This window comes from Armigeres subalbatus, chromosome 3 (genome assembly GCF_024139115.2).
Source record: "Armigeres subalbatus isolate Guangzhou_Male chromosome 3, GZ_Asu_2, whole genome shotgun sequence".
NCBI lineage: Eukaryota > Metazoa > Arthropoda > Insecta > Diptera > Culicidae > Armigeres > Armigeres subalbatus.
The window spans coordinates 249,762,293-249,906,471 of NC_085141.1; the positions used below are offsets into that span (position 1 = coordinate 249,762,293).

The 144,179-nt window shown below is 41.9% G+C and overlaps 5 protein-coding genes and 2 long non-coding RNA genes across 8 annotated transcripts in view; 6 read left to right on the top strand and 1 right to left on the bottom strand.

Annotated features, from left to right (window-relative positions):
* Positions 1-13,975: 13,975 nt before the first annotated feature.
* LOC134227913 (uncharacterized) lies at positions 13,976-17,622 on the top strand. Its single transcript, XM_062709618.1, has 4 exons — positions 13,976-14,404; positions 14,459-14,624; positions 14,697-15,207; positions 15,266-17,622. Exons 1-4 carry the CDS (start codon positions 14,025-14,027, stop codon positions 15,436-15,438), a joined length of 1,230 nt encoding a protein of 409 aa, XP_062565602.1. The 5' UTR covers positions 13,976-14,024; the 3' UTR covers positions 15,439-17,622.
* Positions 17,623-41,845: 24,223 nt separating this feature from the next.
* LOC134223397 (uncharacterized) lies at positions 41,846-43,402 on the bottom strand. Its single transcript, XM_062702536.1, has 4 exons — positions 42,993-43,402; positions 42,769-42,934; positions 42,197-42,707; positions 41,846-42,137 (listed from the first exon to the last, which is right to left on the bottom strand). Exons 1-4 carry the CDS (start codon positions 43,367-43,369, stop codon positions 41,959-41,961), a joined length of 1,233 nt encoding a protein of 410 aa, XP_062558520.1. The 5' UTR covers positions 43,370-43,402; the 3' UTR covers positions 41,846-41,958.
* Positions 43,403-50,876: 7,474 nt separating this feature from the next.
* Positions 50,877-85,537, top strand: LOC134223396 (calpain-B-like). Its single transcript, XM_062702535.1, has 3 exons — positions 50,877-51,149; positions 83,378-84,058; positions 84,115-85,537. Exons 1-3 carry the CDS (start codon positions 51,057-51,059, stop codon positions 85,432-85,434), a joined length of 2,094 nt encoding a protein of 697 aa, XP_062558519.1. The 5' UTR covers positions 50,877-51,056; the 3' UTR covers positions 85,435-85,537.
* Positions 85,538-94,662: 9,125 nt separating this feature from the next.
* LOC134227918 (uncharacterized) lies at positions 94,663-95,789 on the top strand. 2 transcript variants are annotated; one of them, XR_009983788.1, is made up of 3 exons: positions 94,663-94,777; positions 95,238-95,343; positions 95,419-95,789. It is a non-coding gene; the product is annotated as an uncharacterized LOC134227918 (long non-coding RNA). The 2 variants fall into 2 exon arrangements; XR_009983789.1 differs by lacking the exon at positions 94,663-94,777 and adding an exon at positions 94,862-95,098.
* A 5,679-nt stretch (positions 95,790-101,468) lies between these two features.
* LOC134227920 (uncharacterized) lies at positions 101,469-102,066 on the top strand. The gene is made up of 3 exons (XR_009983790.1): positions 101,469-101,693; positions 101,753-101,825; positions 101,901-102,066. It is a non-coding gene; the product is annotated as an uncharacterized LOC134227920 (long non-coding RNA).
* A 4,952-nt stretch (positions 102,067-107,018) lies between these two features.
* On the top strand, positions 107,019-109,398 carry LOC134227921 (calpain-3-like). The gene is made up of 3 exons (XM_062709624.1): positions 107,019-107,314; positions 107,553-108,236; positions 108,293-109,398. Exons 1-3 carry the CDS (start codon positions 107,210-107,212, stop codon positions 109,367-109,369), a joined length of 1,866 nt encoding a protein of 621 aa, XP_062565608.1. The 5' UTR covers positions 107,019-107,209; the 3' UTR covers positions 109,370-109,398.
* Positions 109,399-121,565: 12,167 nt separating this feature from the next.
* Positions 121,566-144,179, top strand: part of LOC134223425 (serine/threonine-protein kinase MARK2-like) — a 448,377-nt gene continuing 425,763 nt past the window's right edge. Inside the window, exon 1 of the mRNA XM_062702579.1 lies at positions 121,566-121,748. The gene's annotated coding sequence lies outside the window, so the exon portion shown is untranslated. The remainder of the gene's footprint in view (positions 121,749-144,179) is intronic.

The following is a 144,179-nucleotide window of genomic DNA, read 5'->3' on the forward strand; positions in this document are numbered from 1 at the left end:
TTCCGAGTTCCTCCAGGAATTCTGAAGTCCCCCAGGAATTGACTCTGAATTTCCACATGAATTCATTCTGAATTCCTCCAGGAATTCATTCTGAATTACCCCATGAATTCATTCCAAGTTTCCCCAGGAATTCATTCGGAATTCGTCCAGGATTCTGAAATCCTCCAAGAATTCATTCTGACTTTTCCATGAATTTATTCTGAATTTCTCCAAGAGTTCATTCTGAATTCTTCCAGGAATTCATTCTGAATTTCCTCATGAATTCATTCTGAATTTCCTCAAAAATTCATTCTGAATTCCTCCACGAATTCATTCTGAATTCCACCAGGAATGTATTCTGATATCAATGTCAAAATAATCAGAATAGTGAACAACGATGTTCTTCTACCTCCTAGTTCTATCTCACACAGATCCATGCTGATTTTTTGGTATGGATAACTTGAAATCTGATGAGATTGCATGGGCTGTGGAAGCTGATTTGGTGCGAACTTGCTACATACATCACAACGTTGGATATGCTGTCGAATTTGGTCATTTAACCCAGGCAAAAATACTGTATCACGCGCAAGTTTCAAAGTTGTTTCAATTCCAGAATGTGCTTGATGAAGTTTTTCAAGAATCTGCCTACGAAAAGTCCGAGGTATCAATATTCGGTCGTTCCTATATACCAATCCATTATGTGTACTTATATGGCCAATACACTTGTACAGCTTCTGCAACCTCGTTCTTTTTGGACCATCCATCCACGATGCATTGAATTATGGTTTGCATCGCAGGATATTGTTTGGACTCGTTCTTCAGCTGCTGTACACGTTCATCCGAAATAGGACAGTTTGGACAGTCACGGGCTTTCCAAGTATGTATAGTTCAAACTTGCGACAGGCGAATAGGATGGCAAGCGTTTCTTTTTAGATTTGGGCATATCTTCGCCCTGTCGAACTTAAGGTCTTTGATGCGTACACCACAGAGTGCCCTTCTTGTAAAAGAACTGCACCAAGTCCGACACTGCTGCTGTCACATTGTATTGTTACATCCTTTTGTGCATCATAATATCGAAGAACGGGTGCAGATGTTACCATATCCTTCAACTGTTGGAATGCACTTGCGTGTTGTTCGTTTCAACAACAACTGTGAGGGAGTAGGGACCCCACTACTGTCTAGCAGCTGGGCCACCCCAGTTCAACAACTGATAATACCCTAAAAGTAGGCAATTACCAAGGATTGGAACGCGCTGCAAAAGGGATACATAATGCATGAAAGAACTGACAATTTCAATAGTTTATCGTTGATGCTCAAAAGTTTCAATAGTATATGATTTCGTGACGGTTCCCAATTTTGAAATTTTCATTTTACACCCTGTATCCGAGTCTTCCCCTTAGACGTAGTTTACGTCAAAACTTTACATTTTCCTGACAAAGCTTGAAAAGTTTCATATTGTGTAGCTCCTAAGCTGCTCAGAAGGAGATACTTTGAGAAGGAGATTTGTCGAGCATAGGGTCGCTTATTCAGTAAGCATCATTTCATTCCTGGTTTTGCCAATCACTTACCTTTTGTAGGAGCGGATGTTTGATAATTAATTCGAAATTCAAGGTATAGAAGAACTTCTGAAGTAGACTATCGAGAACGAGGCTTGGATACCACTTTAGGTACGAATCCGATAAAAGAGTGTATATAAATAATTAGGGAGTGCTTGCTCTAAATAATGCTAACCACCACATTAGGTTTACATTATACTCATTTTATTTGCCCCATTGAGAGCATTAAGACAGAGAGAGACGTTTACATGAGTGTACTTGCGGAATTTGTGTGGTGACGGTCCAATCCGTCGGCCGCCATGTTTTGGCTCGATGTCTGCTTCGCACTCCGTAACTGGCTGGGAAACCCTAGAGCCGAGCTTATTGGATGAACTTGACTCGAGGCGGCTGGGTGACAACGTCTTCGGGGTTCTACGACGGGCAAAGGCTTTCGTGCATGCACTCGGATACCGATGGTGACGGTTCGCTAGGTGGAGCTAAGGTCCTCCAGCGGGGCTCGTGCTGGTCACTGACGGATGCAGCGGATGTCGATGTTGGGATATGCTTTAGCCCGGAGCAATGGCGGATCGGGGTGTGTAGCAGGCACGTCTGACTACAAGATGGCGTTCTCGAAGGACGATACCACGTTGCTACGATAACTCGGTAACAACGGTACTTTGACGCGCGAGCTGTGGACGGAAACGATAAGCTCCGGAACACCAGAGACCTCACCAAAAAGAAAAGAAAAGGTCCGAATTGGGACCTGACACCATTTGATCATTACACCTCACGTCTCTCTCTCTTTAGGCAAAATCACCGTCTATTGAATTACCTTTTCTTTAGCTATACACTGATAATAATTGTGTAGTAATACCATCAACATAAATCTGTTTGTCATTACTATGCACAAAAATAGTATTGCTAATAACGATATTGTCCCGTTCACCCTTAATGTTCTAAAGAAAAGCGTGGATATTTTACTATTTCTACTATAGTCAGTTCAAATACCCATTGTTTTCCCGAAAAAAAACTTCGCTCGTTGTCATTGAATTAAAACAATATCTTCGTGAAACTAAACGGAACAATTCTGGCTTTTTTCGGTAAATTCTTCAATTTTTATTTATTTCCACCTGATCTGAATCTATACTTGATATTAAGCTTAGCAATGGTAAGTTTGTAAACCAATATTCCCGGAGGAACTTTCATAGGAATTCCCGGAGGAACTTCCATAGGAATTCCCGGAGGAACTTCCAGAGGAATTCCCGGAGGAACTTCCAGAGGAATTCCCGGAGGAACTTCCATAGGAATTCCCGGAGGAACTTCCATAGGAATTCCCGGAGGAACTTCCAGAGGAATTCCCGGAGGAACTTCCAGAGGAATTCCCGGAGGAACTTCCAGAGGAATTCCCGGAGGAACTTCCAGAGGAATTCCCGGAGGAACTTCCAGAGGAATTCCCGGAGGAACTTCCAGAGGAACTTCCGGAGGAATTCCCGGAGGAACTCCCGGAGGAACTTCCGGAGGAACTTTTGGAGGAATTTCCGGAGGAACTTCGGGGAGAATTCTCGGAAGAACTCCCGGAGGAATTTCTGGAGGGACTTCCGAAGGAATTTCTGTAGGGAGGAATTTCTGACTTCCGGAGGAATGGGGGAACTCCCCGATGAATTCCTGGAGGAACTTCCTGAGGGATTCCAGAAGGAACTTCCAGAGAATTTCTTTAAGGAACTCCCGAGGGAATTCCTTGAGGAACTTCGGGAGAAATATTTCTGAGGAACTTTCTGAGGAACTTTTAGAGGAATTTTTGTGAGGATCTCCCAAAGAAATTTTTGTGAGGATCTTCCGGAAAAAAAATTTCTGGAAGAAATGCCGGAGGAATTCTTATAATGGTTTCTTGCCATTATTATTGAAAACGGTTTCCAGTCGTGTTATAGAACCGGAAAACGGCCATCTTGATTTAAAAAATAGCGACAAATAGATTTCTAGCTTCTACTCGTTGAGCTCATTCCGTTAATACCCATATTCCAGGGGTTCCAGTCGTTTTAACGAACTCAAATTCGGCCATCTTCAAATCCAAAATGGAACCAAACATAGATTTTCGGCTTCTACTCGTCGAGCTCATTCCGGCAATACCCATATTGCATGGGTTTTCGGTCCTTTTATCAAACCGGAAGTCGGCCATCTTGAATTTCAAAATGGCGTCAAACATCGATTTCCAGCTTCTACTCGTTGAGCTCATTCCGGCAATAGCCATATTGCATGGCTTTCCGGGCCTTTCATCAAACCGGAAGTCGGCCATCTTGAATTTCAAAATGGCGCCAAACATCGATTTCCGGCTTCTACTCATCGAATCTATTCCGGCAATACCCATATTGTATGTGTGGTATTCTAGAATAATCGTGTAGATTGGGAATCGAGTAGTTTGAGGTAGGCGTGCATGAGTGTCAATGTGGAGTGAAATGAAGAGCAGTGTTTTGGTGAATAAATATAGAACCTGTAATTAAGAATGATATTGTGTTGTGTTCAAATATGGAATATCACATTGGCGATCCTAGCCATGAAAGAATCAGCTGAAGCAATGGTAATTATGGTTATGCGAGCGGTAAATCGAAGTGTTTTGTTTTTGTCAAACGGTAAGTTTTTGTTTTTTTTTTGTCGCGCTGAAGGCATCATGATGCGATGATTGTGAGATTGTGACAGAAGAAAGGAGGCATAGTGAATTATTCTATATGCCCTGTTTGTTTTTTGAAAATACACGGTTAAGTAAATCAAACCAAACATAAATATAAATAAAAGTTCGTTTAAGTTGAGAGTAAATATAAGATTACTCATAATGCAATTTTATCATTATACCTTTTGTTTTTTCCGTTGATTCTGTTGATGGGTTGCATTCCTTGCATGATTATTTAAGAAATTGGAAAATCTTTATATAGAAAGAGCATTTCGCATGATAAGCTTCGATTTGCGAAGCATTATTGTGTATCCGGAATAAATTTATACCGCTTTTTATACCGAAGTTGGGTTTTTCTCCAGATACAGGCAACTTTCATAACTTCGGAAGTAGTGCACTGGATTCGCCTAAAGAGGCGCTAAACAACGCATCAATTAATTTGACAAATAAAACTTCGGAAGAAAGTTCGGTTCGGAAGTCCTGACTTCCGAATTCTAACTTGGTGCTACGCCGACAATACAAACGTATTCAGTATTTCAGTATTTATAATTTGGCATGAAAAGATCTTTTGGGCTCGAAAGTAGCTTTTAAGAAGGATGTATTTTTTTTTTGAAACTTCAACTCGGAAACTGTTTGTAAGGTAAATAAGTGACTGAGAAGGAATGGTAAGAAATCAATCTAGTTTTAATTAATACAAATATAGTAAACAAAGGTTTTTTTTTCTTGTGCATATCGCAATGCTCCAAACACTTAACACACATCCTATTGTTTCAAATACGAGGCTTAACATAAATTTCATCTGATTGGAGAGTGGAAAGTGGTTAGGTGTGCTATTATAGATTTTATTAGTTGAACTTATCGATTGTTGACAGTAAAAATGTATTAATTTATTACAGTGAAATGATTTAAATATGGAAATATCTTTCTTCAATAATTGATAGATAGCAAAAACTAAAGAAGATGTAGATTTTTTTTTCAATGATGATTAAATTAATAATTGAAGCTCAATCGACCATTGTATTTTAATGATTTTTTTCAAGTCCTGGTAGAAGGGTTGAGTGTTGTGTTGGGTGTTGTTGGAGATGAGTCGGGTTAGGCCCAAGGCCATCTAGTGTTCGTTGAATAGTTGAAAGAGATGAGTCGGGTTAAGCCCAAGGCCATCTGGTGTCGTTGTGTATATTGAAGAGATGAGTCGGGTTGAGCCCAAGGCCATCTGTTATTTGTTTTCACTGCGGAGATAGATGAGTCGGGTTAAGCTTCCAAGGCCATCTAGTGCTGGTTGAATAGTTGAAAGAGATGAGTCGGGTTAAGCCCAAGGCCATCTGGTGTCGTTGTGTATATTGAAAAGATGAGTCGGGTTGAGCCCAAGGCCATCTGGTGTCGTTGTATATATTGAAGAGATGAGTCGGGTTGAGCCCAAGGCCATCTGTTATTTGTTTTCACTGCGGAGATAGACGAGTCGGGTTAAGCCCAAGACCATCTGATGTTCGTTGAATAGTTGAAAGAGATGAGGGTTAAGCCCAAGGCCATCTGGTGTTTGTTCTCATAGCGGAGATGGATGGATTGGGCTAATCCCAAGGCCATTTGGAGTTTGTTTTCACAGCGGAGATAGATGAGTCGGGTGAAGCCCAAGACCATGGTGTTAGTTGAACAGTTAAAAGAGATTAGTCGGGTAAAGCCCAAGTAGGTAAACTGGTGTTTGTAAAAAAGGTTGAGCCGAGTAAAGTCCAAAATTTGGAGTTTGTTACATCGTTGTGAGAAACTAAACCCAAGGCCAGTTTATTCCATCGATGGTGAGGACAAAGCCACCTGGTGTCCGTTTTAATGCTATCTTCTAAAATAGTCCTCAATTACTTTTTGGACATGCTATATTGTAAAATAGACGGAATTCTTAATGTGCGTTCAAACTTTGTTCACATCTGTGCGGATAGGGTAAATGGCAAGCGGTATAAAGTATTCATCCTGTCGAGAAAAGTTGTAAGCCGAAAGAGTAAATTGACTCTTACTAATTATAGTTCATTCCAAACAAAACTCAATTTCTTGAGTCATTCCAAATCTATCGTGGATTTCAATAAAAGAAAAGGTATGAATTATTTTACACTTGGCACTTGAATATATGCGAAGCAATTGACAAAATCTTTGAAATAATTAAAAAAAAAAGATTGGCGTAATGAAAATTTATTGTGAGAAAATAGTAACGGGTACGTAAAACATTGAGAGAAAATTTGCAGGTTCCAAGTAAAATAGCTTGAAATTTGAATTGTATCGAGTTTTCCGCTCCCTGTATTCGACATTGGAATTAAAAAAAAATAGAGCTTGTTATTTAGCCGAATGAAACCCCTCATTGAAATACAATCATTCAAATAGGAGTATCATGAGATCATATGTAAATTTTAATTTTTGGCTTATAAAAAAAAAACAAAATATTTTTAAAGTGTTTGTAATATGAAGCATAACAGAAGTAACATGCCACACACGATGAATATTTAAAACAAACGAATCTGGTTGAACCCAACATTGTCTTATATTTTTTCCGACAAGAGTAATTCAAATTTATGGCCATATGCATCGCGATTACCTATTCCCCACTTCAAAGCTGGTATGGATGAAACAAAGAGTAAATAGACGTTCTCCACATGAACTTTCCAACTCTGTTTAGTATTGCGCTACAAGATACTTCTAACGCTAGAGTCTCATTTTTCGGAGATAGATTCGATCAAATTGTTGAAAAATATTGGAGAAAAAACTACATACAACTTGCAAAGATTTCTGATAATCGAAAAAGTTAAATTCAAGGTATTGCCTTGTTAGTGCCTCTGCAGTAGACAAATTATGCTGAAGGCTGTATGGCTTGTTTAGAAAAACGCTCCGAGCTAAAAAAAACAGTAGGTGTGAGATATGATCTAAGAAACGTTGGGCACTGTTTACTAGTTTTGATAAAACATATTCAAATTCAATTCAGAAAAATATCGAAGCATCAAATAAAATGTTAGTGGCCTTCTCGTTAATTGAAAAAAAAGGTGGAAATATATGTGAGAATAAAATTGTTATGTTTAATAAGATCGATACTATTATTATTTGTGTGAATGATTACTATAACATTTTTGTTTATATTAGGTATTTTATCATAAATAAAAAGAAATATTAGTGAGTGGTATATTCTATTCGCTTTTTAACCAGAATTGCTATTGTGTTTTTTTTGGTTATAGCTCCGGAATGTAATTATCAATCAGGTTGTAATTAGCATCATAATAAAAAATGCTATGAGTTTTATACTAGAATAACTTCCTGACGACAATCAGATGTCATCACTCTAGTATATCTACTTATGCTTATAAAAATATTGTACCTTATCCATATATTTGTTTTGTTAATGTTATTTTTCAGCTAAGTTCTATATTCCTCAGCAAATATTTTCTAGGTTAACAGCGATCAATTAAAGTTTTGGTTGATATTCGACTTGGACTTTAAAGCAGCCTGCGACTCAGTGAAATGGAACGAACTGTGGCAGAGAATGCTAGAACATGACTTTCGATCATTGCTGATTAAATTGATTCTTGCGACGTTATATGGGTAAAAATCGAGCTTCGGAACAAACAGTGGAACATTCGATTCATTCATGACATTAGGGGAGCTGAATCAGGGCGATACGCAAGTGCTGTTCAACTTTGCCTTTGAAGGTGTTTAGGAACGGAACAAGTTATACACACTAATTTTGGTTTGGCGGATGACATCGATATCATTTGCAGAGTAATGGGAAAAGCAAGTTTGAGCGGAAAAAAAGCGGCGCTCAATACTTGGAGGCGTGGTGCAAAATGGAGAATGGCGCAGATGTATGAATCATGAGCTGTACTTAGTGAACAAGAATATAGAAATCGACAGGCCCATAAAATATGGCAAATTACAGGGACCTGAACATGTAGTTTTGTTTACCAGAGGAGAGAGCTGAAAATTGGCTGATGATTGGCAACCAAAGAACAAGCAACCTGGGAAATGGATTGTTTGACCATCAAAGAGATAAGTGGAAAGCTGCTAAGAATGCAAATGAAAACCAAATGCTGAAGGGCGGAAACCAAGCAGTTTGACAGATTGTGTTGATTTATTTCCATAATTTCAACAAATATAACATAATTATTTCCTTTTTTTCAGTTACTTTTTTCATTGTCACCGGAGGAAGATGAGGAACGATATTACAATTGTATCTATGGTAGCATGTCAACCGATAATCGTACTGAATGATTCGACCGGCCACAACACATGCAATGCGTCAACCGTACGGACTTAAGAACGAACTTCGTCTGCTGATTACACTTTTCTGTTACATTAATAATTTGGTACATTCTTATTTCTGTCAGGGGAGGATGTGGTATTCTAGAATAATCGTGTAGATTGGGAATCGAGTAGTTTGAGGTAGGCGTGCATGAGTGTCAATGTGGAGTGAAATGAAGAGCAGTGTTTTGGTGAATAAATATAGAACCTGAAATATGGAATATCACAGTATGCAGTTTTATACTCTGCAAAACAATCGTTCCCATATCCATAACATTATTCTAAGTGTTTTCCATTCAAAAAGACTTAGAAAATTTTGATCTGGGTACCGCGTTAATTCGAAAATCCGTGTAAAAAAAACCGCGTTAATTCGAAAATCCGTGTAAAAAAACCTCGCAAAAAAAACCGTGTAAAAAAAGACCTGGGTGTTATAGCCTAGCCGCAACTCACGGTAGGAATTTATCACGGGGATAATTATGCTGAGACTGGGTCGCTTATGCTGTCAGTCGGTTACACTCTCACAGTCATACAAATTCATCCGAGAGGGAACAGAAAGGGAAAATCACCAGAAACTACGTTACGCTGGAAAAGGGAAACCACAGTTCTCAAATGCTGAGTGCTCAAAAGCCACACGTGTCGACCCTTCAGAAAGTGTCCAACCAGGATGAGGCCTGGAACTCCTTTCTGAGCACGGAAAACGGAAACAAATTGAAATTAGGTGTAAACTACTCAACTGTTAGGGAACACTGCATAAAAACTTAACCACCAACTATAATCGTTTTACAACTATTTATTCACCTAAACTGGCCTATTAGTGACGTCACTTTAAATTAGGTTTGTGGTACTTGCGGTTAACAATTTTTCGGGATTGTGCGCTTGTTGGTTGGTAGAGGTGGTACGGGAACTGGTGGTGTGCGGGCTTCGGTGGCGGATTCCAAGGGCGGTTGAGGGGTGACCGAATTCACGCCGGAACATGAACCGGTCTGGGATGCTCGGTTTCGTTGGCGTCAAGCAATGGCGGTTCGTAGCTGGGTTCGGATGGACTAGACCGAATTTACGCCGTAACATAAACCGGTCGGTCTTCTCGATGAACCTTGGTGGAACGTTGGGGCTGGATGGGGTTTCTGTCCGTTTTGGGGATATTCCCGATCGGAATGTGTTGACGGATTCCAATCCTTCAGCCTTTATGACGTTGTTCCGGGGGTTCTGGGGAAGATCGGCTTGCCAGGCAAGCACTCGCAAAAAACACAAAAAGGCCCGTTGGACGGACCTGCCAAAGCAGATTAGCACATAATCACACATAATTTTGCCCATCCCGCCAGTACCACACTACATCCACAAACTTCCTTAAAACTAACATATTGGCATTTACCTTTTTGTGAGGCTAATTGGGTTTAAACAATGCTTCTTCACTCTTCTTGTGGCTTATTATATTCTATTATAATAGAAACAATGAAACAATTAGAACAATATAACATACACTTTTGTTCAACAACTAACCGTACTACTTCGAACTGTGATAATAGTTTTAAGATCTACTACTATCGTAACTTTTAAGTTTTAACCTACAATGACACCAAAAAGTTTAATAATTTACACCATTTAATATTGAACAATTAACACTAACTTTAACTTTAGGATCACGTCGCGCACTTCTATTTCCTTTGATGGACACGGACAGAAAGAACGACATCGATTTAGGCCAAGCATATAAAACCTATGAATTTGAGAAACGGACACGAACATTTACTAATTTATGGTTTAACGGTCCTCTCTGGGTTACCTTTTTAATTTGCTTTGCGTACTTTCTTGCAAACAAGTACACGTTGAAACCGCTGCAAACAAACAATATGGCAGTTGGATGACAGACATAACAGCATAAACGTGTGAGTTCTTTTGACAAGGACAGGGTCGGACTACTAAACAGAAAAAACTCACGAAGGATTAACAGGAAAACAAGGAATATTTGCTTGTGGTGGAGCTACAAGCTGTATTTTGTGACCAACGGTTACAGTGTATTTGAAAGAATGAGAGTTCTTAATGAATTTTAACTTGTTGCAGAAAATATAGTGTCAGACAATCCTCAAATAATATACGGAAGCTGGCTTATACCATTTGGAGTGCGAAACTGGCAAACACCGCTGTTCCGTAAACATGATTTTCCGCTGTAAAGCATTTTCCACTGCCAGAGCCGAAACGGACGATTTGAATGCTGCTTATGTTTTATGCCGCCAAGTGTTCCAGACCTTTCGGAGAAGCTCTATTAGGAAGTGCACTGATCCCACTGATCCTAATAAGAAAAATGTGCCTCGGGTTCCAAATCGACAACAATTCGTATACTGATGCTGCCAATGGGAGTGCGTGGACGGTGTCATTGGTCATTACTTCCGGACCTTTTTGTCAACATATAGTTTATAGATTTGCGTAAAATTTCAGCATAATAAGGAGTGACATCACGATATAAATCAAATCAAATAAAATAAAAAAAAAACAAATCAACTAATTTTGTGTTATTATTTCATAGCAGTTTCATCCGTCACTCCATGCATTTTACTATGGTATATTTTTTGCGGTTGGATTTACCATTTGCATGAATGCTTTCACATAGTACAATTTGCAATAACATGGTCAAATCTATTACAATTTATCGCTGAATCCAGCATAGTAAATTTGAGAACAATCACAGTCGTTTTAAACATGAGCTGCGTTCTGCACAAATCAAGTGGTAAAATGTTTATTTCACCCTTGATATGGTAAGTGTTACTATGTTGTTGTTTTCAGTGTATCAATAGTAAAACTATTGAGAACTCTTCTTCTTTTTTCCGCACTGCCCTAGAACAAAACTACAAAACTTATTATATACACTATTACAAATAGCCACTAAATATAACTATTACTTAGATTCACTTTAAACGGCGCGCACTACTATTTTCTACGGTAGTCGCACGTCAAAGAAGAGAGATCTGAACCTTGAATTCTGGTTTTATATATTTTCTCCTCCAAATTAGAAGAGACAACGAAATGTCAAAGTTTGATATGCTAGCTTTCGTCGAAGTTGGTAGCCCTTCCGCGCAGGGTATCCATTAGGACAAATAAGCTAAACATAACGGGTTGTGATCTGTGCTCAAACTACAGTTAATAGGCAATGGCAATTATTGGATTAAAATCAACACTGTTTTAAGTAAACAACTAGCTCAAATCTTTTCGGTGAACCGCTGTGATACGCCCCCAGTAAGGCGGTTCAATGAGTATTGGAAGGGTAAGGCGTAGGTGCTTACTGGTGGGGGGGACTTACGACATTAGGAATCTTGTGGAGGAGCCTACAAGCTAAGAATTGGAGCCAACGGTTACAATTGTGGGTCTTCATGCGAATCAACAGCGCCTCCAGTTTGATGTTATGATCCAACATTGCTTGGTCCATACTGTCACAACACCTGAAGATAATGATGTCATCTGCTAGCGCTCGAACACCTTGTAGTCCATGGATGATATCATGCACCTTCCTTTGAAAAATTTCCGGCGCCGGAGAGATACCGAACGGCATCCGGAGCCATCTGTAGCGTCCAAAAGGCGTCCAGAAAGTCGTCAAGCGAGAGCTTTCATCGTCAAGACTAATCTGCCAGAAACCGCATTTAGCATCTACAGTTGTGAACACTTTTGCCTTCGAGAGTTCGGGAAGTAGCTCATCCACGGTTGGCATTTGGTACTGTTACGCTTCACCAAGACTAGATTGCTGATCCAGGCTGTGTTCTGTTTTTCTTCAACTATTATTCCTTCTCGCTCCATTTCGGCGTTTTGTTTTGCGAGCTGATCTCTTAGTGTCACTGCAATTCGGCGAGGCTGTTGAATGACGGGCTTTACACTGCTGTCAACTTCTAGATGAACAGTACCATCCAGTTTACCTAGTCCGTCGAATACTTCCTGATATTTGTTGACAATTTGTTGACAACGCGTCTCCAGATCTTCAACAAGGGACCGTTTCACCGTGGCATCCTGCAGTCGGCGTGTGTTGAACCGTCGTCCAACTCTCTCCTCCTGCCGACGTATCCGCGCAATGCGCAGGCGTGTTTCGCCGATGAGGAGGTGATGATCAGACGCGATATCGGCACTACGTTTATTCCGTACATCAAGAAGGCTCCGTTTCCATTTTCGGCTGATGTAGATGTGGTCGATTTGATTTTCTGTAAAGCCGTCACGGGAGACCCACGTGACCTTGTGAACCGGTCGATGAGGGAAGAGCGATCCCCCGATCACCGAACAGCTCTCCTTTTTCGCTCATTTCTCCGAGACCATGGCGTCCCATAATGCGCTCATGGTTGGAGTTGTCGGATCCGATCTTCGCATTGAAGTCGCCCAAACAGATCTTGATATCACCCTTCGGAATTCTATCTACGACGGCATTGAGTTGGCTGTAGAAGTTCTCTTTGTCTGGCAGCATCGGTTGGCGCATAACATTGGTTTATACAAGTAAGGTTTCGGAGCCGTGTTCTAAATCTGGCAACGATTATCCTTTCACTTATAGGTTCCCACTTCATAAGCGCACAGTGTGCCTGAGCGCTTAGTAGGAAGTCATCTACGCGATGCCGGGGAGCGTGTTCACCTCGTGAATCAGAGTATAGCAGCATTTGTCCCGACGGCGTTCTGTGTTCTCCAAAGTTTGACCAACGGACTTCTCTCAGTCCCAGGATCTCAAGCTTCATGCGGCGTGCCTCATTGGCAAGTTGTGCCAATTTACCCTGCTGGGCTAGGGTTAAAACATTTCATGTTCCTATTCGTGTCCGTTGTTCGCGCTAAGAGTCGTCGCCGTAAAATCAGTCCGTATTCTTTCATTATCGGATTCTCGAACAAATTGATGTTTCGGGAAGAGTAGGTTGTTGGCCCAAGGTTCCCTATCCACCGGGATGCGGCTGCCATCTTAGGTATAGCTTCCGGGGAATACCATATTCAGCCGTTGGATGCCAGAACAGACGCTGTTGGAGCCGCAACTCCTTGGTGAACAAGCGTGAGTATTGGAACTTGTGAGGACCAGAGCTATGTAGTAGCTTCCCGGATGTCAACTCACCATTTCGTAGCCCAGATGTTTTTCACCCGAACTACAAAACGAGATTCCGTCTCGACCCGAAAATCGCTCAATTTCGACAAGTTTTATCATTCCGTCGATAGAGTGGTTGTAAGTGAAAGATGGTCTGAACAGACAAACTGACAAGGAATTCTGCGATGCTATTGAAAAATGGGATGGCTGCGAATCATTCGTGGAGAAGTTTAAAATTCTTCTTAGATCGTTGTCCAAAATACTAATTTCATCTGTTGTTTACATCGACCTGGGTGAATCACGAACCATGTATTGCAAAGCCAAACTCGTGCAAAATCTATTGACATGCCACGGGTAGTCACTTGGCCGACCTACCAATGACCGTATCAATAATCACGCATCTGTTTATCTATATGGTCAAACGAGCCCGTCATCAGCATGACGTGTCTTATCTACCTTTTTCAATAGATTACAAAACCACTTCAACAGGTCACTTGAGCCTTTGAGTGGGAAGCAACGCACTGTCTCGTGTGTAACGTTCATCATGGCAGGGGAATATAGCGCGGGCGAATTGCAGGTTCCCGCCTGGTTGAACAGTGAATTCTTTACTGGAATTTTGAAAAAATCTGAAAACGATCCATCGATTGAGATCGCGGGTGGATATGAACTACTTCCGGCCACCAAACCCGGCGAAAACTTTTCCAGTGTCATGTATCGCACTTGCATTCGATATCGTTCGAAGTGTGAGTCCGACGAACAGGAAATAAATTTGATAATCAAAATACCGGCAGTGGCTGAGGGTTTCAAGAAGGAAGTTGCGAAGGACAATATTCTGTTTATCAAAGAGATCAAAATGTACAGCGAGATTCTTCCGGCTATGGTGAAGGTGTTGAACGATGCTGGTGAGCATCTGGAGGTCGCGAGGTAAAGATATTCACACTATTTGATCGACTGGTTTCTTAAAGCTTATTTTTGCAGGCTGATACATGCCTCACTGCAGCCACATGTCGTTATTGTTCTGCAAAGTCTTACGCCCGATGGCTGGACTCCCGGACGAGTGAGCGTTCAAAGTTTTGAAGAGGCTCTTCCAACTATACGAAACATCGCAAATTTTCATGCTGCATCGCTTTATCTTCATCGGGAGGTACGACCTTACATTAAATAGAAATAATTTAGTTAGAACTGTCCATATTAAAATTTAAATATTCGTTTTTAGATTATGGACTTATCAACGAACAGCGTTAAAGAATTGTTAGTTACAGGAGCCGGTCTCACTCATTTCACGAATAGATTCAAGGAATTCTGCGATGCTATTGAAAAATGGGATGGTTGCGAATCGTTCGTGGAGAAGTTTAAAATTCTTCTTAGGTCCATCGGTCAACGTTTACGCGATATCTACACTCCGGATCTTCTGACCAAAGGCTACAATGTTCTCAACCACGCTGACTTCACTTGGAAAAACATAATGCATAAAAGAAATCCGGATGGCCGCATCGAAGATTCGATGTTGATCGACTATCAAGCGTGTCATTGGGGTTCACCAGCCATGGATGTCTACAGTTTGCTAGACTTGATTGTTGACAATCGCACTAAGACGACTCATCGGAGCAGAATCCTTCACGAGTACCATACACATTTCGCAACGGTGCTGGGTAAAATGGGATACCTCGGTAGAATTCCCACTCTGGTAGACTTACAAGTAGAACTCCTACGGAACGGGTTTATCGGTGAGTGCATACACATAAAGTTTAATGAATCCTTTACTAACGAGTTTAAATTTTGTAGAAGTATTCCATGTCGCAATATTCGAGAAATACAAATTCATTGAGCTCACCGAAACGATGATGGATAACTACGATGAGACAAATTCGGATGAGCCCTGTTTTAATAATGAAGAATACCGCAGAATTATTAGTGGTGAATTACCATCGTTGCTGTACAGAGGCTTACTGGACTAAAACACTGAAATAACTGAATTATCAGTATAGTGAAAACATTCCAGTTTATTTTTATTGCGTGCGCTCCTGTGGCCAGTGTTGTCCTACAATTTGTGAAAAAAATCTGCTCTTTGATTTTACTCCATCTAAAACGATTTTACAGTCTTAACTAAGTAAGTGCAACTAATAGAAGGATATTTGAATTTTCTAAATGTCATATCTAACTATCAAAAAAAATTGACGCCAGTGCCACAGGAGCTCTCTCTCCTACTCCTATTCCTTTCAAACGCGTACTTCGAGCCCCCTTCGTTCCATACTCCGAGCTGTTCCAACAGTTTCCAGAACCTTGCTGCGTCGCCGAGTATCGATGTGTTTAGAGCGCATAATAGCCCTTTCTGCATGAACGAAACTCAAGAAACCTTTATTATCTTCGAACACTGTAGTTGCCTTAAGCGGCTGCTCTCCGAGACCTACCAGAAGTCTACGAAGCATATACACTGCCTTCATAGAGGATAGGTTGACACAGGATTGTCGACGGCTCGCCCAGGCTAACGGTCCACCACTGAAAAAGAAAACGAATCCCGAGAGACAGGAGGTTTTGAGGCCGACGAGACAGGAGGTTTGCGCAGGCCCAATAAGCCGCCTGGAAAACCAATAATTATGAGCAATATAAGAGATAATACGACTCGCTATAATCGTCCGAGACCTAGACGACGAATAAAGGATCACGATTGGAAGCTTGGAACATGGAACTGCAAGTCGCTAGGTTTCGCAGGTTGCGACAGGATGATTTACGATGAATTACATCCCCGCAACTTCGACGTCGCGGCGCTGCAGGAGATTTGCTAGACAGGACAGAAAGTGTGGAAAAGCGGGCATCGAGCGGCTACCTTCTACCTAAGCTGTGGCACCACCAACGAGCTGGGAACCGGCTTCATAGTGCTGGGTAAGATGCGCCAACGTGTGATTGGGTGGCAGCCGATCAACGCAAGGATGTGCAAGCTGAGGATAAAAGGCCGTTTCTTCAATTATAGCATCATCAACGTACACTGTTACCGACCAATCGGAACCAATGTAATTAAACCTACGATATGGAAGTCAAGTGACGATAACTTGTTAGTTTGAGACAATACTGTAATTAAAGTTCTTATTTTTTGTTATATAACACTTATCCCTTGCTACGCCTCTGATAGAAAATTAGTACACCTCACATCTTCACTAAAGATTATATTGAATATTGTATCTCTACGAGAGTGGCAACCTTGCCCGAATGACAGTTCCGGGAATAAGGTAGAATTGGAGGAGGAGAGAGTGAGAGAAGAGGAGGAGAGAGGAAAAACGGGAAGAAAAGAGGAGTGGAGTGTGGACTGGGAAAAGAGAGGAGAAGGAGTCTGATCGTCAAACCGAGCACTACGGACGAAAAACTCTTTTATAAAAAAAACGTGGACGGTAAAATTCGGTGGCGACGGTAAATCACGGAAAAGTGGGTGATAGTGCTCCGGCAGTGGAAAAAGCCGAAGAGGGAGCAGCACAATTTTTGCCAAAGTGGACGGTGAATCTCAGCACGATTTTCGATCCAGCTGTGGAGCAGACATCGTGGACGATTGTCAGAGCCGACATTAGCTAGGACGGCGAGCTCAGCACCGGTGATCAACGAGTTGAGCTATCGTTGAATCACACGCCGCGAGGGTAGGGTGACGGACGTTTTGGCGGTGAGAGCGACGGTGAGGACCGTGGGCTTGCCCCGCTTGCCGCCGCTCAATATCCTATGAGTCACCACCCCGCCTGCGGGTGCTGGGACGTCGACGAAGGTTCAACGGCAGCTCCGAAAGCCAACAATCATCCCTGAATGAACACCCGGTCGCCTTGTCACCATTGACCTTGGCAGCGCCCAGTGCCATCAATGATTCACCAGTGAATGGGTACCAGAAGTCAGAAAGACCACGGAAGTACACTTTTCGGAACGACGGATGATCCGATATGCGAAGCAGATCGTTCGGCAAGTAAAATCATCGTACCTCTCCTCCTCTCTGATGCACGTGCACGGCCGCAACGAATATCTTTCCTACTCTTTGTATTTCTTATGTAAATAAATATGTTTAAGCTTATTTCCTGGTATTGTATAGTTTAATCTTCATACGACCGCCTTGATTTCCCTTTCAATGGTTCTGCCTTCTTTGTTTTGTCTACTTCAGTTTCGTTGGGTAAGGTAAGTGTGATCACCCGAAGCAAGCAGTCGCCGACCCTGAGAATCCCAAGTTAGGAGGTGAGCTAGTTAGGGGCGTGCGGACGTCCACTGCCCAGGCGTAGGGACGTCACTGGCAGTATCAATTGGCGATCCAACTAAAAAAAAAAAAAAAAATCTCCAATTTTTTTTCTGCTTGCTCCGGGAGACTCACGATTCGTTCCTCTATTCATCGTGAATGTTTTGGTATGTCGTCGAAATAGATGCAAAAAGGTAAGATTTACGATCTGTTTGATCCAGGTTCGTAAACCAAATCGATTATATATGCTATTTTCCTGATTATCGAGTTTATTTTCCATAGTTCTACTCTTTTTCTTTTGAATTTTACTGATTAAGTTAAGTTTAGTGAATTGAATTGAATTTAAGGAATTAAAATTAAGGAAATAGAATTGAACTGAAAAATGAATTGAAAAGTGAATTGTAAATATTGTTAGTATTAGGGATTTAGTTAGCTTATGAATTAAATTGAACAGTGAATTACTTAGGGTATTAAGCTTGAAATTAATTGAAAATGGCGATCAGTAATCAAAAGTTGATTGTGATGAAGCTGAGACAGTGGTTCTTCGACATTAGGGTGGATCATTTAATAGAGGATGAATTAGATTTTGAATTGGAGGTGAGGAAAATTATGTTCAACGACAATGAATCGATTGCGAGGAAAAGGAGGGCTCTTAGAGAAGCATTGAAAGCAGAAAGGACAGTCGAGAACCCCTTTCTGATTATGAAGCGCGATCCCAATACAGAGTTTGAGGTTTGTGTGGACAAGTTCACAGAAATTGACGGTACTATTAGAGTTTCAGCCAAAGCAGTGCCACCAAGGTACCAATCGAGGTTGTTGCACCTAGGAAATCGATTGATTCTTATAGAAGATCAATTGCCAGCAGAAGATAGAGTAGAGGTTGCAAAAATGCAGGAAGCAGTTTTGGCTCACTTAAACGAATGTTTTTACGGGAAGCGGTCTGGGTTGCCAGCTGATCATGAAAATGCGGGAATAGAAGAATTATTTGAGGACGCGGAGAATTCGTTAGTGCAAACGGCAAGAGGGGTCCCTCCAGGACAAAATGTTAGGGAACCGTTATTAGCAGATGACGCAGATATCGCGGAGTCTTTGCGTAGATTGGGATTAGTGAAGAGCGATGTGCAGAAGGTAGAGTCTGCCGATGTCAAAGAGGCACTATTATCACTAGAGCATGAAATCTATTTGTTGAGAAAATTCAAAGAAGTGCATTCGACTCTGACGGCTAATCCGGTTTCAAATGTGGCACAGGCGGGGATATTCTCACGTCCGAACCCTACAACCTACACAGGTACAATACCCAAACAATCGGGATCAGGAGTTGTTAGCTCGAGCATTGACCTACCAATAGGGACACTTCAGTTAGAAGCTAACCAACACCGTAACCCTGGCACATTCCCTGGCATTATACCAAGTACATACCCAAGTAGCTCAGTCGCCACGGCGATTACGCCCGGTTTTAATCCCGGAGTATCAGCGACCTATCCTACCATTCAGTTCCAAACGTTGACTACGACTACGAATCCGAACCCTCGTGTTTCCACTTCCATGTATTCTAGTTCACACTTAGCAATGGGGTACACACCGGAGACACACGCTCCTTACGTAGTGCCATCCACTGCTTTTCAGGGCGCGGCTCCTGTCTCGCAAAATGAACGAAGACAAATTTGGCCGCCTTACGGTGACCCTTGGAGATGCTCAATGTCTTCATCGGCGAGTTTTCACCCTTTGTTAGGACAAGATTCAAGCTCGTCGTTCCTACCGGGTGCGAGGAATGTTCAATTTCCTCAGACTCTTCCGAGTCAGCCTTATCAAAGCCAGGTTCCAATCTCACATCAGTATGTGAGTACGGCGGACCCGTCTCGTGGTCAATATGGCCACAAATCATTACCGGTGTCGAAGTGGAAGCTGGACAAGTATGCTGGAACCGATCAGGGACTCAAACTGAATGAATTCCTGGTTCTGGTATCACAGCTAGCACTATCGGAACGAACTTCCGAAGCAGAGTTGTTCGATTCCGCTTTTCATCTATTTACCGGACCAGCTCTCAACTGGTACATGACCATGCGTTCTTCGGGACGCCTTATTAACTGGCCACATCTGGTCAGTGAGCTCCGGAAAACGTTCGCCCACCCCGAGCTCGATTCGCTGGTTCGCACAAGGGTTTACCAAAGGCGCCAGCAAAGGAATGAAACATTCCAAGAATATTTTTACGAAATGGAGAGCATGTTTAGATCTATGATCGTCCCCATGAGTGATCATGAACAGCTTGATATCCTTAAAAGGAACATGAGAGTGGATTATAAAAAGACACTTCTATGGAAGCCAATTCTTAGTTTGCCCGATCTGTTGGAAGCGGGTCGCATAATTGACGCTTCCAATTTCTCTTTGTTTGCCAAAGTGTTCGGCAATGAGAAGTCAGCTAATGCTATTTCCGAATCGAAGTCGGAGAAACCAGACTCAAAGAGCCAAAATAATAAGTCACCGTTTAAGTCAGGTCAGAATCAGGGTACCACCTTCTTTCCCAAATCGAAGGACATGTTCCCAAAAAGAAAAAACGAACCAGAAAATAAGAAACCCACCCCTTCCTTTCACACCAGTCAGTCGAAAGAACTGGATCCAAAAGAAGGACCTTCCAGGCCAAGAAGGACTTTGGAAATGCTTATCGAAGCACATCGTCCTCCTCGGAGTTATGAGTGTCTGTATTGTCGGCAGACAAGCCATGCCATAGAGCAATGTAGAAATTACAGAGGCTCTATCTGTATGGTTTGCGGGTTCAAAGGTTTTGAAACCCAGAACTGTCCATATTGCCAAAAAAACGGCTTGCAGACGGTCCAAAAACGCAGACCGTCGAGCCCAAACGCGTAAATCCTGTTCCTAGAGGAATCACTCTTGCCGAATTTTGGGAACCAGTTGGAGAAGAGTTCTATAGACGGGACGAGTCCCAGGTTCTCAACATTACGATTGGTGACACGCACGATAACCGACCCTACGCAAAAATTAAAATCTATGGCCGACCATCCAAGGGCCTCTTGGACTCAGGAAGTCAACTGACGTTGATAAGCGAAGAAGTATATTACACTCTCAATAACCAAAAACTGCGACCAGTCAGGCAACCAGTAGTGGTAAAGTCTGCGAATGGGTCAGAACTAGAAGTTCTGGGCCAACTTTCTATTCCGTACAACTTTGCAGGACGCCTCAAAATTGTTCAAACCCTCGTAGTGAAAACTCTTTCTGTAGAATGTATACTGGGGATGGACTTTTGGCAGAAATTTCAAATTTGGCCAACGGTCAAGGATTGTGCCACCGTAGAGATGAGCGTTTCTCCAAATATTAGTCCAGCTTCGAATCCATTCACGGAAGCCGAACGTCAGAAACTAGAGCAGGTTAAAAAACTGTTCCTCTGTGCTCGACCAGAGAGAGTAACACTTACTCCTCTACTAGAGCACCGTATAGAACTAGCAGAGGAGTGGAAACACAAATCTCCGGCACGACAATATCCCTATACTCTTTCCCCGAAGGTACGGCAGAAAGTAGTGGATGAATTGGATAGAATGCTGAAGATTGGTATTATCGAGAGAGCGAATTCCGATTGGAGCTCGAACGTTGTACCAGTCATAAAACCAACCGGAAAGGTTCGACTCTGCCTGGACGCTCGCAAAATAAACGAAAGGACCGTACGTGACGCTTATCCCTTGCCCCATCCCGGCCGCATACTCGGTCAATTGCCCAGGGCTAAGTTCCTGAGTACTATAGATTTATCGGAAGCATTTCTCCAAATCCCATTGGAAAAATCTTCCAGAAAATATACCGCGTTTAGTATTCAGGGCAAGGGAATGTTCCAATTCACCAGATTACCATTCGGGTTGGTGAATAGTCCAGCAACTCTATCCCGACTCATGGACAGAGTTCTTGGTCACGGTGAATTGGAACCGAACGTCTTTGTATACCTTGACGACATAGTCATTGTATCAGAGACGTTCGAGCATCACGTGCAGCTCCTTCGGGAAGTAGCGAAACGCCTGGCAGAAGCGAACCTTTCTATCAACATCGAAAAATCTAAGTTCGGCGTTAATGAATTGCCGTTCCTAGGATACCTGTTGTCAACCGATGGCCTGAGGGCCAATCCCGAAAAAGTCCGATCTATTGTGGAATACGATCGGCCCACTACGGTTACAAAATTGCGACGGTTCCTAGGAATGGCAAATTATTACCGCCGATTCATAGAGGATTTCAGCGGGGTTACGTCCCCATTAACGGACTTACTAAAAACGAAGTCGAAGGTTTTAGGATGGAATGAGGGAGCAGAAGAATCGTTTAACTTGATTAAGGAGAAACTTATTTCGGCGCCAGTTCTTGCTTGCCCTGACTTTTCTAAGGAGTTTACCTTACAAACTGATGCGAGTGACGTCGCCGTCGCGGGTATCCTCACTCAAATTCAGGAGGGATTTGAGAGAGTCATCGCTTTCTTTTCGCACAAGTTGACGACTCCCCAACGGAATTATCATGCGTGCGAAAAGGAAGCGTTGGCCGTCCTCTTGTCCATAGAGGCTTTCCGTGGGTATATAGAGGGTTCACACTTCACGGTCATTACCGACTCCTCAGCTCTAACCCACATCATGACCGCAAAATGGAAAACGGCTTCAAGGTGTAGTCGCTGGTGCTTAGAGCTACAGCACTACGATATGACGATACGGCATCGTCGAGGTAAAGAAAATGTAGTGGCTGATGCCCTTTCGCGGAGTGTAACCACGGTGAGTTCAAATACTCTCGGTGTCCTTGGACATGGCTAACACTAATCCGATCCCTAATGACATGGCTACTTACGAGAACCTGCTTGAGAAAGTTGCTGAGCAACCGGACGAACATGCAGACTTTCGAATTCGTGATGGCGTGCTGTATAAATACGTGGTGAACACAAGCGAGCCTCACGATAATCGGTTTGATTGGAAAATCGTTCCTTCTCCGGCCCAACGTAAGCACATTATTCACGAATGCCACGATGGTTCAATGCATCCTGGCATTGATAGAACCTTGTCCCGTATTCGCTTGCGACACTTTTGGCCTAGGATGGTTCTGGATGTGAGGGAATATGTAGGTAAATGCACTACGTGCAAAGAAACAAAAGCCCCTAACATCGCGTTGGCACCCCCGTTAGGTGAACAGCGCGTAACGTCTCACCCTTGGCAGATCATCGCACTAGATTTTATAGGGCCTCTACCCAGAAGTCGGAACCAGAACCAGTATATCCTTTCCGTCGTTGATCTGTTCAGCAAGTGGATTATGCTGATTCCCTTTCGCAAAATAGAAAGCAAAAACCTCTGTAAAGCTCTAAGGGACCAGTGGTTTTACCGAAATTCAGTGCCCGAAGTACTTATTACGGATAACGCTTCGTGTTTCTTGTCCCATGAGTTTCGTTCACTTTGTACAAGGTTCGATATCCGACATTGGCTGAATTCTAAATATCACTCCCAGGCAAACCCTGTGGAGCGAGTGAATAGAACAGTCAATGCCGCGATACGAACCTACGTAAAAAGCGATCAGAAACTGTGGGATACCAAGCTGTCCGAAGTAGAAACCGTCTTGAATTCAACAGCGCACTCAGCGACGGACTTGACCCCATTCTTTGCAACGCACGGGTATGAGATGTGTATAAAAGGGTCTGACCATCATTTCGGCAAAGATGATCCACAAGTTTCCTCCGCAGAGCAAAAACGACGTCAATCTGAAATGCTTGGCGATATTAGAAAGTTAATCCAAGTAAAACTAGAAAAGGCCCATCAAGAAAGCCACAAACGATACGGTCTTCGTCATCGTGCCTATGGCAAAGCTTTACAAGCCGGACAAATGGTATACCGCCGAAATATGCGGCAGTCAAGTGCGCTCGAAAATTATAATGCGAAATATGGGCCGCAATATCTCCCTGCTTCGGTAGTCCGCAAAATCGGTTCCTCATCCTACGAGATTGCCGATCTGGACGGAAAATCTCTTGGGGTATGGCCGGCAGTTCACCTGAAGCCTGCCTAAAAAAAAAAAACCCTAAAATCTTTTTCGTGTCACTGAGGTCATTGTTCTCCGTATTAACACTCGAACCCAGCCCAACTACGTGCCCCTAGAGTTCTTTGACCTCAGATGGAAAAAATATTAGATTTCCTGGTAACAATCACTTTCGATAAAGATTCCTTTCTTGCACCTGAACAGGATCGATAATGATTGGTAAGCGGTCCTCGGCTGTAGCTTCTGTACAAGTAGTGATTCTCCATTCTCCAAAATAGGTCGATTTGTCCAAACAGCTAAATAAAAATCCACGGCTGCTACGGCATGCTGATTTTGGTTTCTTCATCGCTATCGTTGAAGCGAAAGGTAGATTGATGTTAGAAGATTTAATCGTATTTTGTTTTGATTCCTGTTTTGCTTTGCTCGGAATTCTGAACCGTGCGTCCAGAATAAAACCGAAAGCGCAAGCATTGCGGCTTAGATCTCTTTTAGAAAAAGAGAAGTACGAGGGATTCGTCGTGATGATGCACACGGCGAGGCCACACATCAGATTTAAGGGAAAACTTCCTCTTTCCTACACGCCCATTGGATTCCACTCAATTCATGTTTAACTTTTACTCAATTTTGTAAATTCGCGTCATATGTCAAAAAATGAGTAAATTAATTTTATGAATTGAGTAATATATAGTCATATTGTAAATGAATGCATAAAAGATAAATTGAGTGAAAATTTCAAGTTGTCATTGAAGCGAGGAAATAAAGAAATAGTTTGAAAATTCCTACAATTTTGAATAAATCTGAAATAACCAAGGCATTAACCGGAGATCGTTGAGGATATCAAAGGTAAGTTGTATCAAGAATAAGCTAGAAATATCCTCCTAATGTTTAAACATGTTTTAATCTCTTGAAATTGCAGCCCAAAGGAGCGTAGAAATCAGTTTATTGAGGACCAGTTGGTGTAATCTTTACCTGCTATAGTATACGATTTCTTATCCCAACTTCTTCAATTCCGGATTTTCACGCTGAAATAATACATAGCACCACGAATCCGATAAAAACTGGTCCTACAATATGATCAACGACAAAAAATCAATAGTCGAAGAAACCCAAGATCAGTCACCAGCCACTACTCCCATAATCAATCAATTGATTGTGACAATTTCCGGAGGCCGGCGTATCGCCACTGATCGCCAGTAACCAGTACGACAACGTGATCGAGTTCTGGCGTGAAACCGGAGTCGTAACCAGGAGTTCTCAGATCTTTACGCTGGACGACGGGACTGGAGGACAAAGAATGGATACAGCTCCGACAAATACACCAAGTATAAAATTGAATATGTACTTTATGTAATCCTCAACAATCCTAGATAGGTAGATGAAATTTTTGTAATATTTTTGTTTAAATAAAATACAAAGATTACTCTTTTTCTAAACACAATTTAAATATTATTCAATCAGGTAAAATTGCAAAAATTAAAAAAAAAATGTGCGGTTTGAGTGAAAAGTAATCAATATTACACTTTTCTTTGATGACGAATTTGAGTAGATTTTAGTAATTTTTTGACATCTTCCGGTCTTTACTCAAAAATGAGTGAACATTGGTTTACTCAATTTTTGAGTTGTTCCACTTTTACTGAAAATGAGTGGTTTTCCACTCAATTTTGAGTGGTTTCAAACGGGCGTGTAGAGAAAGGCGAAAGGTTTTCCTATTTTGCATAAGAAATAGGACGACAAGGCATGCACTAAAGCCTAGTTGTAATATTGGAAGAGGAAGATTATCTTCCAATACCAATCGTCTATGAAGAGTTAATAAATTTTCAAGACAAATATAAATAAGGTAGTTTACAAAATAAACATGAATGAAAGAAGAATGAGTGAGAGAAAGTAAATGTTAAAAGGGTACCCACGAATGAGAGAATGTGAATGAAGATGAATGAGTAAAGCATTAATAAGAATTAGTTTAAGAAATAGAATGAGAATACAGAATTGCGATTGAAATAAATGACATAGGAATGCGATTGAAACAAATGCACTGCAACCTACTCAGTAAAAATTCATTGGAACATGAGTACAACAACGAAAAACTAAACACCAATAATCGGTAAACAAATAGTATCTATAAGTGAATAATAAAAGAGAAGGATCCGGAGAATTACTTACCCAGTGCATACTACGGTACGAACATGTCGAATCAGGAAAAGATGAATTCTAGAAAAATTACCAAGTTGGAATGTACCGCTTGGCAATTTTTCCTTGGGAGGAGGGATGATTGTTACCGACCAATCGGAACCAATGTAATTAAACCTACGATATGGAAGTCAAGTGACGATAACTTGTTAGTTTGAGACAATACTGTAATTAAAGTTCATTTTTTTGTTATATAACATTTATTCCGTGCTACGCTTCTGATAGAAAATTAGTACTCCACACATCTTCACTAAAGATTATATTTAACATTGTATCTCTACGAGAGTGGCAACCTTGCCCCAATGACAGTTCCGGGAATAAGGTAGAATGGGAGGAGGAGAGAGTGAGAGAAGAGGATGGGAGAGGAAAATCGGGAAGAAAAGAGAGTCGACACTCCGACTGGGAAGAGGAAAGGAGAGAAGTAGTCTGGTCGTCAAACCGAGCACTACGGACGAAAAACTCTTTATAAAAAAACGTGGACGGTAAAATTCGGTGGCGACGGTAAATCACGGAAAAGTGGGTGATAGTGCTCCGGCAGTGGAAAAAGCCGAAGAGGGAGCAGCACAATTTTGCCAAAGTGGACGGTGAATCTCAGCACGATTTTCGATCCAGCTGTGGAGCAGACATCGTGGACGATTGTCAGAGCCGACATTAGCTAGGACGGCGAGCTCAGCACCGGTGATCAACGAGTTGAGCTATCGTTGAATCACACGCCGCGAGGGTAGGGTGACGGACGTTTTGGCGGTGAGAGCGACGGTGAGGACCGTGGGCTTGCCCCGCTTGCCGCCGCTCAATATCCTATGAGTCACCACCCGCCTGCGGGTGCTGGGACGTCGACGAAGGTTCAACGGCAGCTCCGAAAGCCAACAATCATCCCTGAATGAACACCCGGTCGCCTTGTCACCATTGACCTTGGCAGCGCCCAGTGCCATCAATGATTCACCAGTGAATGGGTACCAGAAGTCAGAAAGACCACGGAAGTACACTTTTCGGAACGACGGATGATCCGATATGCGAAGCAGATCGTTCGGCAAGTAAAATCATCGTACCTCTCCTCCTCTCTGATGCACGTGCACGGCCGCAACGAATATCTTTCCTACTCTTTGTATTTCTTATGTAAATAAATATGTTTAAGCTTATTTCCTGGTATTGTATAGTTTAATCTTCATACGACCGCCTTGATTTCCCTTTCAATGGTTCTGCCTTCTTTGTTTTGTCTACTTCAGTTTCGTTGGGTAAGGTAAGTGTGATCACCCGAAGCAAGCAGTCGCCGACCCTGAGAATCCCAAGTTAGGAGGTGAGCTAGTTAGGGGCGTGCGGACGTCCACTGCCCAGGCGTAGGGACGTCACTGGCAGTATCAACACACGAAGGGAGACCCGACGACAAAAAAGAAGCGTTCTACGCACAGCTGGAGCAGACATACGATGGATGCCCACTGCGGGACGTCAAAACCGTCATCGGCGACATGAACACACAGGTAGCAAGGGAGGAAATGTATAGACCGGTCATCGGACCGGATAGTCTGCACACCGTATAGAATGACAACGGCCAACGATGCATAAACTTCGCAGCCTCCCGCGGAATGGTAGTCCGGAGCACTTTCTTTCCCCGCAACAATATCCACAAGGCCACATGGAGATCACCTAACCAAGAAACGGAAAACCAAATCGACCACATTCTAATCGACGGTAAATTTTTCTCCGACATCACGAGCGTCCGCACTTACCGCAGTGCGAATATTGAATCCGACCATTACCTCGTTGCAGTCGGCCTGCGCTCAAAACTCGACAGTGTACAACACGCGTCGAAGTCGGACGCCGCGGCTTAAAATTGGGCGGCTACAAGACGGTAGACTAGCCCAAGGATACGCGCAGCAGCTGGAAGTGGCACTCCCAACGGAAGAGCAGCTAGGCGCAGCGTCTCTTGAAGTTGGCTGGAGAGATATTCGATTCGCCATTGGAAGCACCGCAACCGCTGCACTTAGCACGGTGCCCCCGGATCAGAGAAACGACTGAAATATATCTGATGCTTCTGGAGTGCTTCTGGAGTGAATGGGCTGCGAAATGGTGAGTTGACATCCGGGAAGGGGCGCCTAACATAGCTCTGGTCCTCACAAATTCCAATACTCACGCTTCCACGGGTCTTCCGATGACAATTGACCGCCAGCTAAGGGTTGCGTACTTAGCTGGTAGTGCAGCCTGGGCACTGTTGTCCTTCTGACATCAGCTAGAGTGAGAGGGTGCGTCCTGTGGGGTCTGCCTAGGATGTGGTGGGGTTCGACAGTGGGCTCTGTTGAACTCCTATAAAAAGCTGCATGTGTCCCCAAGCAGGCCCTATCAAAGCGACCGTGTGCCGCTCAAAGCGCACTAGCCTAGTCCTGGTGTTGGGTGGGACTTTAAACAAATTTGACCCGACTGACCGAGCGTCTGTTCACCAAGGAGGTGCGGCTCCAACAGCGTCCGTTCTGGCATCCAGCGGCTGAACATGAAATGCTATTCCCCGGAAGCTATGCCTAAGATGGCAGCCCCATCCCGGTGGATAGGGAACCTTGGGCCAACAACCTACTGTTCCCGAAACATCAATTTGTTCGAGAATCCGATAATGAAAGAATACGGACTGATTTTACGGCGACGACTCTTAGCGCGAAACAACGGACACGAATAGGAACATGGAACGTTTTAACCCTAGCCCACCAGGGTAAATTGGCACAACTTGCGAATGAGGCACGCCGCATGAAGCTTGAGATCCTGGGACTGAGTGAAGTCCGTTGGCCAAACTTTGGAGAACACAGAACGCCGTCGGGACAAGTTCTGCTATGCTCTGGTTTACGAGGTGAACACGCTCCCCGGCATCGCGGAGTTGGCTTCCTACTAAGCGCTCAGGCACACTCTGCGCTTATGAAGTGGGAACCTATAAGTGAAAGGATAATCGTTGCCAGATTTAGAACACGGGTCCGAAACCTTACTATAATCCAATGTTAGGCGCCAACCGATGCTGCCGATCTGCAAGACAAAGAGAACTTCTACAGTCAACTCATTGCCGTCGTAGATAGAATTCCGAAGGGTGATATCATGATCTGTTTGGACTACTTCAATGCGAAGATCGGATCCGACAACTCGAACCATGAGCGCATTATGGGAAGCCATGGTCTCGGAGAAATGAGCGAAAACGGAGAGCTGTTCGCAGAATTTTGTGGTAATAACGACATGGTGATCGGGGGATCGCTCTTCCCTCATCGACCGGTTCACAAGGTCACGTGGGTCTCCCGTGACGGCTTTACAGAAAATCAAATCGACCACATCTGCATCAGCCGAAAATGGAAACGGAGCCTTCTTGATGTACGGAATAAACGTAGTGCCGATATCGCGTCTGATCATCACCTCCTCATCGGCGAAATACGCCTGCGCATTGCGCGGATTCGTCAGCAGGAGGAAAAAGTTGGACGACGATTCAACACACGCCGACTGGAAGATGCCACTTTGAAACGGTCCTTCGTTGAAGAACTGGAGACGCGTGCTGCAGATATTCCGGAAGGTGGCAGCGTGGAAGACCAATGGACCGCCATCAAGAATGCCTTCATCACCACCAGCGAGAACAATCTGGGCGAACTACGCACCCAAAGAAAACAATGGATCACCGATGAGACCTGGAGGAAGATAGAGGAGCGAAGAGAAGCCAAAGCCGCGATAGAGCGATCGAAAACCAGAGGAGCCAAAGTCTTAGCCCGTCAACGATACGCGGCTCTTGAGAAGGAAGTAAAACGCTCATGTCGACGGGACAAGCGAGCGTGGGCAGACTCTCTGGCCGACGAAGGAGAGAGAGCCGCCGCAACCGGGGACATTCGCCTCCTCTACGATATCTCACGACGCTTAAGCGGGGCGAAGATGAATGCAACGATGCCTGTGAAAGACGCAAATGATCAGTTATTGACCGACCCAACTGACCAGCTGAAACGCTGGTTCGAGCACTTCGAACAACTTTTTCAAGTGCCAGCCAGGCCATCACCACCTCGGCATGATCTGCCTAGGATCCGACGTATAACACGCGTCAATATTGAAGCTCCATCACTGCTAGAGATTCAAACAGCCATCCAAAGCATGAAATCGAATAAAGTCCCAGGGGTCGACCGCATATCAGCCGAGATGCTCAAAGCTGACCCCATGACATCCGCTCAACTACTGCATCGTTTATTTCGTAATATCTGGGACACCGCGACTTTCCCGGTCGACAAGGTATCTTAGTGAAGGTGCCCAAAAAGGGTGACCTGACTGTATGCGATAACTGGCGAGGCATTATGTTGCTGTGTGCCGTTCTCAAAGTTCTGTGCAAAATTATCCTAGCCCGGATTCAGGAGAAGATCGATGCGACTCTCCGGCGGCAGCAAGCCGGATTCCGTGCCGGAAGATCCTGTGTGGACCATATTGTCACGCTCCGCATCATTCTGGAGCAGGTAAACGAATTCCAAGAGTCCCTTTAATTGGTTTTCATTCACTACGAAAAAGCTTTCGACCGTCTCAATCACGAGAATATGTGGGGCGCCCTGAGACGCCAGGGAGTTCCTGAGAAAATCATCGGCCTCATCGAGGCACAGTACGAGGCCTTTTCGTGTAGAGTGCTGCACAATGGGGTCTTGTCCGACCCTATCCGGGTCGTAACTGGTGTGAGGCAAGGATGTATTCTATCACCGTTACTGTTCCTCATCGTAATCGACGAGATTCTGGTTGATGCGATTGACCGTGAAACAAACCGCGGACTGTTATGGCAGCCTATAACCATGGAGCACCTAAATGACTTCGAATTAGCTGATGACGTTGCACTCCTCGCGCAACGGCGCTCTGATATGCAGAGTAAGCGCGCTCCTCTTCGGCAGGTTTATTCATCAACGTTAACAAAACCAAATCGTTGGATGTAAACACAGTGACTCCTTCCAGTTTCACAGTAGCCGGGCAACCAGTGGAGAATGTTGAAAGCTTTCAATATCTTGGTAGCCAAATGGCGTCAGATGGCGGTACCAAGATCGACATAGGCGCACGGATCAAGAAAGCAAGGGCTGCCTTTGCGAGTTTAAGAAATATCTGGAAAAACAGGCAGATAAGTGAACGCACCAAAATACGAATTTTCAACTCTAACGTGAAATCTGTGCTGTTATACGCTAGCGAAACATGGTGTGTATCAGTGGAGAACACTCAACGGCTGCAGGTGTTCATTAACAGATGCCTGCTGTATATAATTCGGGCCTGGTGGCCTCACAACTGGATCTCAAACAACGAGCTCCATCGTCGTTGTCACCAGAGGCCGATAGCAACAGAAATTCGGAATCAGAAGTGGGCTGGGTCGGCCACACTCTACGTAGGGGCGGAAATGAAATCTGTAAACAAGCATTAGACTGGAACCCAGCGGGACATCGCAGCAGAGGCTCATGGCGACAAAGCCTCAATAAAGAAATAAAAGAAGTCGACCGAAATCTAACCTGGCAACAGGTTAAAACGATAGCCGGGCAACGCTCAGGATGGAGATCTTTCAAGTCGGCCCTTTGCACCACCGGAGGTGTACAGGATCCATAAGTAAGTAAGTAAGTTCTGGAGTGAATGTACGTTGGTGTGTGCGTCATCTTCCTTGAGTTGGTTTGGGTACGCTTGAGATGGGTTTTCTGGCTTTTTCTTGGAGGCTGCTAGAGAAGATTTCCTTTCTGTGTTTTCTTAGAGTTCCTTGAGCTCCAGCATGCGTTTTTTCTTTTCTCTCGTGTAATACAACATCTTACATGCCAGAATTTGAGACGCAATTCGCAAGCTATCCAAACTCCAGGACAACTTTGAGATCTTACAACACCTCATATGCCTTGATTTGAGACAAGTGAAAGACAAATACTCGGGGAATATAATTGAGTTGATACCGCGACTGAAGACATCATGGAAGCCTTGGTTGCACAAAACAAATAGGAATCATAGTACAAACTGCAAGTTTTAAAGTAGGCTACTTGTGTATCAACGATCGATGAATGGCACTCCCGTACATCCAAATCGAAAGAAAGAGACAGTAAAGCATGTGATACTGCTCTCGCTCTGTCTTATGCGCGTTGTGTAGTAAAGCTTGACTTCCACCGCTAGGTTCGCTAGCGTTTCAAAATCATGGAAGGACCACATTCCACGGCGAAGATGCCTATATATTATGTTCTTGGTTGGTTTGGTAGACCATTAGATTTAAAGTCCAGGACAATTTGGAGATCTTACAACATCTTACATGCTAAAATTTGAGACGCAAGTGAAAGACAAATACTCGGAAGGCATGATTGGGATGATACCATGGCTGAGGACATCATGCAAGCCTCAGTAGATTTGATAGACCATTTGATTCAAACTACAGGAAAATTTGGAGATCTTACAACTTCATACATGCAAGAATTGAAGACGCAAGTGAAACACAAATAATCGGAGGACAAAATTGGGTTGACACCGAGGATGGCGACACCATGGAAGCCTTGGTTGATTCGGTAGACCATTTGATTTAAACTCCAGAACAGTTTGGAAATCTTACAACACCTCATATGTCTTGTTTTGAGACGCAAGTGAAAGACAAACCCTCGAAGGACATAATTGAGTTGATAACACGGCTTGGGACATCATGAAGGGTTTGGTTGATTCGATAGACCATTTGATTCAAACTCCAGGACAATTTGGAGATCTTATAACATCTCATATGCCTGGATTTGGAGAGTCCCTGTAGTTACAATACCTCATGTAAGACGCAAGTGAATGTTTTTAAAAGTATTCAACGATCAATAAATTATGTGAAATACTAGAAATTTTAGCAAAAAATCTTTTTACGTCACATGCGATCTACGTCTCCACAATAAGTGACGTAAAAAGAGGGTTGAGTGTAACATTTTCCATTTGAACATGTATCCGGACAGGGGCATTTGTTTGTCTGTCGTGGTTAGGTTTCTGGGCTAAAAGTAAAGTTGCTCTTTTCTGTTGAGGTTTCAGGAATTTATACAAATCTCCCAAGGTAAGTTTTCTTGGTTCTTGTCCCGCTGCTGGAATAAGAGCTTTTTCTTTTTCATCCGCCCACTACTCTCGAATGTTCAGTGGTAATTTTCCGATGATCTCTGCCAAGTGGAGAAGATTATTCAAATAAGCTTCTTGTTTTATCATTGTCATATTACACACTAGATTTCCTAGTGTAACCACAAAATCGATCATCGTTTGTGGATTGTCTATCCTAGGGTATCCTAGTCTCCCCATAGTTCTTAGTATATGGCCGTTGGTTGACCATAGATGCTTGCTAATGTGTCGACTACCTGCTGCTCGTTTCCAGGATCCATTAGTAATGCTGATACGTAAAATTTTGGTTTGTTGCCTAGATGTGCAATCAAGCGGCTAATGTTGTCTGCATCACTGTAGATGCCAGCTTGCTTGCTTTCATCATAAAGGCGTTTGAAATTGGGCCACTCCTTACATTCCTTAGATAAAACCAAAAGTTTTAATATTTGAAACCCTCGCGTCACGGGGACTTCAAGACAATAAACCTCTTGCAAATAATTTGCCTTAGTTTGAATCGTCCTGCTTGTCGCGACCAGACCAACCAAAGCTCCTCATCGGAGCTAATGCTGCTACCTCCGAACGACAATTTAAGTAGAGAGCAGTTCTACCCGCTCTCCGACTTGATCGTTATCGGAAACTGCTACCTCCAGCGACATTTCGACCAGCAGGGGCGGCGCCACCCGCTTACCCGCTGCCTACCAATGCCACCGGGAACACGGACCTACTCCTGTAGGTCCTCCGCCGCTTGGACCTACTCCTGTAGGTCCTGGTCCAGGAATGGGCACTACGCTATGGTAGTCTCCGCCCAGGTGTACGTCCCACCTTCGATGCGTTCCAACACATCGGCCAAAAATTCGAAACATTCTTACCCTTTTTACTCATATTTATGGACATATGAGACATGGTCCATTAGTGATGAGTTAACACTCCATTCGTGCCATTCATACCTTGTTGCCATGTCTTATCATTAATGCCTTCAAGTTCATTAGTTGCAATATAATTGCCTACATTTTGGCGAATTGTCAGCAATACGCACTGAGCTTTCATAACTTGGTTACATCGCATGTTCAAGAATTTGTGATATGCAAAGATGTATAACATTAAAATAATATTGAATTTTGCTTAACTTTAATTTCTTAATATTTTTTAAATAACCTCATTGCTACCACTACAATCCCGCTCACCTCTACTCTCTAAGATGTGACAGTGTTGTCTAATGTACATTTTAATATTATTTCTATGTTATTTTTTTTTTAGGATCTCCAGGATCCAACTTATTAGTATTTTATTAAACGTTTTCAACATCCAACATTGTACAACATGGGATTTAATTTTTTTTTGATTATTTATTCAATTGGTACTCTAATTAGGATAGAATACCTTCACTTATTCAAAGCCTATTCAAAATCCAATAAAAAACCAACAGATCAACGCTAATCTAATACAAATCAAATATCATTCCAACCCAAATCGAAATTCAGTCCAAATACAATTCAAACTAAATCCAATCCAATTACAAATCTATTCAAAGTCAAATCCGGATCAAATCCAAATCCAATCCAAATCTAATTCAATCGAATTCCAATCAATATTCAACTCGAATCCCATTCAAATCCAATCCAAATCTTAATCAAATTAAATCAAATTCAATCTAATACAATCATATCCAAAACCAATCAAAATTCAATCTAATGCAAATCATATCCAAATCCCATCCAAATCCAATCTAATCAAATCCAATCCAAATCCAATCCAAATCCAATCCAAATCCAATCCAAACCCATTCCAAATCCAATCCAATCCAAATCCAATCCAATCCAAATCCAAATCCAATCCAAATTCAATCCAAATTCAATCCAAATCCAATCCAAATCCAATCCAAATCCAATCCAAATCCAAATCCAATCCAAATCCAATCCAAATCCAATCCAAATCCAATCCAAATCCAATCCAAATCCAATCCAAATTCAATCCAAATCAATCCAAATCCAATCCAAACCAATCCAAACCAATCCAAATCCAATCCACATCCAATCCACATCCAATCCAAATCCAATCCAAATCCAATCCAAATCCAATCCAAATCCAATCCAAATCCAATTCAAATCCAATCCAAATCCAATCCAAATCCAATCCAAATCCAATCCAAATCCAATCCAAATCCAATCCAAATCCAATCCAAATCCAATCCAAATCCATATCCAACCCAGATGCAATCCAAATTCAATTCAAATCACATCCAATCAAAATTCAATACAATTCAAATCCAAATTCAATTCAAATACAATCTAATCTTATCCAAATCCAATCCAAATTCAATCACAATTCAAACCACATCCAATCCAATTCAAATCTATTGCAAATTCAATCCAATCCAAATGCAATTTAAATCTAATCTAGTCCAACCTCAATCCAAGTCCAATTCTAATCCAATAGGAATTCAATACAAATCTAATCCAAATTCAATCTAAACCAAATCCATTCAAAATCCTATTCACATCCAAAATCCAATCCAGTCCAAATTGAATACAAATCAAGTCCAACTCCAAGCCAAATCCAATTCGAATCCAATCCAAATTTAATCCAAATCCAGTACAGTTTCAATGCAAATACAAACTAAATCCAATCCAAATAAAAATCATATTTGAGTATATTTCAAATTTAATCCAATCCAAATGCTTTCCCAATTCAATCCAAATTTGATCTAAATCCAATCCAATTTCATTGCAAATTCAATACAATCCAATCCAAATCCAAAATTGGTCCAACTCCACTCCAATTCCAATCCATATTCAATTGGAGTTCAATCCAAATCCAATCCACACGCAATGCAAATCCAAACCCAATTCAAATTAAATTTAACTCCAATCCCAAATGCATAACAAATCCAATTCATATTCAATGCAAATCCAAATCCATTCCATTTCCAATTTATATCCAATCCAAATCCAATCCAAGTCCAATTCTAATCTAATCCAAATCCAATCCAAATCCAATCCAATCCAGATCTATTTCAAATCCTCAAATCCAAATCCATACAACTCGAATCCAAATCTAATCTAATGAAAATCCAATCCGATTTCACTGCAATTACAGTTCAAACACAAATTCTTTTCAAATCGATTCCAAATTTATTCCAATCTTAATCCACTTTAAATCCAATCTACTCCAATCCAAATCGAATTATATTGGATCCGATTTCAATGCTAATTTAATCCAAATCCATTCCAGATACAATAAAATTCAAATCTATTCCACGTTCAATGCAATCTAAATACAATCCAATTCAAATTCAATCCAACTCCAATTTGAATCCAATCCAGATCCAATGCAATCCAATTCAAATCTAATCCAATCCAAATCCATGCACACCAAATCCCTCTCTATTCCAAGTCCATTCCAAAACCAATCAAATCCAATCCATGTCCAATTCCAATCCAATCCGTATCTAATCTGAATCCAGTGCAAAGTATCACATGTATTCGATATCTAAGAGAGTTATTAAATTCGTTTGTAAATCGCTTCTAATCAAAATGATTTTATTTTCCAACTCAAATAGCGGTATAATTTTTAAAAGAATACAAAAACCAAATACAATACTCTATTTGGAATCCAAACATATGTCTCCATATCAAATCTTTGCCTGATTTCGATAAGGACGATATTCAAAATCTAATTCTAAACTCATTTCAGAACCCGTCTATCTTCGTTGGGCTGTCTTTATTCTTAGACTTCCGTCTTCCACCACCGGAGTCTTCTTATTTTATTTCTCTACCGGAGAGCTATCTTTATCTTTACTCAGACCTCCTGCGGTATATATTCCAATTCAAATTAAACTAAAACTACAACTAAGTTCGACTTAATTCAATCTTAATCCAATCTAATTACAATACAAATCCAGTCCACATGCAATCTAAATCAATTTCAAATTCTAGGCTAGGGCTGAGTCACCATCCATTCAAATCCATCTCAATCGTAAATCAATACTAAATACATTAAAATACAAAAGATCGCGATCAAACAATTCCAAAATCAATCCTTAATTCAGTTCAAACCTTATCCGAATTCAGTTTAAATTCAATTTTAAGTTCAATACAAATCTATTCCACATCCAATCTGAAATCAATTTTATATTCAAATGCAATCAGCTCAATCCGAATTCGATCCAAATCCTTTCGACTAAGTACGAATCAGTTACGATTCATATCCAGATACTCAGATTAATTCATGGACAAGCCTAATTATTGAAAACATTTCCACACTAAACATGAGAACCCGAATTCACGAGCTTGCCAGGCTCATAGAATCCCTATGGATAATTTGGAAACGATCACTGGTTAGGCTAACCATGTTGTAAATCCTAATTCAATCACAACCAAATCCTTTTAAATCTGTTTTAATTTTATCTGAATCCAATTCATATAAATACAAATCTAATTTACTCCAAATCGTCCAAATCGAATACAAATCAAGTCCAACTCCAATCCAAATCCAATTCGAATTCAATCCAAATTTAATCCAAATCCAGTACAGTTTCAATGCAAATACAAACTTAATCCAATCCAAATAAAAATCATATTTGAGTATATTTCCAATTTAATCCAATCCAAATGCTATCCCAATTCAATCCAAATTTGATCTAAATCCAATCTAATTTCATTGCAAATTCAATACAATTCCAATCCAAATCCAAAATTGGTCCAACTCCACTCCAAATCCATATCCAATTGGAGTTCAATCCAAATCCAATCCACACGCAATGCAAATCCAAATCCAATTCAAATTAAATTTAACTCCAATCCCAAATGCAAAACAAATCCAATCCATATTCAATGCAAATCCAAATCCAATCCAATTCCAATTTATATCCAATCCAAGTCCAATTCTAATCTAATACAAATCCAATCCAAATCCAATCCAATCAAGATCTATTTCAAATCCAGTTCAAATCCAATCCAAATCCATTCAACTCGAATCCAAATCTACACACTTAACTCATTTCACCGTATTCGGTATTTTTTACCGAAATCTCAACAGCAGAACTGTTCGGTAATTTATTTTACAGAATTTTTGTAATTTTTTCCATTGTTCAACTGTCAAAATCACCGAAAATCAGTTGAATTATTTACCGAACAGTTCTGCTGTTGAGATTTCGGTAAAATTTTACCGAATTCGGTGATTTATTTTAAATGTGTAATCTAATGAAAATCCAATCCGATTTCACTGCAATTACAGTTCATGGACAAGCCTAATTATTGAAAACATTTCCACACTAAACATGAGAATCCGAATTCACGAGCTTGCCAGGCTCATAGAATCCCTATGGATAATTTGGAAACGATCACTGGTTATGCTAACCATGTTGTAAATCCTAATTCAATCACAACCAAATCCTTTCAAACCTGTTTTAATTTTATCTGAATCCAATCCATATAAATACAAATCTAATTTACTCCCATTCCAGTCTAAATCATTTCCGAAGCTCATTCCAGATGTTTTACGACCAATCCAAATTTAAACAATTCATTCGAAGGTGGGCCTTCTTTATTCTTAGACTTCCGTCTTCCACCATCGGAGTCTTCTTATTTTTTCCGACTCTCCGTCCATCTCCGGAGAGCCATCTTTATCTTTATTCAGACCTCCGTCTTCCTTAACCGGAGTCTTATCTTTTCTTCGGCTCTCCGTCTATCTCCACCGGAGAGCCATCTTTATCTTTATTCAGATCTCCATTTTTTTCAACCGGAGTCTTATCTTTTCCTCGGCTCTTCGTCTATTTCCACCGGAGAGCCTATCAATCCTACCTTTTGCGCCATTGTCGCGACCAGACCAACCAAAGCTCCTCATCGGAGCTAATGCTGCTACCTCCGAACGACAATTTAAGTAGAGAGCAGTTCTACCCGCTCTTTGACTTAATTGTCATCGGGAACTGCTACCTCCAGCAACATTTCTTTCAGCAGGGGCGATGGCACCCGCTTACCCGCTGCCTACCAATGCCACCGGGAACACGGACCTACTCCTGTAGGTCCTCCGCCGCTTGGACCTACTCCTGTAGGTCCTGATCCAGGAATGGGCACTACGCTATGGTAGTCTCCGCCCAGGTGTACGTCCCACCTTCGATGCGTTCCAACACATCGGCCAAAAATTCGAAACATTCTTACCCTTTTTACTCATATTTATGGACATATGAGACATGGTCCATTAGTGACGAGTTAACACTCCATTCGTGCCATTCATACCTTGTTGCCATGTCTTATCATTAATGCCTTCAAGTTCATTAGTTGCAATATAATTGCCTACATTTTGGCGAATTGTCAGCAATACGCACTGAGCTTTCATAACTTGGTTACATCGCATGTTCAAGAATTTGTGATATGCAAAGATGTATAACATTAAAATAATATTGAATTTTGCTTAACTTTAATTTCTTAATATTTTTTAAATAACCTCATTGCTACCACTACACTGCTGTACAAGCCAATTCTATCTAGGTGATCTTGGTGGAAACCGTCTCTGATTATGTTTGAAATAAATTTGTTTCTTTACAGCTTATCACAAATTAGAGTGCGGCGCCGACACCTTGTGACCTCCTAAATGGATTTAATCCAACTATTCAATACCTGAATGTTTTAATAATAAATTCAATTAGCTCACTAATAGATCCTGACCAGGGTAGAAATATTTCACAGTCAATGCAGTGAAAAACATGGATCTCAGTATAATCTGCAGTCGCCTTCATCGCCGCCGTGGTGAGTGCGACTGTGTGCAGCCGAAAAATCATTTCCAACACCGACAGTTCAATTTCGCATTCAGCCACTCACAAGTCGCTCTGACAGGCTGCTCAGTTCGCGCCTTACCGTATGACTGTGAGTGGCCCATTTAAGGTGAAGGTGGGTTGAGTACCAAAACAAAGCTTTGATAGTATTGGTACAGTAAAAACTTTCATATACTGTAGTAGTATTGGTGTCGTATTTATAAAAAAAACAAAGAATATTAGTAGGGTGGTTCAAAAAACGACCCAGCACCATCACGCTCACTCGATTCCGTCCCATGCTCCGAGTGTCCTAAAAAAACCGATTTGAACAAAAACTGGTTGAGCGCAACCCGGTTCAAGTTTGTATGAAAACTAGAATGGGTAACTAAACCTTTTATTACACTGATTACGGCGCTTTCCCTCGAAACGCTGGCGAAAAGAGAACCCACATTGCTGAAAGCAACATTCCAGAGACTTCAGTGAACGAAAACCGCACCGCAGGAAAGATCCATTGATTACGTAACGCAAATATAGCATTTTATACTCACCCTTATGTCACACTTTTTGTATGAAGTATCTGCCCCTGGTACGATAGTGTAGACTAGACTAGACTAGAAGTATCTGCCCCTGGTGCGATAGATATCACAGACAAATTCTGGGTATTTTGTTGAATTGCACGTTTCACTGATGCCTTCTGAGAAGCCTAATTATCATGTGAAAGAATCGCAACCTCGATTAAAATCGACTCCCAACTATTGGAACGACCATTCAATATGGATTGTCTATGGAGTTGAAGCTCTTAAATATTTCATCCCGTCATATGGTCTCCCCCCTCGCCATCGCCCAATGACGGAGTGCCAGAATCAGAATAATGTTAAATTCAACCTCGCCATATCAACTGTTATACAAACCTGAAACGACCTGCGCACGGTAAGCCTATTCAAACCAGCCCAAACGATTGGATGACACCCAAATTATAAATCATAATCAACTGAGCGTGGCGAAGCAAAATTATTTTTTGAGCCACCCTACTTATTAGTTTGCTGCTGCCGGTGCACCGCGGTGTTTACATTCGCTCCGCGATCAGTTTTTTATCGTTTTTTTCGGGCAAATCTAGCAGTTTATACTAAGTTTTCGGTTCAAATAAGTGACTGATTTCAAAAAGTGGTGTTTAATTTGCATTCTATCAACATTTCGGGCTGCTCATGTGCGGAGAAGTGAGTAAAAACTTGATTTTTCCAATGCCCTTTGAGAAGAAGTGAAGTGCAGTGATGAACCCAACAAATCGCGAACGGCTATTAAATTGGCACGAAACTGCTAATTTATGCTACAATTCGAGCCGGAATACATAGGATTCATTGAAGAAACATGTTCATTATCACGGGAAGTAAGGAAATATGCTGTGAACAGGTTAGTAATTTGAATAATTAACTTTTGTTCGATGCTGTTCGATGCATTTGAATGTTGGTGGTAGAGGAGTGCGGGAGGTGTGGGGTTGGCCCGTGGAAGGTCCGGTGCCATATTGGCTGCCATCGTGATACTCTTCCAACTATGTCCTTAAACGCGTGGTGATTTTTTTCAATTTGCTTGGTGAATGTGTAAATTTTGCTGTGTTAAATTTCATCTTCGCGGCGCAGTGGGTGATGTGAGTTCTGTTGTTTACTTTTCTGCCTCTCCGGAAATGTGAGGTTGATTTCAAAGCAGGAAGAAAATAAAAACATGATATAAAAAAACATCACCTTCACCCAGTGCTGCCGAAAATTTACAACCCTGATCCTGACACCTTACTGTAATTCACTTTATTGCATTCCACTATTGAATATAAATTGCAACTCATCATCCATATTGTACAAATTGTTTTCCCAGGCCTTCCTTCATTAGTCTTCGTTTCGCCGCGATGATTCGGACAGTTGGGTCGCAATCAATTCGCCGCAACGAGGAGTATCGGCGACACTAAACACTACTGACACGATGACTGCTGGGTTACATCCATTGAGATTGATTCGAGGGATCTTCAAAGACAACTACTGTACCACAAAACAGATTCGCATGTTCGCCGTGGATTGTGACTCACCCTTGGTTTTGAAACACTAGCGAGGCAAGCTTCACTGAGCTATAAGAGGTAAGACAGAGCAGCAGCGCATGCTTTTCTGTCGTTTTCTTTCAATTCGAATAAAAGGGCCATCTCGTTCGTCGATTGTTAAGGCCGTTGATACACAATAAGTCTACTTTGAACCTTACAGTTGCTTCTATGTTGCCTATATTTTCTATGACTGTACTGTTATTGGTCTCATGTAAACATTATTAATTAATATCCAGGAATCCTTTGTTTAACAGCGAATACAGTTCGGAGCGAACGATACCGCAGTATTCTTCATTGCTGTAGCAGGGATCGTCCGGATTTCCTTCATCATAGTTGTCAAATGTCGTCTCAGTGAGCTTCACATATTTGTACTTTTCGAAAACGGCGATATGAAACACTTCTACAATTTTGAAAATCGGTTAAAAACGTCTTCCGCAAACTCTCTGTATCTACTCATACCTAGAAAACAGTATCGGAGAAGTTCCATTTGTAAATCTACCAGAGAGGGAACTTTTCCAGAAAACCCCATTTTTGCTAATAGCATCGCAAAATGTTTGTGATACTCGTAAAGTATTTCATTCCGATAGTCCGTCTTGGTGCGATTATCGATGACCAAGCCAAGTAAATTCATCACATCAAGGACTGGCGAACCCCAATGGCAGCACTGATAATCGATCAACATCGAATCTACGATGCGGCCGTCCGAGTTCTTCCTGTGCATAATATTTTTCCAATTGAGGTCAGCATGGTTGAGTACATTGTAGCCAACGGTTGCCGGATTTGGGGTGTAGACTTCACGAAGCCGCTGATCAAAAGATTCGTAAAGAACTTTCAACCGCTTTGTGTACGGTTCAAAGTCATCCCATCTCTGGACAGCTTTACAGAATTCATTGAATCCCTTCTTGAAAAGAGTGAGCACCACTCCTTTCGCCAAAATATCATCCGCTCTGTTTGACGATAGGTCCACAATCTAGAAATCGATAGTTTCAGTTTTAAAAAAATACAACAGTTACTCATATCTGAAACGTTGCCTCTTGATGAAGATAAAGCGAAGCAGCGTGGAAGCTTGCGATATTCCGGATAGTTGGAAGAGCCTCTTCAAAGCTAGTAATGCAATCTCGTCCAGGCATCCATCCCTTCGGAGTTAAGCTCTCCATCACGATGACGACATGTGGCTCAATCGAAGCATGAATCAATCTGCAAAAAAAAATCCAAAAATGAGCAATTTTTCTGAAACTAGCTGAATGGATCTTACCGGGCAACCTCCAGATGTTGACCGACACTCTTCAACACTTTCACCATAGCCGGAAGAATCTCACTGTACATTTTGATTTCTTTGACAAACAGAGCGTTGCCTTGGGAAATTTCCTTCTTGAATCCTTCAGCCGTTGGTTGAGTTTTGATGATCAGATTCATCTCATGCTCACCGGGTGTACGATTTGACCGATACCGAACACAGGTGCGGAACATGATACTGGCATAGTGGTCACCAGCCTGGGTCGCTGGAAGTAACTCGTAGCCAGGCAAGATCTCAATCGATGGATCGTTTTCCGATGTTTGCAAAATTTCCCGGAAAAATTGGTCACCCAACCAGGCAGGTGCCTGCAATTCGTCCGCACTGTATTCTGCCATGTTGAACGTGACACGGAAGACTGTGCGGTATTCGAAAACTAAAACGGTAAGTGGCCTAGAGTAGCTGTGCAAACTATCGGAATAGATAAGCGACGTGATGCTGATGGCAAATAAATACTTTTACGAGCTGTATGCGGAAAAATGCATTCGATAGGAGATGTCAGGGTGTTATGCATTACCTAAGCGAAAATTCTAGTTCGCCGACCAGTAGATTGTAAAATCTGCGAAATTGTTAAAGCAAATTTTATTAATCAATGCTATATTTAATATTGTTGTATAGTGAAAACTTTTATTGTACAAACGAGCCGCTTACTAGAGGTTATCTTAGCCGATGCTCCTTTGAAATTAGAACTATAAATGGATTGTTTTATGTCTCTTGACTGCGAATGACATCATGAAGTAATAACTACTAATTGCACCTGTATTTAAACATCTGTTAGGACATCATTAACACATTTCTTCCCCTGTTTATACTCAAGCTATTTTTGTATTCAGGGGTGGTGTATTTCGCCCAAGTATAATCCCATCTAAAAATATATCACGAAAAATGTGCTACATTCTTCATTCGATAAATAAATATTTTATTCCAATTATATGGTTAACAATTGAACAGACACCACGAATCAGGAAATCCACAAAGGATTCCATATATCGAAATCCGTCAGTACTCTTGAAAGCATTCAATTGGGAATCCGTGAGAAATTCCGTCGGGAATCAGTTTACGTCGAGAAAGCAGCCGGGAATCTGGAAGGCATTCTGTAGTGCATCCGGTAGGCACGCCGTCGAAAATCGGTAAGGGATGCCTTCATGAATTCCGGGAAATCCAGAAGAATTTTTTCCGGAAGGGATTCCTCCGGGAATCCGGAAGGGATTCCTCCGGGAATCCGGAAGGGATTCCTCCGGGAATCCGGAAGGGATTCCTCCGGGAATCCGGAAGGGATTCCTCCGGGAGTCCGGAAGGGATTCCTCCGGGAATCCGGAAGGGATTCCTTCGGGAATCCGGAAGGGATTCCTCCGGGAATCCGGAAGGGATTCCTCCGGGAATCCGGAAGGGATTCCTCCGGGAATCCGGAAGGATTCCTCCGAATCCGGAAGGATTCCTCCGGGAATCCGGAAGGGATTCCTCCGGAATCCGGAAGGGATTCCTCCGAATCCGGAAGGGATTCCTCCGGAATCCGGAAGGATTCCTCCGGGAATCGGAAGGATTCCTCCGAATCCGGAAGGATTCCTCCGGGAATCCGGAAGGATTCCTCCGAATCCGGAAGGATTCCTCCGGGAATCCGGAAGGATTCCTCCGGAATCTGGAAGGATTCCTCCGGGAATCCGGAAGGGATTCCTCCGGGAATCCGGAAGGATTCCTCCGAATCCGGAAGGGATTCCTCCGGGAATCCGGAAGGATTCCTCCGGGAATCCGGAAGGATTCCTCCGGGAATCCGGAAGGATTCCTCCGAATCCGGAAGGATTCCTCCGGGAATCCGGAAGGATTCCTCCGGGAATCGGAAGGGATTCCTCCGGGAATCCGGAAGGATTCCTCCGAATCCGGAAGGATTCCTCCGGGAATCCGGAAGGGATTCCTCCGGGAATCCGGAAGGATTCCTCCGGGAATCCGGAAGGATTCCTCCGAATCTGGAAGGATTCCTCCGAATCCGGAAGGATTCCTCCGGGAATCCGGAAGGATTCCTCCGGGGAATCCGGAAGGATTCCTCCGAATCCGGAAGGATTCCTCCGGGAATCCGGAAGGATTCCTCCTGAATCCGGAAGGATTCCTCCGGGAATCCGGAAGGGATTCCTCCGGGAATCCGGAAGGATTCCTCCGGGAATCCGGAAGGGATTCCTCCGGGAATCGGAAGGATTCCTCCTGAATCCGGAAGGATTCCTCCGAATCCGGAAGGGATTCCTCCGAATCCGGAAGGATTCCTCCAGGAATCCGGAAGGATTCCTCCGGGAATCCGGAAGGGATTCCTCCGAATCCGGAAGGGATTCCTCCGGGAATCCGGAAGGATTCCTCCGGGAATCCGGAAGGATTCCTCCGGGAATCCGGAAGGGATTCCTCCGAATCCGGAAGGATTCCTCCGAATCGGAAGGGATTCCTCCGAATCCGGAAGGGATTCCTCCGAATCCGGAAGGATTCCTCCGAATCCGGAAGGATTCCTCCGGGAATCCGGAAGGGATTCCTCCGGGAATCCGGAAGGGATTCCTCCGAATCCGGAAGGATTCCTCCGGGAATCCGGAAGGATTCCTCCCGAATCCGGAAGGGATTCCTCCGGGAATCCGGAAGGATTCCTCCGAATCCGGAAGGATTCCTCCGGAATCCGGAAGGATTCCTCCGAATCCGGAAGGGATTCCTCCGAATCCGGAAGGATTCCTCCGGGAATCCGGAAGGATTCCTCCGGGAATCCGGAAGGATTCCTCCGGGAATCCGGAAGGATTCCTCCGGGAATCCGGAAGGATTCCTCCGGGAATCCGGAAGGATTCCTCCGAATCCGGAAGGATTCCTCCGGGAATCCGGAAGGATTCCTCCGAATCCGGAAGGATTCCTCCGAATCCGGAAGGATTCCTCCGGGAATCCGGAAGGATTCCTCCGGGAATCCGGAAGGATTCCTCCGAATCCGGAAGGATTCCTCCGGAATCCGGAAGGGATTCCTCCGAATCCGGAAGGATTCCTCCGAATCCGGAAGGATTCCTCCAGGGAATCGGAAGGGATTCCTCCGGGAATCCGGAAGGATTCCTCCGAATCTGGAAGGATTCCTCCGAATCCGGAAGGATTCCTCCGGGAATCCGGAAGGATTCCTCCGAATCCGGAAGGATTCCTCCGAATCCGGAAGGGATTCCTCCGAATCCGGAAGGGATTCCTCCGGGAATCCGGAAGGATTCCTCCGGGAATACGGAAGGATTCCTCCGGGAATACGGAAGGATTCCTCCGGGAATTCGGAAGGGATTCCTCCGGGAATACGGAAGGATTCCTCCGGGAATCCGGAAGGATTCCTCCGGGAATCGGAAGGATTCCTCCGGGAATCCGGAAGGGATTCCTCCGGGAATCCGGAAGGATTCCTCCGGGAATCGGAAGGATTCCTCCGGGAATCCGGAAGGATTCCTCCGGAATCCGGAAGGATTCCTCCGGGAATCCGGAAGGATTCCTCCGGGAATCCGGAAGGATTCCTCCGAATCCGGAAGGATTCCTCCGAATCGGAAGGATTCCTCCGAATCCGGAAGGGATTCCTCCGGAATCCGGAAGGATTCCTCCGAATCCGGAAGGATTCCTCCGAATCCGGAAGGGATTCCTCCGGGAATCCGGAAGGATTCCTCCGAATCCGGAAGGATTCCTCCGGGAATCCGGAAGGATTCCTCCGGGAATCGGAAGGATTCCTCCGGGAATCCGGAAGGATTCCTCCGGGAATCCGGAAGGATTCCTCCGAATCCGGAAGGATTCCTCCGGGAATCCGGAAGGGATTCCTCCGAATCCGGAAGGATTCCTCCGGGAATCCGGAAGGATTCCTCCGGGAATCCGGAAGGATTCCTCCGGGAATCCGGAAGGGATTCCTCCGAATCGGAAGGGATTCCTCCGGAATCCGGAAGGATTCCTCCGAATCCGGAAGGATTCCTCCGAATCCGGAAGGATTCCTCCGAATCCGGAAGGATTCCTCCGAATCCGGAAGGATTCCTCCGAATCCGGAAGGATTCCTCCGGGAATCCGGAAGGATTCCTCCGAATCCGGAAGGATTCCTCCGAATCCGGAAGGATTCCTCCGGAATCCGGAAGCGATTCCTCCGGGAATCCGGAAGCGATTCCTCCGGGAATCCGGAAGCGATTCCTCCGGGAATCCGGAAGCGATTCCTCCGGGAATCCGGAAGCGATTCCTCCGGGAATCCGGAAGCGATTCCTCCGGGAATCCGGAAGCGATTCCTCCGGGAATCCGGAAGCGATTCCTCCGGGAATCCGGAAGGGATTCCTCCGGGAATCCGGAAGCGATTCCTCCGGGAATCCGGAAGCGATTCCTCCGGGAATCCGGAAGGTACAACCAGAAAATAATGCTTCAAAGGGGAGCCCTCGAGGTTAGCTGCGTGTCCTTGCAGCACCGAACATCGTAACTCGCTTTTTTAGAAGAACACCATGGTATCGTGCCAGCGCGTTGCCGGCTTTCCAGGAGGCCTTACCACGCCCTATGTCCTCGGAAGATGGGAAGGGTCGACTTCGTGCCTGCTTCCCTTGCACGACTGGTATCAAGAATGATGATGCCGCGTGCACCCCAAATTGACCTTTCTGCGATGGTGCCTATGCCTGCCCCAGCCTTGACGAGGACCCCTTGCCGTCCTCGGGCCCGGAACCCGCCCGGTTGACCGACGCCGCGAAAGCGACGATTCCATGTTGTTCTTCGCGCGGCCACTTGTTCGATAAAAGGATCGAGTTCGACCACAGAGCATGACCACCGGTATGACCCCTGAAGCCGACTCCGATCTCTTGGACCACCTCTTATTTGCGCCTGAACTAGCCATCCTTGAGTCCACGCGCCACCTTCTGTGTAGCTCCGAGACGATTTGGGCGATAGCCGATAAAACGGCATTCCAGCCAACTTCATCTTTACACATCCTCCGAGCTCGGTTGTCCGAGGTAGTGTCCAGACCACATGTGGCAAGCATTGCGCGAAAACGTGAGCACACGAACAACACGTGTTCCGCCGTTCCCTTTAAACCTGCGCACACCAAACACTCGGGCGATGCCGAGCAAGCCAGCTGCGTTACCTGCACTGTGATTTTGCAGCACGCTTAAACGCCGGGCACATCGAACCCCCCATGGAGTGCTTGCTGTTCACAGCTTTGCTGGAACAAATCAAACAATTTGGAGGGTTCATGCAGCATTGTGCCTTATGTCCCTCAAATCCGCAGCGTCGGCAGAGATTGCTTCTGTCAGGGTCTTTGCAGTCCCATTGCTTGTGCCCCGGTTCCAGGCACTTGAAGCAAACTTCGGGTTGCTCGTATATGCCCACAGGGCATACCGACCATCCCACCTTGACGCTCCCTAACTTGACTACCTTGGAGGCGTCCGCTGCAGATAGCCGAACCAATGCTACCTGCGTCCCTGCCGGACCTTACGGTAGCCGAACGGCTGCGGTGGGCGTCTACACTTCACACTGTCGCCGCAATGCCGTGACGAGCTCTTCGACTTCGGTGATCTCGTCCAGGTCTTTAACCCTTAGATTCACCTCCGTCATGAGTGCCCTCACCTTGACCGTCTCGCCTAGGACCTCCTCCGCCAACTTCTTGTAGGCGGCGCCCTTTTGCGAGACGCCCCGCTTCAGCTCGAGGATCATCTCGCCCATCCGGGTACGTCTTATTCGACGTACGTCGGCGCCGAGTTCACCGAGCCTGACGTCACCCCTAATCGCCTTCAAGACGTCCGAGTACTTAGCCTCGTCCGCCGTGATGACTAGGGCATCGCCCCTGGAGCGATTGGCGCCTACCCTAGACATCTTGCTACCCTCATTAGCCTGGGCCTTCTTTTCGGCCCTTGACGTCTTTGGTTTCCTCTTGTTCTTGATCAGGGTCCAGGAGGCATCATCCCCCTCTATTTTCTTGGTCTGGGCGGCTGAAAGCTCTGCCGTAATCCCTTACCACCGTCTTTCCTCAGTGGTCCACCACGCCAGAGCCCAGCATGACGTGAAAGGGACAATTACTGTGGAGGGTGCCCAGGTACCCCACAAGCTCCGTTAAAGGCCTAGCTCATTATTTCACCCCCCTGGCCATGCATCCCCTCGGCACGGGTCGCTTGACGCCTTGGGTATGTATGTGTGTATGTGTACAAATTTTGTAGACACACTTTTTGGAACTTAGCATTATTGGCCGTACACATATAACGTAAGCACTTATGGGGGGAGGGGGGGTCGGTCAATATCTTACGCTCCATATAAATAAAAAATCATTTGTATGAAAAAAATCTTACATGGGGGAGGGGGGGTCGTAAAACCCAGAAAAATTGCTTACGTAATAAGTGTACGGCCCCTTACCCGATTTACTCGCAACAAGTTGCATTCGACGGGGAATGCGGTCCCATTGTTTGCAATTGAAAATGCATTTCGGAATTATTGAAAAATCATTGTTTTTTCCCAAGGACCCTTTGGAAAAAAATTCAAAATCGAAAAAAAAAATTTCAGCTTTGGTGGGAATGCATCGTAATTAATGCCAAAACATGCAAAATGATAGAAAATATGCGATCTATTTCCCTAAAGTGCTTTTTTGACCTTTCCTATGTGATTTTTTCAGTACATTTTACGATGCACGAGAAAGGCATCATCGCCGCTAGCTGGATTAATCTGTGTTGTTAATTAAAAACAAATACAAAATAGATCATATATCCCTGACGCCTGCCAAATAAATAAATTATCAAAAAAAAGCGTTTCACAGACAATTTCAATTTGCTCTTATTTGCCAAACGAATGATTATTATCACATTTTTAGTAGATAGGCTGTCTCATGCTACTATATGTCAATGTCAATCTCATACAAAATTATTAATCTTCTTCTTTTTCTTCTTCTTCTTCTTCTTATTGGCATTACATCCCCAGACTGGGACAGAGCCGCCTCGCAGCTTAGTGTTCATTAAGCACTTCCACAGTTATTAACTGCGAGGTTTCTAAGCCAGGTTACCATTTTTGCATTCGTTTATCATGAGGCTGACACGATGATACTTTTATGCCCAGGGAAGTCGAGACAATTGCCAATCCGAAAATTGCCTAGAGCAGCACCGGGAATCGAACCCAGCCACCCTCAGCATGGTCTTGCTTTGTAGCTGCGCATCTTACCGCACGGCTAAGGAGGGCCCCCCGGCATTATTAATCTTGCAAATAGGTAATAACATCCACCTGCGCACGAAATCTGATGTCATTTTATTAGATATGCTTCTGTGGCGACGTGTTCAGATTACTCATGCTACCGCACACAGTCGGAACGGAACAAATCTTAACGAAAACAACAAACGAACTTCTTCGCCGCATTCCGCTATCAACGTTTCCTTCCATGGGAATAAGGTCACCAAGTCGGTTGAACTAATAAGATAACGCCGACCTCGAAATTTCTAACTTTGGCTGAAGAATCGATGCAGAATAGGGAATATGTTCATTGGAGATGTCATTCAGTCATAATAACATATATTTTTGCGTTAAACAAATCTCTGATAATACAACCAAAGTACCAGCCGGCATTAGCAATCCATCCATCAGCAAGGTGGTACCTACCTATCAGCTATGTAGCTACTTCTATACTTGAGCTAATCGGCATTCAACCTTCTTATGAGGAAGAACATGAGCGCGAAAGCGCGCCAATTGCTTTCATGTGTGAGTCCCGAGGAGCACGTCGCACGCCGTCGCGCTCCGGAACAACCCACTCATATGCATCACATTGGGACGACGACGTGCATATTATGAACGATTATAAGTGCGCAATACACTCCCATGGCAGGCAGCGGCGTTACAGCGTGGCATTGGTGACTCAGTTCACACTTTTGCATATGATGAGCCAAACCAACCAGCGAACGTCTTGATTTCTGGTTTTGTTTTGAGTCTGAATCGTTCGTTGGTAAACGGCTATCGGCAGATAGTGCCATTGGCTCACCCGCGGCAGAGCTAAGTTTAGCATCGGGACACGACGCGATTTCAATATTGATTTGTGACTGGAAATTCGTTTTTTTGCAAACTATGGAATCTTCTTGTGAGCAGTCCAAAGGAATCGAAATGCGAACTGTGAAACCTTTGAGTCGATTTTTGATAGTGGAATTCACTGATGATAATGTAAGTAACGACTAATCACTCATATAATTGGAATTAACACAACACACTTGCGAAGATGTGTATAAAAGTCACTCATTTTTTGAATACACTTGTGTAGCTTTTTACGCGGGATTTTTTGGGATTCAGGCATTTTTTCACTTGAATCACTAGTAAGTAATCGTGTGGTCGTCGTCAACAACATCATCAAGATATCGAAATTCGTCTAACAATGATGGCCGTCGTAAGCATAGGCGCTATTTTAGAAAAATTTCGTTTCAGGTGACTCGAAACGAAATTCCGCAGAATTTCGCGGAATTTGATCATGCCAAAATCTGATTTCGTTTCGTTTCGTAAAATTACAAAAAATTCGCTAGAAAAAAGCTAGCTTCTAACGAAATTTAACGGAATTCCGTGGAATTTCGAAACAAATTAAATTTAAAACATACTTTGTACTATCAAAAATTTTGACTGCGCCGCTAAACAAAATCATAAAGCTGTTTTCAAATCTTTATGTCAACGTTAACGCTTTCTATACATTGACGACAAATACGTATTTTTTTTATAAAACGTCTTCAGTGGTTTGTTAGAAATATCTAGAGCCCTTGTGAAGTCTTTTTTGAGCGCCTTTCTTATTAAAGGCCGATTTCTTCACCTTCGCTCAGGCCTCAAACCAGGACGCCACAATACATGGTTCGAGGCCGCATCTCTCCATCCTCGAATACGCCCCACGCACCTGGTCTGCCCATCTCGCTCGCTGCGCTCCACGTCGTCCCGTACCTGCCGGATCGGAAGCAAACACCATCTTTGCAGGGTTGCTGTCCGGTATTCTTGCAACATACCCTGCCCATCGTACCCTTCCGGCTTTAGCTACCTTCTGGATACTGGGTTCGCCGTAGAGCTGGGCGAGCTCATGGTTCATTCTTCGCCGCCACACACCCTCTTCTTTCACACCGCCAAAGATGGTCCTAAGCACCCGTCTCTCGAATACTCCGAGTGCTTGCAAGTCCTCCTCGACATGTCCGTAGAGGACAACCGGTCTTATTAGCATCTTGTACATGACACATTTGGTGCGGTGGTGAATCTTTTTTGACCGCTGTTTCTTCTGGAGCCCGTAGTAGGCCCGACTTCCACAGACGATGCGCCTTCGTATTTCACGACTGACATTGTTATTAGCCGTTAGCAAGGATCCGAGGTAGACGAATTCCTCGACCACCTCGAAGGTATCCCCGTCTATCGTAACACTGCTTCCCAGGCGGGCCCTGTCGCGCTCGGTTCCGCCCACAAGCATATACTTTGTCTTTGACGCATTCACCACCAGTCCACCTTTTGTTGCTTCACGTTTCAGGCGGGTGTACAGTTCTGCCACCTTTGCAAATGTTCGGCCGACAATGTCCATGTCATCCGCGAAGCAAATAAATTGACTGGATCTGTTGAAAATCGTACCCCGGCTGTTTCACCCGGCTCTCCGCATGACACCTTCTAGCGCAATGTTGAACAACAGGCACGAAAGTCCATCACCTTGTCTTAGTCCCCGGCGCGATTCGAACGAACTGGAGTGTTCGCCTAAATCTTCACACAGTTTTGCACACCATCCACCGTTGCTTTGATCAGTCTGGTAAGCTTCCCAGGGAAGCTGTTCTCGTCCATAATTTTCCATAGCTCTACGCGTTCTATAACGTCGTATGCCGCCTTGAAATCAACGAACAGATGATACGTTGGGACCTGGTATTCACGGCATTTTTTGAAGGATTTGCCGTACAGTAAAGATCTGGTCCGTTGTCGAGCGGCCGTCAACGAAGCCGGCTTGATAACTTCCCACGAACTCGTTCACTAATGGTGACAGACGACGGAAGATGATCTGGGATATCACTTTGTGCAAACAAATAAAAAACGATCCGATTATTTCTACAGATATAAATTTGCATGTAACTTTCCATTACTATACAGCAAAAACATAAATTTAAAAATTAACTGCTGATATCAACTTTAAACTTTTGCAAGCATCAGTAGTGATACTTCGAGCTCTACAAAAGGCAATACTTGTGAAACCTCTCGCACAGATTTCATAAGTTTCACCAAAACCGTATTCATGTCATTTTATAAGATCGCAATCTACAACTCGTAAGCATCATACTTTTCTACGAAGTTCGAACATCACAAAATCCAAAACTTGTGGTACCTCTCCGTCGATATCAAAAGTTCTGAGTTCAGTCGCGAGTTAAATAATCTACCAGATGACTTACTACTAATCTAAAGAATCCTTCAAACAGCTCGAAACTTGCACAATTGTAAATAAATGTAAAAAATCATCTATATCTGGAATACGCGCGCGAGGCTCAAACTTTTGTAGACTACACAAAAAAGTCAAATTAAAATTACGTCAACTATATAAAAATCCATCATCATCATCGAGGCGAACTAATAGATCATTAAAGCCCCAATAATTAGGTAAATAAACTTGTTCATACAAAATATCCGTTTAAAAAACAACTTCGTCAAGATACAAAATTAGTCAAAAATAAAAAGTTGATCGAGTAGCTGTTCAAAAGGCAGCTTTAACGTGTGAAATACATTGTCGCTTAAACTGTGTTAGTGTCGCTGCACGTTTGATGTGCGTAGGCATCGAATTGAAAACATTTATTCCTTTGAAAAATAACGAATTTTGTGAAGCGCTATTCAAGAAATATGGTGTTCGTACATCATTCGCGGATCTAGTATTATGTCTATGGACGTCTTTTCCTCTTTCAATTCGATCACACAAATATCGAGGCAGCAAACCATTAATTACTTTAAAAATAAACACCATTGTTAGATATACAATCCGTTGCTTCACTGACCACCACTGTAAGGCGTCCAACAAAAAAATTGAGGAAGTGAATCTGTTGCACCTTAAAACTAAACGCATTATTTTATTCTGCAAACGCTGTAATCCCGATATTTGTGTCGCGTTCGACAAAAATAAAATGGAAGGGCAAAAGTCTAGATGAGGAGAGATGATTGATTTATACAATTGTATCTTACTTGCAATAGTTAAGTCGTTTTTCAGCCGGCAGAGAATTCCATACTTCTTGGCTATTTTCTTGATAACATTGTCAATGTGCTTGTCAAACTTTAGCTTGTCATCAATAATCACGCCAAGATATTTAATCTCGCGGACGCGCTCAATTGTCTCATCATCAATGTTTACTGAGACATCTTCATTTACTCGGTTTCGCGAAATAATCATATATTTAGTTTTATTTATGTTCAATTTCAACTGTTTGTATTTCAACCATCTACTTAGAGAACGCAAATCTTCATTCAAGTGCAAACGGCATCTTTTAGGTTTTTAGCAGCAATGAATATCACGGTATCATCAGCAAAAAGGTTTATATCGCAAAATCGTAAAACTCGTCGCATGTCATTTATGTACATAATGAATAGAATAGGCCCTAATACACTTCCCTGTGGCACTCCTAGCGTGTTCTCCACGGGACTTGATACAGAATCATTAAAAGCAGTCCGTTGAGTTCTGTCACACAAATAGCTTTCAAACCATTTGTATGCAGAACCCGAAATTCTAAAGCGCTTGATTGTGGTCAACAATAAGGGCCGAGAAATTGTTTCAAAAGCGCGTTTGAGATCCAAAAACACCGCAACAATCGTATCTTTACGCTCTACACTTATGGGGCGAAACTCTTCGGCTTTAATCGTCCCAGCAACTTTTTGTATTGGAATCACTAAAGATTCCTTCCAAACTTGTGGCACATGCCCAGTTTGTAACGATTCATTTATAAGGCCCAGCAAGTTGTGTCCGATGACATCAAAGCAGTCTTGTATAACTTTAGCATTTACATTGTCTACGCCAGCCGATTTTCCTATACCAAAGCAAACGTCCCTAAGCTCTTCGATCTTTATTGGGTGAAAGCATTCAAACCTACAGTTAGCATTAAACGGCTGTTTTATTTCGTCAGGTTCATCAACTAAATCAATAGATTGATTAATCAATGAAACGCTATTGACGAAAAATTCATTAAATTGTTCTGCAATTATTTGTTCTGAATGTTCTAATGTGCCATTGAAGGTTATGGATCGCGGTTTACTAGTACTAGGTTTCAATAATGATTTCAAAATTTTCCATAACTCTTTGCTGTTGTTTTGGTGCTGATCAATTTTCCTCTGAATACACACTTAGAATATTTTACAGTATACGGTAATTTTTTACCGTACTTTCAACAGCTGAACGTTCGGTAATCAGTTCGGTAAACGAAACTACCAATTTTACAGATCGTTCGGTAGTTTTATTTTGTGATCATCTGTCAAAAAGTACCGTACAGTACGGTAATTCAAAAAATAAGATTACCGAACGTTTCGGTACTTTTTTTCGTTTCGATTGAATAGAAAATATATTTTTTTAGTTGAAATAAAATGCATTTGTAGTTTCAAAACACTTTAATGATTCCTAAATAATAGTTGTATTTAATTAAATCGAGAAATAAATAAACGCCATGCGAGCTTCCACAGCTTTCGTATACGGAACAAATTTTGTACAAAAATGACTTGCCAAATCATGTTCCGCGTCATGAATACCACTTTGGAGAAACATAGAAAGCATTTTCCCAGAAGAAGCGTACTGCCAAAGATAGCTGCAAAAATATTATTGCGTTGATAAACTAATTAATAAATTGATCAATAACGTTACATACCTGTTATTATTACAATTTTCTTATGAATAATCAGATGAAAGTTGTCCGTTTCTCAATGTTTGGATGTATAACCACTAGCTGCATACAATTTGATAAAACCAAAATGACAATTTGACAGTTCAACGATCTACCGAAGTACTGTAATACTGAATTGATTTTACAGTTTGTTCGGTATTTATTTTACCATGTACGGCGATAATTCTATTTTACTGAACGAACTGTAGGTTTGATTACCGAACTCTGTCAAATCTTTTCGTAATAACAAATTGTTCGGTGAAATTCTACTGGAATCCGGTAAAATTAATCTTTTTTACCGAACGTACTGTAATTTCTTATGTTTACCGTAGTTTTTCGTCAAAAAAATTACCGAACAGCGAAATCTATTTTAAGTGTGTATATTCGCAACGCGTTTGCTTCAACGACTGCGAATACTTATTCCGCGCGACCTGATACCTATTCCAATGATTTTCACTATTACTTTTGCAAAACTTTTTGTACAATTTATCTCTTTTACGCTTGAGACGTAGCAGATCTAAATTGTACCAGCTGTTCGATTTCTTTACAGAAACGAATTTATGTTCAATTAATTGATTGGTACAGGTTTTCAAAACGTCAGTAAGAACAGCTGATTTTTGATCTATAGAACCGGTGATTGTTTGAAAATCCACGTTTCTTTCGACAAGACCCGAAACAGCTTGTTTAGAATACTTTCTCCAGCACTTAAATTTTTTAATGTTACTATCAATATTGTTTTCATCAATGTCGTGACGCTTATCCGCCATTCGGCTGGTAATCAAAATTACCAACCGACAACAATATGGATTGCGTGCTATCGCAAGAACAATTACCAACAGACTGTCGTTCCAGAACTAGACCAAGTATCACATTGCTGAACCAGGACCTAGCTGAAGCAAACTTCTTTATCATTCTGTCTTCCTCTAGCGCACGTATTCATCCATATCGGTAGGTGTCTGTCTGTCATGTAGTTCGCATTTTGGTTCGCATGCAGCACCGGTCGGCCGATGTACCGATCTTTTTTTCGAAACATGATGAAGTTTTCAACCATCATTTGTATCGGTTGATGACAATCAACCAATGATGATGCACTGCTAAATTTTTTTGCCAAACTTTGCTGTTTATTTAGCCAACGATTATATCTACTACAATCAACTAAGGTACCCCGGGGCAAGTGAAAATACGGGGTAAGTGGGTACTATGGCTGCCGATGAATCGATGAACGATTTTAACGGTAACAATGTTCTAGAAAGATGAAGCAGGACTATCAACGAATCCACCCGACACAAAAATATTTGGAATTAAAACCATTTGAGGCACCATGCTAATGCTATTGTTTGATCATGACTTAAAACTCCCGAGAAAAGCTATTACTTTTATTTTGATTCAATGGATTCCCAACAAAATAGTCGTTCCTAAATATTTCATTGATGTGGATGACGAATAGTTTGAGCAAATTAATAATTGTGTGACATCAAAAATGATTCAAAAATTTTAATTAAAGCCAAAACTTGCAGTTTTCACTTGCCTTTGAGTTTTAACATACATGGGGCAAGTGGGACATATTTGAACAACATTTTCGATAGAACAATTTTAACTGCCTGTAGATATTTGTGTAGTGAAAAATAATTTTGCCATTCATATATCATATGGATCTGAATCAGATGTGGTTTGATATCATTGGTTTCGTTGTTAAAAAGTATTTTACAGTTCATTAACAGATGTTTATTTTACATTTTTAAAACTATCTCCCGAATGAAAAAGAGCAATGGTTATAACTATACGATATATTTCCGTTTACAGTGCAAATAATTCATTTATTCTGCATTAGGTCAGCAGGTTTTGTTTCGTGTTTTGTTATTTTTAAACTTTGCACCAGTTTTACAGATTTTCAGATACACAAAGTGCCTAACATATAATATGGTAATTTCGTTCTATTACAAATTTAGAACACTGCACATTGCCTGAATGAAAAATTTTCTTGTGAAGTATCTTGATTTATGTAATAATTCATGTTCTAAACAGGGAAATATTAATTCGAATGGTGAATAAAGATTTACTTATCCTTTCCACTTTAAACATTTGGTACAAAAGTAAGCTAATAGAAAGCAAGACAAGAGACAATTAAACAGTGAGTCGGCTGTTGTCTTGTTTTCATTATAACATTATAATCCTTTTCTTGTTGCTAAAACACAAGTCCGACAAACAACCAACCTCCATCCATGATCTGAAAATACTACGACTCAGAAATAATATTAACATTATAAATTCCTTTAATTAGTTTAATTTGATAGTATAAAGCAAAATAGGTCCCACTTGCCCCGTTTGAAGGGGTAAGTGGGTCCTACAGGTAAATTTATTTCTGTCACTACCTATATTTTTTGTAATTGAATAAATGGCTTCCAACACGTCTACACTTCAACAACGGAAGCATATAATGGTGTATCCCTGGTTAATGTTCTGAAATATCCTGTTTTCTAAGTGTGCGTTAAGGTGATTTTACAACAAAGCCACAAATCGGCCATCTTGTGAACCACGTGCTTTTTCTAGTGATTTTTTAAGAGCACGAATTGAGAGAACCACAACGTCCATGGGAATAAAACATCCGTAGATCGTTTGCTTACTTATGCTAAACAATCGACTTTAATTTCAGCATTGTACGAAAACAATTACGCTAGATTTGAACTTTTGATAATAGGAGTAGAAAACCGTGTGGTGAATTTGAAATTCACCACATGGCTTGATTGTATAATCACCTTAACAATTTCGCTGAACTAGCGTTTTTTTAGGTCCCACTTGCCCCGGGGTACCTTATGTTAATTACTAAAGTTTCATGATCGGTTATTTTTAACTCACTTTTTGGATCAGATTTCACAGAATGAAAATTTGAATAAACATGATCAATCAAAGTTCTACTGTGCTGAGAAATACGCGTATAATCTAAAACCGTTTGTTTTAAATTGAAGAAATCTGTTAATTGTTTCAAATGATTCGAATTATAGTCGTCACACCAATTAATATTAAAATCACCAGCAAGAATATTTAATTTACTAGAATCTATAAATGTCTCCAGCCAATTTTCCAAAATTTCAATAAAACGCTGGTCACTTAAATCAAGCGCGAGTGATATAAAACACCATAATTACCCATCTTCATGCCACGAACAACTGTAATGCCCAAGAACCAGTTTCCGTCACAAACTTCGTTCAATTGAAGCTTGAACTGAACCGATTCTTTAACATAAATAGCAACACCGCCAGTGTGTCTCGAATGTGATAAACAAGCAGCCACACTGTACCCCGGAATACTAAACTGATCGGAAGCTTCGTTATCAACAATATGTGTTTCAGATAAAAAGACTAAAAATGAACGTTTTTGTTCTACAAGCTGACGTAATGCCACGTAGTTTGTAGACAAACCAGCAATATTCAAATACAATATATTGAAATTATTCACATTACTACTGGAACTTGGTTGCTATTCATTGAAATGCAGGCTGCTTTTTTTTCTTTCGACTAATCTTTTATACACATTGCATTCATTACTGAATGCTCCGTGGTTAACGTCCAAATTCATTTTACGTTTTAATACAATTAACGCATTTCAATACAGTGGACGTGCAATCAGATGTTTTATGACGATCGCCACACTTGGAGCACGCGATAGCATTTTGCAATCCGCACTCATGTGTCCAAATTCTCCACATTGGAAACACCTCAAAAACTAATTTCGGGGAACAACTAGGCACCGATCAAACCTAATATTTACCTTTTGCAGTCAAAAGACAACTATAAGTCGACTTGTCGACTTCAATAACAACGTTGTACTTGTTGTACTTGAAGCGGGATTTTCAAACATTCTGATTACTTTTACATCATTAATTGCGATGTCTTCATTCTGATCTTTTAAAATCTGAATGAATTCATCGGAGGAAAATTGATCACACATACCCATTACTTTAAGTCGTGGCACCGATGAGGGGACAACAGCGTTGTAGCTTTCACCCAAATCGCTTTGAATGCCATCTTTCACAACATTGATATTGTAACCTGTTGCACACTCAGCAATAATAGAGCCGTTTTTACCGTTCCTAAAGTTACTGATTTTGTGTGTTTTTGGATCCAGTTTTTTGTTCAAAAACTTCCGAGTATCATCGTTACTCTGATTGGACTCTTTCGGTTTTATCACAATGACCGGGCGAGCCTTACGAGTTACTTTTACTTCATTTGTACTAATTTTCCTTTCTTTGTTGATCTTGTTTTTACTCCCAGAACTGTGTTTCACTACATCCGCGAAGCTAATTCTCTCATCACAACCATTTTCGAGCGCATCGGTAGCGTTTTCTTGAACCTTTCGTTTTCTACCCCTGGGATTTTGGGTTGACTCCGTAGTCGGTAGAGATGTACCTTGATTCACATTCATTGCAGCTAACTTGTTATTCGCACTAAATTGAAAAAATGAACCCTTCATATTTTCCAACTCTTTATTAATTAAATCCCGAAAACCAATAATTGCACCGTCTAGTGCATTTTGTACATTTCTCCCCAATTGTTCCATCCCGGCTTGTAACGCGATGTTCATCTGAGCAGTAATGTGATCTCGAATGCCACCGATCGTATCAGAGACAGAAGAGATCTTCTTCATCTCCTCTTCGAACCTTTGGACGTTCGAGATCAATACATTTTGCTTGCCACAACACTGGCTTGATAAACAACTGTCGCACTTGAATACTACATTTACGTTCTCCGTGACTAGCTTTGCCAATGGTTTCGTCATGGAAGTGCACTTGTAGTGGTACACTTTAGCGCATCCACAACCAGAACAACCCATCGGCAAATCACTAGGCAGGACCCCCATGCCACACTCACTGCACTCAACCATCTCGCCTATGCCTAACACAGCCAGCAAACGGTACCATGCAGACGACACGAGACACAAAGAAACAATAAAACGTGCAAAAATTCACCGGCCGCCAGCTGCTGCTGGGGCAGAAAAATCCAAAATTAAACGAAAATAACCAGCAGAAACGATCTGTCTTTTGGTTATTTCGTTGAAAGCACTATTGGGCGCACAAAGAAATGTAATTTCCCGCGGCACTATCACTATTTCACACGCAAATTAATTATAATTTATCACTGCACGGCAGAAACAAACTACTTCGTTCACCTTTCACCATCGTGATGAAAATTTGGCATTAATTTTTGCATGTCTCATATACACAAATACATATACATGGACAAATAGACAATAGCTCAGCTCATCAAGCTGATTGTATATAAGACTATGGGTCTCCGAGACTCATATAAAAAGTTTGAATTTGGAAGGCCTTTTGGTACAACTTCTTATATGAGAAAAAAAAAGAATTATTTCTTCATACCTGCCATAAAAACTTAACGATCACATTTGTGCACTTTGATTTCGTATCGTTTCAAAGTCTCGAAAGTAAATCTATACTTCGTTTCGTTCCGTTTCGAATCAACATAGACATTTTGTTTCGTTTCGTTTGGAAAAAGTGTGTTATCGCATACCCTAGGCCGTCGACGGTGGTGCTGCAGAAATCTCGTCGTTGGTGAGAACGGTGCTAAAGCGAAATTTTCTCACATACTGATAGTGATTGCAAAGGCGCACTTAATCGAACCCTTTTCAGGACCATCATTTTATGAAGAAGAATCTTGTGATTTGCTTTATTGGATCTCCAAAAGCGTCATTGCGGTATCCAAAATTCCGGGGAGGTTTTCCAAATTCGCATTTATTTATGTTTTGGGATCCAGTAAAAGCAGAACGCTAGTGGCGTTATAATCATTATAGGTAAACATTTTATCAATTTATCCTCCAATAAGTTCTATTTGGCAGTTTTGTTTTAACACCGACACAATTTGACACTTATATTACCGGCTGTTAGGCTGATACAAACTAGTCGTTTGTCACGTAAACAGGTGTACCTTTGGCAATCTCATACTTTTGCATCAACTGGCGATCCATCCAAACTTGTCATTCAATCTATCTAGCGGTAACCATATTTCGCAAATTATTTAACCTCTCACCTCGACACATTCTACCTGCAGTCTTTAAAACTTTACTGCTACTAATCGTCCAGGCACACTCTGCGCCTTATACAGTGGGGACGTATAAGTGAAAGGATAATCGTCACCAGATTTAGAACACGGTCCGAAACCTTACTATAATCTAATGTTATGCGCCAACCGATGCTGCTGATCGCTCTTCCCTCATCGATCGGTTCACAAGATCACGTGGATCTGCCATGAAGGCTTTACAGAAAATCAAATCGACCACATCTGCATCAGCCGAAAATAGAAACGGAGCCTTCTTGATGTACGGAATAAACGTAATCGGCGAAATACGCCTGCGCATTGCGCGGATTCATTCGCAGGAGGAGAGAGTTGGACGACGGTTCTACACACGCCGACTGGAAGATGCCACGGTGAAACGGTTCTTCGTTGAAGAACTGGAGACGTGCTGCAGATATTCCGGAAGGTGGCAAAGAAGAAGACCAAAGGACGGCCGTCAAGAATGCCTTCATCGCCAGCAGCGAAAATAATCAGAGCGAACTGCGCACCCAGAGAAAACAAGGGATCGTCGATTAGACCTGGAGGAAGATAGGGGAGCCAAAGCCGCGTTAGAGCGAACAAAAACCAAAGGAGCCAAAGTCTTAGCCCGTCAATGATACTCGGCTCTGGAGAAGGAAGTGAAACGCTCATGTCGACGGGGCGGGGGACTCTCTGGCCGACGAAGGAGAGAGAGCCGCAGCAAACGGGGGCATTTGCGTTCTCTAAGATATCTCACGATGTTCAAGCGGGGCGAAGAGAAAGTAAACGATGCATGTGGAAGACGCGCATAATTAGTTATTGACCGACCCAACTGACCAGCTGAAACGCTGGTTCGAGCACTTCGAACAACTTTTCCTCCAACACCTCGGCAGGATCCAACGTAATACGCGTCAATACCGAATTTCCATCACTGCTATAGATTCAAACAGCTAAGCATATGCGGTATTTCGAAAAATTCCGTTTCAGGTGGTTCGAAACGAAATTCCGCGGAATTTCACGGAATTTGAGCATGGCGAAATCTGATTTCTTGATTTCGTTTCGTTTCGTAAAATTACAAAAATTTCGCTAGAAAAAACTAGCTTCTAACGAAATTTAACGGAATTCCGCGGAATTTCGAAACAAATTTAAATTTAAACCATACTTTATATTATCAAAAATTTTGGCTGCGCCGCTGAACTATATCGTAAAGTTGTTTTCAAAACTTTTGGTTATACAAATCTTTCTATTAACGCTTACTACATAACCCCATTCTTAGTCGACAAATACGTATGTAGTTTTCTTCTATAAAACGTCTGCAGTGTTTCCAAGATTCAAATTTGTGATATTTTTTTACTAATTACACAATATGAATGCGGAATCCATCGTGGGACGGCAGTGAGTGAAACAAATCTACCTCGTGTAACAGAAATTTGTTAACCAGTGTGCATTCGATCGTGTTGATGCTGATCACGCCAGCTAGTGTAGGAGAACGCGAAGTGATAAAACTAATATCTGCACCGAAGAGCACAACATTATTTAGTGCGGAATCGATTGTGTTCAGTCAAGGTCAAGGTCCTACCCATGATTCTGATGAGAACATATCATTTAGGTAAATATTTTAGTTGCAATACTGTCTGGTAGGTCTGATAATACTAGTTCTACAAAAATATAATCATATTTTAGGGAGTTCAATGTTGAATTCGTTTAAATAGAATAAAAGAAGTCTGCGGGATTTTTTTTATAGAAACCCGGAAGAACTAAGACATCACAAAAATCCTCAAGCCCGCATGAAATCTGGTCCACAAGATGTTCTGGTTCTGTTCCCCAAAGGATTGTTTGACTATTATTCGATTTCCTGGTAGTGGATCCGTATAATTTTCTGAAAGTTTCTGAGGGAGAAACAGGGAGACAACAGTTCAAATGAACAAAATTTAAAAAATCTTTGATTTTATATGATGACTGAAACACAATAGTTCTAGAAACATATTTCTACAAAAATATAGTTTTACCAGACTTTCACCTTCTTTATTTAACGGGAAGTCTTATAACCAATAAACTGAGTAATGTGTGGAATATTTTTTCCCTAGTCATAAGACAGTAAAGTTTATGGGTCGTGCACTTCTAGAACGCGTCATTTCTGTCGAAAAAAGGGTGATTTTTTACAAGCCGTTGGAGCGTTAAGTTAAAGTTGCGTAAAAATGCGTAACTCCCAAAAACCGCATAAAAAAACGACTTAATCGATTTTTCTCTGTTTCCACGTGTTCCCAGATCCTTTTGATAGACCGCGTTAAAAACTTGACGAAAAATCCGCGTAAATACCGAAATCCGTTTAGAACGTAAAAAGCAACTCAGTGTACGCGATGGAGTGTGCTTTCGTTTATCAAGTGAAACACTTTGACCGCACGCGTTATCGTTTTAAAATACGCATTGATAGCGCGTTTGAATTAAAATTGTTTTCATCTTTGCGTCTTGAAGTAGCGTCGTAAAATGAATTTAGTTAATTTCCAAGGCTATGTTACCATCCCTCTTGTAGAAAAGATTGACGAATTAAGTTTTATATTTAGAATTGTTTATATGTAAAATGGGCATCGATTTCTCAACACCAGGACTGTCATCTAAATCGACATTTTTCCTGTTTGTCCTACCCACGTTTTGGAACGTGGGTGCGCCTCTGATCGTGTTGTAGAAGTTTATTAAACGAAGCACATTGATCTTGCGTTAGATATGGGTCTGTGAAATTCATTCTGAAATACATATCTTTATGCATTTTAGAAAGGTGCACAGGATTCTTCTAGTGAGCCAATGTTTGCTATATGGACAGGAAAGGTATTCTACCAGGATTTGCGTAACAAATGTTTCATGTGCCGAGCGGAAGGTCACCGGAAGGATGCGTATCCATAAAGGAAAAAATGAACGATCAATCGGAAAAAAGAGGCGAATGTGGCAACGCAAGGTGGGCAACGGAAATCGTATTCCGGTGTCGTTATCGGATTTGATGCAGCAACCCGTCAAACATCATTGGATGCAGCGCAGAACGACGTAATTGAAGTGGCTCAGGAAGAAGTGATTGGATTGGATACCGATTCAACTGAACGGATGGAACCATTTGAAATTCCCGATTTAATGGTGGAACGCAAAACACTAGCAGAAACTATGACATTCAAGAATAATACAGATCGGATCTGGTTCGTGAAGAAAGGAATCATGGGCTACACGGACTCCTACAGAAAAATGAGAGAGGAAGATGAAGCAACCAGCGCAGTCTACGAGTCAGCGACGGGATCGTTTGATTACTGAAGGATCAATGGACCGATCCTCACCAATGAAGACCTCACGCAGAAATGTTTCTGAAACTTCTTCAGAATAATTAGTTCTATTATTTCTAATGTTTTCACCTCCGTAGAGTTTATTATTAAACATCTGAGCCTCATAAATAAACAGATAGGTAAAAAATGAATGCTATATATATGTAGACCAAGATTAAAAAGGAATAAGTTTTGGCTGTTACGCTCTTTTCAAATGTTGGTTTGGTAATATCAATTCTCTATCTGCGTATACACGCTTGGCAGAGTGAGTGAGTGAGTATCCCACTGAAAAAAAACCTAAGCTTTCATTTCCAAATTTTGACTTAGCACGATAACGTGGGGCATCGAAATCCGTACACGTAAGCACCTCAGTATGTGAAAAAGAGTCTGGAAAAATTAAAAACGAATGCTAATGAAACGTTTATCGTTAATACAGGAGCACGAAGGCCACTATTTTCAAACTGTTGCGCATTTACACATTAGAAATTTAAAGAAATATGATGAAATAATGAATTTTAGCTACGCCTCTTGAACCGAAATCCGTGCACCGTGAATTTATTTACTAAATATATAAATTGGGGCCCTCCTTAGTAGTGCGGTAAGACGCGCGGCTACAAAGCAAGACTATGCTGAGGGTGGCTGGGTCCGATTCCCGGTGCCGGTCAAGACAATTTTCGGATTGAAAATTGTCTAGACTTCCCTGGGCATAAAAGTATCATCGTATTCGTATGATATACGAATGCAAAAATGGTAGCCTGGCTTAGAAACCTCGCAGTTAATAACTGTGGAAGTGCTTAATGAACACTGAGCTGCGAGGCGGCTCTGTCCCAGTGTGGGGATGTAATGCCAATAAGAAGAAGAAGAAGTTATAAATTGTAGTAGACTAGTTGAGTAAACTACCAATGTAAATAGTTAAGTACGAACCATGAGAAGCAATCCCTTTGGTTTGTATTCCACTTACCTTACTTTATTAGTCGCAATTTGCAATTAAACCGCACTTAATTTTGATGCTGTTATGTTCTACACGCATGAAAATGGCGCCAGAAACTATGCGTTCGGTGGCCATGGAGATAGAAAGCAGCCTTTGAAATTAAAACAACAAAAATTAAAAACAAATCTCGCTTAACTTTTCAAAAGGACCTAAGTAACATTTTTTCATGAATTAATTTGAATAGCGCAATCAACAGAAAAACATGAAAGTTTTTGATTGCAGTACTCAAATTAATTCATACAAAAAAATACTTAGGTCCTTTTGAAAAGTTAAGCGAGATTTGTTTTTTATTTATGTTGTTTTAATTTCAAAGGCTAGTTTCTATCTCCATGGCCAATAAACTTACTGTAAACGATGAATTCCTTTGGGGTCATTCAAAAATGATGTCACAGGTTATAGGGGGGGAGGGGGTCTAAGATTTTGTGACAGTACATGTACTGTATACAAAAAAGCGTGACAGAGGGGGGGATGGGGTCTAGAAATCCCAAAAAGTAGTGGACGTCATATTCGAATCGCCACTTTGAAAGCGGAACAAATGCTGGGGTATTGCCTTATCGCCAATGTTATATGCGGCGAGAATGCGGCGATTTATCACAGACTACCTCTTCTGTTATTATAACTCTAAAAACAGTTATTTGACTTCGAAAAAGTGAAATCAGAATTGCGTAAAACCATTTTAATAAAAATTCCGCGGAAAAAAATTAAAATTTCGTTTCGTTTCGAAAAATTTCGAAATAAATGAACCTTGATTTCGTATCGTTTCGAAGTCTCGAAAGTAAATCTATATTTCGTTTCGTTTCGATCCGAATCAACATACACATTTAAAATTTCGTTTCTTTTCGTTTCGTTAGGAAAAAGTGTGTTATCGCATACCCTTACAAACAGCTATCCAAAGCATGAAGTCTTACAAAGCCACAAAGCCGGTTATACAGGAATACTCATTTTAGGAGTATTTTTTATTCACTTTGGAGAATATTGCCTATACGTCAAATTATGCGTACTTTTAATTACCGACGGGAGAGTATTTTTTACGATTTTCGTGGTATGCTCATGCGATTGAGAAATGCGTAAAAAGAAGTACATAACAAGAAAAGAAAATTTTCAAGCACGTAACTTCATAGATGCAATCAGTCAGTTGTTGTAAAATGTTTGATGTATACGCACGTTTTTGATACGGACAGTTTGGCCTAGCAAAGGTATGTAATGTTAATATTTTTTCAAAGATTCTTAAAATAATATAAAATTATCATTGTTGTAATTTGGATTAGGAATCGCGAAAAACAAGAAGCCGTTCAGCACAAACATTTTTATACAGGTACATCGGACTCTTCAACAGCAATTCCATGGGTGTCGTTCCTGCCGACAATGGATGCCCAGGTCATATACAAGCGGTAAAGTTTCCAATCGAAACCGGCCAAATCCAACATAAAGGAAACGTTCCAACCGAAGTTCCAACATTGCTAACTGCTTCCGCCGCGTTCTTCGCCAAGCTGTTATACGACGTGCCAGCGCTGTTCTGCGACCACTGGAACCAGCTGCTGCCAACGCTGGAAGGTGCCGTGGCCCTCAAGATAGCTGAGTAAGGTCTAAGGTGCCAGAATGCTGAAAATTTCACTGATGGGGAAATTTGGATGGTCCCAGAATAATCAGGGGCTACGGCAATCGAAGATGTATTTGTAAAATGATTTGTACCAATGTAGTTGCTGTTAAATGTATTAAAATAGAATGATTTTAGATTGGCTGTCTTATGTTTTATTATTCAAATAAACTAAGTGAAGAAACCTTACCGGCTTTTAAAAGCAAACCATGCATAAAATTGTAGGGGTAAAAACTACACATTTTACTTCTGGTCTTGGAGTAAAAATTGCACACTTTTTACTTGTAGAAAAGGGGTAAAAAGTATGCCTATTTTGACGTATAAGCAGTATACTCAAAAATGAGTAAACGAATTATACTCCTTTTAGGAGTAGTTCCACTTTTCCTCAATTATGCGTACTTAATAGTTCTAAAAGAGTATATTCAGGTTACCGTGCAGGGGTCTATCGCATATCAGCCGGGATGCTCAAAGCTGATCCCATGACTTCCGCTCAACTACTGCATCGTTTATTTCGACACCGCAACTTTCCCGCTCGACTGGATTCAAGGTATCTTAGTGAAGGTGCTCAAAAAGGATGGCCTGACAGTATGCAACAACTGGCGAGGCATTATGTTGCTTTGAATTATTCTCAACGTTCTTTGCAAAGCTATCCTAGCCCGGATTCAGGAGAAGATCGATGCGACTCTCCGGCGGCAGCAGGCCGGATTCCGTGCCAAAAGATCCTGTGTGGACCATATTGTCACGCTCCCTATCATTCTGGAGCAGGTCAATCAATCACGAGAATATGTGGGGCACCCTGGAACGCAAGGGGGCATCGGGGCACAGTACAAGACCTTCTCGTGTAGAGTGCTTGTTTGACCCTATCCGGGTCGTAGCTGGTGTGAGGCAAGGATGTATTCTATCACCGTTACGATGGCGAACGATGAAAGACGTGTCGTGACCCGGACGAGGTTTCTAAGCTCGACCGTTCGTCAGCAAACTGAACTCTGTTGTCGATTCGTTCTGACATGAACCATCAACCGAAAACCTTTTTGTGTTACCATGGAGCTCAAGTTAACCCTACACGCTGATGAAAAACAATCAATAAATGAGTACTTATCGTTACAAGGTAATATTCTTAGGGGTATTTTGAAATCTAGACCAACATTTGAAAAGGGCTTGACAGCCAAAATTTATTCCTTCTGATTCTTCGTCCACATATATAGCTATATATGTAGACGACGAATCGAAAGGAATAAATTTTGGCTGTTACGCCCTTTTCAAATGTTGGTCTAGAAATAATCATTTTGTAATAATGCCTCATTCCAATCTTATCCACTACGAAGAGTTTCGTCCCATCAATATGTTGCACACATTAGGGAAAATTTTGGAACTTTGGAACAAACAATCAATCGCTTTGGAATTTCGAGATCAGCATACAAATGGTTTGAAAGCTATTTGTCTGACAGATCTCAAAGGACTGCTTTTAATGATTCTATTTCTAGTTCCGTGGAGAACACGCTTGGAGTGCCACAGGGAAGTGTATTAAGGTCTTCTGCCTTATAAGCAGGAGGTCGTAGTTTCAAGTCCAGGTTCGTCACTTTCCTACATCGTATTTCTATCTTAGTCCTTTCTGTGTTTCACGTTCTACCGAAACGATTCCTACTGTTATAACCAGGCGGGTGCTAAGGTGTCAAATATTTGTTGCCTCAAATCAAGCGAATGCCGACGGCACTAAAACTACGCCGTAGTCTATGAAAAATAAACACTGCAGTGAGTGAGAATGTTCTGAAACGCACAAAGTTTGGATAATGCCAGAAACAACTGTTTCTGCTCAGCACAGAGTTTTTTCTACCAACATACTTATTTATCTGCATATTTCGCGTACGGAATAAAGTGAAAACACTACATTTTTTAGATTTGGTGTATTTTTGTTCGTTGCAATCTTTAATTTAATATGTGCTTTCGACACCACTCTCTCTTGTAAAAATGGTAAACAATACAAATTTTCACAAATACCACGACAATTTATGTAAGTATATGAGCATTTTGACATTGGAGTATAAATTTATGCGCCAAATAAGAGGGTACTGTCATACTTGCCAAACTCCATATGAAAAAAAATCGTTGTCCCCCCTCTGGTAATAACCTTCTACACTAACAAATCCAAAACCTCCCGTGGCACCTATGAGAGGTCGTAGAGTTCTCTGCATCTTTCTTAAGTAGGTGTCCAACTAACCATCCTTCCCCTTCCTCAGCATTCGCAACGACGTGGCCAGGACAGATCTCGACTATTGGAGAGTGCATTGCTTCCATCTAAGAGATAGTGATTAGTCCCAAATCAATATCTGTGGTAACGTATGAAAGTGATGCTACTCTCATACAATAGTCCAGGCTTGTATCACCTACGAATTTGTGCGAAATGCTCAATGCTAATGCTAATGCTAATGCTAAAATGACATGCGACGAGTCTTACGATTTTGCGATATAAATCTTTTTGCTGATGATAAAGTGTAGTGCTACTCTTCGCGAAATTACCATGTATATTGTTTTATTGTCAATGAATATCACGGTGTCATCAGCAAAGAGATTGATGAATGAGGATGTCTCTGTTAAAATTGATGATGAGACAACTGATCGCGTCCGCGATATTAAATGTCTTGACGTGATTATTGATGATAAGTTAAAATTTGATACGCATATTGACAATATTATCAAGAAAATAGCCAAGAAGTATGGAATGCTCTGTCGATTAAAACACGATTTGACTATTGATAGCAAAATACTCTTGTATAAATCAATCATCTTTCCTCATCTGGATTTTTGCCCTTCCATCCTATTATTGGCTAACGATACACAAATATCGAGAATGACGCGCTTACAAAATAAAATAATGCGTTTGATTTTAAAATGCGATAGATTCACTTCTTCAACTTTCCTGTTGGACGCCTTACAATGGCTGTCAGTGAAGCAAAGATAAGTGTACTGTGTACTGTAGTGTGACTATGGTGTTCATTTTTAAAGTAATAAACGGTTTACTGCCTCGACATTTAAGTGATCGAATTGAAAGAGGAAGTGATATTCATAGAAATAATACTAGACACGCGGACAATGTGCGAACACCCTATTTTTTGTATGGCGCTTCACAACACTCTTTGTTTTTTAAAGGTATTAATCTTTTCAATTCGATGCCTTCACACGTCAAACGTGTAGTCACGCTATCGCAGTTTAAGAAACAATGTATTTCACACGTCAAAGTTGCCACCCGGCAATTTTTTAACTGTTAACACATGTATCTTGACAAAGTTTTTGACAACGGATGATTTGTATGGACCATTTTTATTTTTTATTATTTATTGAGGCATTAATAATCGAACGTTAGCCTCGATGATGATAATGGATTTTATTTTATTGACGTAGTTTATTTCCGAACCTTTCTTTGTGTAGTCTACAAAAGTTTGAGCATCGCGCGCGGATTACAGATATGAATGATATGCAATATATTTAAAAACTCATATGAAATTTATTTAAAAACTTGCATAATTCGAACTGTTGAATCATGCTTTTGAATTAGTAGTAAGCTTTCTGATAGATTATGTTGTACTCGCTGATGTTCCGAAACTTTTGTTACTGTTTTGTTACACAGATTTTGATGTTTGGTTGTCGAACCTAATGATTCATGTTCAGATGTGAGTTTTACATGTGAGTTTTAGAGTGCGATCTTGGTTTGTGAATTGAACGTGATGTTTGGTGGAGCTACCCGTAATACTGGGTAGACACCTTTACGTGGTGTGTTAAGGGGAAAGATCTACTACCACGGTTACATTGCCAGCTACAGGCAAATCCTGACCCAACGAATACCTTCCTCATTATCCAACTCCGTGGTACTTATGAGGGTGTCGCTAAGTCGGTGGCCTCTCGTTAAGTAAGTACTACATCAACACTTCCTTCCTCTCCCTAGTTACGGTGAAGATGGGCGTGGCCAGGAGTAGTAATCCTCATGCTTTTGTTATTTTTGATTAAGACTGGAATCAAGGACCACTCCCCTTCTTGATTTCTGATAGCATTCTAGATAAGGTTCTCAAAAGTAAAACATGAGTATCACTAGTGTCCAATCTACGAATTACACCGTAACAATGCTAATGCTAATGAACGTGATGTTTGGTGGAGCTTTTGAAAGAGGTTTCACAAGTTTAGCTTTTGATGAACTCCATGTATCACTACTGTTGATTATAAAAATTCTAGGTGTAGTTCTCTAGTTCATATTATCAATTTATTTTTGGCTGTACTTCAATCCAATTCCAATCCGAATCCAATCCAATCCACTCATAATCTAATCCCAATACAATCCAAATCTTATTCAAAACTAATTTAAATCCAAATCCAATTTAAATACGATCCTAAACCAAACAGAATTCAATCCGAATCTAATTTAAATCCAATCCAAAACCACTTCAAATCCAACTCCGAACCAATCTAAACCTAAATTCAATCCACATCCCATCCAATCCAAATGCAACTCCAATCTAAATCCAACTAAAACCCAACCGAATCAAATCCAAATCAAACCCAGATTATGCGGGTCGTCGCGGTTCATAAAACAAGTACTATTTGACGATAGCTCTTGGTTGACGATCAACTTCTCAGCTTTAGCCGCGGTTAAATCCTCCTTTTGACCTCCCCAAAGATTTTTTTATTGGCCACCCAAAATTTGAACAACTTTTCATAACAATGATCAAATGCTTTCGTTTTTTTACAGCACAAAGCCCTTAATATGCTTAATGGTCTGTACTGATGAAAATGTCAACATTCCATCAAAGTTTTAGGATATTTGGATTTGAAGTTATTACCTCAAAATGGGGAAACTTGATCCCCCATTAGTCATCCATACAAAAATTTGGCGAAAAAATTCAAAAAAATATAAATCTGTTGTCAGGCTTCTAATTTTGTGTAGATTTGACAGATTTGATGAAGGGTTGGCAGGAAAAATTATTTATTGTGTAGATATTATAGAAAGGGGATCAAGTCTCCCCAAATTTGAAAATTGCATTTGCTGTCGAATTCAATAACAAAAATCGTTCACGTATACGTACAGCAATTCGAAAATTGCGCGTATTTTGAAAGAAAAATATTTAAAAAATCTGAGGGCACCTTTCTAATTTTATCAAATCAATTTCTTGGAGAGGGATCAATTTCCCCCGAATATTTTAAAAGTAGATTAAGTTACAGTAAAGTTACATACTATATTTCTTAGAGAGTCTGTGTGGAAATCGCGTATGTTTATTTATTTTTTGCTGTGATACATCCGAAATCAGAAAAGGGGATCAAGTCTACCCAGTCTCCCCTAGTATTTTTTGCATTTAGAATCCACTCTTAAACTTCAGATGATGGATACGCATAAAAAAATACACACTTACTCGAAATCGATAAATATCAAAATAATAATATATATTGTTAAAATTACAATATTATCTTTGATTCAATTACACAATTTTGTAGTTTTAACAATCAACTCCTTTTGAATCAATAATAGAGTGATTATTAAAACCAACAATATATTTTTTGGATTATTCGTACAAAATTGTGGTGCGTGTATTTTGCAATAACTCCTCACTCCAATCTTATCCACTACATTCTTTCCCTTCTCTACTCTGGAGACGTTTTATAATTATAAAATACCTATGTAGCTTGAAAAAAAATCATTATCGATGATTGAATCAATATTGAATTACCCCTTTTTCAACAATAAAGAAAAATATGCGAACGACTCTATATAATCCCAATCTTATTCAAATTGTATTCAAAACCAAGACCAATCCAAATCAAATCTAAATACAATCCTAATTCAATTAAATTTCTATCCAAATCTAATCCAAATTCAATCCAAATTCAATTTGGATTTGTTCGCATCAAATTCAATTTAAATCCATAATATATCCGACTCCAATCCAAATCCAATCCAAATCCAATAAAAATCAATCTAAATCCAATCTAGATTCAATTTTAATCTAATCCAAAACCAATCAAAATCCAAATCCAATCCAAAAACAATGCAAATCCAATCAATATCCGATCTAAATCCAAACCAAATCTCTACTCAAAGCCAACCGAATCAAATCCAACCCATATTTAATCCAAACAATCCAAATCAAATCCGAATCTAATCCAAATACAATCCAAATCTCTTCCGAATTCCAACCAAATACGATTCGAATCCAATCTAAATCCACTCACAATTCAATCCAAATCTAACTCAAATCCAATTCACAACCAATATAAATTCTAATCCAATCCAAATCTGATCAGAAACCATTTGATATCCAATTTCGAACCAGCCTAAATCCAAATCCAATCTAAATTCAATCCGAACCAAATCAAATCCAACTTGTAACCAATATGAATCCAATTCCACACCATATTCAATCCAAATCCGATTTGAATCCTTTCCAAAACCACTTATAATCCAATCCAAATTCAATCCAATTTTAATCCAAATCTAATTTAGAACCAATTTAAATCCAATCCAAATCCAATCCTAAAACAATCCAAATTCAATCAGAATCCAACCCAAATCCAATCCAAAAACAAATCAAATCCAATTCCGAAACAATATTAATCCAAATCCAATCAAAATCCAATCCAAAATTCTAATTTTGTTTTATTTTCATCTGATCATTAATCATTTTCGTCATTTTTTGTTTTCATTCCGCCGTTTAACGTTTTCGTTTAGCAAACTCTGTTGCCTATTAGTTTCATTTATCTCATTGTGCCTTTTTTGTCATTTGTTCAGGGGCGATTCAAATATGACGTCCACTACTTTTTGGGATTTCTAGACCCCTCCCCCCCCCTCTGTCACGCTTTTTTGTATACCTAGTACATGTACTGTCACAAAATCTTAGACCCCCTCCCCCCTAAAACCTGTGACATCATTTTTGAACGACCCCTCATCTGTCTTTTTCTCTTGCATTTTTTTAAATCTTTTTTTTTCACTTTTATGTTTTGTGCCTTTTGTTTTGCAACTTTTCTTTACCACCCGGCCTACTCCTCTGCCCTTCCGTCAGGGAGCCTACCGGGAGCGCTAGCATTCTTGTTTTTTTTTCATTCGTGCCTTTTGTTTTGCACCTTTTCTTTGCCTCCCGGCCTACTCCTCTGCCCTTCCGTCAGGGAGCCTACCGGGAGCGCTAGCATTCTTGTTTTTTTTTCATTCGTGCCTTATGTTTTGCACCTATTCTTTGCATCCCGGCCTACTCCTCTGCCCTTCCGTCAGAGATAGGAATGGGCGATACCGATACGATATATCGGGAATCGATATTTTCGCTCCGAATCATCGATATTTTGTATCGATTTTTTTATATTCGATATTTGACCGTATCGATTTTTTGTTGGTGATATCGGGTTTCAATTTTTTTAGAGTAAAAATATAACACACTAGTTGACCCGGCAGACGTTGTCCTGCATAGTAGGCGAAAATGTGCGTTTTGTACTGCCCATGCCAAATCCCAATACGAATGTTAATTTTAGATTTTCATGATCTACTCAGCTTTACTCGTGAGTTTTGCATCAGGAAATAACATATAAACCCGTCGGAAACTATAACGAACATATGTGCTGAAGGAATGAAGAAAATCCATCCAGCCGTTTTCGAGTTATGCGGATACGAACACAGACCATTTCATTGTTATTATATAACACATTAGGCACAATCTGTTAAAAACAGCGAATCTTCGATGTATGATTCGATGATCGGAAATGGGAAATCAAAGCTTCCATTTTTTTTGCTCTTGCTTTTAATTTTTTGGGCGTATCGATATATCGATATATTTCGAAAATAAAAACATCGATTCGGTAGTATCGATATTTTTCCGAAAAACGCTCATTCCTAGTCAGAGAGCCTACCGGGAGCGCTAGCATTCTTGTTTTTTTTCATTCGTGCCATTTGTTTTGCACCTTTTCATTGCCACCGGCCTACTCCTCTGCCCTTCCGTCAGGGAGCCTACCGGGAGCGCTAGCATTCTTGTTTTTTTTTCATTCGTGCCTTTTGTTTTGCACCTTTTCTTTGCCACCCGACCTACTCCTCTGCCCTTCCGTCAGAGAGCCTACCGGGGACGCTACAATTCGCAAGGATTTTTTTTCTCTTGTCTTCCATTTTCTAATTTTTTTTTATTTATTGAATACACATATTTTTCATTTACCTGATTCCGATGACACCGATTCCAACAAATGTAGGCAGGGAGCTCAACCAACTTAAAAAAATGAATTGAATTCTACCGGCTGCGTCATTGTCGTGACCCGGACGAGGTTTCTAAGCTCGACCGTTCGTCGCAACAATTCTCAGCAAACTGAACTCTGTTGTCGATTCGTTCCGACACGAACGAGAAACCGAAAACACCTTTGCGTTACCATGGAGCTCAAGTTAGCCCTCTACACGCTGATCAAAATTAATCAATAAATGAGTACATATCGTTACAAGGCAATAATCTCAGTGGTATTTTGCAATAACTCCTCACTCCAATCTTATCCACTACAGCAGTGACTGATTTTCTACCCGCCGCTGCCACATCTAGGCGCTATAGTATATGCGCAAAACAGCCAGCATGAATTAACCGCCACAAATTTGTATGGCGAAAGACATCTAATGTGGGTTTTCTCAAAATTGGGAACTTTTCATGAAAAAATATTTGGTACCGGTTATGTAGGAAGGTGTCCGCTACTACGCCTACCAAATATTTTTTTCGATGAAGGTGCTTAGTTTTGAGAAATCGAACCTTAGATTCGTCATACTGATTTCAAAAAGTTAACTCCTAGTGTGCCGCTGTAAGCACGCTCAAAGCAGGCGATTCATTAAAAACGGTAAGCATTACAGGGTTGGACTTTTCTTATACTGTGTATTAAGTGTAATATCACAAACAAAAAAATCGAATAGAAATATTGTTTTTATTATACAGTAGAAGAAAAATCCAACCCCGTAATGCTTATTTACCGTTTTTAATTAATTTGCTTCTAGAGTTTTTGAGAAGAGTTTTAAAAACTTCGTTGTTTTAAAAACTTTCTGCTTCTTCTTCATCATGCAACATCAAAGCGCCAATAGTTTTGCTTTCGTGGCTTGTTATGATTCGAAGAGATTTTTGCCTCTCTTTTATTGTTGTTCGTTATCTCTTGAGAGCGATTTGTGTAAACCATGTCCTTAACGCTCAATCACAAAAACCCTGCTCCACTCAATAGGCGAATTTGAGTAAAGCTCATCGATCATTTCGATTTTTGGGGGCAGCAGGGACTTTGTCCAAGGGCTTGACGATCCCTCCCCAGGCCATCTGCGAGTTGTGGCGCCTGCCTAGGATGTGGTGGGGTTTGACAGTGGGCCCTGTTAAACCTCTAAAAAAAGCTGCATGTATCCGCAAGTAGGCTCCGCCAAAGCGACCGTGTGCCGCTCAAAGCGCACAAGCCCAAGTCCTGGTGTTAGGTGGGACGCTAAACAGCCCTGACACGACGGCCCTCCGGCGAGACAGGAGGTTTGCGCAGGCCCAATAAGCCGCCTGGAAAACCAATAATTACGAACAATATAAGAGATAATGCGACTCGATATAATCGGCAAAGACCTAGGCGACGAATAAAGGATCACGATTGGAAGCTTGGAACATGGAACTGCAAGTCGCTAGGTTTCGCCGGTTGCGACAGGATGATCTACGATGAATTACATCCCCGCAACTTCGACGTCGTGGCGCTGCAGGAGATTTGCTGGACAGGACAGAAAGTGTGGAAAAGCGGGCATCGGGCGGCTACCTTCTACCAAAGCTGTGGCACCACCAACGAGCTGGGAACCGGCTTCATAGTGCTGGGCAAGATGCGCCAACGCGTGATTGGGTGGCAGCCAATCAACGCAAGGATGTGCAAGCTGAGGATTAAAGGCCGTTTCTTCAACTATAGCATCATCAACGTGCACTGCCCACACGAAGGGAGACCCGACGACGAGAAAGAAGCGTTCTACGCACAGCTGGAGCAGACATACGATGGATGCCCACTGCGGGACGTCAAAATCGTCATCGGTGACATGAACGCGCAGGTAAGAAGAGAGGAAATGTATAGACCGGTTATCGGACCGGATAGTCTGCACACCGTATCGAATGACAACGGCCAACGATGCATAAACTTCGCAGCCTCCCGCGGAATGGTAGTCCGAAGCACCTTCTTTCCCCGCAAAAATATCCACAAGGCCACATGGAGATCACCTAACCAAGAAACGGAAAACCAAATCGACCACGTTCTAATCGACGGTAAATTCTTCTCCGACATCACAAACGTCCGCACTTACCGCAGTGCGAATATTGAATCCGACCACTACCTCGTTGCAGTTTGCCTGCGCTCAAAACTCTCGACGGTGTACAACACGCGTCGAAGTCGGACGCCGCGGCTTAATATTGGGCGGCTACAAGACGGTAGGCTAGCCCAAGAATACGCGCAGCAGCTGGAAGTGGCACTCCCAACGGAAGAGCAGCTAGGCGCAGCGTCTCTTGAAGATGGCTGGAGAGATATTCGATCCGCCATTGGTAGCACCGCAACCGCTGCACTTGGCACGGTGCCCCCGGATCGGAGAAACGACTGGTATGACGGCGAATGTGAGCAGTTAGTAGAAGAGAAGAATGCAGCATGGGCGAGATTGCTGCAACACCGCACGAGGGCGAACGAGGCACGATATAAACAGGCGCGGAACAGACAAAACTCGATTTTCCGGAGGAAAAAGCGTCAGCAGGAAGATCGAGACCGTGAAGAGACGGAGCAACTGTACCGCACTAATAACACACGAAAGTTCTATAAGAAGTTGAACCGTTCACGTAAGGGCCACGTGCCACAGCCTGATATGTGCAAGGACATAAACGGGAACCTTCTTACGAACGAGCGTGAGGTGATCCAAAGGTGGCGGCAGCACTACGAAGAGCACCTGAATGGCGATGTGGCAGACGAAGATGGCGGTATGGTGATGGACCTGGAAAACGCGCGCAGGACATAATTCTACCGGCCCCGGATCTCCAGGAAATCCAGGAGGAGATTGGCCGGCTGAAGAACAACAAAGCCCCTGGGGTTGACCAACTACCAGGAGAGCTATTTAAACACGGTGGTGAGGCACTGGCTAGAGCGCTGCACTGGGTCATTACCAAGATTTGGGAGGATGAGGTTCTGCCGCAGGAGTGGATGGAAGGTGTCGTGTGTCCCATCTACAAAAAGGGCGATAAGCTGGATTGTAGCAACTACCGCGCAATCACATTGCTGAACGCCGCCTACAAGGTACTCTCCCAAATTATATGCCGTCGACTAGCACCAATTGCAAGGAAGTTCGTGGGGCAGTACCAGGCGGGTTTTATGGGCGAACGCTCCACCACGGACCAGGTGTTCGCCATTCGCCAAGTACTGCAGAAGTGCCGCGAATACAACGTGCCCACACATCATCTATTCATCGACTTCAAAGCCGCATATGATTCAATCGATCGGGACCAGCTATGGCAGCTAATGCACGAAAACGGATTTCCGGATAAACTGACACGGTTGATCAAAGCGACGATGGATCGGGTGATGTGCGGAGTTCGAGTTTCAGGGGCATTCTCGAGTCCCTTCGAAACCCGCAGAGGGTTACGGCAAGGTGATGGTCTTTCGTGTCTGCTTTTCAACATCGCTTTGGAAGGGGTAATACGAAGAGCGGGGATTAACACGAGTGGCACAATTTTCAATAAGTCCGTCCAGCTATTTGGCTTCGCCGACGACATAGATATTATGGCACGTAACTTTGAGAAGATGGAGGAAGCCTACATCAGACTGAAGAGGGAAGCCAAGCGGATCGGACTAGTCATCAACACGTCGAAGACGAAGTACATGATAGGAAGAGGTTCTAGAGAAGACAATGTGAGCCACCCACCGCGAATTGGCATCGGTGGTGACGAAATCGAGGTGGTAGAAGAATTTGTGTACTTGGGCTCACTGGTGACTGCCGAAAATGATACCAGCAGAGAAATTCGGAGGCGTATAGTGGCTGGAAATCGTGCATACTTTGGACTCCGCAAGACGCTTCGATCGAATAGAGTTCGCCGCCGTACCAAACTGACAATCTACAAAACGCTCATTAGACCGGTAGTCCTCTACGGACACGAGACCTGGACGATGCTCGTGGAGGACCAACGCGCACTTGGAGTTTTCGAAAGGAAAGTGCTGCGTACCATCTATGGTGGGGTGCAGATGGCGGACGGTACGTGGAGGAGGCGAATGAACCACGAGTTGCATCAGCTGTTGGGAGAACCATCCATCGTTCACACCGCGAAAATCGGACGACTGCGGTGGGCCGGGCACGTAGCCAGAATGTCGGACAATAACCCGGTGAAAATGGTTCTCGACAACGATCCGACGGGCACAAGAAGGCGAGGTGCGCAGCGGGCAAGGTGGATCGATCAGGTGGAAGATGACTTGCGGACCCTCCGTAGACTGCGTGGCTGGCGACGTGTTGCCATGGACCGAGCCGAATGGAGAAGACTCTTACATACTGCACAGGCCACTTCGGCCTTAGTCTGAATAAATAAATAATAATCATCGATCATTTCGACATCTGGTGGTCGTCACAAGAACCACGAAAAAAAGTGTCGTTGGCCAAAAAAGTGCATTGGCAGCATACGGAGGGAGTACGGTTTTCGCGTTTTCTGATTAATCCAATCATTTATGAAAGCTGAAATAGTCGCAAATTGGAAGAAAATTTTGTTTTCTTTGGAATGAGCTTCCATCCGGTGTGTGCTCGCATATGATTTTTCCGATTAAACAGCACATCTCTTGCAGTGCCTCCACCGCACAATCTTGGTTATGAATTCCCGGATTTTTAATTCGCGGCTTACTTGGGTGGGATTTGTTTTCAACAGCTGCCTAAAGACTTTAAGAGGCCATTGCCAGTGCAAAACATGAGACTATATACCAAAAAGTGAAGTAAATTTGATGGAGAATATTTGATTTTGAATGTAAATAATCGCTTCTGACGACTTTTCTCTTAAACTCTCGCAGCGCACTCTACCACTGGATCCGTCTCGAATCCGCCTATACTCTCTTGCTATAACAATATTCTGAGAACCCTACTGGATGGGTTCTGCCAATTTACCGAACAGTAATCATTTGCTTAGTCATTACAGACGGTTCGGGTCTTTGCGTCTATGCGATACTTCGCGATGGCGGCCAAGGGTTTTTGCGATGGCCGCGATGGCGGCTAAGGATATGCCATGATTCTCAATGGCGGCCTTCTCTTTCACAGGCATGTAACTTTCTGGCTTTGGCAGGCTGTCGATGTGATTCTGGGTTTTGCGCTAGACAAAGCGGTGGTGGATCGTATGCCGATTCACTGTAGCGATGACGTCTTGGCCGGGCTAACGCGTGGCACTCCGGCTATTCAATCGTCGTAGGTACAAGTGTGAAGTCATGACTGTGTGTGTGCACACTTCCCGTCTCTGCACTCGTTCACCCGCACCTATGCCGGCAAACCTATGCACCAATGTCCTGCTAAATAAAATGCCACCTCCAGCACCGCCAAAAGGGCACACAAAAAAAGTCCCACGATAAGGACCTGTCCCACTCATTAGCACCAAGTGAAGCCGCGCGATGTCTACTTTTGTTGTATTTGTAGCATTTCTGCAGTATCAGGCGTACAACGCACATCTGGTCCGTGGTGGAGCGCACTTTGTGTAGCGGCAGGCGTTACAAGCGTTGACGCTCTCAACGAAATACTCCATAGGGATGGTCCACCTGGTATGACAGATCCGTCAAGTGGCGATGGGTTCGATGGTGTGGGTAAAACTAAATAATAAAACGTCAGAGAAAGAATTGATTGCAATTGTGAAATGTATACTGCATGCTGTTAAAATTATTGAATTTATAATCCTAATAATTATCGTGAATAATTAGTGCGATAGATTTTGTTTGGAAGACTCAGCGTGAATTCTAATTAACGCGCTATAAATTTAAGTGAGTTTTACTAGCGTTTGTTACGATTAACTGAAATTAATTACGATATTACAGCGACTCAAATCCAATTCATCGCATTGGTATGTGATATGCGGGTCTCCACATCTGTTGCAGCGTGGGATCAATAAGCAATTGTGGATACCATGTCAGTTTGTGCTATGTGTTTAATCACGGTGCACAGGCCTATAGCACTGGGACCAGCTATGGCAGCAAATGCACGAAAACGGATTTCCGGATAAACTGATACGGTTGATCAAGACGACGATGGATCGGGTGATGTGCGTAGTTCGAGTTTCAGGGGCATTCTCGAGTCCCTTCGAAACGCGTAGAGGGTTACGGCAAGGTGATGGTCTTTCGTGTCTGCTATTCAACATCGCTTTGGAGGGAGTAATACGTAGGGCAGGGATTGACACTAGTGGTACGATTTTTATGAAGTCCGTCTAGTTATTTGGTTTCGCCGACGACATTGATATCATGGCACGTAACATTGAGAGGGTGGAGGAAGCCTGGATCAGACTGAAAAGCGAAGCTAAACGGACTAGTCATCAATACGTCGAAGACGAAGTACATGATAGGAAGAAGCTAAAGAGAGGTCAATGTAATCCACCCACCACGAGTTTCTATCGGTGGTGACGAAATCGAGGTGGTTGAAGAATTCGTGTACTTGGGCGCACTGGTGACCGCCGATAACGATACCAGCAGAGAAATTCGGAGACGCATAGTGGCTGGAAATCGTACGTACTTTGGACTCCGCAAGATGCTCCGATCGAATAGAGTTCGCCACCGTACCAAACTGACTATCTACAAAACACTTATTAGACCGGTAGTTCTCTACGGACACGAGACCATGACGATGCTTGTGGAGGACCAACGCGCACTGGGAGTTTTCGAAAGGAAAGTGTTGCGTACCATCTATGGTGGGGTGCAGATGGCTGACGTTACGTGGAGGAGGCGAATGAACCACGAGTTACATCAGCTGTTGGGAGAACCATCCATCGTTCACACCGCGAAAATCGGACGACTGCGGTGGGCCGGGCACGTAGCCAGAATGTCGGACAGTAATCCGGTGAAAATGGTTCTCGACAACGATCCGACGGGAACAAGAAGGCGAGATGCACAGCGAGCAAGGTGGATCGATCAGGTGGAGGACGATTTGCGGACCCTTCGCAGACTACGTGGTTGACGAAGTGCAGCCATGGACCGAGCTGAATGGAGAAGACTTTTATGTGCAGCACAGGCCACTCCGCCCTTAGTCTGGTAATAAATACAAAGGCCTATAGCACTCCCTGTAAAAAAAATTGATTTGCTTGAGCTCCTTCCACGCTATGAACCCATTCTCAAGTTGTGTAAGGTTTATCTTTTCCCCGGTATTTCTTTATCCGGTTATGACGAGCGATCTGGTGCGCAACGATGAGTTTTAGCCATCAGCCCTCTAGCTAGGTAGAGAGGCTTCCCCATACCATGCAAACCGCGCAGCAGTACCAATATTGAATTGGTACCAGGCTATTAATGAGTATAGTACTTACATAGCATTTCGCGGTTATATCTCAGACATCAACCATTGCTCATCTTTTTGTGATTAGTAATTTGATTATAGTGTTGCACACAATAGCCTGCTAATCTGTTTTAAATCTCTTTCCTAAATTTCAGATCGTCTACATCCCGAAAACCGTTGCACAAAATCCCGACGCACAAGATTTCCATCACCTCAAACAGCGAATCCAGGGCAGCAAAACACTATTTGAGGATCCGGACTTCCCTGCATGCAATCAGTCCATACTGGGCCACGATTCGAAGTCGAACATCCAATGGGTCCGGCCATCGGAAATCATCGCCAAACCAAAGTTCTTCATCCAAGCCCCACCGAACTTCAACATTGTAGAAAAGCGAACCGTTCTGCACAGCTTCCTATCGACGGCGTTGGCCTGTCTCACCACCAACTACGAAGCATTCCTCAAGGTCGTCCCTTTGGATAACTCATTCGAAGCGAAGATGTACACGGGCATGTTTCGCTTTCGATTCTGGCAGTACGGTCGATGGGTGGAAGTGGTAATTGACGATCGCCTCCCTACCATGGAAGGGAAGCTGTTGTTCATCAGACCGACCGAGCAGGACGAGTTCTGGTGTGCTCTCTTGGAGAAAGCTTACGCCAAGCTTTGCGGATCGTACAGTGCGATTATGTCGAGCAATCTTAGCGAGACTATGCAAGACTTCACCGGAGGTATCACCGAAAGGTACTATTTGGGTGACTCCATACAAGACAAAGCGGTTTGCTTTGAAACGATCAGCCGAAAGTTGAGGAAGGGATCGATCATGGCAGCTGTTAAAATGGTACGATTGATTTTTTTTTGTTCACCATCAGTAGTCAAATCATGTTTTTATTCCAGAATCAAAAGCAAGGTACTAGTAAGCAGATAGACCGTTCGTACTCCATCTTGAACGCAATCATAGTTGAGAACAAGTTAATCGGATTGCATACGCCAGTGGAGGAATTAATTGAAATGCATTATCTACACAGCGTCCACAATTCTCTGCCAGCCGAATGCTACAGGAAGCATTGGCTACTGATTGATGATTTCGTTAAAAATTACGACTTCGTGGAGATATGCAACATGTCTCCAGATCAGATGAGTCAGCCACTCGCCGAAGACTACAGCTGGCAGCTTTCATGCATAAACGGGGCATGGCTCTCCGGATACACAGCTGGCGGTTCGAAAGATGATCTGAAATCCTTCTGGACGAATCCTCAATACATAATACAGCTGGCTCAACCAGATCAGCTGGACAACTCAGGTTTGTGCCATTTAGTGATCACACTCATGCAGAAACGTCAATATTCTGGATACCTCCCAATCAGCTTTGTAGTATTTCAATTAACCGACGATAATTTTCGAGCGAATGCCATACCCATGTCGTTTTCCAAAAAGAAACTGCCAAAAATCGTAGCGCATCCGAATTTTTCCAGCACACGTGAGGTTACCAGTAGGGTGAAGATTGGTCCAAGTTCTCTTCTCATAGTACCCTGTACACAAAAACAGAACATGAAGGGCGAATTCTATCTCCGAATATACTCTTTACCACGTCGAAAAGCCGTCGAAGGTTCCACTTCAAACATGGGGTCCAACTGGCAATCGATGGTGCGAACATTCCATAGCTTCGCAGACGCCAACGGAACTATTGATCACTTGAAATTAGCAACCATACTGAACAGTGAATTTTTTGCTGTAAAACCCAAATCGAAACGAAAAAGCAGCTTCTGGAAAACACTGACAAGAAAACGTTCTCCCCCGCTTGAATCAAATGAATCACCCAATACGTCCCATCAGGATTTCATCGAACAACTGGCACAAGTTTTGATCTCTCCCGGACAACCGACCGCGGCCACTCCGGACCGTTTGAACTACGACGGATTCCGGCGAATCATTCGGGACGTCCAACAGTGGAAGGAGATGTTCGATTTGTACGACCCGGACCGAAAGGGTTATTTGGACAGGCGAAAACTGATCAAGTCTCTGATGGCGTCGGTATCCGAAGAGCAGCAGCAGCAACACTCCATGCGGAACCTTCTGCAGTGGTTGGAGCTGGAACTGGAAGATAAGATTGGCCTGGACGAGTTCATTTACTACTCTCAACAGAGTCCACACGCGATGGAGGTTGAATTGAAGGCTCAACTGAGTGATCAGATCTTCCATAAAATGGGTTCTTGAAAAAAGGTTTGCGGAGGGCTCAATAAGATTTATAATAAAAGAAATGAAAATGAAAATTTAGAACAATGGAATAAAATGCAATAAATAAGCGACAAGAAATTAAGTTCTGCAGCGTCTGTGTGTAACCTCCATCTGATGACAGATTAGTAGTACTCAGGTAGTACTACTTCTTGTTGGACTCAGGGCTGCCAACTAATCATGAATGCGGAGCTTGTCGTAGTCCTCGGCGGAGTCAGTGAGCCACGAATACGTTGGCTGCACGCGGTGAAATCGGACCTGGGGATCCTAAGCGTTCGGAGAAACTGGAAGAACATCGTCCAAGACCGGAACTGTATAATATGCCAGGCATAGGCATATCGACGCTGCAGCCAACCAGATATCGGGGTAGGTATTGTTGTATTTAAAAGTTATGAAGAAAATGGTTCATCAAATTATATAAAGCGCAATACTGTCAGCGTAGCACTTAGAATTCGGAACTCTGGACTTCCGAATCGAACTTTCTGCCGAAGTTTTACCTGTCAAACTAATGCATGCGTTGTTTAGCGCATCTTTAGGCGAATCCAGCGCACTACCTACTTCCGAAGTTTGATAAGTTGAAGAAAAATCCAACTTCGGTATAAAAAACGTACTAACTTTGTTCCGGATAGACAATATAAAGTTGGTGTCTTGACTAAATCCGAGAAACACAGCATCACTATTCGGTGAATCAAAATATATTTTAGTTACTAGATAAAGATTGTCGCTTCGGTTCCCTTTGTTCTGCTGTCCGGAACATGTTGGGTACCAAGCTGTCAAATCGTATGGATTTTCCTTCTTTGACATTTAGCTCCTCTATCCTCGCCAGCAAAAGATGTTCCGGACAGCGACGACAGCGACAATCTTTATCTAGTAACTAAAATATCTTTTGGTGAATTAAGTTGGGGTTTTTCTTGCCGAATCCGTTCTATTTAGTTGAGCAACCGTTCGGTTCAGAATCTCTCGAGAATCTCTTCTTTTTTTTCGTTTTCCACTTTTTCCTCTTTTCTTCATCTCGTCTCCTCTCTTCGCGCCCTCCCGGAACATCCGCAGAGATACCACCATGTCAGATAGATGACAACGATGTAGAGATATGAGTAGTGGCGGTCAAGGTGCAATGAGGTATGGGTATTTTGTATTTAATTAAATTCTCTTAACATTATGTGCCATTCTATTTAACAATTTAAATTATTTACTTGTAATATTGGGGGCAGCAGGGACTATGTTCAAGGGCTTGACGATTCCTCCCCAGGCCATCTGCAAGTTGTGGCGCCTGTCAAAGATGTGGTGGGGTTTGACAGTGGGCCCTGTTAAACCTCTATAAAAAGCTGCATGTATCCGCAAGTAGGCTCCGCCAAAGCGACCACGTGCCGCTCAAAGCGCATAAGCCCAAGTCCTGGTGTTAGATGGGACGCTAAACAGCCCTGACACGATGGCCCTCCGACGAGACAGGAGGTTTGCGCAGGCCCAATAAGCCGCCTTTTAAAACAACCATTACGAACGAAATAGAAGATAATACGACTCGATACAATCGGAAACGACCTAGGCGACGAATAAAAGATCACGATTGGAAGCTTGGAACATGGAACTGCAAGTTGCTAGGTTTCGCAGGTTGCGACAGGATAATCTACGATGAATAACATCTCCGCAACTTCGACGTCGTAGCGCTGCAGGAAATCTGCTGGACAGGACAGAAAGTGTGGAAAAGCAGGCATCGAGTGGCTACCTTCTACCAAAGCTGTGACACCACCAACGAGCTGGGAATTGGCTTCATAGTGCTGGGAAAGATGCGCCAACGCGTGTTTGGGTGGCAGCCAATCAACGCAAGGATGTGCAAGCTGAGGATAAAAGGCCGTTTCTTCAACTATAGGACCACCATAGGACGTGCACTGCTCACACGAAGGGAGACCCGACGACGAGAAAGAAGCGTTCTATGCGCAGCTGGAGCAGACATACGAAGGATGCCCATTGCGGGACGACAAAATCGTCATCGGTGACATGGACGCTCAGGTAGGAAGGGAGGAAATGTATAGACCGGTCATCGGACCAGATAGTCTGCATACCGTATCGAACGACTACGGCCAACGAAGCATTAACTTTGCAGCCTCCCGCGGAATGATAGTCCGAAGCACTTTCTTCCTCCGCAAGAATATCCACAAGGCCACATGGAAATCACCTAATCAAGTAACGGAAAACCACGGAAATCGACCACGTTCTAATCGACGGTAAATTCTTCTCCGACATCACGAACGTACGCACTTACCGCAGTGCGAATATCGAATCCGACCACTACCTCGTTGCAGTATGTCTGCGCTCAAAACTCTCGACGGTATACAACACGCGTCGGAGTCGTCCGCCGCGGCTAAACATTGGCCGGCTACAGGACGGTAGACTAGCCCAAGACTACGCGCAGCAGCTGGAAGTGGCACTCCCAACGGAAGAGCAGCTTGGCGCAGCATTTCTTGAAGATGGCTGGAGAGATATTCGATCCGCCATTGGAAGCACCGCAACCGTGGCTCCGGATCAGAGAAACGACTGGTATGACGGCGAATGTGAGCAGTTAGTGGAAGAGACGAATGCAGCATGGGCGAGATTGCTACAAAACTGCACGAGGGCCAACGAGGCACGATACAAACGGGCGCGGAACAGACAAAACTCGATTTCCGGAGGAAAAAGCGCCAGCAGGAAGATCGAGACCGTGAAGAGACGGAGGAACTGTAGCGTGCTAATAACGCACGAAAGTTCTAAGAGAAGTTGAACCGTTGACGTAAGGGCCACGTGCCACAGCCCGATACGTGTAAGGACATGAACGGGAACCTTCCTACAAACGAGCGTGAGGTGATCCAAAGGTGGCGGCAGCACTACGAAGAGCACCTGAATGGCGATATGGCAGACAACGGTGGCGGTATGGTAATGCACCTAGGAGCACGCGCGCAGGACATGCGATTTCCGGCTCCGAATCTCCAGGAAATCCAGTAGGAGATTGGCCGGCTGAAAAACAGCAAAGCCCCTGGAGTTGACCAACTACCACAAGAGCTGTTTAAACACGGTGGTGAGGCACTGGCTAGAGCGCTGCACTGGGTGATTACCAAGGTTTGGGAGGATGAGGTTCTGCCTTGTAGCAACTACCGCGCAATCACATTGCTGAACGCCGCCTACAAGGTACTCTCCCAAATTTTATGCCGCCGACTAACACCAATTGCAAGAGAGTTCGTGTTCGCCATACGTCAGGTATTGCAGAAATGCCGCGAATACAACGTGCCCACACATCATCTATTTATCTACTTCAAAGCCGCATATGATACAATCGATCGGGACCAGCTATGGCAGCTAATGCACGAAAACGGATTTCCGGATAAACTGATACGGTTGATCAAGGCGACGATGGATCGGGTGATGTGCGTAGTTCGAGTTTCAGGGGCATTCTCGAGTCCCTTCGAAACGCGTAGAGTGTTACGGCAAGGTGATGGTCTTTCGTGTCTGCTATTAAACATCGATTTGGAGGGAGTAATACGAAGGGCAGGGATTGACACGAGTGGTACGATTTTCACGAAGTCCGTCCAGTTATTTGGTTTCGCCGACGACGTTGATATCATGGCACGTAACTTTGAGAGGATGGAGGAAGCCTACATCAGACTGAAAAGCGAAGCTAAACAGATTGGACTAGTCATCAACACAAGTACATGATAGGCTCAAGAGAGGTAAATGTAAGCCACCCATCACGAGTTTCTATCGGTGGTGACGAAATCGAGGTGGTTGAAGAATTTGTGTACTTGGGAGAAGATGTTGTGAGATTCCAGTGCCACCGCGGTGAACAATGTGCGTTCGTCAAGGTTAAAGACCTGACGCTCGCACAAAAAATCGTGGACGAACACGACGAAAAGCATGAAGTGGATATTGCGGGGAAGAAGCACAAGCTCCGTATAACCATGGAAGATGGAAGTGTGGAAGTAAAAGTGCACGACTTGCCGGAAAACGTTCCCGAAGAGAAGATCGTCGATTTCCTCAGTGCGTTCGGCGAAGTGATCTTGGTACGCGAGCTGACGTGGGGTGATGGTTTTTAGTTTGGTGGGATTCCGCTCGGCATATGGTCGGTCCGTATGCTGATTCAGCGAAACATTGATTCGTGGGTCACGATCGATGGTCAGCAGGCGTACATCGTCTACAAGGAGCAGATTTCTTCATGCAAACACTGCAAAGAACAAGCCCACACTGGCATATCTTGTGTGCAGAACAAGAAACTGCTGGTCCAGAAGAGCTACGCCAACGTGACGAAACAAGGTGTGCCACGATCACAACCGAAGAAGACAAGCGGCACGAAACCTTCTATCGTCAGACCGGTTGGAGAGCGTACTGTCGCTCCACCAACAGCATCGCTGGGGGCCTTTCCCGAGCTGCCGAAGCCAGCGAGTCAGACCGTCCGGCTCATTAATTGTACCAGCCAGCCAGCCACCGAGCATCGTTAGAACGACGTCCCCAAGCCCGTTGTTGAACATGCAATACGCGTGCAGTTCATCATCGTCCTCACTGCGCACACAAACGTACAGCGCCGAAGCAGTCTTGGCCGACTTGTTTAAAAATCCTGTGACTCGATCGCGAGCCGAACCACCGGCAACGAAACGGATGACTCGTCAACATCCACAAGAAGCGGGCGAAGCCGAGGACGTCCACCCGGCAAAAAGCAACGATGCGACGACGGTGACGACGAGCAGGGCGTAGATTCTCTTCCATAAATGGCTCTCACGTCGTACAACCTCGGATCCATCAACATCGGAACTATCACGAACCCCACGAAACTCCACGCGCTCCGAACCTTCATCAGTAGCCAAAGCCTCGATATCGTGTGTCTGCAAGAAGTTGAGAACGAACAGCTTTCCTTGCCTGGCTTTGTCATTTTTGCTAATGTAGATCACACGAGGAGAGGGACCGCTGTTGCAGTGAAGGAGCCCATCCAGGTCGCTCACGTCGAGAAAAGCCTCGACAGCCAGCTGATCGCGTTGATAGTGCACGACACGACAATTTGCAACATTTACGCTCCCTCCGGCACTGCACAACGCGTTGAATGGCACTCTGGCCTACTACCTTCGCCACCCCACTGAGAACATCATCCTCGCTGGTGATTTCAACTGTTGTATGCTGCGAGCTTGCGACTCGTCCAGCCCAAATACAAGCCCGTCTCCCAAAACAGCCGTTATGTCCGCTTTATCCTGGGTTCACGTACGTCAATCGGAACGCGCAATCTCGACTTGACCGTATGTACGTAGGCATCGGCCTACGAATAAGCTGCAGTCCGCCTACACGCACGTTCGTTGTTTCACAAACCACAAAGCGCTGGCAGTACGACTCTGTCTCCCCCACTGGGACAAGAGCCCGGTCGCGGTTTCTGGGCTCTTCGACCGCATCTTCTAACCGAAGAAAACGTAGCCAAGTTCCAATATAAGTGGCAATATTGGACTTAGCAGTGCAGGAAGTATGGGTCGTGGTAGGAATGGTGGCTGTCGTATGCTAAGCCCAAAATCGAATCGTTTTTCAAGTGGAAATCTCGAGCCGCTTTCGAGGAATTTCACGATGCGCACCAGCGTCTCTATGCGCAACTACGGCTAGCGTACGACGGATATTACCAATACCCCGCAATGTTGACCACCATAAACCGTTTAAAAGGTGAAATGCTGGCGCTACAACGGAACTTTTCCCACGCGTTTATGCGCACAAATGAAACGCACCTGGCCGGAGAGCCCATGTCAATTTTCCAGCTGGGGGAAAGACGACGGAAAAAAAACCATCACGCAGCTGCAAACGGCTGAGAACGAGATTGCTAATGAGCCCCAAGCAATAGAAGCAAATATGTTTGCTTTTTTCTCCGGCCTCTACTCGGAAGGAGCAGCAGATAACAACGAGGACGGGTTTGTTTGCGAACGCGTTATCCCACCGGACGACCCACTGAACGGGAGATGCACAGAAGAGATCACGACGGCAGAAATATTATCTGCTATCAAAGCAAGCGCAGCAAAACGATCACCAGGAGCTGACGGGATCCCACGAGAGTTTTACCTCCGCATGTTCAACGTCATCCACCGTGAGTTGAACTTGCTTCTCAATGAAGCACTCGCCGGCAATCTTCCCCATGCTTTCGTGGAAGGTATCATCGTACTGGTGAAAAAGAAAGGTGGAGATAACACTGCCCGAGCGTACACGCTTAAAGTAAATTACACATCGCATGAATAATTTTCACACATGACGACGATGACACGAGAGAATAGCAATCTGTGTGAAAATTATGTGTAAGACATGCACAGTTGCTGTGTAATGTCTTTTATTACTTTAACATGTGTAAGAAACTTTGCTTCGAACTGTCAAGTCCATTTTGACCGCCATGATGGCGGTTGCGTCCGGCATGCACCGCAACGAAAATGACTTTTTCTGTGGATTTCCGTTATGTTTAGATACGATACAACTAAAATGTGCGACTATAAACATCGCACTTTAGTTTGGTCATATCGAAACAAATGGGGACTCCTCTGAAATAGTATAAAAATGTTGCGATAATTTTCAATTTACATGAAAAAATATAATTGAGGTTAGGTCCGTTTTCTGACCGCTCTCTCACTGTGTGAAATGAACTCATCGGAAATCGTTCACCGTCAATTACACTAAAATGAGTAACATGACAGTTACTCATAATATGTGTTTTTCCAGGTTAGGCCCGTTCTGTGTGAAGGAAATACAAAATTGTGTGAATGACTTTAAGCGTGTGTGTCTGCAAGAAGTCGAGAACGAACAGCTTTCCTTGCCTGGCTTTGTCGTTTTTGCTAATGTAGATCACACGAGGAGAGGGATCGCTGTTGCAGTGAAGGAGCACATCCAGGTTACTCACGTCGAGAAAAGCCTCGACAGCCAGCTGATCGCGTTGAGAGTGCACGACACGACAATTTGCCTCTACTCGGAAGAAGCAGCAGATAAAAACGAGGACGGGGTTGTTTGCGAACGCGTTATCCCACCGGACGACCCACTGAACGGGAGATGCACAGAAGAGATCACGACGACAGAAATATTATCTGCTATCAAAACAAGCGCAGCAAAATGATTACCAGGAGCCGACGGGATCCCACGAGAGTTTTACCTCCGCATGTTCAACGTCATCCACCGTGAGTTGAACTTGCTTCTCAATGAAGCACTCGCCGGCAATCTTACCTTATGAAACAAGGAATCTGTACAAACGTTAACATGTTGAAAAGGACCGTTATCACGACCGTACGAGGCATTTTTGTGTCTGTGTAACTGTCACTCATCTGGGGGATGTTCTGCATTAGGTCCGTTTTGTGTGAAGCAAACACATCTCTGTGTTATTGATTTTAAGCGTGCGTCGCGCCGGTAAGCTCATCAGCTTCGATCTGGAGAACGCCTTCGATCGGGTGCGCCATTCATTCCTTTTCGACACCATGCGGTCGCTCGGCTTCAACGAGGAACTCATCGCTCTTCTCGCACGCATTGCTAGTAGGTCTACATCCCGGATACTCATCAATGGGCGCCTCTCTCGTTCGTTAGAGATTGCTCGCTCTGTGCGGCAAAGGGTAGTCAAAATTCTGGGTATTTCCTTCGCAAACTCTATACGGCTGATGACAACGCTGAACTGGAATGCGATGGTGGGAATGTTTGCACGGCAAATGTGGCTGCAATCCTTACGTAAGCGTACACTGCATCAGAAGGTGATCACTAGAGTGGCCCAAGCTTATATGGAAAAAGTGAAAAGTCTGGAATTCCAAACCTTGCACCCTTAAATGACAGTTTGGGGGTCCCAGAAGCTCCCCTGAAAATTTCAGCTCATTCGGTCCAATGGCGTGCGCAAATGGCTCAAAGTTTGTATGGGAAAAGTGATTTAAATGTATGGAGAAACGCAACCGTTTCAGTTTTTTGCTTCTAGGTGGCGCTGTAGTCGACGGATTCCTGTTGTGGACAAAATGTAGAACCATTTTTATATAAGGAAGCGACTGGTGAAGACCGGATGTAAATCCCTTTGAAATTGGCCAAGTTATAAGCATCCAAAGTCGAAGGTGTGGAGCGTGTCCCCCGGGGGTGTTTAAGGACATAGTTGGAAGAGTACCAAGATGGCAGCCAATATGGCACCGGACCTTTCACGGGCCAACCCCACACCTCCCGCACTCCTCTCCCACCAACATTCGAATGCATCGAACAGCATCAAACAAAAGTTAATTATTCAAATTACTAACCTGTTCACAGCATATTTCCTTACTTCCCGTGATAATGAACATGTTTCTTCAATGAAGCCTATGTATTCCGGCTCGAATTGTAGCATAAATTAGCAGTTTCGTGCCAATTTAATAGCCGTCCGCGATTTGTTGGGTTCATCACTGCACTTCACTTCTTCTCAAAGGGCATTGGAATAATCAAGTTTTTACTCACTTCTCCGCACATGAGCTGCCCGAAATGTTGATAGAATGCAAATTAAACACCACTTTTTGAAATCAGTCACTTATTTGAACCGAAAACTTAGTATAAACTGCTAGATTTGCCCGAAAAAAACGATTAAAAACTGATCGCGGAGCGAATGTAAACACCGAGGTGCACCGGCACCGGCAGCAGCAAACTAATAAGTAGGGTGGCTCAAAAAATAATTTTGCTTCGCCACGCTCAGTTGATTATGGTTTCCCGGATAAAAATTTACAGCAACTTGTATGACATAACCCATTGAAATACAATAGATTGTGTGGCAAACAATACAAACTATTGTATGCTTATTGTAAAATTTTCACGGTTGTAAAAGATCTTTATTGTACTTACATTAAAATAACAATATATTTAAATGTTTCCGATATATTCTATTATATTTTTATTGTTCGCTTATGTTTAGTATTGCTCATCCAAAAACTAATCAATTTTTAAAAGTATTCGGTTTGGATGATCTGGAAATCCGTGTAATGTTATTGAATTAATATAATTTTGGAATATTTCATGGATTTATTATATTGATGAAATAACAGTTGAAAACAATAAAATTACAATAGCTTTGTTTGTTAAATAAATAAAAATGTTATACCGGTTCTCAAGTATATATTTTCATATTGCAGGTCTTGTTGCAGGTCTAGAAATGTTTTGCAATAAAAATTTGATTTCAAAAAAATGAAAGGGAACAAAAACTTTTGCTTATAATTTTACTCGGAGAATAGCTGGATTCATTTGAGCGTGTACAGTTTTGTTTATAATTAGTGAAGAGATGAAAATAATGAAACTGTATGGTGCAGGAAGTGTTTTTTTCATTGCAGTTTCTGCTGCTGGGAAAGCGGTAGATCACTATGGCTTCTGTACCGTGGTGAGTATCTAAAGTGTTGAAGCGCGTTAGAGCATCATTACTGGGCGCGAGTATTTTTATCACTCTCACTGTACTGTCATTTTAGATTAGTCACTCTTTTTCGCATCGGTCACTATTTTCGGTATTTTCGGTTATCATTTCGGTGGCTGCATTCTGTATCGGTGACGTTCGACGTTTGATAGTTCATCAAATAGTAGCGCTGTTATTTGATCAATTTGGTCACCTGTCAGCTGCGCTACTGTTTTAGCAGCGCGTTTAGTAGCGACCGGTAAAGTGTCAAGTAATGATACTGCGCTGACAAACGGTTTATACTCACCACCGGTAATTGTAATCTTATACTACAAAAGTTCAATGTACATAATGAACGCAGTGATTCATACCGAAAAAAAAATAAATGAAAATTTTATCATCATAATACCTGATGACATGCCTGCTAATATGTATCCTTGTTCCTTTACAGAAATGAAGCTTATGATAAATAAAATACTGCTGGTCACTGATTGAAGATCGTTCAGTGGCTACCATTGGCCAATCTCACCAACGGGATATAATAAGAACTGATGCAGGTAATTTTTTCTTTTCTTCTCGACGTATTTTTTCTAATAAAACTGACATTCTTTTATAATTTACATTTTTTACAGGTTTATATCTATATGTATTGTCTATTCGGAACAAAGTTAGTACGCTTTTTAAACCGATGTTGGATTTTTCTCCAGATACAGGCAACCCACTTAACTTTGGAAGTAGTGCGCTGGATTCGTCTAAAGATATGCTGAACAACCGGAGGAAAATAAAATAATTTGTAAAACAATTAATTGTATTGTATTTTTATTGTAATATTGGAGTATAATGTATTCTAAATCCTGTTGTATTTCTATTGTAAAACAATAGAAACAGTAATTGAAAACATTTAAAACACAATGTTTTCTATTGTTTTGTCGCTCGAAATCATCCCATTGAAGAACCGTAAAATCAATTGTTTTGCTCCGAATTTTGTATGGAAAATTTTCGATTTTTTCATTGTAAAGATACATAACAACCCCCCTTTTTAATTGTAAAAGTCCCATTTACCATTCATTTTATCGTGGAAAACCATTATTTCTCATGTGATTTTATTGTCAAAATTCCATTATATTCAATGGTAAAAATTATGTTTTAAATGGTGTTGTAACAATAAAATTTATGATATTTTATTGATATTTTTTATCCGGGTTATAATTTGGGTGTCATCCAATGGTTCAGGTTTGTATGACAGTTGATATGGCGAGGTTGAATTTAACATTATTCTGATTCTGGCACTCCGTCATTGGGCGATGGCGAGGGGGGAGACCATATGACGGGATGAAATATTTAAGAGCTTCAACTCCATAGACAATCCATATTGAATGGTCGTTCCAATAGTTGGGAGTCGATTTTAATCGAGGTTGCGATTCTTTCGCATGATAATTAGGCTTCTCAGAAGGCATCAGTGAAACGTGCAATTCAACAAAATACCCAGAATTTGTCTGTGATATCTATCGCACCAGGGGCAGATACTTCTAGTCTAGTCTAGTCTACACTATCGTACCAGGGGCAGATACTTCATACAAAAAGTGTGACATAAGGGTGAGTATAAAATGCTATATTTGCGTTACGTAATCAATGGATCTCTCCTGCGGTGCGGTTTTCGTTCACTGAAGTCTCTGATATGTTGCTTTCAGCAATGTGGGTTCTCTTTTCGCCAGCGTTTGGAGGGAAAGCGCCGTAATCAGTGTAATAAAAGGTTTAGTTTCCCATTCTAGTTTTCATACAAACTTGAACCGGCTTGCGCTCAACCAGTTTTTGTTCAAATCGGTTTTTTTAGGACACTCGGAGCATGGGACGGAATCGAGCGAGCGTGATGGTGCTGGGTCGTTTGAACCACCCTACTAATATTCTATGTTTTTTATAAATACGACACCAATACTACTACAGTATATGAAAGTTTTTACTGTACCAATACCATCAAAGCTTTGTTTTGGTACTCAACCCACCTTCACCTTAAAATGAGAGCAACGTACCACCGACCATTGCGGCGGCGATGCAGGCGTATTCGGTGCCGTGCGAAATTAAATGCATGATTATAACGCAATCTCGCGAATTTTTATCCGATTGGTAAATACTTTCCGTACTCTGTACAGTAGTGTAGCTAGAGAGGGAGGGGGTGACTTACCACTGAAGCCAACGAGCTGAAGTTTTTAAGGGGAGACAAAATTCATGAAATATTTGTAACGAGTTATATATTTTTCAAACAACAGTTTTAATGTTTATAGCATAATTTATTAACTGTATAAAACTACAAAGTTATCAACAAACAACACTTATACCTACACACTTAAAATAGATTTCGCTGTTCGGTAATTTTCTTGACGAAAAACTACGGTAAACATAAGAAATTACAGTACGTTCGGTAAAAAAGATTAATTTTACCGGATTCCAGTAGAATTTCACCGAACAATTTGTTATTACGAAAAGATTTGACAGAGTTCGGTAATCAAACCTACAGTTCGTTCAGTAAAATAGAATTATCGCCGTACATGGTAAAATAAATACCGAACAAACTGTAAAATCAATTCAGTATTACAGTACTTCGGTAGATCGTTGAACTGTCAAATTGCCATTTTGGTTTTATCAAATTGTATGCAGCTAGTGGTTATACATCCAAACATTGAGAAACGGACAACTTTCATCTGATTATTCATAAGAAAATTGTAATAATAACAGGTATGTAACGTTATTGATCAATTTATTAATTAGTTTATCAACGCAATAATATTTTTGCAGCTATCTTTGGCAGTACGCTTCTTCTGGGAAAATGCTTTCTATGTTTCTCCAAAGTGGTATTCATGACGCGGAACATGATTTGGCAAGTCATTTTTGTACAAAATTTGTTCCGTATACGAAAGCTGTGGAAGCTCGCATGGCGTTTATTTATTTCTCGATTTAATTAAATACAACTATTATTTAGGAATCATTAAAGTGTTTTGAAACTACAAATGCATTTTATTTCAACTAAAAAAATATATTTTCTATTCAATCGAAACGAAAAAAAGTACCGAAACGTTCGGTAATCTTATTTTTTGAATTACCGTACTGTACGGTACTTTTTGACAGATGATCACAAAATAAATCTACCGAACGATCTGTAAAATTGGTAGTTTCGTTTACCGAACTGATTACCGAACGTTCAGCTGTTGAAAGTACGGTAAAAAATTACCGTATACTGTAATATATTCTAAGTGTGTATATTAATTATTTATTTCAACTGCTAGGCCTTCCTTTATAACAGAGCGAGTGCAACCTGGAAAATTTTGCCTATGCTGTTGAACAACTTTGAGAAGATATTGAAGCTGTTCTTCATTTTTTGTCAGTTTTCCACAAAAATCTTGAATTAGTTTAACTCCTCTTTCAGCACAGTCATTCACTACCAAAAATGGATTATTTTATTTCTACTTTCAACAAATTCTTCCAATTCATCCCATATACTAGGATCTTTGAGAAAATTTGCAGATATTCCAGAAATTTCAAAAAAAATTCATCGTATTTTGAGAAACAAAATCTGAAAGCGTACAAGAAGTCAACTTATCGATCGTAGATACTTTCAATTTTATTTTTCTTACTTCATCACCCTTACAAGATTTTAAATTGTGTGCCATTTCTTTTCTCTCATCGTTTTCGTAGACATTTCTGGGTCGAAAAAAGCCAGAGCGACTAGTTTTTCACTCAAGTACCATAGATGATTTGCAAATCTTGAAGCCGCAGCCATATACACATTTCTTGATTGATCAGGGAAAGCATCTCGTAAAGTTATCATTTTTTTTGTCAGGATTAGATCATTTCGTGCTGCTGATGAGGGTAAAGGAGCTTTAAACCAAGACCAAATGTAAACTCGTAAAATAAAAGCACACATTACTGGAATTTTTCGCCTTTCATCATCGGTCATGTCAAATTGGCCTCTAAACAGCCATATTTAAAGACAATATATTGCTTTCGCCATCCATCTGGCATTGCTATGTGCTCCTGGTGGCGAAAATTTAATTCTTTTCACACCAAGAAATGCTAAAGATAAATTTAGCAACTCTTTATAGTCTTGTCGTTGCTGTTGAATATTGAGTTGGTTTTTCAAAAATTCAATCAAATATTGTGTTTCATCACCAAGGATCTCAATAATGTTTTCGTCTACCATATTTTCATCAAAGGATTGATCCATAGTAGGCCATGTCGATTTAAATTTTATAAAAATACTTGAAGAAGGGCCTTTTGAAGGAAATAGTTTTTTCCAAGCTGCTGTCATCAAAACTTCGGCAATATGATGCCTACCCACCAGCCATAAAAGATCTCTGCCAATCCGCTTCTCGATTTGGGTACAAGCGCCTTGTTTGATTCCTGTATTTGCTGCTGTTGTATCAAATCCCATTGCACAGATGCGATCGCTTAGTTACCATGCATTCATCAATTTGCAAACCTCGTTTGCCTGTCTTTCACCAGTTCCAGAAGACAATTTTGGGATTCCAAGCAGCTGAACATTTGCTCCAGAAGATACCAAAACTGACAATCTTTCTACTTTGTCAGTACCTGATAAGAAAAAAAATCAGATAGATTCTTTAAAAAAAAGTTAAAAATATGTTACAAATAGCTTCTTCATAAAAAAAACAAATATTACCAAATGTAATCTAAAATTGAAAGAAAGAAATTTCAAATAACAAAAAACCTATCGATTACATCAAATCATGCTTAGTTAGTTTTATATCTGCTCATTAGCAGCCGATTTTACGGAGATTGTGATTATCGACATTCGTATCGCATTACATATACTCTTGCAAACAATATAACAATTACTATCAGATGGTCTCATATGAATTGTTTTGTGGATTTGGCGCTCGACTACATCACATCGACATTCGGACTTTTCCATTCTTCTCCAACTCAACACTTTTATCTCACCTCTGCTGTTTTTAACAAATTCTGTTGTTCTCTAGCCAGTCAGCCTCAAATGTTTTTTTTTACGATTTTTATAAAACAATGAACAAAACTACATTTTGTACTTCCTTAAAATCCTTCCTCTAACTAAAACTTCGTAATATATTCTTATAAAATCAGTTTCTTAACTTAACACGAAGCAATCACTTATTAAAAACGTATTAAATAGCATGCGACTATCTGCTATTCATACAGGGTGCCCAAAATGCATTAACTGTGCAACTCACTCGGTTTTATGGTTAGGTACATAATTCGACACCATTCGTGTACTCATAAACAATGCTTTTGTTTTATTCCGTATTACAAACAGCACAAGAAGTTAATCGGCTGTCAGCATGATGCAAATTAAGATGATCTGTATTTATCCAAAAAATATGACGCGTAATCCACCTTCACGCGATGCCGGTAAATCGTTTATCCTCGTCGCCACTTTTATATCTGCTCATTAGCAGCCGATTTTACGGATAATGTGATTTTCGTTTTGAGTGAGATAACTACGTGTTGTTCGGTCAACGGTCCGGACTAGAAGAGGTGCGAACATTGGTTCGCATTGTTTATTTGGCAATCATTATTTATATATCTATTTACATATATACATTAAGGTAACTCGTCAGGATGGTATACACCACAGTTAGAAGATATCCAAAAATCATAACGCAGAATAACACATTTCAATGCTATAAAAAATACTCAAATATATTTCCTGTGAGATCTTGAAGCAGCTTTTCATCCCAATGTACAACAAGTGGTCCATTTAGATCAAAATTGCTTTAAATATTTTAAGCAATCTCTTCGCGATATTCTGCACGGGCCCTTGAGATTGTTTGTCTGCTAACGGTAAAATCGTCTGAAAAATAGATAAAGTTTATAAGTTTATAAGATTTTGTTTTAGTTACAAGATACTATCAATATAATAAAATTAAACTCAAGGAGAAAGAACAATACAATAAAAGTACTGTTAAGGAGAACTTACCTAAGATTAGTCCAGCACTTGTTAAGGTCACTCCTGACGGAATCCATGTTTCAAAGTGCTCGCGTTTTCGGGGGCACACCACTCGATACGGAGGCGGTGCACAACTGCCATTTTTGTTAATTTAGCTTTGCTGCGCCGCAGCATGCGTGAAAAAATAAAAATGACAGTTGTGCGTTGCTTCCGTATCGAGTGGTGTGCCCCCGAAAACGCGAGCACTTTGAAACCTGGATTCCGTGTAACCGTTCGGTTCCAATATGGACTTGTTGGCTCCACCACAAGTGAATTTCCGTCACCAATCCCTCCCAGTACGACCTTTCCAAAGTTTACACCTCGGAACTGTCACACTCACTGGTCGAAGATTTATCTCACGAGTGAGTGCGTGTTCCACTTTCACGTCATACCAAGTGTGACCAGATGCGATAGACGTTCGAGCAGTTTGAGTTCGGGCCAAATACGCACAGCCCTGTTCCATTTGAGCTTGCCTATAGAGGGTGCTCAATGCAACAGGATGGGCAAACTTAAATCATAAAACATAATTATGCTTAAAGAGGCTGCACTCATAACAAAGAGATGAAGTGTCAAAATTGGAACAGCGCATTTGCTGTCAAATCAGTTGTTCCAATCGAGCACAAGGTTGTTAAAGGTAGGAGTATTGCGTCTCTTTGTTTTTAATCCAGGCTCGTTAATTATGCTATGAAGGGCTATAAAAGAAGTGGAAAATGTGGAATAGTTCTCTTTTGTAACTGTGATCCAAGAACGAAATAGTAGTGCGCGCGTGTTTAAGTTGTAAAAGGTTTATTGTTTGAATAATTGTTGGTGAAGTTCTTTTTAATTTTGTGTTGTTTCATTTCTTATGATAGGATCTGTTCGATGTTATCCGTTAAAATAATTATTGTTACATGTTAAATAGTACGGAATTGTGTTAGTTGAAAATCATTTAGAACGGTTAGTAGTGTTAGTGGGTAAAACGTAGCCTAAATTAATGTAATGCCTTAAAATTATAGTTAAAACCCCATTCAACACACCACGAAGAAATAACGACAGTGACAAACAAATATAAACCAATTATAGAAAAAGGTAAATATCGTACGAACAGAACAGAATTTAGAGGTTAGGAAGTGACGTCGCAGGGTGCTAATCCGTTGTGTCCAGGTCCACGACAAAGGGACCTTTTTCTGTTGTGTTTATTCACAGTTTTCGACAGTGCAGTGCCGCGGTGGAAGTGCCCGTTGATCCGGCCTTGATCCCGCTATTTTGGATGCCGGAGATTTTCGGTCCGAAACAGTGCCGCCATTGTTTTAGGCACGCGGGATCATCATTCGCCGCCATCTTCTCGCCCAACGCCGCTTACCCGAGCCAGCACTCGTCTCGTCCGTGGATCGTATTTCCGGACGAAATCAGCCCTGCGACCTGCTCCACACCGGCCAGAACCCTTCAAGTCCGCCACTCCAAACACCAAAACACCTACAAGCATGCAAGTACCCTTAATGTGACGTCACCAATAAATTGTAAAATTGTTAACCTCAGGTGTAGCTAACTTTAAGAAAGAGCAGCCCTGAATTCAAAAGGTCTTTTCACCATTTTTGTTTACGTCGTCCTCCCGGGTCCACAAAGGGACCACCAAGCCTCGTCTTTCTTGGATCACTGTGTGAATAGGTAAACCCCCCCCCCCCCCTTTATATTAGCTTTGCCCATCCTACAGCATTAGCGCCTTTTATGATGGCTCTGTTTATAGTTCCCTCCTGCGAAGAACCGAATCATCCTCACCTTGAGTAGAGGGGTGATTGAAGTAGCGTAACGACCCGGTAGAATACCCTCCGGTGAGCTAGCGAGTTTCATCCGTCAGGAGTGACCTTAAAACCGCAGAAATAACATACATTGCATTTCGGTCGCTTAGTCCAATACGGTCTAGGGTGGCAGCTAGTGTAGGAGTCATTATTTTTAATTTACTTCGTTCAAGACTGTCCATTTAATTCCACCTTTTAATTTTCGTTATCTTTGCAGATACGTATTTCGAGTCAAGTACGAGACACTGAAGACGACCACACAGTTGTGGTCGAAATACGTATCTGCAAAGATAACGAAAATTAACAGGTGGAATTAAATGGACAGTACTTAATTCGTCTTAGACGGTTTAATACATTCCACTAAAAGAGCTTAATATATTACTTCGTTCGGAAAACGCTCTACTAGTGGAGGGTTTCTCATCTGGAAGCAAGACATAAAACTATTGACATATAGTAGAAGTTACCAGCTTATTTGATTATATTCTTACCTCCTCCTTCAATAGTAAAAACGCTGGTAGCTGATTGAGATTCCAAGGAAGGCTCTGGTTCCGTTGTTGAGTCTTCTTTGATTTTGCCTTTTTTAACTCTCGCAAAGGCAGATCCAGTCCTTCCAACTTCCCTTTGCAGAATAAGGAACTGTTTATCCTTATCGTTTTTAATCAAATTTAATGCATTTCGTCGAGCAATGTCAAACAATCGATATAAATTATTAATGAAACTAGACTCTTGCTTTTTCTGTTTTTCTCCCGCGTGAGAAGATTTTTTGATAATTGCTCGCATTTTGTTAAATAATTCTAGGAGCTTAACAACAGCATTGTAGTGTTGCATTAGAGGAATTCTATATTTCTCCCAAAAAATTTGAAGTTCAGCTGATTTTATACTCAAGTGTTGATTTTTCATTATAAAACGCATCCGACTAAGCACATCACCGTTTGAAGGCAACTTTACACCTTTAAAACCAATTCAATTGGGACAACAAGTTCCATACTTAATTCTTCCTTAGATTTTGAATCCATTTTATGTATTCCACTTGCACGATCAAATATCACTTCACAAAAGCAAGAAGCACATTTTTCTTGCGGGACCAGTGGTTTTGGAGATACAACGATTTGAAGAGTGAAAAATTAGTTACGTTAGATCGAGGTATACCTGTAGAAATAAAGAGCTTTTATTCGATTTGTTAATACAACAAATAGACCTAATGATTTGGGAGTTACAATTTTATGAAAAATTAAAATTCCTGAAATGATCGTTTTTTTTGAATACCCTATATTGAAATTGGAAATAATAAAATGGGTCCAATATTGTTCTATAAGGAACGATCCTACCAAATATAAGGTAATTTTGAGGGATCATATCAATAATGTTAGAACTGGATGGCTGTTGAGGCTATCAAAATAAATGGAAGAAGTACATAATTTATATAGTGTATTTACATTCACGCTTCGAAAATTGAAGTCTAAACTTTAGCATAAACCAAACTTGACCAAATTTTGAGTTCTTCAATTTATGTCAATTTTGAGTAAATTTGTTTTAGCGTGTTAGCTCGAAGATAAAACGACGCCAGAAAATTGTGAGATTAAACATCGAAGAATATCCCAGATGTGTTTTCCTACTAAAAAAAAGATACCCCCCCCCCCCTTGTCACGCCTTATTCACCCCCTCCCTCTCTAGCTACACTACTGTACAAAGTACGGAAAGTATTTACCAATCGGATAAAAATTCGCGAGATTGCGTGATAATCATGCATTTAATTTCGCACGGCACCGAATATGCCTGCATCGCCGCCGCAATGGTCGGTGGTACGTTGCTCTCATTTTAAACACCCCTGGGGGGACACGCTCGACACCTTCGACTTTGGATGCTTATAACTTGGCCAATTTCAAAGGGATTTACATCCGGTCTTCACTAGTCGCTTCCTTATATAAAAAAGGTTCTACATTTTGTCCACAACAGGAATCCGTCGACTACAGCGCCACCTAGAAGCAAAAAACTGAAACGGTTGCGTTTCTCCATACATTTAAATCACTTTTTCCATACAAACTTTGAGCCATTTGCGCACGCCAACCACTGGACCGAATGAGCTGAATTTTCAGGGGAGCTTCTGGGACTCCCAAACTGTCATTTAAGGGTGCAAGGTTTGAAATTCAGGATTTCATGCATTTTGGGCCAGTCTAGTGATCACGCTGAACACGTTCGGCACGTCAAAATTGTGGTACCTTTCTTCGATGCTGCCTCCTTTCGGCGTACATACGGCCAAAATCACGTCGTCGATGGGAACTTTCTTATGGAGAGGAATAGTCGCCCGCGTTCCCATAATGCAACTGGTCCGAAACAAGGAGCACGGTGGCTTAGGCTTGCAAGTCCCGGCGCTCATAGCTAAAAGTTTAGCAATTAATCGGCATTTAACCGAGATCGATTCCATTCCTCACTACAAATCCTTAATTTTCCACGCAAATCCTCGCCCAGCAACTCCAATGGATAATCCTGACCTAAAACTAATCCTTTCAAATTTATCCCACATTCCTCGCCAAATTCAACAAAACCCCTCCGCCGATCAAATCCATCAACACTTCGTACTGCAAACTGAGCTACAAAAGGTGGAACAAAACAGTCCGACAGTTGACTGGCCACGCACGTGGCGTAACATCCGTATAAAAGAACTCTCGTCAGCGCAACAATATCAACTCTATCTCTTCGTCAACTGGAAAACCGAGCACCGCAAACTGCTGCATGTGATGCATTTATCAGCTGATGAGAATTGCCAACACTGTGGCAATCCAACACCAGAAACACTTCAACATAAATTCTCTTCTTGTGCTCGTGTCGGCCCGGCATTGTCGGTCTTGCAGCAGAGGTTACGGCAAGGTGATGGTCTTTCGTGTCTGCTATTCAACATCGTTTTGGAAGGGGTAATACGAAGAGCAGGGATTAACACAAGTGGTACAAGTCCGTAAGTCCGTCCAGCTATTTGGCTTCACCGACGACATAGATATTATGGTACGTAAATTTGAGAAGATGGAGGAAGCCTACATCAGACTGAAAAGAGAAGCCAAGCGGATCGGACTAGTCATCAACACGTCGAAGACGAAGTACATGATAAGAAGAGGTTCAAGAGAAGACAATGTGAGGCACCCACCGCGAGTTTTCATCGGTGGTGACGAAATCGAGGTGGTAGAAGAATTTGTGTACTTGGGCTCACTGGTGACTGCCGAAAATGATACCAGCAGAGAAATTCGGAGACGCATAGTGGCTGGAAATCGTACATACTTTGAACTCCGCAAGACGCTCGAATAGTGTTAGCCGCCGTACGAAACCGACACTCTACAAAACGCTTATAAGACCGGTAGTTCTCTACGGACACGAGACCTGGACGATGCTCGTGGAGGACCAACGTACACTGGGAGTTTTTGAAAGGAAAGTGTTGCGTACCATCTATGGTGGGGTGCAGATGGCGGACGGTACGTGGAGGAGGCGAATGAACCACGAGTTGCATCAACTGTTGGGAGAACCATCCATCGTTCACACCGCGAAAATCGGAAGACTGCAGTGGGCCGGGCACGTAGCCAGAATGTCGGACAGTAATCCGGTGAAAAAGGTTCTCGACAACGATCCGACGGGAACAAGAAGGCGAGGTGCATAGCGGGCAAGGTGGATCGATCAGGTGGAGGACGATTTGCGGACCCTCCGCAGACTGCGTGGTTGGCGAAGTGCAGCCATGGACCGAGCTGAATGGAGAAGACTTTTATGTGCAGCACAGGCCACTTTGGCCTTAGTCTGATAATAAATATAAATATCTGCGGCATACCTACCAATATCCCCGAATTCACTACGGAAGACAGCACAAGAAACCCGACAGGACGACTTGTAGAACTGGTATAAATAACACCGGCAATTACCACCATCTCCGTTACCGCATAAAGCTCATGGGCCCCAACGATGTTTATTAGGCCGTTCCTTACAATTGTCCTGGTTCCTCAAATGTGAATAAAAAAAAGTTAAATGTAAATTTTCCTGTTTTGTGATAATTTATTTTCTTATGAAAGGTTTGGTATCCATATAGATGGGGTTACTTTTCTTCCATCCTCGTTACGTCACTATCGAGGTAAGTGGTTAACAAACCTCGCCCGAGTTACGACAATGATATCAATAGATGTCGGAAATAGGGTTGTGTGGGCATTCAGTTCTGCAAAGGAGATTCAATAAAGTAATGAAATATAGAAATTTCCTGAAAATTCCTTCTCAATAAAAATAAAAAAAATTAATATTTTCAAATTTATTTTTTATTAGAATTGTATTTTGTTCGCACCTGTGAAAAAAATCAGACAGCTTATACGTTTGTTCCTTTCTAATTCGAACTCCCCTTTTATTCTTTCAATTCAAACTCTACGAGTGCACCATCCACGCAAAGTGCAAACTTCTCTTTTACTCCGTCGATGGTTGATTAACAAGAAACGTACTCGCATTGCGGCTTTTGCCATATTGAAAATAGAATTTATCCAGGCCAAAAGCTCTCGAGGGGAATCCCCAATGTTGATTGGGTTAGACGCGAGCACGGCTACCCGGCTTAGATCGGCTGCAGTGCATATCTAACCGATCGCGTGAGAAGGTTCATATTTATGTGATCTCTAAATTTATTTGTTCGAATGCATAAATAGTATCTAGCTCATTTGGATGAAAAAATCCATGGAAAGGTGTATTATGGAAAAAGATTGCGCTTGTATCCCCTGCTGTCGCAGGTTAAGCCCATTTGTGGTTGTAGACTATACCGGCGATGATGTAAGTATGGACGAGTATTCGAACCCAAGATAGTGCTAATTGATCGACAAATTTGGAAGTGTTAAATTTTATTCAAGAATGTGATATTCTTCTGATCAGCAGCTAAATAACACAAATCGAATATTCAAATTTTATTTACTTGAACTCTACCTACAGCCAGCTCATCACTTAATCCTATATTGAGATAATGATTCAAATGTACATTCTTAACAAGTTATGAATGGATAATCTCCAACAGATTGCATACAACTCTCATCAAGTTCACCAAAACCCCCGAGCGCAAAGGTTCTATCATCTGAGAGAGCACTGTATAGCAAATAACTTTCTCTTCGAAGACCCGCACTTTAAGGTGGAAGATCAACCCTTATTTAGTTACAGGCTCTCTACGAAATCTAAACTAAAATGGCTTCGACCTAAGGAGATAGTCGAAGACCCGCAATTTCTCGCTAACGAGCCCTCGGCATTTGACGTCGAACCTGGCTACATTCCCAGCGGAAGTCTGAGAGCTGCAATGCTGAACCTTATTACTAACCGTCGTACATTTAGCCGAACTGTTCCGCCCGATAACTCCTTCACCGATGAACAATACGCAGGGATATTCCACTTTCGCTTTTGGGAGCACGGCCGATGGCTAGATGTGGTTATTGACGATCGGCTTCCGACGCTAGATGGGAGACTTTTGTGCACCCGATCCAGTCGTGCCAACGAACTGTGGTGTTCGCTTCTGGAGAAGGCTTACGCGAAGTTTTTAGGGTCGTACAATGCTCTGAAGGGAGTTACGATTAGCGAAACCTTACAGGACTTCTCCGGTGGAGTAACGCAGTGCTATTGGTTAAAGGAATACAACCTGAATCCGGATTACTTTTTTGAACTGATTGGAAGAGGGCTCAGTAAAGGATCAATGATTGCTGGAATTCGTCTGGTAGGTAGGCTGTCTTCTTTACTCTTAATAACCATTCTAAGTAAACTTTTTTTCAGCGCAAACAAAGAACTTCAGCAGATCGATTATGTTGTATTCATCCAATAACTGAAACGATGACTTCCGGCTCTAAACTAGTCTGCTTGAGTCATTCATGTGACCGAGACATCCATACGAGCCCAAGCGAAAATCAGTCCCCAAGCGAGGAATACGAACATCCCAGGAAATTTTGGTTATGCATCGAACAGTTTATGGAGAAATTCGACGGAGTAGAGGTTTGTAGCATAACACCCGATCCATTGGGAGACCCCGATAACGTTCATCGTCATTGGAACGTCTCGTCCTACGAAGGTATGTGGGTTTCGGGCTTAACGGCCGGAGGCTCCCGCAACCATAAGGATTCTTACGGCATGAATCCTAGGATCAAAATGGATCTGATCGAGCCAGATAGCGAAGCCGGTGGAATGTGTTCTCTCGTAATATCTCTCATGCAAATGCACCGTACAGGCATGATTCTCTGCTTGGTGATTGGATTCGAAATAGTGTCCCAGAAAAGCAATAAAACAGTGGCACAGTCGATCTACTCCAATTCACGTGAAGTAAGTTGTCGACTACGTCTCCCGTCTGGTAGATATTTCATTATTCCATCAACGAAACAACCGGATGAAAACGGTGCTTTTCTTTTACGGATATTCACAAAACCCCGGATCCACCAAGAGGACGAGACCGACTTTAACATTATTGATCCTGTTCAAGTGAAGCTGAAATCCGGCAACTGGGAGTCAATGGTACGTATGTTCTTCGATCTGGCGAACAACATCGGCCTGATTGTGTACTCCGATGCGGCTCTGATTATTAGCGCACACTTCTACGATGCACAACCGAAGCGCAAGCGAAAAGGTTGGCCGTTCATCTCGGTCACGGAAAGCAGGCCTGTGGAACTATCAGCCAACAAAAAATATATTCGATCTACGTATGGAGATCGTGACATACAGAGATCTCTAACGGAACACATTTACCATGTGCGACCGGAAGGCGGTGGTAGACTGAACTTCGAACAATTTTTGCAACTTCTCACTGAATACTGCGACATTTGGCAGCAGATGTTCGGTCTAGATGATAAAGGAAAAAAATAAGTAAATAGATTAACATGCTTGATGTTATGAACCCGATGGTATTTATGTTAGCTGGAAAGAAAATTCTTTTCTATATTTTTTTAGAACATGGTTCGTATATCGGACATGTTCTGCCCGTAATGGAACTATTTCTAACCAGTCTGAGGATTATTCGTCCTTCTGGAACCGGCAGAAGGGAGTAAATTCCGTGATGGCCAATTTGAAAAGGAAATTCCAAATATGGCTTGCGACACATAACCGTTCCTCAAGCAAAACACTTGTACGTGGATTTCCCTATTGGACCCGACCGTTCGAAATAGTCGCTCCTTGAACGGTCGTTGAAATCGCCGTTTTCACCTTCACACCCATCTTCATAATAAAATCTGTCAAAACTGGCAAGTCTGCCACGTGCTTTTTGCTGTTTCCCTCGGACTTCCCTTTCTTTTCCCGATGTTTTGACATCTGCTTTGATAGACAAGGAGCAAAAAACAAGGTAATCTACCAAACATTTCTTGAGTTTGGCAAACCTTGCTGGAAAAGGGAACGTTTGAAATAGGCAAGTGAACCGACCTTCGAATCCATTGGTCAAGTAAATCCACAATAAATAGAAATAAACTTTATGTGTGGATCAGTCAACACAAGATCGTATATGATGTCACATAAGATGCTGAAGTGGAGGCCATATAGGTACTTCTCCATATAATATGTATGTATATCGCCTCCACTTTAGCATCTTATGTTGCATCACATACGATTTTGTGTTGACTGGGTGGTCACGAATAAGCAATAATTTGATTTATGTGTGGATCCATATCGATTATATTAGCGTGGCACTATTGCAAAAATTTATAATCGCGACACATTCATTCATTTACTCAAACTAAGTCCGAAGTGGCCTGTGCGGTATATAACAGTCTTTTCCATTCGGCTCGGTCCTTGGGTACACGTCGCCAACCACGCAGTCTACGGAGGATCCGCAAGTCATCTTTCACCTGATCGATCCACCTTGCCTTCGTGTGCCCATCGGATCGTTGTCGAGAAACATTTTCACCGGGTTACTGTCCGACATTCTGGCTACGTGCCCGGCCCACCGCAGTCGTCCAATTTGATGGTTCTCCCAACAGCAAATCGTGGTTCATTCTCCTCCTCCACGTACCGTCCGCCATCTGCACCCCACCATAGATGGTAGGCAGCACTTTCCTTTCGAAAACTCCAAGTGCGCGTTGGTCCTCCACGAGCATCGTCCAGGTATCGTGTCCGTAGAGGACTACCGGTCTAATGAGCGTTTTGTAGATTGTCAGTTTGGTACGGCGGCGAACTCTATTCGATCGGAGCGCCTATTCGATCGGAGTCCAAAGTACGTACGATTTCCAGCCACTATGCATCTCCGATTTTCTCTGCTGGTATCATTTTCGGCAGTCACCAGTGAGCCCGAGTACACAAATTCTTCTACCACCTCGATTTCGTCACCACCGATGCCACAGTCGAGTTCAATTAGCCGGTGTACTCGGACGTGCAAGTTCAACGGAGAGGTATATTTAATTTTCGCCACCCAGTCTGTAAGCGATCAAATTACGCATCGCACACAATCAGTCAATCGCGAACATAAAGTGCAGTGACCGACCATATAAAAAACCGCAATAAGCTAGTGCATTGAGCAATAAATCACGAACGCACTCCCTATAGGAGAACTGTTACCACAATGCCGCCCCCCACCGGCGGGAATGGGGCCTTCCCTTCCCTGGGTGAGAAGCCCAGTAGAGCGAATGGAGTATATATCATAGACCAATACATAGATCGCAATGTCCGGTACAAAAGCATTAAAAATTTGGGCACCATGTCTTCTTCTTTATTTTGAGAAAAATACCCCTCGTGGGTGACGAATTACATTCCGTTACATTCAATTTACGAAGCCTTTGACTTACCCCTTTCGATGTTTTGACAGTTTGTTCGTTTGTTTTGCTCCTCTGAAGTGATGTTTCGTTTTTGCTGTTTTGTTCAGTCATGTTGACCATGTGATGAATAATTTCATTTTTGATTAAAGAAAACTTGATTGAGGCTTTGTTCCAATTGGAGAATTAAACTTAAAAGTGACAGTTCGGAAATTAAAAAATCACCCGGAGATAAGAATGGCTGGTGCTACCCAGCAATACCAATAAAACATCGATCAAAAATGATTCGATATCTGTCAAAAATAATCTTGCTCTGCGAGCAGGGTTATTTGAAAATTTTTGAACTGTCACTTTTAAGTTTAATTTGATTTTAATTCGCGAAACGGACCAAAGCCTTAGTGGCGTGCTTTCCGTGGGATTTGTAAGTTGATTGGAACCCGGTGCACCGTCAGTTCGGTCTTGGTTTGGTCGCCGTCAGTTTTATCTCGTCATCATCGCCGTCGCGTTTGAACAATGGAGTGTGGAACCGTCGATACGATTCCAGCGTATTCCCATTTTTTCAGAAAAGAAGCAACTACAATCTTAAAGCAGCAGCGGGTTACCCACGACTGCACGAGCTTACAAAAATATATCCCTGGAGATAACCAACTCGATCGATAAAGGAGGCCAGCTACACCATGTAGAACATGCAGATCCATCGATAGGCATAGAGAACAAGGAGCAGTACCAAATCATTGCCGATGGAAAAAAACGGAACACGAACCGGAATTAAAATATGATGAACAAGAAATCGATTTGGATTTCAGTGCCACTCCACAGCGGAAACCAAGAAGGGTAAGAGTAAATTTATTCATTTTTTAGGATGTTCCTAGTAGGTTTGTTTTTCTTTTGGCCAGGCTCGTAACCTATTGAGAATCAACAGGCATTATACCTTTCAACCATTCTTATCAAATGACCACCTGGAGTTGGTCATATTTTGTCCCAAAAATGTGCTTCCAATATTTAAACTCATTCACGTTTCTCTCCCGGAAACAGCAATGAAAAACAAAGCTGTGTCGAAAAAACGTCAGAAACTGCAACAAGCTGAGGATTGTCGATACTTGTTTCTCCATTGAATGCTTGACGGAAATCATTCGTCAGCTGGCTGTTTGCAAAGTACAGCAACATGTCACCGACTAATATCAAACTTGTCAACTTGTATGAATAAATGCTGTTGCTTTCCAAACCGCCAAACCAGGGAATTGGTTTATAGACATCGAATATATGGAATTTTAGGTTTAACCACATAACAAGAAGTGCCATCTGGTGACAGGGTCTAATACTGTCCGTACGGCCGTCTAAGGGAATCAAGTCGCAATCAAGGTATCATTACTATATTTATTATTAATTTTAAAATGATTTGGCGCCGCTAATTTGACGATTAATCAATGTTTTTTCCCACTTTTCAAGAGCGTATTCTACGGACGAGACTATAATATAACATATTATGTTGGATATCTACGACATAAACCGAAATAACACTTGCCGGTAGGTGGTCGTAAAAGTTGCATGTTCATTCTACAAAAGGAAGTATTGGGAACTACATCCTCGACTGCACAATAAGGAACTTTGAAATGTTACTGACCTTGGGAAATAACCGTATTTACCGCACATATTCCTTGACGAAGGTGCCGCATATCTATAGACAACTGGATTCGAACAACGGTTTAAACGATGCGGGAAATATGTTTTTCGAATGAGCGTTAGAGCTGCTGAACTACGAGCCAAAGACCAAAGTAGCTAGCCCGGGAATTGGAAGATTCGAGTCATTCACAATTGGGTTCGAGCTTCTTTCACATCATAGATTGAAACCGCTAACTAAATGTTGTAGGGATCTTCCATTTCGCAATGAAATATAACAAACACAATTTCTTTTCATTCACTCTAATTCTTTTTTTTTTAATTTCATTTTCTTCTTTTTTTTTAACACATGCCACTTCACACTGCTCACTACAACGTCCGTCACAAAACTGAGTTCGCTCAGCCCGATGCAATCTGTCGGTTGACGAAAGTCTCGTGTTTCGTGCATATGAGAGACATGCAATTGAAACTCTCCCGCTCTGGCAAATCGTCATGGATGTAGACTCGAGAGTAATCCAAAAAGCAGCATGATTCTACTTTTCTTTACTATAATTTTCAAATTATTTTAAGCTTTCTCGGATACAAATTAATAAACTGGTTTTCTCAGATAACTGACATTAGCATATTTACAAATATCTGAATGAACTCAACAAGAATCTTTATACATTTTAAATATAAATTGTTATCCCTACATCCTCCTCCTCCTCTAATCTGAATTTTGAAAAGACAAATTTTATGTCTAACGAATTTAATATATCGAAAAAACCTAATATGTAGCGTGACATTTCTGAAAAAAGAAAAATGTTAAAACAAGAAGCTAATTAAATACACTACTTAGGGTCTGTTCACAAATTACGTAACGCAAAAATCCGAGTTTTTGACCCCCTCCCTCCCCTCGTAACAAAAAGTAACATTTTTGGTACCCCCTCCCTCCCCCATGTAACGCGTAACTGTGAAAATTTTAAAGGCAGATTTTTTCCCTTCTCTGAAGCATTTGGGTTTTGGTATTTTTTGAACACTGTTAGAATAGGGACGGCACATAATCAAAAATCAAGGATATCAAGAATGCAGCTAGTAGAAACGAAAATAGAATTTGCGATCATAACCATTTACATAGTTTTGCAGAACTGTTGTGTCGAGAAATAAAATATTCGTTTGGTATTTTTACGCATATTAGTCCCGGTATGTCAGCATGCTTGATTTCGATAATGACTAATATACGATAACGATAAACAGCAATTACATACTTCAATCAGTGATTAAAAAAAAGACATTCAAATAAATTTTTATTCGCGTTATGCGATTTGTGAGAGCGGGAGAGTTTCAATGGCATGTCTCTCATATGCACGAAACACGAGACTTTCGTCAAGCGACAGATTGCATCGGGCTGAGCGAACTCAGTTTTGTGACGGACGTTGTAGTGAGCAGTGTGAGGTGGCATGTGTTAAAAAAAAGAAAAAATGTTAATTTCATTAATTTCATTGTTAATTTCATTGTTAAAAAAAAAGAATTAGAGTGAATGAAAAGAAATTGTGTTTGTTATATTTCATTGCGAAATGGAAGAACCCTACAATGGCGTGTGTCGGTAAGTGAAATTTTATTTTACTTTCCTCGGTGATACTAGAAAAAAATAATGTGTTGACGGAAGAAAATGTGTTTATTTTTTTTGGGCGGCTGCATCGGAGCAGCAGAGACGTTTTTGTTTTCATTGTTGCTTCGTCCATTTTTTCACAGAGGTGTTCCATTTAATTTCATGGAACTCGACAGGAAGTGCGGGGTTGTTTTGCAACGAAAGGTTATATGTACTGCATGGGGTGGAACAGGCTGATAAGAAAGGAGTTTGGTTTGCAAAAGCATTTTTTATGCAACGTACACACCAGTCAAGCAGTTTGACGAACATTGACTCCGCCCCCACGAAAACGCTTCGGTTGCTGTTTTGTTTAAACGTGTGTGAAGTAGTTCGAACAACCTTTTGACAGTTGGCGGCTCGGTTGGAAAAAATTAAAACGGTTTGATTTTGGTTTGAGTTGTCGGGGGTGGAGTCAAGGTTCGCCGAACATGTATGAGCATTTGTAGTGAAGTTGCACAAACCCCCATATATTTTTTGATGGTTGGTGCTCGAGTTGGTGCTTCGGTCGTTCGTGTGTGATATTGTTGGTCGAATAAATTGATTGTTCGTGTCGCTGTTGGTAAAACTTGATGGATGTTTGAATAAACGAAAGGTGGAGTCAATGTTAGTCAAACTGCTTGACTGTGTGTACGTTCCATTACTGTTCCGCAGCTGCGATGACGACAATGCTTTCGTTTTCTACTTAACCTTGATGTTCGCTGACTTTCTGCTCTCGACTAGATCTGAACGCACAGGTAGGAAGGGAGGAAATGTATAGACCGGTCATCGGACCGGATAGTCTGCACACCGTATCGAATGACAACGGCCAACGATGCATAAACTTCGCAGCCTCCCGCGGAATGGTAGTCCGAAGCACCTTCTTTCCCCGCAAAAATATCCACAAGGCCACATGGAGATCACCTAACCAAGAAACGGAAAACCAAATCGACCACGTTCTAATCGACGGTAAATTCTTCTCCGACATCACGAACGTCCGCACTTACCGCAGTGCGAATATTGAATCCGACCACTACCTCGTTTCAGTATGCCTGCGCTCAAAACTCGACGGTGTACAACACGCGTCGAAGTCGGACGCCGCGGCTTAACATTGGGCGGCCACAAGACGCTAGACTAGCCCAATAATACGCGCAGCAGCTGGAAGTGGCACTCCCAACGGAAGAGCAGCTAGGCGCAGCGTCTCTTGAAGATGGCTGAAGAGATATTCGATCCGCCATTGGTAGCACAGCAACCGCTGCACTTGGCACGGTGCCTCCGGATCAGAGAAACGACTGGTATGACGGCGAATGTGAGCAGTTAGTATAAGAGAAGAAAGCAGCATGGGCAAAATTACTGCAACACCGCACGAAGGCGAACGAGGCACGTTATAAACGGGCGCGGAACAGACAAAACTCGATTTTCCAGAGGAAAAAGCGCCAGCAGGAAGATCGAGACTGTGAAGAGACGGAGCAACTGTTCCGCGCTAATAACACACGAAAGTTATATGAGTTAAACCGTTCACGTAAGGGCCACGTGCCACAGCCTGATATGTATAAGGACATAAACGGGAACCTTCTTACGAACGAGCGTGAGGTGATCCAAAGGTGGCGGCAGCACTACGAAGAAAACCTGAATGGCGATGTGGCAGACGAAGATGGCGGTATGGTGATGGTCCTGGGAGAATGCGCGCAGGACATAATTTTACCGGCTCCGGATCTCCAGGAAATCCAGGAGGATATTGGCCGGCTGAAGAACAACAAAGCCCCTGGGGTTGGCCAACTACCAGGAGAGCTGTTTAAACACGGTGGTGAGGCACTGGCTAGAGCGCTGCACTGGGTCATTAACAAGATTTGGGAGGAGGAAGTTTTGCCGCAGGAGGAGGATGGAAGGTGTCGTGTGTCCCATCTACAAAAAGGGCGATAAGCTGGATTGTAGCAACTATCGCGCAATCACATTGCTGAACGCTGCCTACAAGGTACTCTCCCAAATTTTATGCCGTCGACTAGCACCAATTGCAAGGGAGTTCGTAGGGCAGTACCAGGCGGGTTTTATGGGCGAACGCTCCACCACGAACCAGGTGTTCGCCATTCGCCAAGTACTGCAGAAATGCCGCGAATACAACGTGCACACACATCATCTATTCATTGACTTCAAAGCCGCATATGATACAATCGATCGGGACCAGCTATGGCAGCTAATGCACGAACACGGAATTCCGGATAAACTGACACGGTTGATAAAAGCGACGATGGATCGGATGATGTGCGTAGTTCGAGTTTCCGGGGCATTCTCGAGTTCCTTCGAAACCCGCAGAGGGTTACGGCAAGGTGATGGTCTTTCGTGTCTGCTATTCAACATCGCTTTGGAAGGGGTAATACGAAGAGCAGGGATTAACACGAGTGGTACAATTTTCAATAAGTCCGTCCAGCTATTTGGCTTCGCCGACGACATAGATATTATGGCACGTAACTTTGAGAAGATGGAGGAAGTCTACATCAGACTGAAGAGGGAAGCCAAGCGGATCGGACTAGTCATCAACACGTCGAAGACGAAGTACATGATAGGAACAGGTTCAAGAGAAGACAATGTGAGCCACCCACCGCGAGTTCGCATCGGTGGTGACGAAATCGAGGTGGTAGAAGAATTTGTGGACTTGGGCTCACTGGTGACTGCCGAAAATGATACCAGCAGAGAAATTCGGAGACGCATAGTGGCTGGAAATCGTACGTACTTTGGACTCCGCAAGACGCTCCGATCGAATAGAGTTCGCCGCCGTACCAAACTGACTATCTACAAAACGCTCATTAGACCGGTAGTCCTCTACGGACACGAGAGCTGGACGATGCTCGGAGAAGACCAACGCGCACTTGGAGTTTTCGAAAGGAAAGTGCTGCATACCATCTGTCGAAGCCAAGCAAATTCGTCTTCCGATTTGCCTCTTACCAACACGAACCAACACGAAAACAAGTGCGGAACACCGAAGGATAATTCGCATGTTCACGCCTCAAAAACAGAACACTGAATGATCATTTATTTTCACCGTTCCTGTCAGCCTACTGAGATTGAATTTCAAATTTCTTCTCATTAGCTTCTTAGTATGCTGGCATTTCAAATGCCAACTACGATTGAATTTCAAATTCGTTATCATTTTTTCTATTAATGTCATTTTTAAATATTTTAGTTTATTTTATTATTTTTATCATGAAATAAGAAATACGTTCCACTTTATCCATCAATGTAACCAACAAATGCAAATGCATTTTTCGGACTCACTTTATTCCCCACAATATTCACCGTCTCTACTCTTTCTTTTTCGGTTAGGAAATTTTTTTTTGGGACTGTTAATACGAAAACATGAATTTAATTGTATTCTTTTTTCATACCGGCGCAGTAGTTTATATATCAATAACAGCTGTGAATTTATTATTTGTGTGTCTAAAGCATTGACGCTGTCCTTAAATTCTGTTGAAACTATTGATTTACTAAACCATTAACTAAACCAATCTAACCCAAATCTAATCCACATTCTAAACAAATCCAATCCAATCTAAATCCAATCCAAAACCAATCCAAATCCAATCCAAATCCAATCCAATCCAAATCCCATCCAAATCTAATCCAAATCCAATCCAAATCCAATCCAAATCCAATCCAAATTCAATCCAAATCCAATCCAAATCCAATCCAAATCCAATACAAATCCAATCCAAATCTAATCCAAATCCAATCCAAATCCAATCCAAATCCAATCCAAATCCAATCCAAATCCAATCCAAACCAATCCAAACCAATCCAAACCAATCCAAATCAATCCAAACCAATCCAAACCAATCCAAACCAATCCAAACCAATCCAAACCAATCCAAACCAATCCAAACCAATCCAAACCAATCCAAACCAATCCAAACCAATCCAAACCAATCAAACCAATCCAAACCAATCCAAATCAATCCAAACCAATCCAAACCAATCCAAACCAATCCAAACCAATCCAAACCAATCCAAACCAATCCAAACCAATCCAAACCAATCCAAACCAATCCAAATCAACCAAACCAATCCAAACCAATCCAAATCCAATCCAAATCCAATCCAAACCAATCCAAACCAAACCAAACCAATCCAAACCAATCCAAACCCAATCCAAATCCAATCCAAAACCAATCCAAATCCAATCCAAATCCAATCCAAATCCAATCCAAATCCAATCCAAATCCAATCCAAATCCAATCCAAATCCAATCCAAATCCAATCCAAATCCAATCCAAATCCAATCCAAATCCAATCCAAACCCAATCCAAATCCAATCCAAATCCAATATTTTGAGATACTTAACCGAATTGGCAAACTTATGCAATTTGATATGTATTGCAAACAACACCATCTTCAATTCAGTAATTTTTTTTTTATTTTTTTTCCACAACTTTTTAGATAACGAAAATTTTCCAAATCTCACCGACAAAGAGATATTCAACTTAACCTACTATCTTGAACAACAGCTCCGTCGATCAGATAAATTTTAAGACTTAACAAATATTAATCTCATTGATTTTGATTTTCTCAACGACTCTGTAGAAGACAACTTTCCAAATCTTATAGATGTCAAGATATTCAACCGAACTGCCAATGTAACTGTCAATATAACGCGCTGCATAGCGGATGAGTTCCAAACATAACTGATAACTGATCTTGAAATGGTAGACCACCTTCGTTTTTTTTATATTTCTCAATATTGCTTATTTTGCTCATTGAAACACAATCTATTTTTTTCTTTATCACTATTCTGTCAAGAATCTCTCTCGCCTATTGACACCCCTTATTTTTTTATATGTGTGTAATTTTTTTCATGACTTTTCTTAATTTTTTTTTGCCATATTATTTTCTCGCGTTCTCTCTCTCTCTCTTTCTATTTGCCCTTAGCATATCATGGCTTATCTTTTTTTTTGCCGTTCTCTTTTCCAACTTAGGCTTACCATTTTTTTGCCTTTTGTATAGCATGGCTTACCATTATTTTTTTGCCATTTTTTTCAGACTGAGGCTTACCATTATTTTTTGCCATATCTCGTCTGGGGTTTACCTTTTTTTTACCCTTCACCAATCATAGCTTATCTTTTTTTTGCCATGTTTTTTTACGTCGGAGGCTTACCATATTTTTGCCTCGTTTAGCTTTTCTTCTACTGCTGAACTCTCTTACCTTGTAGGGAGCAACGACTACGTCATTGTCGTAGCCAAGCAAATTCGTCTTCCGATTTGCCTCTTACCAACACGAACCAACACGAAAACAAGTGCGGAACACCGAAGGATAATTCGCATGTTCACGCCTCAAAAACAGAACACTGAATGATCATTTATTTTCACCGTTCCTGTCAGCCTACTGAGATTGAATTTCAAATTTCTTCTCATTAGCTTCTTAGTATGCTGGCATTTCAAATGCCAACTACGATTGAATTTCAAATTCGTTATCATTTTTTCTATTAATGTCATTTTTAAATATTTTAGTTTATTTTATTATTTTTATCATGAAATAAGAAATACGTTCCACTTTATCCATCAATGTAACCAACAAATGCAAATGCATTTTTCGGACTCACTTTATTCCCCACACCATCTATTGTGGGGTGCAGATGGCGGACGGTACGTGGAGGAGGCGAATGAACCACGAGTTGCATGAGCTGCTGGGAGAACCATCCACCGTTCACACCAGACACCGGAAAATCGGACGACTGCGGTGGGCCGGGCATGTAGCAAGAACGTCGGACAGTAACCCGGTGAAAATGGTTCTCGACAACGATCCGACGGGCACAAGAAGGCGAGGTGCACAGCGGGCAAGGTGGATCGATCAGGTGGAAGATGACTTGCGAACCCTCCGTAGACTGCGTGGTTGGCGATGTGTAGCCATGGACCGAGCCGAATGGAGAAGACTCTTATATACCGCACAGGCCACTTCGGCCTTAGTCTGAATAAATAAATAAATAATAAATAATAAATGTCCTTGTAACAAATGGTGGACCACCGTTCAATTCCGAGATTTTTTATCGTTTTTTTTAAAAAGCAAGGCGTCATTGTGATGAAAAGTCCACCGAATCACCCGGAAAGCAATGGACATGCAGAGCGGATGGTACGCTTAGTAAAAGATGTTTTCAAAAAGTTTTTAGTAGACCCGGAAATAAGAATACAGTAGCCGTTCAATAACTGCAACGCATTCTAGACGTCAAACGGTTGTCAATCGACGTCAGATGCAATAAAAGTGCATCTAAATGTGCATCTCAATGCAGCTGTCATTAAGTCTGACATCAGTTTGAAGTTTAGCGGTCCGATAACTGCAAAACTGTTGCAATTATCGAATTGCAGCTAAAAAAGTTATAAAACTTAATTTTAATGATTACAAATATTTAGTCAAATGAAATCAATTGTTCAATATTACAGTAGCAGAACTTTATGAAATAATGTAGGTATTTTTTTCGCGTTTTTTGGGACAAGTATAAACATTTTATCTCACGATCAGGTAATAAATATCTATAAATATCATATACATCTAATTACCCCTCACCTACTGGGACACGTGCTCATTATTTTGTCCGCCAAAAATGCAAATGCCAAGAAGCACGTGGTTGCCGGTGAACAAATTTTCGCTCTTCCACTCAGATTACTGGTTGGAATTTTTTGACGTTTACTTTGTCTCGCTCAAACCAACAGCGAATACTCTAGCGACTACTTTAACGAACACTTGGTGGAACGGCTACTCTAACCGACCGTGTCCACATAGCAGGTAAACGTTATACAATATTCAGGCCTCTATAGTGTGAACCATCAATTCAAATTTCTATATTTATCACCCACTGGGGAATCTGATCCTCATTACCCAGTGGTGTTGTTTGTGGGCGTTTTGAAACATTGACAGACCGAAAGGTTCGTTTCTGACAGCTGTCACAGTTTCTTGCACTTTTCCTGCAGTTTCGCCCGATCCATCAGGGCTTGTTTTCTCCGTTTTCTCTTGCTGATACTTTCTCGCTCTAGCTGCACGCGAAAGTTGCCTCTCCCAACTTGCGAATGTGTGCGTGAAAAGTTTTCCTGCACCTTTTCTCCTCATATACAAAACCAATTTCAGCTCAGCGAACGTTTTGCTTGGCAGAGTTTTCCTTTCTCTGTGTGTTGTGTGTCGCGCGAGTTGACGGTAACTTTCGGTGGTGCAAAATAATCGAGTTTTCCGAGTGTGCAAAGTGCTCCGACAGTGCTCACCGCCATCAATTTGCCGTTATTCGGGACGGAGGCAACATTTTCGGTGCGTGATTTTTCCCCCATTAGGTTCTGCAGCATGACGTCACGAATGAATTCGGTCCTCGTCGAATGAACTTTTTTGACAGTTCAGTAGTACTTTCCACTGACTCCGACAAGGTTCGAGTTCGTGATTGGTTGGCTGCCCCCGAAGCCAACGCGAAGTACTACTAATCTGTCATCAGTTTGAGGTTAGATACAGACGCTGCAGAACCTAATAAGGAAGGGCCGACCATTTTTGGGCGAATTTCTTTCTCGGTTGGTCGCCGTGTGTCTTCCGAAGCAGAAGGAAGAATCAACCATCGCGAAAGGTGCGTTCAAGTGTGTGTGTGTGTGTGTGCGGCGAACTTCAAGAAGGTGTTGGTGGCCTCAAACGGGAAGGTACTGTAACTGTTATTGCTCTCACGGTCTCACTCGCGCTCAGCCACTCGCAACCAGGAATGCCAGATGTGAAGATATTTTAGTTTGGTGATATTTGGATTGACTTATGGGAACTGATGAACTAAGCAGAAACTAATAATTAGTTATTATTGTCTTTTTCTGGCGTGAGATGTTATTTTGTTTAAATGTACAATACACTTCCTATCATTCTTTTTTTTTCGAAGGAATCAATGTATATTAAAACTATTCGCACAAAAATGGAGAGAATTTTCAGTTTCAGAGGTAATGCTTTTAAATTTCTACTGAATTTCCCCCAAAACCAGGCGATCGATTGAAGATCATCTTTTTTGAAACTATTTGAAAATTCTAACTAACTAGAAACGGTTAGCAGCACGGGGTCGCAAAGTACATCTAATAACATTAAAAATTGAAAACGTGTAAAAATGAAATTTTCGACCCCATACTGCGAACCATTTTTAATTGAAAGAACTTTTGAGAGGATTTTCAAATTTTTCACCGTATGCATTTTTTAAAAATATCTTTTCTGATTCTTCTTCATGCAACATTAGACTGAAAAAACGAAACATTCTTTTTGGTTTGATCTTCCATAACTCGGCATCATCCATGATTTTCAGCTCCTCCTGGGTTGGTTTTCAACCAATGTTCAAAATAGTTTTTTCGAAAAATTACAGAAGTACATTCGGGTGGGTCTGTAAACAATAGTGCTTACCAATTATCAACTTGAAGATGCCATAAATTATTCGAACTTGATGCGGACACGTTTGCAGAAGGTTTCGTAAGGTCTACTTTCATTTTATCTGCGCGATTGCTATCCTTTACCCTTCTTATCATCACGTCCGAATCTGCATTAGTAGGTCCCTTGACCGACTTGAGATGGAATAGTAGCTCCGAAACCATAAGTACGTCTTCCATTTGGTTATCTTATCAGATATCTTCGCTTTTGGAGTTTCTCCGTTATCCACGTTGTAGGTCACTGCTGGAAACACGCCCTATCGGTTCACCAGATGGTCGCTAGCATCAGAACCAAGTTTGAAGCTAACCTTGCTTGGCATGAAAACTACTGCGTTCTTCGTTGTGACGTCTGTTGCATTGTCCCGTTTTACCCTACAGTTTCTCCTATAAAATGTCCACGCTCTCAATACATGCTGCTTGACTATTTCCAAGGTCAAATTTTTTAAGCTGGATTTCCCAAAGCCGTCCTTAATTGGTCATACGAATCCGGAAGTGTTCGGTAAGAAGAGATTACCACATCTGTCTAATCGATCTTTGAATCGGCCGTCTTCAGCTGCCTGGTGAGATCCTCGTAAACCAAAAATGGGCTTGTATTGTCTTCCATTCATACAGTTTCAAATGATTCAACTGCTTCCGGGGTAAGTTCTTCTTATGGCACTACATCCCCAACTAAGACATTGCAACATCGAGAACTCACGATATGGGCCTTAGATATTTTATCCGCTTTGCCGCTGGAGGAACCCCCGTCACAGTGTTCAACACGATACAATATTTTCAATTTCCAACGCAAATTCGCTCCCATTTTTAATAAAAAAGCGTTACCATTTCCGTTTTTTTTTATTTTAAATGGAAATTCGTTTTTATTTCCAATAGAACTTCGGTTCCATTTCCAATGGAATTTCGTTCCAATTTTCAATGGAAATTCGTTTCCATTTCAGATGTAAATTCGTTTCTAGAAATTCTTTTCCATTTCTAATGAAAATTCGTTATCACTTCCCATGGAAATTCGTTTCCATTCACAAAAGAAAATCTATTCTATACCTAATAGAAATTCGATTTCATTTCCAATGGAAATTATTTTCCACTTCCAATTGGAATTCGTTTCCATTTCCAATGAAAATTAGATTTTATTCCCAATGTAAATTATTTTCCTTTTTTATTGGAAATGCTTTGCCATTTTAAATCGAAATTCGTTTCTAGTTTCAATGGAAATTTGTTTCCATTTTCAATTTTTTTTGTTATTTTTTAATTCGTTTCCTTTTCCAATGCAAATTGTTTTCGCTTCCAATGGTAATTCGTTTCCAATTCCAACCGGATTTCGTTTTCATTTCTCATGGAAATCCGATTCTTCCAATGGAAAATTGTTTCCATTTTCAATTTTTCTTCATTTCCGATGAATGTCGTTTCCATTTTGAATGGAAATTCGCTTCCATTTCCAATGGCAATTTTTCTCCATTTTCAATAGAAGCTTTTTTTCATTTGCAATGAGAATTTGTTTTGCAATAGAAATCTGTTTCTATTATCGGTCAATTTCGTTCTTATATCAGTTTCCGATGAAATTCGTTCTTATTTATATTCAAAAAAGATTCTCGAGTTCGTTTTCATTTACAATGGAAATTCGTTTCCCCCTTTTTTTGGTGTCACGAAAAAAGAGTTTTGCAACGAGTTTCACTCACTATTTCTTGCAGTGACAAAATTAGGCTTCTTTATAACAAATAAGGATCAAAACGTTCTAATCGGATAGCTAATAATGCTGTCCAATGAGCAGCTTGAAGTAGCTCGTAGTTATTCCCATCCTGCTCATGTCCATTTGTTGACAAAAAAGCACTTGAAGTATAGCTTGGATTTACTCGAGATTTTTGACAACAAAGAGCAGTCAAGCTACTTTATTACTAAGAAAAATTAATTTCGTTTTTTTTTTGTTTCTTTGGATCAATGCAAAAAAAAACTAACTTTTTGACAAAAGTCGAAATCCCGAGCTTCCTCGAGTTGCTCGGACTACAGTTTCCAATCTAGTAGTTGGCTCAAAGTAGGTTGGAATCGGCTGAATGAACGCCAAAAATGAGCTCGAAACCGATTGCAATCTACTTCGAGCTCTCATTAGACAGGATTATGATTGCACATACAGGCCCGGTAGCAGGTTACTTTTTAGTGACTTGGTCAATTTTTTCAGGTAAGTCTCGAGCTCAAGTCACTATTTTCAACTATTTTGAAACCCAGGCTTACAAACCTAAACACAGATTTGATACAAATACAGAGTTTGTAAAGTTCATTGTGCTGGAATTTGAATGACATTTTGCTTAAAAGTAAAAAAAAATGTTTCGAGAAAAAAAAGGCTTAAGGCTTGTTGGCCCGAAAGTCACTCCTAACTTCTTCTACTTGCATGTTCCTAGTAGAACCTGACCATCCTTTGAACACGGTTTTATTATAAGCTTGTCAGCTGTGGTTAGTTGGGTGGCACTAATCGTGAATTTTTGTATTCCAGGTAAGCAGAAGGTGCAGAAGGCAGGGGATCGAGAATCCATTTAAATCCGCAGGTTCACAAGATCAAGTGAAGGTTTCTATTTCGATACAAATCCCATAACGTAAATTGAACTATTCAGATTGGATCTTTTCAATTTTAAAAGGAAGTGGATAAGGAAACCAATAGTGAGCGAAGAATTGCTAAAATACGGGTTTTACGAGATTCCTACACTGAAAAAAAATCATATTCTTATTCTTATATTGTCGAACACGGATTTTTTTGCAATTTGGAGACCCAAATATATGCAGTTTGTATCCTTCGGGATTCCAATAAAAAAAATAGTTCGGAAATTTCTTTTGGAACTCCTTCGAAAATTATAAATTCCTTTGCAACTTATTGTATTATCATTTCTATAAAAATGTCTTTGGAAATGCTTTGGAAACTTCATCAGGAGTTCCTTTGAAAATTCACTCACGAGTTATTTCGGAAATTCCATCAGGAATTCCATTGGAAATGTTTTCATTTCTACGGCATTTACTCCAGCGAATTGCGATAGGGGAAGTGCACCGGTTTTGGCCAACTTAGTGCCTAATGTGGCCAACCCTGGAAAATACATATTTTTCCAAAATAATCGATCAGTTGAAAGCAGCATTGAACTGTGAGGGATATATCTTTTGTTGGAACTAATGAAACCCTCGCGAATGGCTTTATTTTCGGAGTTATTCGCAAAATTGGCCAAATTAGGAACATGGCCAAAACCGGTACAGTTCCCCTATCGGAGAATCATCAGAAACTATTCTTTTGCTCAAAATTCATAAAATTTCGGGAGAATGCAATTTTAGAAAGAATTGCTTATGAAATGGCGTGTGGTTTAAATAAGAGAACTTTCGAAGTAACTCCTGCAGAGGTTTTCGAAAAATTTCCAGGGAATAGAATTTTCAGAAGAATTTTCCGTCGGCAGACGACCAGTGAGCGGTGCGTAGTGAAGAAGCCGATCGTCCCCGAGCTTGGCAAGACCTGCCAAGTGAGAATCACCGAGGTTGCTAACATTCTGCCCAGAGGTGCCGGGACTCATATTTCTGAAGGTACTTTCTCGCCCGGATCGACGGGCGGTACCACGCCACGAACGCCATTTTGTCATAAGGAGTCCTGATAATGACAGCTATTGTTCGTCCCAGCTTTTCTCACGTATCGTGCCAACTAACGTCGTGTTATCGGCTTCCGTCAACGGATGAAAATTTCGGAATTTACCTCGGCCATAAGATCGTCGAGAAGCAACACCTCGTGGACGCCGCCAGTACCTAACGCCATATGCGATAGTCCCACTGCTAACTGACCAAGCCATTGCCACTATATCTCATTGCCGCCAATACCGCTGAATAAGCCAAAAAGGTAAAGTGTTAAGTGTTAAGTGGGACCTGGGAGAAAGGAGGCATTTTGCGCCCACCCCGGAAGCTGACCAGCAGCTTGAGGTCTAGGCTAGTCCCTTACTGGGAACTCCCGGGGTCATAATATCAGAACGTTGGCATGCTCCCCTGATTTGGGAATGTCTTTTTCATTATTTACTTGATGGAAAAGAAAGTGGAAGGAAAAGGAAGGAACAGGAAATGCAAATGGAAAGGAGCATGAAACAAGCTTCTGGGGAAGGAGCCCCAGATAAGGACTTTAATAAGCCAAAGGCGAAGCGTAAATCAAATATATATAGTTTTTGTTCGCGACTTAAAAATTCAAACCGTTATCTGATAATAGATGTACGGAAGTACTTTAAGTGAATTTGAGATAAATTCGCTCATTTTATGCCGACAACTATGCGATCGCATTTGATCCAGTGTAATCTTTATAAACTGGTAATGCTTTTAGCGGGAAAGAGTATTCGAAATGATGGTATGCTGAATATGAGAATATGCATCGAGGGATTTCAGTAACGATGGCTAAATCAGATTAGTGAAAGGGGGAAGATCAGTAACCGACTTTCTTTAAAGTAGAAATTTATTGGTTCATCCAAAACAAACAGTGCCACCAAACTACCGTCAGACCCACTCCAAAAACTCATATACCTTGATCTGAATAGGGCCCGTTGGTTATTCTGGCCATCAATCAACCCACTCCGGAATTGTTTTGTTCTTGATACGACTTGGACCAATCGCTATTCTCACAATCAACCAATTCACTCCAAAGTTGAAGTTCATTGAATGATCAGTAGTTTTTGCAAACCAAGCCACTCCGAAATTGAATTTTTCGTCATCGAAAGGGCTAATGGTCATCCACTTCATATAAGGGTTCTTCTTTATGTGACTTTGTTCGATAGCAATCAAAATCGAATAGCAAGCGAAAATTGAGAGCTATTTTATTTTCCTAATTAATTCATGTTCGATCTACTGCGATCAGGCTCGTTCAATTCCTCCTACTTTGTATCGTTCCATATAATTCACATGTTGTAGCAATCGCTAGAACTGAAAATGGGGTTTCATTCCATCTTCTATCCTATATCTACAACTTGACTTATTTCTAGCAGGTAACTGTTAGAAAACTCGTTTCCGGCATCTACTTAGAACATACCGCCCCTCTATTACTATCGCATTGGCAAATCCGTTCATCAAGACGAAGCTAATTTCTACCTAGAACCTAATCTCCAGATTCCAATAAAATTCTGCATGAACTCGTGGCAAGTGCAGAGGTGTTCTTGGCTTGCAGTGGGCAAGTGATTGCGTCATCAATTCCTTCCCTTCTCCGATAGACTGCGAGGACGTTGCCAACGCCATTTAAAATGCTGGAAGTATCGGACTGTGTACATTTAGGTTGGAGAGCACACCCCACGCTCTCATCTATTGATTCCCTGTGCAATTACTATCGTTCTGGTCCATCACGGAGTAGCATGCCCGGTCATCTTGCTCATGTCCATGTAGTTTCGCATTTAAATGTGTTTTTAAGTAATTTGGCCATTATTCATGTTGTTTGCAGTCATGTTATGAAATTCTATGCGTTATTGTTGTGATTTCACATAAACGTCAAAGATTGTAGCTCTAAATTGGCAATGATAGTTCCCATTGGCGTAACTAGCCCCGATGTCCAGGGGGGGCTATAGCCCCTTCATCTATTTTCTCTATTTTGAGCTTCTTTTCAAAAATTCTCAAACAATTTAAAACCTCATTCTATCTTAGTTGTAATGGTAATGTGATGAATATCAGAACGTCGGCTCAGGAGGCATGTTTTTTCTGTTGTAGCCCACAGTGTCGAAGAGCATTTGTTTACCAGCCGATGATTACTACAACGACTCAAATTGATAGCTATTGCTATTGCGACTAAGTGTTGTAGCGCACGGCTTGGTCCCGCACACTGACGGATCGCTGTCATATTCAAACATTTCAGGGATCCCAATGAGATTCTGATTGGAATTTCCCAGGAATTCCGACGCGAATATTCCAGGAATTCCGATGGAAATGTTCCAGGAGCTCCAACGGAAATGTTCCAGAGATTCCATCTGAAATCCTCCAGGAATTCCAACGTGAATGTTCAGGGTTTTCGTAGCAAATGTTTCAGGGATGTAGAAGAACATCGTCGTAGGATTTCTAAGCAATCTATCGACGGATCCAGAAGCAAATCGTCGAGGGACAGTAAATTAATCCTCTAGGGATTCCGTAAAGAATCCTCCAGCGATTGCGAAGGGATGTGGAAGCAAATCGTCGAGGGGTTTCGAAGCAAATCATCGTATGATTCCGAAGCAATTCATCGAGGGATTCCGAAGTAAATCGTCGAGGGAGTCCAAACTAAATCTTCGAAGAATTCCGAAGCAAACCGTCGATGTATTCTGAAGCGAATCGTCGAATGATTGCGAAGCTATTCCTCGAGGGATTTCAAAGCAAATCGTCAGAGGGATTCCGATCGGCGAGGGTTTCCGAAGCAAGTCATTAAGGGATTCCGAGGCAAAATGTCGAGAGACTTCGAATTAAATATTCTAGGGATTCTGTAGAAAATCGTCGACGTATTCTGAAACAAATCGTCAAGGAATTCCGAAGCAAATCTCCAAACGAAACAAATATTCGAACGACTCTGGAGGAATACCGAGGCAATTAACTAGAGATTCTGAAGAGAATCCTTTAGGAATTTTGAAGGGTATCCCCCACAGATTCCCAAGGGTATCAACGATACCGAAAGGAATCCAGTGTGAGTTCTTCTGTATTCCGGATGGAATAATTCGATGATTTTGAAAGGAATTCTTCAGAAGGCTCCAATGAGAATTCTTCTCGGATTCTGATGGGAATTCCTCTCGGATTCTGATGAGAATACTTCTCGGATGCATATGGCAATTGTGGAGATTATCATGCTGTTAGGCAAGCGGAGGTCTGCTGAAAATCTTTTACTCTAATCCGTGATGGTTGACCACATATCTTTGACTGCTAACACGATTGCTTTGATTGATATTTTAGTAGCTCTCCATTGTTGTTCATATCAAGCTTGCTTTGATGCTTTCAAATCAATTAGATATTGGCGAAAAAAGGTTGCATGAAGAAGAAAAAGTCGAAGGATGATATTTAAAAAAAATGCACCGGAGAGCATACGGAAATTATTTTAAAACTCTCAAAAATTCTAGGAGCAATTTAATTAAAAACGATTAGCGGTACGGGGTTGGACTCTTCTTATACTATGTATAAAGTGCAATATCACAAAATAAAATTTAAAATCGAAATGATGTGTTTTTATCAAGGAATGTAAAATAACAACATTTCCAATGACAAAGACATTATCCTCTCTTGTAAATGTTGGGACAAACTCAACTCGCAATAAGCGTTTGTCCCAAACTGCAACAGAATAGGACAATTATCGCCTGCCACGCATTTTGAGAAGTAGTCGGTTTCCGATGATGTGTTTGGTTAAATTAGTATCAGTTATCATAGATTAGACATAAACTTAACCATCTGTTGACATGATTTGCGTTTTACTTCTAAAATAAACAAGTTATCGCAGTTTGAAAAGTTCCCAACAATTACCTCTCCATGTTTGTTGCAAATAAAATGGAACGCAACAATGTCTTTATCCTCTGCAGATGGGGACAAAGAGTTATCGCTATTCTCTTTTGTCGCTTGTTTTTTGCATTTTTCAGCGACAATTACATTCCTTGGTTTTAATACAATATAAAAAAAAGTTCAACCCCGTACTGTAACCGTTTTTAAATATAATGCTCCTAGATTTTTTGAGGATTTTTCAAAAATATCCGTCTGCTTCCCGTGCATTTTTTTTTTAATATTATTTCTCGGCTTCTTCTTCTTCTTCATGTAACCTTTATTCGCCAATTGCCTTTACATAATTAACACCAAGTGCAATTTTAGTGCCACACAGGAATCTTTCTCAGAAATGAGAAAAAACTCATTTGTCTGCCACTCATTTCATTATGACAGGGTGAATATGCGAGATAACTCATTTGTCTTCAAACTTTTTCAATAATTCGCTATTAGGGTGGCTCAAATTAGTATGGGAAAAACTTTTTTCAATTTTTTTGATGGGCCGCCCACTTATTCGGTTTAATTTGATGCCCTGAGGCTCTGGACAAAATTTCAGCCAAATCGGTCAACGTTTGGGCGGTGCTAAACTCGTTGGAAGTTTATATGCAAAAATGTATGCAGAAACACCCAAAAACAGTAAATTGCAGCTGGACTACACAACTTACGATGAAGAACTATAATACTCATTCAGATCTTGGAGAATTTATTACAGAATGTTATGCAGAAAACCGCGAGAAAATTAGAGTTTCACCTGCTAAGTTATTAGCATTTCTCTGAAGTGGGGTTTGAGCAAATTTCGTTTCTTTTACCTTTGAAAAGAAATGAATTCACCCCTACAACACTCCAGTAAAATGCTAATATCTTTGCGTAATAAACTCTAATCTTCTCGCGGTTTTCAGCATAACATTCTGTATTTAATTATACAAGAACTGAATGAGTATCATGGTTCTTGATCGTAAATTGTGCAGTCCAACTGCAAATCACTGTTTTTGGATGTTTCTGCATACATTTTTCCATATAAACTTCCAACGAGTTTAGCACCGCCCAAACGTTGACCGATTTGGCTGAAATTTTGTCCAGAGCATCAGGGCATCAAATAGAACCGAATAAGAGGGCGGTCCATCAAAAAAATTGAAAAAGTGTTTTTTGAGCCACCCTATTCGCTATGCTATGTTAAAAACTTATATCACTGCTAACTACTTTGTCAAATCCTAGGGGGGGCTATTTTTTTTCTAGGGAGGGCTAAGCCCCCCCTTATTTACGCCAATGATAGTTCCCTTATACGGCTTGTATCAACAGTACTGGTCAGCATTTCTTCGAAGCGTTATATACCGATATACGGCTTCTTTTTCTACTTAAAGTTTATATTGCCAATAAGCACTTGAAAATCATATACACTGGATTTTGTTTTTACGCGATTTACATTTTCTCAATTTTCCGCTCATCCTAAATGTTTAACGCATATTAATTATCATGTGATTTTTCTTCGATTTATTCTGGATTTTTTGAAACATGTTGCGAAGAGTTTGGTGGTAAATTGAAGTCACACGATCAAAAATACGAGCGAAAAAAAATCGTGTAAAAACAAAATCCTGTGTATGCAGCTTTTAGGCACTGAAAAGCTGATATATGGTTAACATAAGGCTTATTAAAGTGCTTAATGGTTTCCTGGGATTCAATTCTGTCATATTGGCTTTATTGGCAATTAAAAGTTAGGTTAGGTTTCGAAAAATGTCAAAACTAGAATCAAAATTAACGCTCTCTTATCACTTCAATTGTTAGAATCAAAGCAGGGTTTTCATTATCAACCATATTTTTATTTCATACTAGCAGACCCGACGAACTTTGTTTCGCCTAAAAATGATTTATTCTCTGATTAGTTATCGAGTAATGCAGAAATTCATGTTTCATTTGTATGGGAGCCCCCCTTTCCAAAACGGGGAAAGGTCTCGAAATATTTTAAGAACCTTCCCCAGCCCCAAAAACCTCAGAATACGATTTTTTACGCCGATCGGCTCAGTGGTTTCAGAGTCTATAAGGTTCAGACAGACAGAAATTCATTTTTATGTACATAGATTTAACATAAGAAACAGTACATAGAACGGGTCAATCATCAATTTATCGAATGATGATCCTTCGTTTTTAACCTAACTTTTATCTGCCCATATGGAACATAATCACTCATTCAGGCTGTTTTCACTCTATGAAATACTTTTTTTTATCCGAAAAGAACATGATTTCTCGCTTAACTTTTCAAAAGGACCTAAGTAACATTTTTTTCATGAATTAATTTGAATAGCGCAATCAACAGAACAACATGAAAGTTATTGATTGCACTATTCAAATTAATTCATGAAAAAAATGTTACTTAGGACCTTTTGAAAAGTTAAGCGAGATTTGATTGAAAAAAATAAGGAATTTAGCCTCAAAATTGATGTTTATTGCAAGGAAGTTTTTTTGATAACACTCCACAACTAGACAATAATAAAATTTATTTAATATTGGATTATTTTGCTTATTTTGTAATTTTGCTTCACATCAGAAAAAAAGACACATCTGGCATCCCTGACACAAAATACACCACCACCAACAGCGCAGCGAACTCACTCGCCCGAACTGCGAGCGAACCCTCTCGGACTGCGATCCGCACAGACGTTTATGTCCGTGGCTGCTGAAGCTTTCGAGAAGTGGCAGGAAAAACGTCGTCGTAGTCGTCGATCGAAGACAAGCAGCGGGTTGTCCATCGTCGTCGTCTCGGTTTTCTGGTTCCTTTCGGGCAATATTCAGTGTAGATTTGTCCCAAAATCCATCGTTCAACAGTTGCGGGTGCTCTGCTGAGTGCGAAGTGGAAAAAGCTGAAAGGTTCCGGGCCGGGATCATCCGAGTTGGTGGCCACCAGCAGTCAGTGGATTGTTACGACCATTTCGGTGTGGAAAACGGTGCAGCAAATTTTTCGTTGGCGAAGAAAAAAAATTTCCTTCTCTCCCACCGCAGGTTGGGAACGGGCCCCGGAGTGTGACGGAGTGTGGAAGAAAAAAAAACGGGACTGCTACTTCTGTTGCGGTGGAGTGTGGAAGAGCTCTCTCGCTGCTGAGGCAGGAAAAAAGAGGCTAAAAAGTGTGTGTTTGAAAGTTGAAAAGTTTTTCCCCAAAGGCACGAGAAAATAATAAGAAAAACCTCCGTTGAGGAAAAAGTGGATTAACGAAAAATTGTCGAAGAAAAGTGAGCGTGCAAAGTGCGGTTGGAAAAGTGTCCGGGAATGGCCGAGTGACTCCCCGTGGCTGGTTGTTGGATTTGGAAAGTGGCCAGCTGTCCGCTAGACCGCGGTCCACACACGGACACAGAAAGCGAGCGAGGTGCGGTTGGTTGATCGGTCGCCAAAGCAAGACCAGGAAGAAGCAGTGGAAAAATAGCGCTGTGTGAAAATTCTCCGTCGCTTGAGCACAGGCTCAGGGGTGAAGAGAGAAAGCGCCCAAGTTGTGGGGGGAAATAGTGGCCAGGTCAGCAGCAGCAGGAGGTACCTGACAGAGAGTAAAATTTTTGAAAACTCGCACCCGCCGCCGGGCTGATTTGTGTTCGGGCGGTTTGACGAAAATACAGTGCCCAAGTGAAACAATCAACAAATGGAATATCGTCAAAAACAAGAGGAAAATAAATAATTTCCAAGTGTCGCTCAGTAGGAGAGTTCAAGTTGTTCCGGATAGCTGGTTCCAGTGTGACTTAGGAAAAAGGTAAATAAACCTCTCTTAAGTTTGAATCTTTACCCTCATTAGATTAGGTTGTACTTCTTTCTAACTGAGATTCGACCCGGGGGGAGAACAATGGATTCCAGTTAGTGCCGTTTCGCTCTCGAAGCTCCGTGGCACCTACGGGCCACGGTTGTCTCATTCAGGGGGGCCCTGTAATGGCGCAAAGAAGAGCCCCACAATCGAAGGCACAGTACAGTGGTAAAGCGAGTGGTAAGTGAAGCGTAAACGAAATGATGAAGCAAGGAAAAACGCAGAACATGAATACATCGAGCAGCAGCAGCAGCGGCGAAAAGAAAAATACATCGAGTCTTATATGTATGGATGGTGTGGTGTAGAGTCGGCCTCGATCGGCAGCAGATGGTTAAATGTGCGGTACATGCCGCAGCCCGAACGACCGCAAGAAAAATATGGCTTTGGCCATTGGTGGGTCGATGGGGGTCACCACTTCACACCACGGTCCGACTTCACTACTTGACGTGGTTCGATCTGCCCCGAGCTTGGTGCTAAGCTCTATATTGGTAAAGTTGTTTAGCCATGGTCTTCGCTGGGTTAGCATGTAAAATGGTTAGAACCAATTATCAAGGATTTGCGGTCTGATGTTGTCCAATAGTGCGCTGGAAGCGTATAATTAGCGTTCGTTTGCGTTTCATGATTTTCAAGATATCCACATAGACAGCACAATCTTTATACATTTTGGTCGATACTACTTACTTATTTAGATTAAAGCTAACATTAATCTATTTTGAGGTACCCCAGGGGTAGTATGTGTCGAGCTGGACCGTCTAGCCTAGTCTAGCAAGTTTCGTTTCAGTGAAACTCAGTTCCACGCAATATTGTGTTGACCATTACACTAGAGTCGCTTTTTACGAGGATTTTGTAATGTTCGTAATATGTATCCCTCGCGTAAAAACTGACTTCAGTGTGTTAAGCTTTACAAGCACAAAAGCTACCGGCCCAGTCAGCTTCAACGAACATTTTGTAGCTCAGCTTCTGATGACTTAAGTTGCAACTTGTGATTGATTGTAATATCAATAAAAGTGAAGAGTCAAATCTTAGGAGCAAACCGACCAAATGATTTATTACTACCACCCTACCACGACATCTGAAAAATTTATTCTTTATTAAATTAACCTTTTTTTCTTAGCACATGTCTTTCTTCAGAGCGAATTGTCTCAAGTTCGGAAAGTTCGTTATGAGTTCATGAATAAGACGAACGAATGACAAGTGCAGCAAAAGTTGGGATTGTTAAATTTGCCGGCGCGGGATACGTAGTATAGAAATTTCGTGTAGAAAAGCAGATGTCTAGCTGCCCACGGAGTAAAGGAGATTCCCCGAAAGATGTACCCACGGAAGCGACACAGCTCGAAGCTTTCCAAGAAAAGAATTAAAAACCAGTGCTCACCTGGTGACGTACATTGTGATTCACATATTGAGTTCTTGCGCGATAAGGATTTTTCAGAAGAGATGTGGGCTGCCCTGGCGAATACGTTTGCGAACAAGGGTTTTGTAACGCAAACATATCAAGCATAATTTTTCATAACGACGTATGTAACAATTATGAGGATTCGAGAAATCCTTTGCAGAAAGTTGGCAAAACTTTTTCTAAAACTGTTTTAAAACTAAATCTTTTTTCAATACTTTTTCCGCTGGCATGCATCATTACATGACACGTAATAAGCGTGCTTCACAGCAAAGCTCAGTTCATTCAAATTCACTGTGAAAAACGATAAAATTATACATACACCGGTATGCTACACGTACGTCGGTGTACATTGGTCGGTTTTCCATAGTTGCACGATTGACGCAACTGCAGTTTTGTTTTGTTTTGCTTTTTTTGTTACATAGGTCGCTCTCAGTTCCCATATGTTAAAGCGACGTATGTAACATTGAGACTTCAAAAATAGAAATTTTTACATACGTCGATTCGCAAAAAGATCGAATTAAAGAATTTTAAGATCTAAAATCAGTAAAATCGATGCGTATTATTTAAAGCCGCGTGTGATTGTCACGTTGTAATAAAAACCCCGTTTTGTTTACTTTTGTTACATACGTCGTTATGAAAAATTTTGCTTGAATATATTCGAAGATCCCTGGCAATGTTGAACATGGTTGAAGGAACGCATTTGTCGGACAATTTCTGCCGCTTCCATTAGAAAGATTGTTTGTTTATTATTGTCCTGTAGTGTAAAATATAAATCTTTTAAAAATTACTACCTCCGATTTGGAAAAGATACAAAACTGTATATAATTATTGTCATTAATTAGTCTACTACTTATAAAATAAATTTAGTTAGGGCGGTTCCAAAAATCGATGCAGCCACTCTTGAAACTTGCTTCCGACGGAGAACGTTTTATTACGGGCGGTAACGAATTTCAGTTTACCACACCTCGAACGAACAGCGAACTAGAATAGCAAAGCGTATTGTTAGCCGGGACCACAAAATTCTGCAAACGTCTACCACGGGACTGAACAAGCCTCCCATGAAGTATCGCAGGAGACTGAGTTGTCACCAGGTTTCTCAGAAAAATGCAGGAGCGATGCGCATAGAAGTACATACTCTAAAGGGCATCCATACGTTGCAGGTGACTCACATGATCGTAGTGGTTTAATCCATAGACGTAGCGTACACAGCAGTTTAGCGCCACTCGAAGTCGTTCTAAAGAGTTTGCACTCGGATGGACATGCAATATATCACCGAACATAAATAACCATGGAGCACCTAAACGACTTCGAATTGGCTGATGACGTTCCACTCCTCGCGCAACGGCGCTCTGATATGCAGAGTAAGCTCAACGACCTTGCAGAGTGTCTACTACCTGGAAAAACCTGGAAAACCTGGAATTATCAGGGAATTCCTGACATAATCAGGGAAATTTCAATACCCGGTGATCATGAGTGAAATTCTCTCAAAAGATGAAAAAAATCCTTACAAATATTTGAATAAATATACCAATCAAATCTATTAAAAATGTAGTAAACATTAATGGATCGTTGCTCCGCAAAAAACGTTTTGCCATTGAGAATTTCCGAAGCTATTCTTGGTGAAATCTAGGAATTTATTCGGGAAATCAATTGGGTGCTTTGTAAATTCTTTTGAGTATTCCCTCGAGAATTCTTTAAGAATATATTAAAAAATACTAAATTAGTTAGGATTTTTCAAAGCAATTCCTGGAGGAACTTCCGAAGGAATTTCAGGATCAGTTTTCCAAGGAATATCCGGAGGATTTTTCAAAGAAATCACCTGAAGGGATTTTTGAAAAAAAGTGTAAGTGATTTGTGAAGAATTTTTGCTAAAGGAATTCTTGAAAGAATAGCCGAAGGAATCCCGAATGGATTTTTCAAAGGAGTTTCTAAAGGTATTTTGCATCAACACATTTTCCGAAGGAGTTTTCGCAAGAAGTTCTGAAGGAATTCCCAAAACATATTTCCGGAACAATTTTTTAAAAGGATTTCTTAAAGTCACTCCTCACGGAATCCAAGTTTCAAAGTGATCGCATTTTCGGGGGCACACCACTCGGAAGCAACGGAAGCACACTACGGAAGCAACGCACAACTGTCATTTTTATTATTTCACGCATGCTGACGACGCAGCAAAACTAAATCAACAAAAATGACAGTTGTGCGCCGCCTCCGTATCGAGTGGTGTGCCCCCGAAAACGCGAGCATTTTGAAACTTGGACCTTAAGTTTAAAAAAAAATAGCTGAAATAAAAATTCAAAGAAATTTCCGAAAGAATTTTTAACCAAATTTCCAAAGAAGGAATTAAAAAAAATATCGTAAGGCCATTTCCAAAACCGTTCCTTAAGATGTTTTCTAAAGTTTTTGCAAAGACATTTTCAAATGAAATCCTGGAGGAAGTTCTAAGGGAAATTCTGAGGCAATTCTTAAAGTTCCCTCTTTGAAGGAATTTCTGTAATAATTTCCGGGGGATTTTCCGATGGAATCTATGGAGAAATTTTCAAAGGAATCCTGGAGGAATTTCCGATGCGATTCCTGAAGGAATTTTTGATTGAATGGCTGATGTAATTAAGGGATGAACTTGAGAAGGAATTCCTGGAAGAATTCCTTAAGTAATTTACAACATTGTTTTTGTGAGGCAACTAAAAACATTTTTTCGCAATATTGTTTTTCGCAATATTTACTTGTTACTGCTAAAATATATATATCGCAAATTTGTTTTTACCTGGAAATTAATGTAAAACATCTGGAAAAAACCTGGAAAAATCAGGGAATTTTGTTTTTACAGATGAGTAGACACCCTGGGCAGGTTTAGTCATCAACGTCAACAAAACCAAATCGTTGGATGTAAACACGGTGACTCCTTCCAGTTTCACAGTAGCCGGGCAACCAGTGGAGAATGTTGAAAGCTTCTAATATCTTGGTAGCCAAATGGCGTCAGACGGCGGTACCAAGATCGACATAGGCGCACGGATCAAGAGAGCAAGGGCTGCCTTAGCGAGTTTAAGAAATATCTGAAAAAAACAGGCAGATAAGTGAACGCACCAAAATACGAATTTTCAACTCTAACGTGAAATCTGTACTGTTATACGCTAGCGAAACATGGTGTGTATTAGTGGAGAACACTCAACGGCTGCAGGTGTTCATTAACAGATGCCTGCGGTATATGATTCGGGCATGGTGGCCTCACAACTGGTTCTCAAACAACGAGCTTTATCGTCGTTGTCATCAGAGGCCTATAGCAACAGAAATTCGGGATCGAAAGTGGGGCGGAAACGAAATCTGTAAACAAGCATTAGACTGGAACCCAGCGGGACATCGCAGCAGAGGCAGACCCAGAGGCTCATGGCGGCGAAGCCTCAATAAAGAAATAAAAGAAGTAGACCGAAATCTAACCTGGTAACAGACAGGTTAAAGCGATAGCTGGGCAACGCGCAGGATGGAGATCTTTCAAGTCCGCCCTTTGCACCACCGGCGGTGTACAGGATTCATAAGTAGTAAGTAAATAAAATGCGGCAGAATCAGGGATTTGAAGAGCTTCAGCTTGCTAGACGACGAGGCAGCGTAAGTACAGTGAGCGCAGATCTTGCCACATTTTTGAGTAATCAGTCCATCCCACTGCAAATCGCTTTGAAAAACGAATCCGAGGTTGTTTGCTTTATCTGACCATTCGACGATCTGACCACCCGTTACGATTCCATGAACGGGTGGAGTGAATCCACCAACAATACGGCGTCGGCTTGTGACGAACAAGGCCTTGCTTTTAGCTGGATTTACTCGAAGATTGTTTCGCCGTGACCAGTCTGTCACATGTTCAAGGTCCTCATTCATCATTCTGACAAGTTCTCGTGCGCAAGGGCCAAGCCTAGTAATGTGAAGCTCAACATCATCAGCAAAAATTTGAATTGAGCAACACTTCAGTATCGTCGGTAGATCGTTGATGTGACAACTGAAGGACTGAGCCTTGCGGTACACCAGAAGGCACCTCAACGCTGCCAGAGCAACAATCGCCACAGAAAACCGTTTGTGTTCTGCCAAACAGATACGACGACCCACTAGGTTAACGGCGTCAGGGGAGAAGTTGAGCTGAGTTTGAAGTTTATCCACTAGCTTGTTGTGAGGGATGGTATCAAAAGCCTTGGAGAAGTCCAGTAACAGCATTTTTTATTTACAATAGCCTCTTTTATCGACGGTGTTTCCCAGGTCATAGTACACTAGAAGAACTGCGGTTTTGATGCTTTGCCCGCGGCGAAATCCTGCCTGGAAATCTGACAAAAGCATGTTGTCTTCAATGTATTCTGTCATTTGCTGTTTAAGAAGCTTTCTAAAAGCTTTCGATAAACCGCAAAGTATACAAATTGGACGTAGACTGGTGATGCAGTTAAGAAAAGGTTATTCTTCAATGGTATAACCTTTGTATTCTTCCAGCTATCCGGGAATGTAGACGTCTGAATGATCAAGTTGAACAAATGCGCTACTTGTTGGACAACCAGCGGAAGAATGATCTTAACGAAGATTATTGGTAACTCGTCAAGTCCCGTTGCATTAGATTTTATATCACAGATAGCATTGACGACTTCCCAATCCTTATCCCACGTGAATTCGTACAATTCGCTACACATGTACGATTCACCTCGTCCGGGTGAAACCCTCACGGCTGCGATGCTTTATCCTTGCCGACACCGAGGCTTTTTATCCGTTGCCAAAAAGTTCTAGGCGGAGTTCTGCTGTCTAAGAAACGGTTCAGGTATTGTTGTTTGTCTTGGGCAATTTTTGATCAACGGTTCCTCTAGTGGCGTTTCCCTAACCTCAATCTACCTGTGCACTGGACTTAAATTTAAGAAATTTTCGCGCGAAAATGTATAGAATAACTAGATTTTGATTAGTTTAAACGACTCTGATAATTATATTTTTTATTTGGGCTGTAGAAATATCAAAATTTGCATTTTTTGTATCAGTGCACAGGTAAAAAGTGAGGTTACGCAACGCCACTGGTTCCATTTCATTTCATTTATTTAGTTTACATCTAAACAGATAATGCTGAATTAACAATTTGATGCCACAATACACGGTTCGAGGCCGCATCTCTCCATTCTCGGATGCGCCCTACGCTCGCCAAGTCGTTTTGCACCCGGTCTGCCCACCTCGCTCGCTGCGCTCCACGCCGTCTCGTACCTGCCTGATCGGAAGCGAACACCATCTTTGCAGTGTTGCTGTCAACATGCTGTTGCAACGTACCCTGTCCATCGTACCTTTCCGGCTTTAGCTACCTTCTGGATACTGGGTTCACCATAGAGCTGGGCGAGCTCGTGATTCATCCTTCGCTGCCACACCGCCAAAGATGGTCCTAAGCACCCGTTTCTCGAATACTCCGAGTGCTACGAATACCCCGACGATGTTCTCCGCTGCGTTGTTAATGGCTACTTTGACTGTATTCCAGCAGTTCTCAAGAAGGGCCCCATCGAGCTCACCCTCTTCCGGCAACGCTGCCTCGAGATGCTGCGCGTATGCAGTGGCGACATCAAGTTTATTCAGTCGCACTAGGTCGTACCGCGGCGGACGTCGGTACCGAACATTGTTGATGACGGATAGTTTTGGGCGCAGTTAAACCATCACCAGATAGTGGTCAGAGTCGATGTTAGCGCCACGATATGTCCTGACATCGATAATGTCGGAGAAGTGCCGTCCATCAATCAGAACGTGGTCGATTTGTGATTCTGTTTGCAGTGGTGATCTCCAGGTGTACCGATACGGGAGGCTGTGTTGGAAGTAGGTGCTGCGAAATCAATTAGTCGTAGGCCGTTTTCATTCGTCAGCCGATGAGCGCTGAACTTCCCAATCGTCGGTCTAAACTCCTCCTCTTGGCCAACCTGAGCGTTCAAATCTCCTATGATGATTTTGACGTCGTGGCTTGGGCAGCTGTCGTACTCACGTTCCAGTTGCGCGTAGAATGCGTCCTTATCATCATCAGTGCTTCCGCAGTGTGGGCTATGGAAGTTGATTAAGCTGAAGTTGAAAAACCGGGCTTTAATCCACAACCTGCACATTCTTTCATTGATCGGCCACCACCCGATCACGCGCCTTTGCATATCGCCCATCATTATGAAAGCTGTTCCCAGCTCGTGTGTGTTGCCGCTGCTCTGGTAGATGGTATGATTACCTCTAAACGTTCGCACCATTGATCCCTTCCAACAAAACTCCTGCAGCGGCAACAATTCGACGATGCCGAATCCACGGTCCTTGAGCACATCGGCGAGTATGCGTGTGCTCCCGATGAAGTTGAGAGATTGTCCGTTCCACAAACCTAGTTTCCAATTGATAGTCCCTTTTCGTCGCAGTGGTCTTCGCCGATGGTTCCGGTCCGTACTCTCTTGTTGATTGTTCGTTGCATATTTTTTTTAGAGGCTGGCTTGCAGGGCCTGACATCAATCCCCCTAAATTTCCGGAGGACCATTCCTCCTTATTTCCGGTGGTTTCACTTAGAGTCCCTCGCTGGCACTCGGACGATGATCAGCCGCCCCTAACATAATCTGCGACCAACTGAATCTAGCCATCAGTAATGCACTTGAAAAATATAATTCAAAAACTAAGCTTGAAATAAAGTCCTGTTCAAAGAACTTTTTCAATTACGTAAAAACAAAATTAAAATCAGACAATTTTCCATCTGTAATGCACCTCGACGAAAATGTTGGCGATAGCTCGGAAAAAAACTGTGATTTATTTGCCATTTTTTTCCAAGACGTCTATACTACATTTTCGGAAGAAGATCGCGATCGCGATTATTTTGCGTTTTATCCAGAATTTTCATCAGAGATCATCAGAGATGTTGGTGTAAATCAAATTCAAGTCCAGGAAATTTTCGACGCTCTAATGAACTTGGATGCTTCGAAGGGACCTGGCCCTGACATGATTCCACCAGTATTTATTTAAAAAATAGCAAAAGAACTCACTACTCCTCTATATTGGCTTTTCAATAAGTCTCTGGAATCTGGAATCTTCCCAAAAATATGGAAAAGCTCTTTTCTAGTACCAATATTTAAATCTGGTAGAAAATCAGACGTACGTAATTATCGTGGCATAGCCCTTATCTCTTGCATTCCAAAACTTTTCGAGGCAATTGTCAACGAGAAGCTATTTTTGCAAATCAAAAACAGAGTAACTGACACACAACACGGCTTTTTTAAAGGTCGCTCGATCTCAACAAATCTGCTTCAATTTGTAGACTTTTCATTGAATGCAATGGATAACGGCAACCATGTAAAAGCTCTATATACGGACTTTAGCAAGGCATTCGATCGCATTGATATACCGATGCTGCTTTTTAAACTACACAAAATTGGAATTGAACCACGACTCTTGAAATGGCTTGAATCATACCTAACTGACCGCCAACAAATTATCAAATTTAATGGACACAAATCAAAACCAATTCAAGTCACTTCAGGAGTCCCTCAAGGCTCTCATTTGGGCCCTCTTCTTTTTATCTTGTACGTAAACGACATTTCCTTCATTCTGAAAAACATTAAAGTGTTAATTTATGCCGATGATATGAAGCTCTTTATGGAAATAAGAAATGAAGTCGACATCAATGTATTTCGCAATGAAATAGACAAATTCTACATACGGTGCAAGAAAAGCCTATTAGAACTGAATGTAAAGAAATGCAACTTAATATCATTTAGCAGAAAAAGAACAATACCAAACATTTCAATCGCATTAGGGAATCAGAATGTGGAAAAATGTGAAAGAGTAAGGGACTTAGAGTAATCTTAGACTCTAAACTTTCTTTCGTAGACCACTTCAACACAATCATTCACAGGGCTAATAACATGCTAGGGTTCATAAAGCGTTTCTGCTATAACTTTCATGACCCATATATTCCGTGTATAGTAGAAAATCGAAAATTTGTTTTCAATAATATGAAATATCTGCAGTTATCAGACGTCGCAACTCATTTCTGATTAGTGCGCATGATAGTACATCCATGCGTGCATGATGCGCACTACTTATGAAATATTTCAAATTGTCGCGACTCGCGTCGCAGCGCGAGTGCTCAATCGCGCGGTCCGGTTTGGTGGCGGCCCGACAATACAATTAAAACACTTTATGCAGAGGCGCCTCGTCCATACGTTCTACCTGTTCATGGAACAGGTAACCATTTTTAGTTCAGAAGTAAGAAACTTAATGTACTTACAATTAATTTCGTAGCAATTAATCATTAGGGCGAACAAAGTTTCACGTAATATTTTTTCATAATATTTGATGGTTTAATATTTACGAAACAAAATATTTCGCAGGCAGATCAAGTTAACACCACGTGCTTGGCGTACAGTCAAGTCAAATTGCAGCTAAATGTGTGTTTCTCCGATACACCACACCCCATCACATAGAAAGCTTTTGCCAGTGGTGCGATAAATAACGAAGAACCAACAGCAGCGCTGGCAGAAGTCAAATTTAAAGTTTTGCGCCATTAATGATTTGAAATAATTTCCTCCTTGGTATGCTCACTCGTTCTCCGCGCGCAGAGAACCAGCGTGAGCGTTGCCAGCTTTCTCCGTTTCCTCACATCATCCTCTTTCGCATGTGGAGCAAGCACGTTTAGATGCAAATTCTGCTATGCGCGCAGGAGTCA

Coding starts and splice junctions, on each gene's coding strand:
- LOC134227913 (XM_062709618.1), top strand. CDS start 14,025: ATGGCAGGGGAATATAGCGCGGGCGAATTGCAGGTTCCCGCCTGGTTG. Junction 14,625..14,696: donor CGCTTTATCTTCATCGGGAG/GTACGACCTTAC, acceptor ATTCGTTTTTAG/ATTATGGACTTATCAACGAA. Junction 15,208..15,265: donor CCTACGGAACGGGTTTATCG/GTGAGTGCATAC, acceptor TAAATTTTGTAG/AAGTATTCCATGTCGCAATA.
- LOC134223397 (XM_062702536.1), bottom strand. CDS start 43,369: ATGGCAGAATACAGTGCGGACGAATTGCAGGCACCTGCCTGGTTGGGT. Junction 42,935..42,992: donor CAACATCTGGAGGTTGCCCG/GTAAGATCCATT, acceptor TTTTTTTTGCAG/ATTGATTCATGCTTCGATTG. Junction 42,138..42,196: donor TCTCCGATACTGTTTTCTAG/GTATGAGTAGAT, acceptor TCAAAATTGTAG/AAGTGTTTCATATCGCCGTT.
- LOC134223396 (XM_062702535.1), top strand. CDS start 51,057: ATGGAATCTTCTTGTGAGCAGTCCAAAGGAATCGAAATGCGAACTGTG. Junction 51,150..83,377: donor TGGAATTCACTGATGATAAT/GTAAGTAACGAC, acceptor CCTAAATTTCAG/ATCGTCTACATCCCGAAAAC. Junction 84,059..84,114: donor TCATGGCAGCTGTTAAAATG/GTACGATTGATT, acceptor TTTTTATTCCAG/AATCAAAAGCAAGGTACTAG.
- LOC134227921 (XM_062709624.1), top strand. CDS start 107,210: ATGAAAAAATCCATGGAAAGGTGTATTATGGAAAAAGATTGCGCTTGT. Junction 107,315..107,552: donor TAGACTATACCGGCGATGAT/GTAAGTATGGAC, acceptor AATCTCCAACAG/ATTGCATACAACTCTCATCA. Junction 108,237..108,292: donor TGATTGCTGGAATTCGTCTG/GTAGGTAGGCTG, acceptor ACTTTTTTTCAG/CGCAAACAAAGAACTTCAGC.